The sequence below is a fragment of the Homarus americanus genome, unplaced genomic scaffold, assembly GCF_018991925.1.
Source record: "Homarus americanus isolate GMGI-L3 unplaced genomic scaffold, GMGI_Hamer_2.0 scaffold48088, whole genome shotgun sequence".
In the NCBI taxonomy this organism is placed as follows: Eukaryota; Metazoa; Arthropoda; class Malacostraca; order Decapoda; family Nephropidae; genus Homarus; species Homarus americanus.
In genome coordinates this window covers 821,283-965,461 of record NW_024719965.1, presented here as the reverse complement: position 1 = coordinate 965,461, position 144,179 = coordinate 821,283, and the positions used below count along the sequence as shown (strand labels likewise).

The following is a 144,179-nucleotide window of genomic DNA, read 5'->3' as shown; positions in this document are numbered from 1 at the left end:
TACGCTCGACACGGTACTTCAACACTTACCAGAAACCCCACAATAATCCAAGTTAATTTATCTAGCCAATCAATTTACTCCATATTCTAGTTAATTTGATCCGTACCTCAATCATAAATCACAGGTCAAACAATCAATCTGCTCTAACCTAGGTATTTAATACACAGGAGTAGATTTTAATTTACAACAGAGCCCAGTGGTCACTTCACACTAGCGCCCAATTTATTTACACCCAAACCCAGATACATCTAATTCATATTAAAGCAAACTTTAATTAAACTACAGCCTAATTTATTTACACCAAAACCGAATCTAATTAATAAATTAAACAGCCCAACTAATCTGTACAATACCAATCCAGTCAATTTATACCACAACCCAATTTATACAACAATCCAATAAATCTACTTTAAACCATAGCCGTTATTCTATACAACCCAATTAGCATAATCCCCATTATCATCAGTTTAACGCCCCCTCCTTTCATCAACATAAGTCCCAGTCAACCATTTACCCAAAAGTCTAGTAAACCCACTAAAAAAAATAAGATAAGCCCAGCGAGGTTGTGGAGACGTGTATAAGATTCAAAACTGAAGTTTTTCGTGTGTGTGTGTGTGTGTGTTTAAGCTTATTACACCTTCCGTTTGCTTTGTTAAATTGACTGACATTCAACACTCATTTATTCAACTACTGTTTACAATTTTAGCTGGTGCTTGTAAGCTATTTCCTAAAAATAAAAACAAGGAAGGTTCCCCAATCCTAACAAAGTTAAAACCATAAAAACCATGACATGACATAATCTAAGTAGTACTTCTGCTTGACACAAAGCTCTGAATATACTGCAAACACACACACACACGCTCGCGCACACAGCAGCCAGCCAACAGTCTTAGATCCTAGAAATCACATGACGTGCGCGGCAGTGACGTCATCACTAGTGCCTGCCCGGGAAACCTGCCTAAAATATGTCATGAGGCGCCGGTGTTCGCTTATCGAAATTCATTTTGTGAAGAACACATAGAAAGAAGCGGCGAGGAGGGCCAGGCAGAGGTGCTTGAGGGCGGGGTTGGCGCAGTTTGGTGCAGTCGAACGCCGCTACTGCGGACGTCAGTCACAGTCGGGTAAGGAGCCCGGTGCATCTTCTCTTACCTTGATCGATGATAGCCGGCCAAACCCCACCACCAGTATATGTTAAAGGTGTCCCCGTATCCGCAGGTGGATCACTTGCACCAGGAATAGGGGGAGAAATGGGTGAAGGTGGAGAGATCGGCTAGCGTGTAGGGGAAAGGGGGGGGGGGAGGGTGCGAGAACTTTTACCTTCGTATCCCTATGGCAGATAACACTGCTTGTCTAGGCTACTGTAGCGTTGGCACTGTACGTCTCCCTATGCCCGGGCCAACACCCACAAGCACAGCAACAGTGATAGTGTCTTTCCTTGTTTACTAACTGTGTACAGGAGCGGTCACAATGTAAACCTCACACCGCCTCAAACACACCAACGCAACTAACCTCGTCACTGGCCGCCGGCGTGCGCACTCTCCCTCCACCCCTCCCCCTCCTTCACCAGTTACCACTGCCAGTTGCACCATATCGTGTCATATTTACATAAAAAACCACAAATGGAAGCATTCCACAAATCTTCCAATTCTTCGAAATCTACCAACTTGTAAATATTTGTCATGTCAGATTACAAAGAGGCATCCCCTCCTTTCCTTAAATACTAAAACAGAATAGGCAACTCCAAAGTGGTGAGCTCTAGAAGCGTGAGGCTTTAAAGCTATTAATAAACCCCATCCCTTGGTAAGTCAATTTTACGTAAGTAAGAAGTACTCATGAGTAAACATTAAGAAGACAAAGAACCCCCACACAACCTATAAAGCGATCAAACAACCCGGCCGTAACGTAGGGAGACAAAGCCCCAACTGACAGCTGGTCGTGACGTCATAACCAACACTTCCCATATCGCTGACGTCATTGCATTACCGTAACCCAGGAACAAAAAATTAAATCCATATCTTCCCACTTAGGATTTTTTTTTTTATAAAACATGGAAATAATCATCAGACTTTTGTAAAAGCCGGAGAAGCATCATTGCCAGGAAGTAACAAGTCAGCAAAATTACTTGGCATAAAAGAAAACGTATAAGGTTGCAAGGAATATAAGTTTCACACGAATACGGGAGACTTCCATAGAGAACAAATGTACCACCTGTAAAACTTGTAGCCACAAAAAAATAAATAAATAAATAAAACATGTACGTTAACTTTTGGAAACACGATAATCTTAAAACAGACCAGAAGATATTTTTTTTTCGTTAATCTACGGGGCAATTCCAGAACCCCAGAAGTCACAAGACTTGCATTTTCCGGCGAGTAATATTCTCCTAAAATTCTAAAGAATGTATTTTACTAAACTAAAGCAATGAACCCCAAAATGGATAATGTAACTTGAGCTGCCGCTCGGCTATAACTAGAATAAGGTAAAAATTCGCATAAAAACACCTTTGTTTAAGCTTACGACTGTTCCCAACAATGTTTTAATTTATGAATTTTCCCTCAATATACCTGTGTTAAAGATAAAACTTTTTTTCATAATTCAACCAAAAGCCATTTAACTTGATAACTTGGTACAGCCTTATAAAATGACATAAAAGATGCACAAGTTATGTAAAGCACTCTTAAGACAGCAGTCTGGCTGTGTTCATATAATTACTTTGGTTTCATTTTGGAAAACTAAACTTAGAAGGCTCAAATATTACACAAGCAGCTTCAAAGAATTACAGGTTGATTATATCCCTTTGTAATTCTTATAGTATTAACTAACCTTATAACAAATTATGAGATCCATTATCCTTAATGTGCCTGAAACTAGCAAAACTATGAGATGGCCAAAAGCCACTAATAAAATGCATACCTAAAGCTACCTCATGAAACAGTGGAAGCCAATTCCAATACTTTATCCACTAAAGCTTCTAGATAAGCTTTTAAATGACATAGAAAACAGACTTGCAGCTAGTCTCTTAACTGTGAGCTGGTTAAGACACTTACAGTACAGGGTAAAATAAATAAATAAATAAATAAATATATATATATATATATATATATATATATATATATATATATATATATATATATATATATATATATATATATATATATATATATATATATATATATATATATATATATATATATATATTACACCCTGTATACAGTACTCTTGATTTAACGGAATCCAATACTGTATAATGAACTCGATTTAGAGGAAGGAATTTTTTTCCATTATTTTTAAATAGATTTAGAGAACTAGTTCGTTAAATCAAGATTAATTCCGTTATTATTGCACAGCACTTCTCACACCCGGGAACACGAATAACGTCAATGTTATAAAAAAATTGCAGCAGAAAGTACACTGAACCTCCTTATGCTATACAACGTGCCAAAACTAACAAGGGGGCAGCATCTGGGCGGGCGGATTGGCCGATGAGCTGTGACATAGCAAGGGGAAATCCATTGTGATTGACTGCCTCATGGGGTATGGACCGAAGGAGGCGCGCTGTCATTGGCTCTCACTCTGAGCGGGATGTTGTCACCTTCTTTGACTGAGCGCACAACCAGATACATAGCTCCAGGCCTGAGGTGAAATCTCTCCTTATTTTTGAAGGACTTTCTACCATATTTATATTCTAACTAGAGGGTTACATCCAACACCAACATGTAGAGGAATGGTGAAAATAGTGATATCCATCAAAAAACGCATTTTGGCCAGGGTGTCGCTTCACCCCCTTCTAATGCCAAGCGCCTCAATTATAGTTTTAATTTTTGAAACTTGTGTTTAATTTTTGAAGTTTTGTGGATTTTGGGATAAACCTAGAGAAACCTGGCTCAGCCAAACTTAGATATACAGGTACTACATTATTGTGGTAATGCTGTAATCATCAGTTTTAAACCTACACTATAAAATGGAGTTGTATTCCACAATAAAAGTGTTTCAACCAATAGGTTCATAACATTAAGGGATTACTAAAGGGAAATTGTTACTCCTTTGTAGCACGTGTACTAAGTGGGGTAAAAGTCCATTTTTCTCTCGATATCTTAAAGAGCTAAGTGGTGCTTTAGGCCAGTTTTGAATACTCAGTTGTATCTGCTGACACTTGAGCAGCATATGCAGTACAGCTATTCCTCGACTTACAACCGCCCCAGTCGCACCAAAAATTTTTCAAATTACGTATTCTCGAGTCCCAACGTCAGTGATTGCGATGTGTACCGACAAAATTTTTGTTTGTAATTCACTTTAAAATGGCTGGCAAGCTTAAAAGTGAGTTTTGTGGTGCTGAGAAGAAAAAGAGACAACCATTTTTGATTTCCTATATATTATTTAAGCATTTTCGACTTACAACCAATTCGACTTATGACCTGGATTTGGGTCCCTAACCCCGTCGTACATCCAGGAGCAGCTGTATATACTGTATACAGCTACTCCTTGACTTACGACATACGACCTGCCTCAGTCGGTACCAAAAAATTTTCAAATGACGTGCGTATTTTCTAGACCGAAACGTTTCCGTCCCGTACGAGAACGTCGCGTGGGCTGGGTCACGTGGCCTCGTGGCTACAGCACCCACGCTGTAGAGCGCTCAGTTGGTGTTTGGCTGTCGTTGTTGTCGATAGTGTTCGCGCTGTGTACCGACATTATTTTCGTATCTAATTCACTTTAGAATGACTGGAAAGCATACAAGTGAGAGTGCTGGTGGTGCTCAGAAGAAAAGGAGACAGTCAATTACTTTCAAGACGAAAATGAAGATACTAATGCAGCATGAAAATGGAAAAACAGTAGCAACCATTTCACGCGACCTAGGCTTCTCGCGCTCGACCATATCTACTATTTGGAAGGACAAGGAACGTATTCATGAGGTACTTAAGGGATCAGCACCTATAAAGGGAACTATAATAATGAAGAAAAGACAAGATCCCATTCATGAGATGAAAAAACTACTTGTGATATGGATGGAAGACCAGATACAAAAGCATGTACACTTAAGCCTTCTAACCCTACAGGCTCAGGCAAGAAGCCTTTTCGAAAGCCTGAAGGAGCAGGCAGGAGATGAGTGCGACCAAACCTTCACAGCAAGTCATGGGTGGTTCCAAAGGTTTAAGAATCGCTACAGTTTACATAATGTAAAGGTGAGTGGGGAGGCAGTTAGTGCTGATGTGGGTGCTGTCGAAGCTTTTAAGGAGGAGCTATATCGTGTCATCGTGGAGGGAATTATTCGCCTGAGCAAATATTTAATGTGGTTGAAACTGGCTTATTATGGAAGCGCATGCCTAAACGGATATACATCCACAGAGGCGAAAACATTGCTGGGATTCAAGGCATTCAAGGACCGAATCACACTTCTTTTGGAGGGGAATGTAGCTGGTTTCAAGATAAAGCCCTCCATGATATATCATTCAGAGAACCCAAGGGCTTTTAAACATGTCAGCAAGCACTACATCCTTGACCACCGAAGGGTCAAGACGTACCTGGCGCTCCTCTCAGAGCAGCCAGGTCAACTGTTAAGTTGGCCCATACCAACTCCCTCCCCTGAACCCTCCTCCCCACCGGAATATCAACAAGTTCTCGCCAGAAGTTACAATTTCATTTAGGAAAGGAATGGAACCAGTGTTAACAGAGGTGAACAGTGCGTAAGTCAGTGAGAACAACTCAACAGTAACAGTCGTACCCAACTTAACCTTCACAGTGAGGTCCCAGGTACCCAGTGATAACGGCCCGTGAGACCCAACAACAACCAGCGATGTGTTAATCCGTCTATGATAGGAAGGACTGGGACCACACCTCACTCATAACCCCATCTGTGAGGGAATTACTATACCATGTCAGGTCCCTCATAACACCATCTGTGAGGGAATTACTACACCACGTGAGGCCCCTCATAACACCATCTGTGAGGGAATTACTACACCACGTGAGGCCCCTCATAACACCATCTGTGAGGGAATTACTACACCACGTCAGGTCCTTCATAACACCATCTGTGAGGGAACTACTACACCACGTGAGGTCCCTCCTAACACCATCTGGGAGGGAGTTACACTACATGTTTGCTATTCAACACCTACATTAATCTGTATGCTCACTGTATGTTCCTTTACCTTTCTCTAATAAAGGCTTTTGTTAAACCACCAATGTATGTAATAAGTCATTTATGTCCAATGTATATTTTCAGCCTTCGGGCTGCAGAACTTTTTTAATAAACCGTTAATTATTATTATTATACTGCCAGTGTTTTATTGCAGTAACAAGAATGCATGGATGACCCTAGTACTGTATGAGGATTGGTTCATGACTTTTTCATTCCACGAGCAAAGGAATAGTCTGCAACAAGGGATTGCATTCAAAATTCTGTTCATTTTGGATAATGCTCCGGGACACCCACCACACCTGGACGATATGCACCCTGATGTTAAGGTAGTCTACATTCCACCTAACACTACTTCTATCATCCAACCCATGGATCAAGGTGCTATTGCAGCTTTTAAAGCTAATTATTTATGTACGACCTTCGCTCAGGCTGTTGCTGCTACTGAAGGTGAGAAAACGCTCAAGAGAGTTTTGGAAGGACTACAACATTCTGAAATGTATAAGAACATAGCTGCAGCATGGGATGAGGTTACAGGTCCGTGCATGAATGGAATATGGAAGAAAGTCCTGAAAAGTTATGTGAACAGTTTCAGAGGATTTAATGAAGATGAAGTAATTTCTGAGATTAGTAACAAGAAAGTGGAGTTGGGTAAACAGCTTGAGTTAGAAATTGATAATGATGTTGTTGAGTAGTTGGTTGAAAGTAACAGAAGAGCTAACTAACGAGGATCTTATTGAATTGGAAGCACAAGAAAATGCAGAGGAAGAAGAGAGTCTAAATGTAGAAGAACCTGCACTCCCCAAAAATTTTACAGTGAAGCAAATGGCAGAGGCATTTGCTACAATTAATAAGGGGATGCAAATGTTTGATGGAATGGATCAAAATGTTGAGCGTTTTGCCAAAGTTGGCATAATGTATGGAGTGGGAAATGAAGTTAAGGTTGCAGAAATAAGAAAGGGAGGACAGAGAGAGGGTATTCCAGTTAGAGTTGTTGGACAAGAGAGCTACTCTGGAGTCGTGTGACGTCAAGTTTGATGTAATTAAAGTGAAAAAGTTTGTGCCAAAATTTGACGAACATGATCTGGAAGAGTTTTTCAACCAATTTGAGCAGATTGCCACAATACTTTCCTGGCCTCAGCAGTATTGGCCCTTGCTGATCCAGTCTGTCCTTGTGGGCAAAGGCCATTCCACTTACTTGTACCTAACCAGCTCTCAGTAAAATGAGTACCTGTACTGTATTCTGTGGTCAAGGAAGCCATTTTGAAATCTTACCAGTTGACAGCAGTCATATAGAGGTAAATTTAGAAATACATTCAAATTGCCCGATCAATCACATATTGAATATGGTCACACTGTCAATAAGTTGCACAACTGATGGCCATCGGCTAGTGGAGTTAAAACCTATGATGAACTTTGTGAATTGACTGCACTAGAGCAGTATTTGAGAGGAGTCCCCACAGACGACCATATGTACGTTTGTGAGAATGAAGCTACAACTATTGAGAGAGCTGCCATTTTGGCAGAAATTTTCAGTCTTATTCATAAACATAAAGTTAATGAGGTTCCAGGCCCAGCCGTGACTCCAGCTCAAGGTGGTAAGCACCCGTTTGGTAGCATAGGAAATAAACTCTCCTTTGAGAATGTTGGCAGAGGTTCTGATGGCCATGGTGGTAATGGATTTAGCGGGGTTATGACTTCTGCGTGTTTTTCTTGTAGAAAGCCTGGTAACTATATTGCCCAATGTCATAAGCTCAAAGCTAAGGAGTCCCATGAAATGCCTGTTGCTAATTTTGTGTTTGTCTCAGCAGATGATGTTGCTGCGGTTTCTGACCCAGTTTGTGTGGATCCCAAGGATTTGTTCCAGTCCTTTCAGTTTCCTGGTTTTGTGTCCGTGTCCGAGGGTAGTCCTGCTGTCCCTGTGTGTATTTTAAGGGATACTGGTGCTTCACTCAGTATTCTGTTGAAAAGTGCTCTTCCATCTGTGGAAGAGGCTTATACTGGTGAGCACGTTGTGTTGTGGGGCGTTAGTGGAACCACTTGCATTCCTTTGTGTAAAGTGTACCTTTGGACGAACCTTTTGTCTCAGCCAGTAAAAGGAGTAACGTTCCTCTTGGGAAATGATTTAGCTGGTAGCATTGTTGTTCCAGATCCAGTTGTGTGCTCTACACCTTTTAGTAATAACCCTGCTGCAGACCTTGTGAGTAAGTGTGTTGAGTTATTCCCTTCTGGAGCTGTAACCCGTAGTCAAGCTAAAATGGTGACAAATGGGACAGATGTGAGTGATCAATGTGATGTTTTGCCTGATTATGATTTGAATGGACTGTTTGATGTTAAGCCAGAGCAGTTAGATGCAGGTTTAGTAGATCAACCTGTTAGTGATGTGTCAAGTGATGTAAAGGCAGATTCTAAGAATCATGTGAATGTTGATTTCAGTAACCTTCTTGTCACAAGAGAGATGTTGATTTCTGCTCAAGAGTCTGACCAGGCGCTGGTTCCATTATTTGCTAGGGCCGTATCAGAACCAGAGTCATTATGAATGTAGTGTTTCCTCAGGCATAGCAGATTTTTGCCATACATGTCATGTATGCCAGTTAGCTGGTAAGTCCAATCAAGTAGTGTCACCTGCACCTTTAAAACCTATACCTGTTGTTGATGAGCCATTTGCAAAAGAAGTCATTGATTGCATGGACCCTCTTGCTAAAACCGAGTGATAATGAATATTTGTTACCGGTGATGTGTGCTTCCACTATAGATCCGGAAGTTATACCTGTGCGGGCACTTGGTTTATATTATATTATATGTTGGTTTATATCACATCTATTGTATGTCATCAGATGTACTACACAGTTTAGTTTGGGATTCTCACCAAGTGAACTGATATTTGGCCGGAATATCCTTGATCCCTTGAAATTATTGCATGAGAATCGGGTAGGAGATGAAACTGCAAAAGATAGAAAATTTAATGTTGGGGATAATGTGCTTTTGTTCGTGCCCATTAGGAAGTTCCCCCACCCCCTTTTTTTTACGGGGATTAGCCCACCCGGTCACAGGTCACTGACCCACGTCGGGGCCTGGGTGGCGAAAATTTAATAATAATAATAATTCAGATAAGTAAAATTAAAAAAAAAATACAAAAATAATAATAACAATAATAATACCGACACTGCATTAATAATAATAATAATATTGTAACAATAATAATAATAATACTGTAATAACAATGCAATAATAATAATAAAGAACCCTAGAGAAATAAAATAAAAAAGATCAAGAGTGAGAAACAATATATGTATGCTGTGTTGTCAATGTTAAGAGAAACAAGTGAGACCCTGCAATTGGGTGTAAATGAGGCAGAAAGTCAGATCAGCAACCTGGGACTTGGTCACAATTTTTGTGATACCATATGGCAGCAGGGTCTATCACTAGACACACATTATGCTTCCAATATCTTCCCAGGCAGTAGTACCTCCCTGTTTGGTAGCTGCCTATCTACCTCTGAAGTTTTGAGTAAGGTAGGAGATGTTAACTATGTCATAGCCACACCTGAACGTATAAAATCTAAAAGACTAGTACATGTGAATCTGTTGAAACCCTATTGTGTTAGACCTGATTAAAATGGTGTTGTATTGTGATATTGAAATTAGACAAATGAAGGTGTAAGGATAACATTATTGCTGATACTCTGTCTAGGCCATTATTAGGTAGGTAGATTTGATAACTGTGTGTTGCCAGTGTAAAACCCCGAGTTTTATTTTAAGGAGGGGGGTGTTATGCATGGCGTAATGTACATTGGTGCGTTGCGCTGTGCATAGTGAAATAGTTTTCAGGAATGTTACCCCAAGTTATGTAAATATAATTTTGTATAATGATGTGTGAGCAGGGCTGGTATTTGATACATAGAATATTTTTCTGTATGTAGGCATTTTTGCAGCATAATGTGGGAGTTCATTTATATTAGTTTTAGGTTGGTAGATCCCTGGAGTATGGAGCGATGTCAGTCACTGGCTGGCCTTGGGAGTAGGAGGATGTCTCAGTTTGTCAGTGGTGGATACCTTTTCAAATAGAATTTAGTTGAATATTATCTATTCAGTGCTGCTCTATTATTATTTATTTTGTGTAAAGTGCAATCAATGGTTATTACAAAGTAGTTCATGGTTATTTACTGAGCATATATTAGTGGTTTATTAAGGATTATGTTTATTCTTTATTCTCTTGATTTAATTTATCTTATGGAACCTACACACTTATTATGGAAAAAATTATTTAAATCTTCTGTAATGTGTATAATTCCAAACCTTCACTCCAGAACTGTTGGGATAAAGAAGAGGCTGTGGTTGAACCTAGGACTAAGTTGTGCTGAGTTGCCAATTTTTTTTAAGTGCTATATTTGCCCTCATTTGTATGTTAATCTTCAACATAATTCAAGTTAATAAGTTATGGCATAACAATACATAGAAAATCTAAAATGGGTGTCTCTTTTTCTACTCAGCACCACGAGAACTCTCACTTTTATGCTTACCAGCCATTTTAAAGGGAATTACAAACAAAAATTTTGTCGATACACAGCGCGATCACTAACGTCGGGACTCGAAAATACGTAATTTGAAAAATATTCTATACAACTGCAGCGGTCGTAAGTCAGTGAGTACCTGTATATATATACAGTCTGCGCGGAGTTAGTTCGTCCGCTGAAAAAAAAATGCAAACTGTATTTACTGTTATGTTATAAAAATAAAGTCAAGGAACATTTACCACTTCAATTAATACTTTGTAATGTTCCCTTTGCACTTCAGGCAGTCATTTAGCAAGGTTTTGCAAGAGGTCAGGTGGTAAGTTAGCCCAGATATCCTTGATAGCTGCCTCTAGCTTTGGGATTGATGACGAGTCAGTGTCGCGCAGACGACGCTTAACAATGGACCATAAATTTTCTACCTGTATTAGGTTGAGATCTGGGCTACTGCCAGGCCAGTCATTAAAGAAAGGTACCTCACAGTCTTTGAGCCACTGTATGAAACTTTTAGCAGAGTGGCATGGGGCACCGTCCTGCATGAAAAGGCTTGCCTTAGCTTTATCAAATGATTCAGGTAAGAAATCACTGAGCAGTTCAAGATAGTTGTACTGATTCATCATCTGGTTCTTAGGGAGGATTACTAGTTCACCAACACCATAATACATAAAGCAAGCCCAAACCATAAGCGAGGCAGGGTGCTTAACAGTCTTCACTGTGTACTGTGGGAGATGTGCTTCCGAGTGAGGCGGGCGGTACACCCTCCCTCCACCACTGCCAGTCACAAAAAACGTAGCCTCGTCAGACCACAAAACACTCCTCCATGACTCTAAACCCCACACTGCATATTTCTTGCAAAATTTCACTCTAGTTTCCATCTGTCTCTTCGTCAGTAGAGGTTTACGACGGTGCACGGAAGCTCTTAAATCCAAGGTCATCATGGACGGCTTGTTGAACACAGCGTAAGGAGACGTGGCTGAGAGGACTGGGGGTTTCTGTATTTTACTTTGCGTGTTGTGAGGGCGGGATTGGACTTAACTTGGGGTGAAATAACCTCAAGTGTCCGTGGAAACAAAAATTTAGGCCCACCAGACTTGGGAAGAGAAGCTGGCAACATGTCCTCTCCAAGCTCACAGTAACGCTTCACAAGTTTCTGCACACCATGCAACCCCACACCAGCCAGAGCAGAAGTATTTCTCAATTCATGGTTTGCTTTGTACAATGCAATCACTGCTGCAATGTCGTCCCTTGTATTAACCCTCCTGGACATCTCTGATGGCCACCATGTCAGGGTAATGCACCGCAAATGAGGCAAAAAATGGCCACGGGACGCACAAACTCGCAGAGTTAACCTTCCCCTCACGATTGCCAGAGGCGCACTGAGAGTAAGCTGTGACGTGTGCTCAGTTGCCATGTGTCACCACTTGCCAACCAACCAAGTGTACGAACATCTCGCATCCCGGGACAGCCTTCAAAACATATGAACTTATTTACGCGATGTTTGTTCGTCGGCCCTATCACAACCTAACTTTCCGCGCAGATAAATAGGGAGAGTGCGAACATTGGGTGACACATATCGTTACATTACTCATACTGGTCTTGTTTCCGTGTGGTCGTGACTTTTTAAACAAATCTATCCAGAGTATCATTAACATACAATAATATAACTAATTGTATATGTGTTGGGCAATATTCTCACTTCGTTCTTTTATATCCTTATTACTACTGTATTTCTTTCTTGACGTTGACATGTCAGAAGAAATTCCTGACGATGTCACGATGTCAGCCACTCCGTAGAACAAGTTCGTTATACCGGACGACGTACTAGAGAGGAGCCCCGAATTATATACTATACAGTATACTAACTGACTTGTTTACAAAAAGCTGAAACTGGAAAATCAATCTGTTTTTATGCATATCTATATTTTGTTGACTTTTGACCAATTTAAACGTTTACATCGTTCAGTTTATAAATGTGAACTGCCAAATCTATTAGCCTGAAATCTGTAAATTGCAATAAAGTTATTCTAAACCACAGTGTGAAATATGTACTTGTAGTGCAATGTAGTGTAATGAGATGCAACCATTTTAAAGCCTGCAATACATTTCCCTATTTCACTGCACTTTCCTACAAGATTTACATAATCTCTTGTAATCATAGATAAAGCTAAAATACATGGTACCCTGTATATATACTAATAGGTATGGATTACCTGTTGAATTGGGTGTAAGCAATCTTGGGTAAAAATTATCTAGTAAGTTGGGTACGAGTGGACTATTTTTGGGTACGAATTATCTTGGGTACGATATGACCCTAACCCAGTTTAAGCTAAGCCTACCGGGGGTCCGGGGGCAGAGCCCCTGGCTAGGGGTTAAGTTAGGGTAGATGACTCGTTTTCTCCCCCGCCCAAAAACCCCAATTTCCCAGGCTCTCCCCCATTATTGTTGGGGGGCAAAAGCGAGCAATTTCCACCCAAAATGAAAGTCAGATTAAGTTAAAACACACCAAAATACACTGGAAAAACATATTGGTCAACCCATAGGGACTTATGTCTTAAGTAAAAATTTACCAAGATGACATTTACTATAGAACCTAATATAACCTGACCTAACCAACCAATGAAACCTACCTAACCTTACCCAACTTCCTAGACAGGGGGGGACCCCTCCCCCCCCCGGCATATTAAACAGCTAATTAGAGCAGTCATGGTAAAATAGCTCTAGCAGGGACTTAACTGGTCACGGCAAAATATCCACTACACAGTATAAATTTGCAGAAATCAGTTATAAATTTACATACTAACTGTAAACATTATTCCATGGCTAATAAAAATTGGGTAAAACCCTATTTCTATGTTAAAACTCATGGAGATGTATTGAAGGTAATATTGCAGTAAACAGCAACCACAGAATACCGGAAATTCACTACACTCAATCGATACAACTATTTTTTCTATGATTATTTATTTTTTATATTACATTAGGTTAGGTAAAACATTTTTAATCAGGTTTTGGTTGCTGTTTTCTGCATTTTTCCGTATTTAATTCTAAACTTGCTTGTTACCCACGTATAGATATATGAAAACTCCCTTTGGTTGGTTGGTTTTTTTTTACCAATGGGAACAAATTACACTACCTCACGAGTTAATTGAAATAGTCATGTAAAATTCTTACTTCATATACAAACAATTACTTCACCGTTAAATTGGAACTTTAAATGTGTGTCGGGTTAAGGTGTTGTTATGTCATTAAAGGTAGACTCCTGGGCAGCCACACTCACCGTACTCCCGTTGACAGCAGTTTCCAGGCGCGGACGTTTGCACGGTGGTGGCTGTGAATTGGCAGCCTGCAATTCTGACATTTATCCCGCGATTCACTCACACATAAATCAAAGACTGTTCCCTGCAGGACACGAGGTTACTAAATCCCGCGAAACCGCCATGCGTCTGAGTGCTGAGCGCATTATATGTAAGTCTGGACACCAACCGGCAAATCGATAACTTCTTCCTAATGATTTATATAAATTTAGCATTAATTTATTATATTCTTAATCACTGAAATATTTTCGTTTAATATATTATTATATATATAGAAGTGATATATATTCCATATAACTAACAAAATTTTCATTCCTGTACTAATCATTAAGATTTTATAGTAATCTTTCTCTAGGTCACCATTGCATTGTTATAGATGAATATATCACCCACAATATTTTGCCTTAACTACTGGGCATTCATGAAGATACATATAGATGGCTAACAAATATTGTTAGACATGTTACTTAGCGGCCATAATTTTCAGAAGCATTTCCAACTTGAAACAAACGCTAGCTTTCTTCTCATTGACAATCACGCTTATCTCTTATTCTGAATGTTTACAAGACGCCATGGTTAATGGTACAGATGATGGTCAGGCATTTGACTTCATTAGAGAGATGTAGCAAAATATAGTAAGACCCCAGAGACCATTAACTTGTTATTTAAACTATAAATGGCTACGTAAAATTTTTGCAAATAATAATTTATTAGTACCAGACAAAAATAGTATATTATAAATTATAAATTTGAAGAGAATGTGAAGTAACAGAAAGAACGAGCAAGGTTGTGAGGTCATAAACTTATACATACAGTTTGCTACACTTAACTGAAGTCATGGAGGAGACTGAAATTTGAATTTAACACGGAAAACAGATATATGACCATATCATTTATTTTAGAAATCCGATATATTTATTAAGAGGAAACCAGGATTAAATTATTGCTGATTGCTGACATGGGACTGGTCAGTAGTTCAATGTTGCTAATATCTGTTTATATATATTTCAACTGAATAGAAGGAAAGATAGAAACCACCAAGCAGTCACAGTTGTTAGAATCTGCTCTTGCATCTTAATAGGATGTCTATGATTTTTTCCCAAATGTTCGTGTTTCTGTGTTGAAAAAACAGTGAGTTGGTGCATATGAATTTAGTGATCCCTCCTATAGCATAAATTATAAGTTTAAAGCTGTTATTGGACAGGGTTATGCATTACTGTATAGGAAATATATAGTTAAAGTTGAATTTTTTTCAGTATGATATTTAACAGAAATGGAAACGATAATCCATAGAACCTACTAGAACCTGACCTAGCAAACTCATCATATTAGGTCAAGTTCTAGTAGGTTCTATGCATTATCGTGTGCATTTATGCGTTTAATATTATGCTAATAGTATGTACAAAAAATATAAACCAAATAACATAGGAAACCCTACCTTACCTTACCTAACCTCTCTCTGACAGTTATATATGGGGTTAAAAATGCCCAGAATAGAGAGATCTAAATGATTCAGTAGTTTATATCTTGGGGCGCGCTATGTCAGAAAGTAAAGTAATACCAAAAAAAGGTTAAATTATCATTTTGGTCATCCACCTATTTGGAAGTTGAAATTGTGGTAAAATTTTAGTTTTGGTCATCCTTGTATTTAGATATCCAACCTAACCAAGCCACCGAACTTAGGAACTATTATAATCTAACCCTCCATTTATGGTGGGGGTTAAATTCCTAAGATTCCCCAGATGACCAAAACTTTAATAATACAGTACCTAAAAAATACCCTTACTGATTTTTTTTTAAGTATTGATAAATAGACAATTAAGATTTTATTTATATATTTATTTATTTTTTATCCTCTTCGCCAAGGATTGACTCGTTAACCGTTTGGGCGGTCGGTCATGTCTTTGTTACCCACTGTTGACAACTACTGGGCAGGCACCAGCTCCTGAATACATCTGAAACTGCTCCAGTGTTGGTCAAGTCTGGTCTTGAAAGAGCTCACAGTCAGTACCGTCACAACACTCTCTGGCAGATTGTCCCAAGAATTTACAATTCTCACTCCAAAAAAAGTTTGCCCTCACAGTTTTCTGGACTCGTGGCTTCTTCAACTTTGAGCTGTGGCCCCTTGTGGGGTGTGTGTCCGCCAGCTCCAGGTATGGACACTCGACTGAATAGTGTGCCTTTGAGATATTTATACTCCTCAACTAGGTCACCCCTTGCCTATCTGTTGTATACTGTAAGTTAGGCAGTTGTAGGCATTCTTAATCTCTCTGGATAACTGAGGTGCCAAAGTGCAGGCACCAGTCTGGTGGCCCTCCTTTGGATATTATCAATCAACTGACAGTCGCTATCATACCTCGGGGACCAGACGGGGTGACAGTACTCCAGGCGAGGAAACACTTCGCTCTTGAAGATTGTTACGATTGACGGACGGTCAAGATATCTGAATGACCTTCGAGTAAGAATTAGTAGTTTAGTTGCTTGGGTAAAATTTTTGTTTCACTCATCCCTGTATTTAGATATCTAACAAAACCTAATGTAGCCTATCCTAACCTAGCCAAAGAACCCAGGAACTATATCTAACTTAACTGGACACCCCCTAGACCCCCCCCTTTCTGGTGAGGGGCTTTGCCCTAGATGATTGAAACTAAAACGATACCGTTGCTTGATTCACCTTCTCACAATGGTCCGAGAACTTCAGTTTATTTTTAACATACACATCTACTGTAGGTCCTTTTCACATTCAGTCTCAATTTATGCACTCTCTTCATCCTGTTTGGACATATGATACGCCTCCTCACTCTTGGTCCGTGCCAGGTGCAGCCTCTTACACTTCGTGACATTGAATCTTAGCAGCAATTTTTTCCATTCTTGAAGCTCTCGGAGATCTTTCTGCAGGTTAAAGTTCTGTAGAAGACATAGATGGGAGGTTATATTAATTATAACAATTGGCTATTGAACTGTGTTGGATGGTAAAATAGCTCAAGGGCTATTAAGCCGGGTCACCTGGTAAAGTAATCGGTAATGTCTGAGAACAGCACTACCATCAGGAGGAGTTGTTTGATTCCGGAAAATTTTCCACAGACGTTCATATAATTACAGTAAGTATTTTAAAAGAGGTGATAACTTTTATTTAATTATGGTAAATTTGGAAGACACACCTAGCACCGGTTTTTACTTCGACAATGTGTTTTTCCACTGTTTTATATGTGATTTAAATGCATTTGAACTTCATTTACATCAGAAATCACCAATTTTTTAATTCCCCCCACGATCCTGGAAACCTGTTGGGAAGTGGGATTTGTTAGGTGGGAGGGAACGAGTGACTTACTCCAGAAATGAATGGCAAAATCACAAGAATCACATAAAAAAACACCAGAAAAACACATTGCCAAACCCAAGAAAATGAAACAAACCTAACCTTAACGTAACCCAAATCTAACCCAACCTAATCCTAACCAAACCTAAACTAATCTAACCCAACCTAATCCTAACCAAACCTAAACTAATCTAACCCAACCTAATCCTAACCAAACCTAAACTAACCTAACCTAACCTAACCTAAACTAACATAACCTAAACTAACCTAACCTAAACTAAACTAACCTAACCTCAACTAACCTAACCTAAACTAACCTAACCTAAACTAACCTAACCTAAACTAAACTAACCTAACCTCAACTAACCAAACCTAAACCTAACTTAATGAGTTAGTTAATGTAGAAACGAGCAAAATCACTAGAATTTTTACAGATTATTTTGAGGTAATTTTATGAAGTTTGATATTATTGATTTGCAATGGAAATGTTACGAAGAAAAGTTGTTGTAAGTGATGAGAGAAGGATGTGTACCAAGCTAGATTTTGCCTAACTTTTGCCGGGTGGATATTCCAATGATACCTTAATTATGAAGTATTTTATATTTTTTTATTTTTCTCAATGATCATAATCACCGGTAGTGGGCAAGGCATGAAGGATGAGGAAATTAGTGTAAAACACAGTGACAAAAATTATCATATGACACAAAGACGATGTTTATATGTGCTTTGTATGTGTAGAAGTTAATTACGTATATACGGACATTATTCCTCTGACAAATCTATCAAATCACTGCGTGGCAATTGTTTGTTTACAACCAACCCTCTCAGTTCAAGCATACTCGCACATCCAAAAATAAATAAAATTGCACCATGCCGCTTTACAAAGTTGCTTTAATTGGTACCAGATATCAAAATTACGTAAGTTATTTCTGTTTAATATGGTAGGGGGTCTGCCCCTCGGCTCGGCAGTGGGGTAAGGTTAGATAGGTTTCTTTTTTTGATTACTTGGTTAGGTTCAGATTCTAGTAAATATTGTCACTTTTAAAATACATATTATAATGATAAGAATATCCGTGGTGGTAGTGCTGTTCTCAGACTTTACCAAATAATGTACAGTTTTATACAGCAGGGTTTATTGTTTTTATGGATGATATATGCGTAACCTAACCTTGAGTCACGTCAGGTTTTCATTGTGTCCAAAAAAATAAAAAATTAATGAGTTTTACTTTATTTCATCAGAGGAATTATTCAGTAAGTTACAAGACATGTTGTTCATTTTAAATTGAATGGTAATTTTATTTAATAAGCAATAATACTGTATACTCTTTTTCAGATTTTGATAATGAAACTGCGTGATTAAGGACTTACCCAGCAAAATTCTTCGATCTAGTTAATGGTCTAAAAGTCTGCAAAGATGGGAGCTGGTAGCAGCAGCATTAGTGATCTGGCCTCCAATCAATACCTTAAGCGTTTTGTCAGCACAGAAGTCATTACTGCCAATGATCCCTTTTGGAATCAACTCCTGTCATTCACATTTTCTATACCAGACTCCAGGTGGGCACTTTCTTTATTCTTCTGCTATATATTCATTGTGTTTTATGACGGACTGTTCAGTGATTCTTATAATATGTGTGGTACTACAATACTGTACTTTTATCTAGAATGTACATACATTAATCCTCACCATAAACCAGAGGTTCTTAACCTGGGGTCCATGGATGGGCTTCAGGGGGTCCGTGAAGGTCAGATAAAAATTTAACATTTATCTTTAAGCCAAACAACAACAACCTTCTCATTGAAATGAACTTTTGAGCAGAATTAAAGTTTTGTTTTGTTTAATTTGCACAAGATGATTGTATTTCATTTTTGTATGGAGTGGCCATTAATTTTTGCATAAAAAAGTGTGAAACATAATTCTTTGTTAAGATTGTTTACTTTATTCATACTTTGTGTATGTCATACACTGTATGAGGCAATGAATTTTCAATAAAATAAAGTATATTCATTGCATGCAAAGTTGTGCTTATGTGCATTTTTCTAGGGAGGGGGGTCCATAGCTTTCACCAGATTCCCAAAGGGGTCTGTGACTCAAAAAAGATTAAGAACCACTGCCATAAACTAAAATACAGCATATAGAAATCTCTTAATCCTAATCTCAAACTCATGGTCAATAATGAAACTACAGGGTAGTTACTGGGTGGGGGTTCAAAAGATAGGATTGGTTTACAGCATTTCATGATTTCCCCCAATCAGTCTGGCCTAACACCCATTTCCAGACGTCTCTCAACCTTCATTAATTCAATATTACTGGTGCTGTGGGTTGACTGATTTATACTGACAATTAATTTACTCCAACATACACAAATTATCTCACAAAAGAAAATTTTATGCCAAAAAGTAATAGTTAACCCTTAAGCTTCGGGTCACGTCACATAACATTTTGATCTTACCCGGGCTAGATTATGATGTCAAATAGATATTTACTTTTCACCCACTCACACCTGAGAGCCTCCTAGTCTCTTCTAAGAAGCTTCTCAGCTTTTGTGATGTAGGAATGTTGCCCTTGGACTTGACTCATGTCACCATGTGTTTTTACCCCCAACAGCATGTCTAGTACAGTATTGTGATCAATTACTGGAGCAGTAATAATGATTGCTATTAGTGTAAATAGTAATAACATAATAAAACAAGTGCCCTGTACCTCATACTCCCTCATTACTACTGCATCACACACACTCCACTTCACGGTCGACTCTCCCCAGCCTCGGTGTTGCCAACCTGTTGGTAGGACATTTATTTATATCCTGTTTATATCAGCCATGGCCAGTTTGTAAGACTAGAATTTCTTTTTATTTGTTTTTTTAATTGTTCCCCAATATACCCATGTACAGGGGGGTTGCTGCCCACAGCCAGGGGTTAAAGTTTAACAATTTTGAAATACATATAATGACATGTCTGTCATTCATGATGCAATATTGTACAGTACACTATTTATTTGTTATTCATTAATTAGTAAAGATATGTTACTACAGGTTGAACCGCCCTATTTTGGCACCCTTTGGACCTGACCGGTGCTGGACTATAGAATTTTCCGAACCAAAGGTGGTCTTTGTAAAATACATAGTATTATTGTTGTCACACAGTTTTAATGTGCCTAATGCGCCTAATGTTTCTCTGGGCATGCTACACTGTCCTAAGGGCAAAGCTGTACTGTACATGTACTCAAAATAATGTACTAAATGATGACTAAAATTTTTGTCTTGTGCAATCTATAGCATGATTATATTCATATTAATCACTATCTTATAAGAATTTCAGCAATGTAAATTATATTCTCCCCGTCACTTCTGTGACATTTTATAAGCAAAAAACAAAAACTCAATCTAAAGGACATAAATAAACAAATAAATACTTAACTAGACCTTCAGCACCAACTGTCAAACATGTCTCTTTCCTCCCCTCCCCCATCTTCCCAGCCAGGGTTTGGTGTTTTAAGCTTAAAGTTTTTATCTTATATAATGTCACAGACTAAACTTAGGAGAATATAATTTGTATTGCTGGAATCCTTACAAGACTGCAAATAATTTGAATATAAACGTCATATATTTTGCACAAGAGATAAAAATTTTTGCTCTCTCTAATAAAATTCTTAAATTAGAACTAAAATTTGTATGTCTAATGCAAGCTATAGCATGTTTATATTCAAATTAATCACTATCTTATAAGAATTCCAGCAATGTTAATTATATTCTCCCATGTCAGTTCATTGACATTTTATAAGAGAAAAACTTAGTCTTTCTTAAGGACAGATAAATATATAAGCACTAGACCTTGGCATCAACTGTCAAACATATCACCTCACCTCCTCCCCCCTGCCCCCCCACTCTTCTCAGTCAGTAAACGGACCATTTCACGTCCCCTAATTTTAGCTGTGTTTATTTATGAGTGTTGTAACATAATACTACAAAAAACAATGTTTTGTTTATTCTAGGAGTTGGGCTGAGGTGCATCTGGGTAGACTAAATTATTCCATTTAAACAACACTTCGATTTTGTGCGAATTCGATTTAAAGCGACCTCTCTTGGAACCTATCTCGTGTTATATCAATGTTCTACTGTACAGTGTAATTATAATAAACAAAAATTCTCATTCTGCACTTAAAATGACAAAATAGTTACGGTACCTGTACCTGTGCATAAATTGGTGATGTTCACCTGTAAAGAAAAAAAAAATATCTGTACAGTAAATAAAATAAATATGCTAAATATGTTAAGGGTAAATAACAAGTGAAATATTACAGAAACACTTGAAATATCTAGGAACGCACCAAATTCCATGAGGACCAGATGTAAACAAAGGGTATGCCGAACCATGGATACTAGCGTCGGTGGGTATAAGCGGCCATCCGGCAAACTAAAATTTTGCCGGACGACGGGACGTTCCGGACAATAGAGTACTGGATTCAGGGGGTTTAACCTGTATAATTATCTTTGTTTATTAATACCTGCACCCTTCATATACAGCATTTTCTCGATTTAACGAACTATTTCGAGCCACCCCCTCTCCGTTATATCGAAATTTTGACTAAATTTAACTTATTTTCTCTCGATTTAGCGAATTAGTTCACTAAATCGATCGTCATTCTGTTAAATTTTGCGCCAAAATCCACAGCACCATAAGTCACACCAACTTAAGAAATTTTTTACTGCTTAGTTGTTTTGGAAAATAGTCCATTATTAGATTTATTCAATATGAGCTATACAGAGGGTAGATTACCAACAGAATGGAAGAGAGCAATAGTCCTTCCTGTCCCTAAGGCAACTGGTGGATACAGGCCAGTGTCTTTAACATCTTGTTTTTCCAAGATGATGGAGAGAGTATTATTAAACAGGCTTCTATTTATTGTGGGAGATAATCTTTCTAGTAATTTATTTGTTTTTATGAAAGGGAAAGGTACTTCAGACTGTGTTATAAAATGTTTATCAAATGATGCAGACAGATGTAGAGTTCTTGTGGATTTACAAGGAGCATTTGATAAAGCTCACAGTGAAGTAGTTATGAATGAACTGGCTGCTCTAGGGGTATCAGGAAAGTTGGTACACTGGATAAGTAACTACTTGCATGGAAGGAGAGCCTGTGTATGGTATCAGGGATGTTTGTCTGAGGAAAGAGCACTTGAATTAGGCACCCCCCCAAGGGGGAGTATTGAGTCCAATGTTATTTAATGTGTTAATGAACAAGATAGCCTCGCAAGTATATCCTAAAGGTGTTGTAACCATCATTTATGCAGATGACATCTTATTTCAAGGAAACTCTCTAAAAAATTTGCAGATTGCTTTAGATAATTTTAGTGTTCTTTTTCAAAAGATGGGCTTAGTTGTCAATTAAAAAAATAACAAATGTGAATGTAAAGGAAGAGGAACTGAATCTCTTAATAAATGGAAAAAATATTGAGAAAGTGTCAAAATATAAATATTTAAGAATGTATACGTATTGGCTTTACAGTACTAGTGAGGCAGAAATATATCATGTCCTCACTCAATGTAGAGCAAGATTACAGACCTTGAAGGCTCTAGCATGTTGTGGTAAAGGAGCTAGGGTACCCATACTGAGAATGATGTATATTTCTACCATAACATCACTTATAGACTATGCAGCACCTGTCCTCTCTTGTACTGGTGAAGGAAGGTTACGGAAGCTTGAGATCATGCAAAATGAAGCAATGAGAATAATTTTAGGATGTCAAAAGAATGCAATGATTGAGATAATGAAAATGGAACTAGGGTTACAGAGCATTTCACAGAGGGTCAATGAAATTAATACAGTTGCAGCAATTCGATTAATGAGGGGGAATAGTTGGGGTAAATTTGCACAAGATATAAATGATGGCTTAAAAAATAAAGGACCTTCTGCAGGCAAGGCAAGAGAGGATACATGAATTGATTAGTAAATATTAAAAAAAAATTTAATCTGACAGACTGGTGTACAGCTGTTCAGAAAAGTTGTAAGTTAGACATTGTGCCTCTCACAATGAAGAAATCATTACATGACCCAAGACAGTTAAGGGCTATATATGGGAATAAGATTAGTAATTTGCTTAAATTAAACACCTTGCATGTATATTGTGATGGTTTAGTTGTGTCAAGTGGCAGGGCTGGGTGTGGGAGCCTTATAAGACAGTACACAGAACAAGGTACTGATGACACCAAAATTGGACTCTGGCTGAGCAATTTAATATCATCAACACAAGCTGAGTTGTATGCAATGTTAGTAGGATTGGAAAGTGTTGTAAAGAGGAATAAAGATGCATATTTTTTTGCTGATAGTAGGGCAGCTTTGGATTCTTTGAACAGCGGGAGTCCAGTCTTAGAACACATTATTGGTTCATGTAGAAAATTAGTAAATACAATAAGGAAAAAAGGCCATAGTGTTTGATTTGTATGGGTCCCTTCACCTGTGGGCATTGGTCTTAATGAAGCAGTAGATATAATAGCAAAAAGAGCCACGGAAAAGTCCGAGATCGACATAATATGTATTAAAACTTTGAAACAATTAAGGAGCAAATTGCGGAAAATAAAATCAATAGAAGATAATATAAAAAGGAATGAAATGTATGAGAAAAGTGAAACAATGAAACATTACCACCATGTTCTCATGAACACAAATTTTACAGATGGCAAAGATAGGAGCAGGTGGAAAGATTCAGTGTATATGAGGTTAAGATTAGGATATAAATATTACTGGGAACTTGGAGCTGAGAGAAGTGAACAGGATAAAGAATGTAGAGTTTGTAGAACATCCAGATCCCATACCCTGCCACATGACATACTGGAATGCCCATTGCTTAATGTATATAGAAATACCCAGATAAATAATGTCTCCAAACAAATACAGTCGGCCCTTAACATAGGCGGGGGTTACGTAACAGAGATACCGGTGGATGTTAAAAATCCGCGTATTTTTGCTGCCCAAAAAAAAACCCAGGCCCCCATGTCCTTATTTACCGTATATACCTGTGTGTAGTTCAAATTTTTAAGACCAAATTATTTGGCAAAAAATTGGGGGTCGACCTCTAAACGGGTAATAGTTTCGTTAAGTTGAAAAATATTTACCAGTAACTACCAGTAAACAATGGAAACGATGCACCAACGCACCACCAGCTGTGAGTGTCGGTACAGTTGCCAGGGCAGATCTCTTGCGTCATCATAGCAAGCCCAAAGTAGCCAAATCCATGGTATGGTAGCACAGGACGATGTAAAACATAAAGTATTGATTTATTAAAGTTTATTTATAGATACTGGACATAAATTTTTGTTCATTACATTTGAAACATCAATCTTTGTTAATTAAATTTGAAACAAAAGAAAACCACGATACCGTATTTTCATTAAAATATTACATCACAAGTATATTTTACCTTAACTGTGACTGAATGAATATATTCTCGGAAATAAATATGGAAACATAATATTTTTGCTGGAATGACGTACATATTACAGTGGAAAGTGGGATAAAATCATGACGAAAACAATGACTTTCGCTTTCTTTCGTTGTTCAAAAGATTTTACCGTAATCGCTTTTCGAATGGTTTTCAGTTAAAAAACTGTTGTACTCGTACTGTATTACAATAATATTCTATCCTATCATTAGCCTTATAATCCCACAACTGAAAACCATTCGAAAAGCGATTACGGTAACATCTTTTGAACGAAAGAAAGCGAAAGTCATTGCTTTCGTCACTTTCCACTGTAATACGTACATCATTTCAGCAAAAATATTACATTTCCATGTTCTCAGAAATAAATGGTAGTTTTGTTGAAACGTAATGTACAGTATTTAACATTAAAATGCAAAAATAGCTATAAAAACAATTAATACACCCGTAATGTACTGGCTGGCATCTCCACTCGTCCCTGCTCCCGCCAGTCACCTCCTCCCTGCTCTATCCCTCCGCCTCCTCCCCGCTCTATCCCTCCGCCTCCTCCCCGCTCTATCCCTCCGCCTCCTCCACATCGTCACTACTGTTGTATTACAATAATATTCTATCCTAATTCACTTGAATAAATACTACGATACCATATTTCTGAATATTTTCATTAAAATCCATCAAAATCATTTTCCTTGTCATCGTCTTCAACACCAAACAGCTCCTCCCAGTCTCCTCCTTGAACAGGGCTAGAGGGTACGTGTTTTTCAAATCACTTTCAGTTAAAAAAATTTTTACATCACATGTATATTTTACCTAAACTGCGCCCGAATGAATATATTCTCGGAAATAAATAGTAGTTTTGCTGAAACGTGACGTATTTCAATGTAAAATAGGATAAAATACATGACGAAAACAAAAGACTTTACCTAACCTTCCAATGTTCAAGAGATGTTACTCGTTTTTATAATAGTTTTCGGTTAAAATACTGTTATATTACAATGATATTCTATTCATACTGTGCTTGATATAATGCATTCACGGAAATGTAATATTTTTGCTGAAATGACGTACGTATTCCAGTGGAAAGTGGGATAAAATCGTGACGAAAACAATGACTTGCTTTCTTTCGTTCAAAAGATGTTACCGTAATCGCTTTTCGAATGATTTTCAGTTAAAAAACTGTTGCATCACAAGTGAATTAGGATAGAATATTATTGTAATACAAAAGTTTTTTAACTGAAAACCATTCGAAAAGCGATTACGGTAACATCTTTTGAACGAAAGAAAGCGAAAGTCATTGCTTTCTTCACTTTCCACTGTAATACGTACGTCATTTCAGCAAAAATATTACATTTCCATATTCTCAGAAATAAATAGTAGTTTTGCTGAAACGTAGTGCATTTCAATGTAAATTAGGATAAACTACATGAAAACAAAAGACTTTACCTAACCTTCTGATGTTCAAGATATGTTACTCGTTTTTTTAATAGTTTTGTGTTAAAATACTGTTATACTAGTGATATTCTATTCATACTGTGCTTGATATAATACATTCACGGAAATGTAATATTTTTGCATCTACAATGCTGATGCCAACACAAGTGTGGTTACAGCGAGACTGACTGAGTGAGGGAGAGCTATGCGTGTGTGTGTGAGGTTGCGGGAGTGGGCGGTGTCCTGTGTGAGGTGCCGCGCGCGGGTTGAATGGTGCGCGATTTGAATGTACTTCAATTACTTCAATGTACAGAATATTTCTCCGGCGGAGCAATCCGCGTATTTGCAAATCCGTGTATGCTAAACCCGCGTATGTTAAGGGCCGACTGTAGAATGGATGTTTAAAAATAGGAAAATAAATGAAATATTAAAGAAATATAGAAATTTTGCATCAAGACTATAACTGTATGTACAGTACTATAATTGATTATATGAGATATATCTGTACTGGGGATTTATGTGAGTCCTAAGAGGGACATTCCTGGACTGGGGTGGGGATGACTTATGTCACTTCATCCCTTTGAGATGTATTTACTTATTTTATCTGAATAAATGTATAAAAAAATATAAATAAATATATGCGCTGCTTAATGCATGGAGTTATTGTATATCTGCTCAGTCTGTGTCCTGCCACCACATGTGTTGTTAACTGATACCTCTCTGTCAACTAACTACTGTTCATAGACATCATACTGAAAGTCTCACAGAAAGTGGTGTGGGGAAGAAAGTCAAAAGTGTGCAGCTATTATTTGGAAAAAAAGTTTGGAAATACCTGTACAGTAATACAGTAAGTCCTATTTTACCGTTGCCTCCGTTAACGTTGTTTCGTTATAACATCACTACTCTTTAGATACCAATAATTCGGTTAACTTCCCGACTACTCAATATAATGTCGTTTTTGCGGCGTCATGGACTACTTTGTATGGCACAGCAATCTCTCGTCTTGCCGCGCTACGCTATATCAGCTTGGAGCATTACCTCTCACTTGCGGAACGTCTCACAGCGTACCCAAGCGACGCCAGTCTTTGTTAGGTTTCCACAGCATTCTTATGTGTTTAAGAGTTTGTGCTCGTAATCCTGTATTCTAACCATTCGAAATGGCTTCCAAGTGCCAATCAAGTGCTACTGATGCTAGTGTTGTGAAGAAGCAACGTAAGACCATTAGCCTTGCTACGAAAATGGAGGTTTTAACCCGATTTCGAAAAAGGGGAACGTGCAGTGGACATTGCTGGTGCTCTTGGTGCTTACTATTCGGACCAACACGGACAAGATTAAGGCTAGTGCTGGAGGTGGTACTTCTCTGAGTGCAACAAAGACAAATCGTGCTCGAAGTTCTGTGATTGAAAAGATGGAGAAGATGCTGGCTGTGTGGATGAAGGACCAGAATATCAATGCAATGCCCCTGTGAGCCTTATGGTTATCCAGCGTAAAGCAAGATCCTTGTTTGACGACTTAAAGGCAGAAAAGGGTGAATGATCAAAGGAAGAGACCCTTACGGCCAGCTGAGGATGGTTTCACGTTTTAAGCAATGGTATAATTTCCACACCGTCAAGATGACTGGTGAAGCTGCTAGTTCAGACACGGTTCTTGCCGAGATATTCCCACCGGAGTTCAAAAGCATTATCCAGCAAGGAGGCTACTCATCGAAGCAGGTCTTCAATGTGGATGAGACTGGTCTCTTTTGGAAGAGGATGCCTGAGAGGACCTACATCTCCAAGGAGGAGAAAAGAGCACCAGGTTATAAAGCAGTAAAAGACCGCTTGACGCTACTGCTTGACGCGAATGCTGCCGGTGACTTCAAGCTGAAGCCTATGCTAATTTCTCGCGCTGCCAACCCACGTAACATGAAAGGTTACTCTAAGGATCATCTTTCTGTCATTTACAAGGCAAAGAAGAAGGCATGGATAACCAGCGCCATATTTAGCCAGTGGTTAACAGTGTACGCCTTCCCTGCAATGATGAAATACTGTGCCAAGGAGAACCTAGGTTTTAAAATTCTTCTGATCCTTGACAATGCTCCAGCTCATCCTCCCAATCTCGACGACTTGCATGACAGTGTAAAAGTTGTATTCCTGCCTCCCAACATGACAGCACTGATGCAGCCTATGGACCAAGGTATCATCGCCGCATTCAAGGTGTATTATTTACGGCGTACCATGGACCAATCGCTAAAGGCTACTAACGGAGAAAATAAACCTACGATCCAAGAATATTGGCACGGCTTCAGCATTCTTCATGCAATTGACAACATTGTCAAGGCATGGGAAGAAGTTTCAGAAAGTTGTCTGAATGGTGTGTGGGGTAAATTGTGGCCAGAGTGCGTCAACAGTTTTACGGGATTCAAGGATTTAGTCCCATCTGTGAATAGGGATATCCTCAGCTTGGCTAGAGAGGCAGGTTTTGATGAGCTGGAATCATAGGATATTGAGGACATCCTGGCATTCCATACAGAAGAGCTCACCAACGAAGATCTGCAACAACTACAGAACACAGTCCTGTTGAAGATGACGAAGAAGAAGAACCTCAACGAACGCTAACTTCCAAGAGGATGGCAGAATCATTCAACATGTTTTAGCAAGGTTTGCAAATCTTCATCGATGACGAACCAAACTGAGAACGTAGCTCAACGATTCAACACAACAGTGATGATAGTCTTGGTTGTTACAGTGAGACCTACAAGGAGAAGAAGAAGAGGAGCATTATGCAGTCAACGCTGGATTAATTTTTTCGTCGTCACAAGGCAGCAGCAGTATCTTCACAACAGCCTGCAAGCGAGGAGGAGCAAACAGCAGCCGGCAGAAGCATCTTCACAACAGCCGGCAGCCGAGGAGGGGCACAAAGCAGCAGAGGAGGAGCTAACAACAACGAAAGAGGAGCAATCTTCAAAGGAGGAGGAGCAAGCAGCGGCGGAGGAACCCCAGTCAGTGCAGGAGGAGGAGGCAGCCGCAGAGTCTCAGTGACTCGCCTCCCTCCACTCCCACCCTCCTCCTCCGTTCCCGCCATCTGCCTCCGCCGCTCCCGCCATCAGCCTCCTCCGCTTCACTACCCACCAGACACCTCCGCCCATCGGTGAGTACTCATACAAACTTAGTACAGTACTTGTAGTTGTATATGCATGCACTCTTTTCTGTATGTGTAATGTATTTCATGGGGCAAAGGGAGGCTCAGGAACGTAACTCCCATATGTTATCTATTTCTTATGGGGAAAGTTGATTCGCTTGACGTTGTTTCGTATAATGTCGCATTTTCAGGAACATAACCCTGACTTTAAGCGAGGACTTACTGTACAGTATTATTACTGAGACTCAGTGAAACTCACATATACAATATCACTCATTGGTAAGAAATATTGCCATTGTGATTGCATCTCTACAGTGATCCCTCGGCTAACGAGCGCCTCGGTTAACGATTTACCTTCCATAAGATTCTTAACTTCGGTTAATGAGCAATCCCTCGATTAACGAGTTTTTTACGAGCCGACCTCAACATGTTTTCGCTTGCATTTGGCGGTCCACCAGCTGTAGTATTAGTCCGCCAATACAGTAATCGGTTTTAGGGCTTAAATTCCTTACTATTTTAGTAAATATCAAGAAGTTTATACTATTCAATAATTTTAAATGTTTAATATTAACTTTTTTAGTCATTTTAACAATTATTGAACATAAGTGAAGGTAAAGAAACTAGTTTCTGGCGTGCCATCCAGCCTGTTAACACACCAAACAGGTGTTAGTTTATCTTTCTTTTCAGTGGAGGTAACATCTTGCTTGAGACTCTCTTCAACTAAATGCTTTTTTCTGTGTTTGCAAGCAAATTATTGGTCATTTTGAAATTTATTTTACATATTGACAACATATAATGCAGTGCAGTGTTGATTTAAAGAAAATAATCTTGAATTACACCAAGAGAACTAAAATTTTATGGGTGAAATGGCACCATGGGGTGACTTCTCTTCCACCCCAATGCCTTCTCTTCTCGCTTCTCCTCCACCCCCATTCTAATTCCCATCATCATCATCATCATCACCCAGGATCCTTCTACATACACACCTCAAAGTAAGTGTACTTTTCTACCTTTTTTGTTGAATTTAGGCAATTTTCGGTGAGCTGGAACCAATTACCCAAAAACCCATTGAAACAATGGTTTCGGTTAACGAGTTTTTCGGTTAACAAGCAACCTGCTGGAATGGATTGTGCTTGTTAACCTCGGGACCACTGTATATGGCACAATGTTATACTGTCCTCTTAGAAAGCTGTTTCTTTTAGTGCTCTGTTTTCCAATAATACATCTAGAGACTGTACATTTCTTGCCTGTAAATCACTTTATCATCCTTGATATAGTGAAATGCACCATGGAATTGGAAATTATGGTCTAAATTTGTTCATTGTGGAATGTACAGTCGGCGACAAGAATAAGTATACACCTACGGTTCGTGTTTGAGACAAAATATCTGGTAACACTGTCCTGGACAGAACAGACAAAAGTACAAAATGACCTGTAATTTAAGTTTTATTCCTACATAAATGTTATAAATACATTTGTTGTGAATGTTTTACTAGTGTCTTGTGTTTATATTACAAGTACGCCCTGTAATATATCGTATCCAATGGTAGGAAACCTGTTGCCGAATGGGATTGCAGTTATCGTCCAGCTCCCACTTTTTCTCTTACTCTACCTTTTCTTTACTGATCGTTTGGATTTGTAAAGGAAGGAAGAGAAATAAATAGAGGAATAAAGAAGGGGAAACAGAAAACAGTTAGAGATAATGGGGGAGCTGAGTTTCATCATGCATCAGGATGTGCAGTTTCAACATTACCAGACCATTTTCGAACCTTACAGCTACAATGTGTATACTTATTCCTGTGGCCGACTGTACATACAGTACATTATATAAAAATATCTTAGAAACCATAGAAATTGAGGCTGTATTTATGCTGCAAAATGGCAAACTTGCAAAGGATATTTACCGTATTTTTATTAACTACAAGAACTGTTTCCTTTAACCCTTACGCCCCGGGTGTCATTCCAGAACGCAAGAACGGCAGGCCCCGGGTGACGTTCCAGAATGTGCGCCTTTTCCCGCCACTGTTTAAATGCCCAGCACGGGTTATCAGGTTCCAGTGTTACTATTTGCCTCTCACGCCCCACACACTCTGCCACAGAGAAGCTTCCTAAAATTTTGTTTGTTTCATTTTCATTGTTTGTCCATTTTATCATGTATCAAAGTAATATTGATAAAAGTAGTGTAGTATTACTGGAAAATAATGCTATGATTATGTTATAAATGTATTTATTTGTGGAATTATTATTCTGATAATTATTTCTTCTCATTACTTGCTCTACCAGACACAAAAACAGCCAGACAGCCTGGCGACAGACTGAGTGTGTGTCGCCAAACAGTTTTTATGAAAAATAATGCAAATAAAATAAATTCTAAATGAATTATTTATTGGAAATAAGTATTATGATCAGTAAATATATGCATTACTGGAAATCCCGGACACAAAGGTAAGCTAAAAATAACTGCTAAGTGTGCAGGTGACCACGAGCGCTCGCCATCATAACAAGCTGACCCCTTATCTCCCCACACCCCCCCCCCTCCCTCTGCACTGCCAGGGAAGTTTCTAGAGGGTCAATCTTATTTTTTTTTTTTTTATCATTTAAAAAGGTTAAAAATTATTTTTGGACAAGTTGATTTTTCTCGATTTACCCCCGAGTGGGGAATACGCCCAGCGGCACCCTAACTCAGGGCTTAAGGGTTAAAGACAAATTCATCCCAAGTAAGAGAAGTAAATTATGAAAACTGCTGTATTTACTTACTGAACAAGTGGCCTCCACAACATTTTCCACCCTAAATGAGTCATTGTGAGAACTGTGAATTTCTGGTTAATATATTATCATTTGGCAAATTTTAAGTATATAACATGTGGCTTAACATATGGTAAACTATCTATTTAAAAAACAAACATAATTACTACAAGAATAAACTTATCTGTGACTTTACCTTCTAAATGCAGGTAAAAATAATTCTGCTTCCTGCAACGTCATAAATAATGCTGTCTGAACTTCATCAAACCATGTTTCCGTGACCTTCTCTGAGCGCATACGAAGGATCAATCTCTTAACTATGCTGTCATCCATTGCTACTCTTGGACTTGCCTGTCATAAAAATAAAAAAAACTCAATAAACTGGTACAACATTTCTTAGTAGTCTATGAAAAGAAAAATTATGAACAGAGACAAGGAAACATAAGTATCTTTCAATATACAGTACAGTACATCATAAAGACCTTCTGGCCTGTTACCCAACATGGTGAACCATGCAAAACCTTTACCAGAAAACCTAATCTTAGTACATCAGTGTAAATTCGTCCACAAATACACCCTCTCATATACTGTACATCCTCCTTCAACCTGTGCTTCCGTCTTACTTTTGGCTCCCTCATTATAAACACTACTGGATCCATTTTTGTCTGCACATTCCCATACTTCATCAGTACTCCATCTTATACTTTACCCTTCAATGCATCAATGACATATTTACCATTAATCTACTTATTCCTTATTCCAACTGCCATCAGAACTCCCAGCATCATCTCAGAAAATATAAATCAATGGCTATAAAATGGTGGTGATGTAATAAGTATGCACAGGAAAGAAGTAAAGTATCTGGCATGTAACTCATGCAAGCAATACTGAGAGAAGATCTCGTTTTCCTACCTCTGGTTATTTGGCAACCTTCAAACTTCAAAACACTGGGTAATCTAATATATATTCTAAAATTCAAAACTGTTTTTCAGTAAGTAGTGTCTTCATCTTCCCTGCTGATGGGTGATAAAAGGGTCATATTCAGTCATTACACCACCCGACCGATTGGGAGCACTATCACGTTTGGTTATTCAGAGACACCTCCAGATCCAAAGGCAGTCCCGGTGGATCGGGTTTCTTATTAGGACCGTTGGAACCATTCATCAGGAGGGGGTACCTGACCTATGGCAGTCCCGATTAATGTAAAAACTTTTTTACCCTCCAAATTTTAATATACTGAGATAGAATATATTCCAAACTAATAGAAAATGAGTTTGATGGTGAAAGAAGGTCTTGTTATCCATATACATATTCAAAGATTGTCAGTTACTTACAAGTGATAAATAATCCCAGTTGATCATGAGCGTGCAGCCATGCATCAACAAACAAAGCATTTCTTTTCTTATCACAGCTCCAGGGGTCAGATGCCTTGTATTGAATAATTTTCCCTTCTCTTGAATGAGGCTAACTAAAGCATTGCCCTGTTTAAAAGACAGAGGTATGTTCATTGCTAACCATATTTCCGGATCCTTCCTGTGCCGTGTTGTGACAGCCGACTCATGCCACAACAACTGCCAGCCATCCCGGTGTGGCCAACACCCGGTGAAATATAACCTTCAAAACAAACTTCACAAACACCAGAGAATAATAATTTCTTTATCCCATAGATTTCCTCTTGACAATTTTATGTTTGTTTGGTTATATGATGTTAATCTTTTTTTTTTGGTGTTGGTTAAATTTTTTTGTTTGAAGGAAATATTATTGGGGTACTCGACACCTGTGTTGTGGTAACAGTGGGTCATTCAGCCAATTTGCACATGCTGGTAGCCCTACCCGATGGATCAGGATCCCAACCCATCGTAGTGCCCAAGGCATGTTCTTGAATAAATATTTCCCTACTCGAGCTTCGGGTTCCCAATGGTCAGCCCGACCATCGGGTATGTCAACTGTAAATACGGGCCTAGGCTTTGTGAAGAAAAAGGTGCAAGAACATAAACAAGCAATAAGAATGAAAGAAAAACAGTGAAAAAAGGGAGAGTTGGTAAGGTGTTTATTACCCTTGCCATTCGCGAAGGATAGGTTCCAAGAAATGGCGCATTGGCAAAACCACAAATAGCAACTTATACTACCTAGTGCACCACTGTATAACTTTACCAAACAACTGACCAGCCACAGCAACACTCGTCCCCTCTTTTAACTTATCTAATGATAAAACTTTCTTTGTCAGGGTCATCACTGATTTCTACCTTTTACATTTCACTCCACTAGCATCACTAGTACTAACACTAGACAGTCTTTTAGGAGCCATTTCACACAGAAACACTAAAGTTTTGAGAATACAACACAAAATGTTATGTGGGGCGAATCGTTGTGCTGCGGGAAAAAGCCTGCCTAGTCACCGTAGCCACCATGTGCTTTCCGCGAATCATCAAAATCGAGAATCGCAAACCCGCGAATGGCAAGTGTCTACTGTATAACAAAAAATAGCTTCAAGCAGAAAAAAAAAGTTCTTTGTGTTTATCTTTGCTTTGTTTTTTTTTCTGTCCAGAGAGGTTTTCTTTTCCTCTTGTGTACTGTATTATAATTCCTTAGCAAGATATACTTCTTTCTCACTTACTTATTATTTTCCATGATGCAAGCACTTTACAATTACAGGCAGACCCCGATTTACAAAAGGGTTACGTTTCTGAAAACCTCTAAAAAAATTTTGGGGTAAATTAGTGAAAAATTTCCCGTAAACTCCCATTATAAAAGTTGAGATTTGTTTCTAAGAAAATATAAACCTCAAGACATCTTAAAATAAATACTGTAGTACAAAACATGATTTTAATTAAATTTTTTGGTGTAAATAATGATTGAGACAATAATAAACATAAAAAATAAAATATATACAGTATTATACAATAATAAGTTTATACCTGTACCTGTACTTAAAGAAACTGAACGAGATTTGTGACAAAGTAAAAAGTATGAAACACTAAGCCAACATCTATGATAAATACTATACATTACCCTAGCAATACATTTGACTCCCATTATGTAACTGGAGATACATTCTCCATGAAAAAAAATCCCATGCTTGACCTCTGATAAGATATTGTGTTATCCTAAATTCCCACTTTGTTTACAAGGCATGAATACTGTACTGTGGTCACTGACACTTTGAACAATGGTGATTCTGGTTCAAGCATTAGGCCGGGTGTTCTCTACTTTTTGTTTAATATTGATTTTATTTTGAATCCACATTGCCCTTAAACATGCATCAAAGTGATAGTACTGAGTTTAAAAGAGCTAAAAGGAAACAAAATCTTCAGTGTTTAAAAAAAGGGAAATTCTGTGAAAATTGCACTAGACCGAGCAACAGTCTATGAGGGTCTGAAAATTTTACAGCACTGTTATTCCCATACCAATCACAGACATATCCATGATACACAAAAGGTGGTGGCTGGCACTGACCACGGACATATCCGCAATGAAATGTTACTGTATTAGCCCGTCTAACAGGCAGTAATACTTATATAAATGTGGGTTATATACTTTAGGCTTATGGAATTAAATCACACATGGTTACTTTCCTATGAGCCATGAGTAGTATTTCATTGGACATGTGACAGTATATTTCCACTGAACTCTCATTTCTTGACTACAGTCATGAATAGAGTAGCCGGCCCTTTGCCAGTCTGTTCCTATCTCTCACGCCCACAAGACGTGTGCCTATAAAGCTAATTACATATACGCTTCATCCCTTATTAACGTTCACAGCTCATAGCGTTAATTATGGTGATATCCTAGTAATTGTGCAATAGTTTATTTTCTTAATAAATGGAGAAAAGTCCATTTGGGCTTGAAAACTTATCCCAAAAACATATATGAATGCTGCTTCCAGTTTGCCTCTAATTAGTGATTCCACAGGTAACCGGAACATATAGGTGGCAGCGGCTCCACGAATCTTTGATCAAAAACCAGTGTTTTATACAAAAACTGAAGATTGTGATTAAAGTTTAATATTCTTTGTTGTTTCACTTGGATATATGTCTTAGTGAGCAACAATACACATTGAGTGGAACACTTGTGTGACGTCCCAGTTCGATGTACAAATTTCTATCTATATTATTATAAGTGATTTAATACATTTGATCTCTTTGTACGTGGCTACACCACAGCATTACCACACCCTGAACGTCTTCGCAACATTATCTTAAAGATGTTCTCATAACTATTTTCAACTACCAAGCATAACAAGCCAACAAGCCTTCTCTCCCAGCAAGCAGAAGCATCCCAGCACCCCAACACCAGGCAGCACCCCAGCCTTAAGCCACCCCAGGGTGAGCCTACCGGTCTTCAGCCAAGTGTATTTTTGATTGGTCAACATCTGGCTCAGCGCTCTCTCGACAATTGGTCAACACTATCAGGGGCTGCTCCCAGTGACCCACCGTGTTACCCGCCAGGTGACCCAGTGCACCTGGGTTCTATCGGACAGCTGTCTTTGACATCGCTTAGGTCATCATATCTTCCAGCTCCTGCCAACTACATGATCGACGCCATCTTGGACAGATCATCAATGCCATAATGGAAACATCACTCCAACGTCATAGCAGGACACCATCTTGGAATTTGCTCCAATACATAGGGAGTGACCGTGACATACTTCTCACCAGCTGAGACACATCTCCGCAGAGCTCTACGGACTTCAAGACCAGTTTATACACCTCAATTAGGTCACCATTTGTCCATCTGTATTATAAGCTAGGCAGTTGCAGGTGCTCTAAAATCTGGATAACTGAGGTGCCGAAGTACAGGCACCAGTCTAGTGACCCTCCTTTGATAATGACACTGCACCCCCCTCCCGTTCCCTCCTTCCCCCTCCATGATTCCCAGCAGGTAAGAAAATTGTATTCCCTTTATGTTTTTGAGCTATTGCAATCATTTCTTTAATTTTTTTGCACATTCTGTATGAACAATTGTATGTGCATGTAACAAAGTAAAATAAAATTAATAAAAATATGAATATCTAATCAAAATTATGAGTTGAAAAATAACAATAAAACAGCTTTGCCTGGTTGGAGGAGAGGTAAGGCAATGTTGTTACAGTGACATCTAACATGGCAACCTGCCAAGTCCACACACACACATGTTCATATGAGATAAATGAAATTATTTTGTATAAATTTATTGATTTTATATCTTTTTAGAAACTACTTGAGCTATTGAGACAATATTTAATCACTATAGCAGCAGGATACAAAGCTTGTTTGGGCTCTTCAGGAGGTAAGGAACGGAATCTATTTCCCCCATAAGTTATTAATATCAATACATAAACCTAAAAAGCCATTGCTAAGTGATGGCTTTTTAGGTCCCTAACCCCATCGTTGCCTGTAAAACTATAAAATACTGTACTGTACTGTACTGTATTTTTTTTATTTCTATGCCATATTACAGTACCGTATTTATTATTGTTATTTATTCCTCACATTTACTGGTACAGTATATGCACGACTCAGTTCATCCGGGCAGTCACCAAGCTGACTCAAGAGATGTGTGTGGCTGCTGCCTGTATGCCATGACGTCACATAGGGTGGAGGCAAAGTGCGGCTGGCCACAGTTACAGCTCACTGCCTCAATACATACATTGCCTTCACACACATACACACCCATGTTCTTTATTTTTTCCTATTTTATAGTTTTATAATACAGTACAATATAGCCTGGGTTTACGCGGTCAATTAAACCCATGGAGGTCCGCGTATAACGCAAAACGCGTAAATAAAATAACAGAACATATGGGATTAATTGAAATAGAGACTCGGCCGACCGCCAGACTACCCTTTTTCCGACACAATACGTACGTTGTAGTAAAAATAACATCTTAATTTTATGATGGTATGCACACACAATTAATATTTAAGAGAAATATCAATAATATTTATTTTTTTTAACACTTACGTTAGTAGAAGAGATGACTGGGCACACGGGGATGGGGGGTTGGTTCCGAGGCAGAGGGCAGATTATTGGCCCTCACCTGTATCACTTGTATCACCTGTATCACTATCCACCACAGAGGCTAGCGGGGCCTCCTTGTCAAACCCCTCAAAGTCCATATCCTCACTATCACTATCACTGACTTGGGCTGGCTGTGGTGGGTGGCGGGTGAAGAACTCGGTAATGTTTTGTTGACCGGGCAGGCAAGGTTAAATAGACCAATCACAGCGCGCGGCGGAGGGGGTGCGTGGGTGGTAAGGATACGTGGCCCAATCACAGTCCGCGACGTCATCGGCACAAGTCTGACGTCATTGGTGACGTCAGCGACCAGCCGCTTGCCGCGTAAATTAAGGAATGTACCGCGTAACTAATAATTGGCGCGTCTGGACAGGTGCAGCGTAAATGGCCAAACGCGTATAAAATATCCACGTAAACCCAGACTATACTGTATACTGTATACTATAAAACTATAATATACTGTACTGTATACAGTATACAATACAGTATTTTTTTTATTAATACCGTATATCACGGCCTATAAGGCGGCGGGGTGCATAAGACGCCCCCCCCAAATTTCCATTTAAAAAGTAGCTTTTGAGCTCTATTTGCTGTATAAGACCAGTACCCCAAATGTGACACTTACCCACTGACTCAGTAGTCCTTTACCAACCATCCTTGATTTTTTAAAATAAGGCCAATTCACTTCAAGTAATGTCATCAAATTATACCCGCTGGTGTAGTGTAAACACTAGTGACGTCACTGAAGCGTGGTGGGAGTGTTCCCTCGTCTCGGTGGTGTGACTATTTATACAACATGTGGTTCAACAGCAACCACCGTATTCTAATTGTGGTGTTTCATTAGGATTTGAGTGAAAAAGGTTACCAGTATGTACTTACTACATACATTTATTACACATATATATATATATATATATATATATATATATATATATATATATATATATATATATATATATATATATATATATATATATATATATATACTGAATATACTATGTACAAAAAATGAATGTTCAATGAATTATTTATGGTGCATTAGGGTACTGGTCACTTCTGATGGGCTATAAATAGCTTTGTTATCTCCCCTCCATCTCACCCTGAGCCAGACGGAAGGGTCTTGGTAAATAACATGTTTGCTTATTTTCCATTTACTTTAAATAGATTTACCGAATTATTTGTTTTATTTATTTATTTATAATATACTGTAATATATTAAACACACTGTAATTATTTTCTTTAATTTATAAACTGTTTTGCGACAAAGGAATGTTCTCCAGTAGTGTTTCATTAGGATTTGAGTGAAAAAATATTACGTACTTACACAATTGTTCCTCTTACTTTGACAACACAACATACATACAGTATATTATTTCTCAGTTTTGATCTTTTTTTAATTTTTGTATTTATTTATAGTTAGTTACTTAAAATAAGGCCAATTCACTTCAAGTAATGGCATCAAATATTACCAGCTGGTGTAGTGTAAACACTAGTGACGTCACTTGAGCGTCTGTAATTAACCGTCGATAGTTTCAAGAATTAATGCACTCATTTACTGAATATTCTTTGTAAAAAAATAAAATTTAAATCAATTATTTATAGGAGATAAATATTATTATGAGTAAATATACCGATACCGGTATGCATTACTGACCACCTCCACGGCTAAAAATAGCCCAATCTCGCGGTCACTTTGCCTTTCTTGTCTCCTCACTGGCAAATGGGGGGGGGCGTGGGGAGGGGTGTGTGATGATAGCTGTGTTTATTACAGGGGTATAAATCTCTTTTACGGTATGTTAGACAGGTTTATAATACATTTTTATTATTTTAATATACCGGTAATCTTAATTTGAATCCAGCTTGCCAAACGTAAGTTTCAGTATAAAATAATTAGTGGTAAGACCTTGTGAGTGGCTTACGATGTTTTCATCACCACTCTTGACACACTAAACCACAATATTTAAGAGGTAAGAATTTTAAACTTGGTGGTTTAGACGACCCCCTAACTTTGGGCAGATTTTTTTAATGTTCAAATTTCGTCTTATAGGCCGTGATATACGGTAAGCCACATTACATTACTGTATTATAATGATGTGCACGTGGAGCACATAATCCTCAGTTTTTCCGACTTATCTCCCAAATTTTCCCAGCGAGTCGAAAATTGTTAAACCGAAAATTGACGATTGTTAAACAGAAGGGCTGTTAAAAATGTTAAATCTCTTAAACTAAAATATCGCTAAGCAAACAATCCTTAAATGAGGAATACCTGTACTGTACATGTATTTACTTTTTACTATTATAAGTCCTTTCTCACTAGGATGCAGGTCACTGAAATCAAGAACAACACAAACTCTCTTCCATTCATTGTCACTTATTCTTTCAAATGCCATTACAGTTTAAGATGAATTCTGCTACACAGCTATATAGCAAGTTGACACAACAACACATACAGCACAGACAATTAAACACCAGCACAAAACAATACAGGACAACATTATTTACACAGCACACTTGCCAGCAAGCAGATCATAATACACACTGAGAATATACTTTGGTAACATGATTGAAAGACAACAAGAAGTAAAATGTAGGCACAGATACACAACCAAAATATTCCTGTAGTACATATAGAGGAAACAAGAACATTATCGTAATTAAAGGCAAAACCTCACCTTATTAGGTGTGTACGTATTTAATACATGGACCACAAGTGAAGCTTCATAAAGCCATGAAGTGAAATCTCACAGTCACAAAAACATGCAAATACATGTGAATCTGACATACTTTTTCAGAAAGATATTGCTCATAAATCATTTCTGCTTCTTCCTTATGAGATGAAAGGTCATGGGCAGAAAAGTGGTCATGACAGAGATCTGGCATGGTCATCCCAGATCCTTGGGCTTCTGATTCTTCCAGGTGCTGCAATCTCTCCAGCTCTAAGGCACACAGTCTTTCATTTACTGCAGTTCGCCAACCTACAAAAAAGTAAAACATTTATGTATGGTTCCAAGATGAAGAAAACTTTAAAAATTTATGGGAAATCACCTTACTAAAAAACATTTACAATGTGCATATGGTACTGTTACAACGTGGCTGCAATCAAACTAAGCTCAAAACAGAATACTGTACTGTACTGTACAATAGACAAGGGCCTTGCTACTCACACATTTGCCCATAACAAATTTGCTTTTTTGTGATCAATTTATTAAGGCATAGTTTACAGGCTGCACTCAAGGTGCTTGACAGTATACAAACTGGCACAAGACAAAATACAATAAGTCAAAACATGAGTTGGTCACAAACTGATCAGCTGGTCAACCTCTCATTCTCTTCTTTTTTTTTATCTCTCTCCCCCCTTTCTTCTCTCTCCTTGACCCACATGGTGCAGCACACTGTGGTTGGCAAGGAATTACTGTACAGTCAACCCTCGAAGATCCGGACTAAGAGGATGGACCACCTGTCTAGAATAGCCGATTGTCCAAATCTTCTGGCGAATGCACTAAATGTATAAAAACGATAAATGATATAAAAAACACAAAAAATTCAGTACAGTACAAATTATCCTGACTAATGGGGATAGTTATACAGACTTTTTCCTGTGAAAAAGCCATATTTTTTAGCAACATGTTACTGTACTCACTTTGTACTCAAATGTACTACACTAAAGGATTAAAATTGTTATCTTTTTTGCACAATATTTAATGTATATATCAAATTATTCACTGTCTTGCAAGGATTCCAGCAATACAAGTTACATTCTGCTAAGTTTAGTGTGACATTTTATAAGATAAAAACTTGAAGCCTTAAACCACCTTCACCCTTGCTGGAAGGTGGTGGGAAGTTCGAGAGGGAAGTGGGGTGTTGACACAGCCGGCGGCGAAGGTTACCTAGTGATATTTATTTATCTGTCATATAGAGGGTGTTTACCAGAGTTCTTGCGAAGATAACTTTTTGTATGAACTATATAATATAACGTATACTGTATATACATATCAAATATTGAAAGGTATTACGGTAAGTGTCTTGATGAAAGTGGCGTGGCCTTATTACACACTTTCGCCTATGTTTGGGCCTTGGGGGGTTGACTTATATGGCGAGTATAGAACTAAACCTGAATTTTGAACTAAAAATCTTGAGGTCGACTTATACGCCGCAATTTACGGTATACTGTATATGAATCTTATTCAAGGCTGTCCAGTGTGTTACCCATATTCAAGATGAGTTGAAAGAGGCCATCAAGTGCAAGTGAAAGCAGAAGTGCTAAAAGAGTTCCACAAAGGAATTATGTTGGATATAAAACTTTATGTTTTCTGGAGGATTGATGCAGGAGATAAACTTAGCCAGATTGAAAAAACAGTAGGGCCTGCTACATCTCCCAATAACTCCTATTGCACCACCTCACCTCACCTCACGCAGTACTCAACATCGTTTGTGGTGAGTTAAATTAAAGTGCTTTGTGTACTGTGTTTATTATCATATTATATCAAAATAATCAATAAATGTTTAAAAAAAATAAAAATTTCATTCGTGTGTTTATATTACTTCTTTTTGTCAAAAAACTTTCTTTAGTAATGGATCTCCAATTATATACAGCAATAGAAGTCAATGGGAAAATGGGGTTCACGTTATAGCCAACTTTTCAAGGAAGCATCCCTTCTGTAACCCGGGGTATTACTGTACAACACTAGACAATAATCCTGTTATCATCTCAGACCTGTAAGTTCTAGGGCCAAAAGGTGATAACTAACCTTACCTTTCCCTTCCTCAACCATCACACTCGTCAAAGTTACCACCAAATCATAAAGTACTGTTACCAATGTACAGTATTACAGTAGTGTACAGTATATGTACTACAAAAAAATGATGGAAAAATTCCTTACATTCAATGTTCAAGTAGAGGTTGATGTAATGCTGAGCATTAATTGAAGCCATGTAGTTGAGAAAATGATCCAGTGTGAGGCTATTCTTTAATATTGCTTCCAATGGCAGCTGGAACAGCTTTCCACGAGCTAAATGGCGATAGTCCAAATTCATGGGTAAACCTGTGGATGAAGATTAAAATTCAAGTACAGTAATTTGTAAAGCACGGAATTCTATCATATGTAATCACCTATGGGAAAAATTTGCTGAGCTAATACATGTACAGTAGTATAAAAATGATGATACCTCTAAAAGGTTACACAATCAACAATGGAAGAGTCAAGCACATTATTGACTAAGCATACTTCACACAAAAGAATTTTACAAGTTAGAGCAGAAATCATATTTGTTCGCAAAATTTTATTCAAAGAAAGACAAAAAGTTTGTAATATAATAATGATGAGAACAACCTGGTTCATAGAGTACAAAAATACAAACACAGTACAGTAATCCCTGTAGTTTTGACTATCCACAAATTATATTTTGTACACCATTTAACCAATCATGGTATCCATTTGCAAGTATCCATGGGTTTCCATGGCCCCTGCTGAAAATATCTAGCCCAGAGTGGTGGTAATGTTCACTGGACCATGTATATGTTCCTCAAGTGACAATTTGTTATCACTTACCACTCCCATGTCCTCTTCCTTCTCTAACTTCTTTAACACTCTGGAGCACAGATGATACTGCATCATCCAAAATACTTACGCTTGCATAAATAGAATGCGTTTAAGTCTAGAAATTCACTGAAAAACCATTTTTCAGTTTGCAGTGCTTGGTTTGTTTTAACCATTTGGGTGCAAAGACCACAATAATGTAAGTTAAGAAGCATTATTCTTAAGTACAACAGTCGCAATAATGCCACAGCCATCAAAAATATTTCCTTCTCATAGACAATCTACCATTTTCTATGAATCTTGTGGTGATCACGTACTACTGTTGTGTGCTGTCATCTGGCAAAGCCAAGCGTAAATGAAAATGTAAACACAGTCAGTTCCTTCCACCCATGCCGCCATTAATAATATTGGGAGACTGCTGTTTTATCTGCAATTTCACCAAGGAGTGTGCATTTTGTCTATTTCGCTACACAGTATGCAGCATTCCTTTAATGCATGTCGTTTTTCTCCCTCTGTTTTCAGTACATCATGAGTGCAAAGGGAAATGGGAATCTCTGAATTATGATAAAATAGAGGTAGAATTGTTTGCTAAAGATTCAGTAGCTAGGTTAGCATCTCTGGAATGACAGCATGGTCCAAGATGACAGATGTGCAATTTGAGAATTCAAAACAATTGAAAAGTACAGGTAGTCTCTGTTTATTGCAAATTCACATACTGCAGTCTAAGAGTTACAATAATTTAATTTTGAAGGCGAAAATATTCAATTATCGAAACAAATTATTTCCATCTAAGTAGCAATCAACAAGAGCCTTCTAGATTTGCAGAGATGCATCAATTTATGCACGTCTGTGAGAGGGGGAACATTCATATATCTGTTAACACCTCTCAATAAATACAGTAGACTCGTAACTTACGCAGGGGTTACGTTCCTGGGACTTCGAGTAAAGCCTAAAAAATGCGTAAAGTCAGAAACACTCATAAAAATTCCCTACATTGCCCTTAAATCACTATATATGTACGTACATTTTCACTAGAACTCATAAATCACTACTGTGATGTGATACAGGTGATTAATTTTTATTGCTTGTGCAAAATATATGATGTTTATATTCAAATTATTCGCTTCTTACAAGGGTTCTAGCAATGTGAGTTTTATTCTTCTAATTTTAGTCTGTGATATTTTTTCAGATAAACACTTTAAGCCTAAAAGCACCAAACCCTGGCTGGGAAGATGGGGGAGAAGGAGGGAGGGACGGAGGAGGAGGGGAGAGGTGAGGTGATACGTTGACAGTTGGTGCCGAAGATCTAGTGTGTATTTATTTATCTGTCCTTAAGAGTGACTAAGTTTTCCTCTTATAAAATGTCACTGAACTGACCTGGGAGAATATAATTTACATTGCTGGGATTCTTATAAGATAGTGATTAATTTGAATAAAAAAAAAAAATTTAGGAATCATTTAGTACATTATTTTGAGTACATGTACAGTACTAGCTTTGCCCTTGGGACAGTGTGTGCATGTAAATGAGTAAAAATAAATGAAGAAAGTTATGTACTGTATATCGAGCCAAAAATATAAGTTGAAAACCTTTATGTAGACAGACTTGTGTTGTTGTTTTGAGATTATTCATCCCCTTCCAACGTCACCGTGGGGGGATCATCAAGGTCAGATAACGATGCAGGGGAGGATGTGGGCAGCTCAAGGTCACTGTGAGAAGTTGAGGGCATTGGCTGATCTGCTGACGATGTTGATGCTAAAGTTTTAACATGGTGATGGGAAGCTGTCGTTGTTGTTTCTTAAGCTGCTGGAACATATTCTTATACTGAGCCATAACGCTTGTAAGACCTCGTGAGAAGTTGATGTTGCGCTCGGCCACCTGAAACACTTCACTAAACTTGTGTATATTCCAACATGCTGGCTCTTCTTGTACTGCGCACATCATTGTCATTCCTAAAAACCCCATTTAATTCATATTACGCTACATAACATTCAAATCCACCGCGCTTGTAGAATCTCAGAGAACGGGAGACATTGATAAAGGATAACTCACCTACTCAATGTTACTGAATCATGTGTTGTGTTGTACCCAGGTACAGTTATATAATATTAATTGTATGTATTCATAGCATTAAGGAGAACTCAGGGTATCCAAAAGATGATTGGGAAAGTCCAGTTGAGCCGGACTAGTGTACTGTAGGACTAAGTGTGGATCATGGTTTGAAGGTCATACTATTTACGTCTGTGAACGTGTAGCGAACATAACTTCCACAGATATCATATGAAAATACATGAGAACAATGATCTGGAAAAAGGATAAATGTATCAGAACTATGTGAGGTGTTGGAAGTGACCCAGAAACTATACTTGAAAGGAAATATCTTGTATGCATCGGTGTGAACTTAATACACCTCGTATCCTCACGTGACATATACCCACGACATGTACAGTGATCAGAGAATCTTATGTCTGTGTTCAAATAGTACAATGTGTGAGAGGAGGATCCCTAATTACAGTTTTAGGTGAAGTGGATATACCCACGCCATGAACATTCGGCCTTTGTTTAAGGGAGCGTCCTGTACCCGCCTCGAGTGTGCCGCGTTGATATTATAACCCAATGAATTTACCCACGAACTAGCAAACCAGAACCTTACCTTAGTGTGTACTTTAGAATTAAAATATGTGTTTATAAGGCATGGGTGACAATAGTGCTCAGGTGAGAACCGTAAGAAATAAAAGTAAAAATTAAAGACTGGAAACTGTAGGCCTACGCGGTAACGAGTGGCGGGGCACTGCCCTCAGTACCCTCCGTTCTACCATCACCTCAGGTCAGTGTCCTATCGAGCTATATCCCGCCCTGTAAAAAAGGCTTATATAGAAGTTATTACAGTTTAAAGCTTTGCCTGAAGTATAAGTGTAATAGTAATGTGTTAGGGTGTGTGATAACCGCCCGTCAGGCATTATTTCTCAGTACCCTCCGTTCTACCGTCACCTCAGGTCCCATGTGGTCGGAGTGCTCGGAGTGCCTTGCTGCGCGACAGCCATTATCCCTGTGAGCGTCCCACCAGGTGGTGATTACTCCCAGCTATGCCACTCCACTGTGAACCTGTGGATTCCCAGCACACCACCCCAAATGAGTAGTAACAAATAAGGAGACCGTGAGAAACTCCGCGGTCGTCACTTGGAGCGATCTATAATACCAGACGTAGAAATAGTACTGGTATGTCTCTTGGTGAAGCCCTCGTCTTTACCCACCGAGGACGGTGTGCGAACGAGGTGCCTGTTATGTATACCTAAAAGTTACAAGGAGTCCCATACCTGCAGGTGTGGAGTGTAACAGGTGTGTTGAGATGGTGCTACTATGTATGATAACCAACGGTGCTATGTTCCATATAGGTGGAGCAGTCTGATGTGTTAAGGGGTAGTGTAAGAAGGAATGACCGAGGTAAGGAGGTCACAGATTGTTATGCAATAAGTATGTGGATGACACGCCATTAATGTAAGACGTCTGGTGCCGAGCGGGGTAACCAACATTTTCGTTGTTCTTCTGACGAAGGCCAATTCATTTGTATGTTTTTTACCAGTATGCTTTATAAGGAATAAATTAATTAAGACATGTTATGGTTTCACCCTTCTTTCCCCTTATCGATCTGGTCAATGAAAAACCTAACCCAATGCCTAGTCCACTCTGCACGCTACCTGATGAAATACATACTGTCCAGAGGGGGTCTGGTGGCAGCGACCCTTAGAAATTAAGATTAGAGTTAAGTATTCCCCTTTAGAATTAGTGACCCCAGTCTGGCAGTATATTCTTGTTCTTCATTATCATCGTCAGCACCACCATCTTCTTCATCTGCTCTCACTATTTTCTCCAACTCGGCATCAGTCAGAGTTTCCCTGTGCCCTTCAATTAACTCCTCGAATTCCTGCTAGACCATGTCTTCAAACCCATCACCGCCTACAGCCCTGGCCACCGTCACGATGGGCTTAACTTCAGAGTCAATCTTAGGATATCCTTTGAAGTCACGCACACAGTCACTCCACAGTGCCCGCCAACACGAATTAACCGACTTTGGTTTCAGTGCACCCATGGCCTCTTTCACAAAAGTGATGCAATTGGCAATTTTGAATTCCTTCCAGCATGCCATAACACTGTTGTTAGTGCCGTCTTCCATGGTATTGCGAATGCGGACGAATGTGAGGCTTGTGCACGCTGCCTTAAAGCACCGAATCACGCCCTGGTCAAGAGGCTGGAGGATGGAGGTGGTGTTGGGTAGCAGGAACACTACCTCGATGTCATCGTCAGCGAATTTTATGGCATCCGGGTGGCCTGGTGCATTGTCAACGACCACCAACACCTTGAAAGACAGGCTGAGCTTCTCTAGGTTGCTCTTTACTTCGGGGATAAAACATTTGTGGAACCACTCAAGGAAAAGCAAGGAAAAGCATTGCTGTCACCCAGGCTTTCTTGTTTGACTGCCAGTAGACAGGGAGGAGATTCTTATTTTTTCCCTTCAGAGCACAAGGGTTGGCAGACCTATAAATCATGCCTGGCTTTATCATATGCCCTGCTGCATTGCCACATAGTAGGACGGTGACACGGTCCTTTGCAGCCTTGAACCCAGGGACCTGTTTCTAAGACTTGGAAATGTAGGTTCTGGTTTGCATTTTCTCCCAAAAAACAAACCTGTTTCGTCAGTGTTGAAGACCTGCTCTGGAAGATATCTATTTTCCTAAATAAATTTCCTGAATTCGTCTGGGAACACCCGTGCAACTGCCTCGTCCCCCAATGCCGATTGGCCGGTGATTCTAATATTTTTCAGGTTGAAACGTGTTCTGAAACTGTTGAGCCAACCTGCACTAGCTTTAAAATTCTTCTCAGAGCTGGTGGATGCTTTGCCCTGAGAAACCTAAGATTTAAACTGGTCATAAAGACTCAGTGCCTTCTCCCAGAGCATGTTGCCGTCGATGGGGACACATTTCTGGTTCATATCCTCTACCCAGAAGTTTAATTCCTTCTCCACCTTCAGTAGAGTTACATCTCTAACCTGGCTAGTCACCTTACCAGTAAATGAGGCACTTTCAGACACGGTTTCACGAATTTCATTCTCCCGAATCTTAATGGACCTCACGCTTGATTCGTTGCGTCCATACCTCTGTGCCACAGCAGCGACCGACATCCCACCCTTTATTAAGTCTAAAAAGGCCACTTTTTCTTCCAGGGTCATCACAGAGCGTTGTTTCTTTGCTGGGAGACCAGAGGTAGGGGTTGGCTTGTGTTTGGGCATTATGAACGTGTATGAGAGGTCTAAGCGCACTAAATTGACACAGACGAGGCAGGTGTTACTCCGACAATACCCACGCAGCAACTGAAGACCGAGAGCTTAGATAGCTGGGGTGGAGCTTTGGCGGGCTAGCGTTTGGCGTGCTTACGACCCATTTTGAAAATTTGGAATTTGGAGTTTGAAATTGGAAATTGTAACCTAACCCACGGGGGAATCCGCGTATAGTTGAAACCACGTAAGAAAAATGCGAGTCTACTGTAACTCATTACCACAACTTATATAATTCTTTTATGCATTCTTACACTTACAGTACTACCTTCTTACTACTTTATTGTTATAAGTATGTTAAATTAGGTGTAAATGGTAAAGGTGACAGTTGGCATTGGTAGTCAGTTGATGAACAACCATTAGAGGGAGAACATGCACCTGCTTCTCAACTGTATTTTTATTTTATGAGGCACATTACCCACCCTACCTCTCATGGAGGGATAAAAAATACTGTAGTGCATTACTACATAAGAACATGAGAATGGAGGAAACTGCAGCCCATACTGGGCAGTCCATACTATTGGCCCATACTGGGCAGTCCCATTTACACCCAACCCCTATTGCTCAAAAATCCATCCAGCCTATGTTTGAAGTTATATTCAAAACTATGGAAATGCATAAGGAATGCACACACATACACACACAATATATTTTGTATAAACACAGTTTATTTTTTGACTGATTAATTTCCCCCAGAAAATTATATAATAATTTTGTTTATAGTAGTTAATTGTTTAAAGTGATTCATATTTTTCATCAATTTATAAGAGTTTCTGTACAAAAGACCAGCCCAAGTATCACGAACTGGAACCCTTGTGATAAACCGCCAATGCACCCAAACTAGTAATAAGTATAGTAATTCTCTTTCATTTCAAGGCTACCAAGCATTACTCATTAAAGAGCCAGGGCAAATTAATCAGACAAAAAATGCAACTCTTGTAATATGTATCTATAATGTTTATGACTAAAAAGAAATGCAGTAATTAGGATTTGATTTCTGCACATTTATTTATAGAAGGGCAACTTACCTAATGAATCAGTTTCAGACCCTTTATCTATTCTGTTGACACGATTGTCAATAACACGTCTGGCAAACTCCAGGCTACCCAACTGCTGCTTAACCTCTGTGCCTTCATCTCGGCCTCCAGAATCCTGTGATCTCTGGAGAAAGAACCAATGAAGAATAAAAATAACATGAAAATTATGTATATTCTATCCTTGAAATGTGAATATATTTCCACGCTTTCTGGTATTTTCCTGCTGTGTTGTATGGTGACTAGACTTGAGCAAACATAGGCTTTTCCTTCAGTCCCTTCTTTCAATTCATTCACTTTAATGCTATAAAAGTGTTCTGATTTGGTGTTACCCTTTGTGATTGCAACCTATTGATGTACCTGGTTTACTTACCCACCAACAGCATGCTTAACCCCCTAAAATGAATAGACTATCATCACCATGTTCGCAGGTCACTCGTGTTCAGTGCTGTATCCTGGATATTAAACCCCCTCACTTTCAGTGTGTCCTCCACCTCATCACCACTATGTCAAAAAAAAAAAAAACCCCAGGATTTTCAGTTATTCAAGCACACCACTACTTCCTGGACATTCATCCATTCACTCCTGGTATGTTCCTCATCACACCCTTCTACAGTACCTCCTTCTTGGTCTTCCCCTCCCACTACTATTGCAGTACAATATGCCTCTTAATTATACACTCCTTTTGTTTTTGTTTCTCACAAATCTTTCTCTTTCCACTTTCTCAGCATATGTTAGGCATCTTAACAAAACCTGTTCATATCTCCTTATTTTAGTTCTCAGTAATCCCTGCACCTCAATTACCTAAATATTGCTCTGAAGTAATTAATTTCCACTGCTTCCATATTATTTCTTCTTTTTTTATCCAAAGTCCATGCTTCACACCTCTGTAATAATGTCAGCTCTAAGTTTGCATTGTACATTTCTATCTCTTCTACTCCATGGATTTCTTGCCAACTTTTCCCCCTGCTATTATATGATTCATCCATACAGTAGTTCCATTTGCTAATACATCCACTATCAAACACCTAAACCATCTTCCTTCATCAATTCCACCTCCATTCAAATTACAGTACAGTCAACCCTCTCTTTACGCGGTCCCACTTTACGCGTTTCCACGTTTACGCGGTACCCTGCCAAACACGGAATGCTCACTTTCCACGGTGTGTGTACCCTTTTACGCGGAGAGCTGCGCGAGCAGGGTGCGCACAAGGTCGTCCAGTCATCAAAACATTACCGAGTTCTTCATCCGCCACCCACCACAGCTGGCCCAAGTCAGTGATAGTGATAATGATAGTGAGGATATGGACTTAGAGGGGTTTGACAAAGAGGCCCTGCAAGTCTCTGTGGTGGATAGTGATACAATTGATACAAGTGATACAGGTGAGGGCCAATAATCTGCCCTCTGCCTCGGAACCAACCCCCCATCCCCGTGTGCCCAGCCATCTTTTCTACTAATGTAATGTTAAAAAACCTAATATTATTGATATTTCTCTTAATTATTAATTGCGTGTGCATACCATCATAAAATTAAGAAGTTATTTTTACTACAACGTAGGTATTGTGTCTGAAAAAGTGGAGTTTGGGGGTCGGCCCGGTCTCTATTTCAATTAATCCCATTTGTTATGTTGTTCACTTTACGCGTTTCTCACTTTACGCGGGCCGCCGTGGGTTCAATTGACCGCGTAAAGTGAGGGTTCACTGTACAGTATTTATTTTCCCTTGTTTTCCTTTTCTATTTTCATTTCTATAATTCATTTACCTTTACACTTGTACAGTACTCTTAACTTTTTCCTACACGTTACTACACACTTGTCCAAACTCAGTCATTAAAATTTGCATCTTTTCTCTCGTATCATCTTGTGTCCCTTATTCCAATCAATTACAGTATTGTACTTTATTCTCACCATTGCTTTCATCCCTCTTAGAATCCCATCCAAGAAAATACAGTAGTATTAAAAAATTAAGGTGACATCATAAGTCCTAACAGTCCTACTCTCACTGAAAATCTCTTCTTCCTGAAACACCCAACAATTTTCAACATTATCAATACTTCCCAAATAACTGTACTACATGTATGGGACTGTTTATCTGGCATCCCAGTATCCATAAGGTTCCAAAAGCCAGCTGTATTTTTGGGTAGATACAGTGTACTTACATGTATTTTTTTTTTTTTAATCCTTTACATGAACACAATCCTATACTGTATACAGAAAGTGCAAAAATAAATAGTTATAATAAGGTACAAGCATTTAAGTATCTACAGGTAATAGGGTCAGCAGCGCAGAGCACCATTGCTAGGGACACTGCTGTGTTGCAACGGTGAGCGGCAGTGGAGACTATGCCGCAGTGTGTATAGTACACTAACTTGTACCATTTTTGTTCTTTTTATGTATTTATTATTGCTATTTATATGTTTTCATTATTGCTGTTTACATGCTTACAATCTTAAAGATTTATCTTACATTGTACAGTGATATCACCACTAGCCACAATAATTGGTGCAGAGCTCTTCTGGGGATGAGGGATTTCTGGGTAACGAGACAACTCTCTCAAACCCAGAAAAATTCCACATCCCCGGAATGTTTCTGGGTACTGGGGCAAAAAAATTATATATAACACAAATATAAAGAAACTAAGACAGCTTGCAAAGATATAGAATAACAACAATCTATCCTACTTACCAAATTTGCCATCTCTTTGACAACTAGACTTCTTATGGCATCTAATTCTTCCAAGTTACTTGTTGTTTTTATCACATTAACAAAGAGTTCACTTGTTATTGGAATATCTGTACACTGAAAGTAAAGGAAACAAAATATTAACTCCAAATAAGTTTGGTATTTCATATTGAACAACGAATGAACATTTCCTGGAGTTTAATGTTATTAATTTAAAAAGGTCCAAAGAAGTAAATACGTGTGGTTTTAGTAATTTCCCAAGTACTGTACAGTACTACTATCACAAGTTAAATGCAAATATAGTTACATCAAAGCAATTCCTAGCATTTAATAAATCGAAGGAAATGTTGAAAGCCTACCGAGAATTAATTTTGCACTAACACGTGATACAGTAGAATAAGAGTACTACACTTACAGCCCATATAATAAAGAGTACAGTAAACCCTCAAAAGTCCAGACAATTTGGGGGGAAGGAAAGTCATGACTTGCAGGTTGTCTGGGCTTTTACCAAATGAGGATTCTGGGGGCCACTGTGATCTAAGCAGCCACTCACTAGCCTCCTGATGACCCTTAAATTTGAATTTTTTAATAAAATATATTACCTTATTATTAAAATATGTACAGTAATGTACAGTAAGTCCTCGTTTAATGGTGCCCCCGACAACGTTGTTTCACCCTCTCTCACCCAGTCAGAGCAGGTGGAGGAGCCACCCTCCGGGTCTCAGTGACTCGCCACCCTCCGGGTCTCAGTGACTCGCCACCTTCCTCCTCTCCCGCCCTCCTCCTCTCCCACTACCCACCACACACTCGCTCCACCTCCGCCCATCAGTGAGTACAATACAAAATGATTTAGTTTATTTATCTTTTTGGATGTATAATATATACTTATTTCTATAAACATTCCATTGAATTTATGTACAGTAAACCCTCAAAGATCTGGACCCGGGAAATCCGGACAAAAAATTGGGGGGTTCTGGGCTAAGAAGCCTCCTAGAAGTTTCCCTAAGAAACATTCACAAACCAGAGCAAAGAACATTTTAGGCCCTGGGGCGCTGCTTGACCTGTCAGTTGCTTGGAGACAGGTGCTCGAGGAAGTGGGAAACATAAACAAAGTTGACAATTGTTGTTTGTAGGAATACTATTTCATTCACTCTAGTAATGATGCAATGTTTCTTATTATGTTATCATAGGTAAATGCATAGTTTATATATTGTAATTTGTTTTTCACAACATTAGTACTGTATTTTTGGAGTTTCTCATATCATTTATTATTCGCAGGAAAATCCAGACAATCGTTTTTCCAGACAGATGGTCCTCCCTTTTAGTTCGGATCTTCGAGGGTTCACTATATACAGGTATGTAATGTATTTTATGGGGCAAAGGGAGGCTGGGGAATGTAACTCCCGTATTTTATCTATTTCTTACGGGGAAAATTTATTGCGTTAATGTTGTTTCCATTAATGTTGCAGTTTTCAGGAACGGAACCACAACGTTAAGAGAGGACTTAGTGTATTGTCTTTAATGGGGATACTGAACAGTGGTCTAATCAGATTTGATATAGGCCTGACAAGAGCTAATAGGTACAAGAGATGACACTTTATGTGTAAACATGCTGGAGGTGGGAGAGTGGGACTAGGACAGGCCGTTCACACATTTGTATTCGTTTTTATTTATTCATTATATTCTCATATGATCAGCCTATTAATGTACAGTAATGTTTCATCATAAAAAATATGACACAGTATTAAACAATAGAAAAATCAATATATAATTTGAAATTTGACTTCAAAATAAAAAGACAAACCAAATCAAAGGTAATCTCTTCCCTGATCACTGGGTGGGGTTTAAATAATCTTGGGGCGGCAGTGCATGCTGCGTGCCAACAAAATATTTTCAAGTGCCACCGTGGGCACGCGTGCCATAGGTTCGCCACCCCTGGTCTAGACTATCCATTTGAAATCTGGACTTTCAGGGTCCAGTCTTTCTAGGGTTTACTGTACTGCCCTTACAGCCCATATAATCATATAAAAAGAGTGCTGTAAGCTGTACAGTAAAACCTGGATAACTCGGCATTTGATAATTCAGAATTTCATATAACTCAGGAAGGATATACTCTGGATTTTTTTTAAATAATTCGGAAAAAACGAGTTATATAAAATCTTGGAAAATCTCAAAATATTTAGTATACACTTATCCCCCTGTACAGTATTTGTGAATTCATTTATTCAAGATTTGCAATCGAAATTCAGCTATCTGTGAGGCTGTTAGAAATTTTTTGACTGACCATTGACAGATGAGCATCTCCCACACACACACTCACTAGTTATTCAGTTCTCTCATGTGTGTCGCACCGTTCTCCCCCTCTCACTCCAACCAGTACATGACGCGGAAAGGAAGAGTGCTGTAGCACCCCAATATTTTGGGTGTAAAGTTCTATACATTGCACCACAGAGTATCTAGGGCACCAGAATTAATATTTAACACTCCCTGGTAAAATTTGGTTCCTGCTGTACTGACCTGCTAACACTCAACAACCTTCCTCATTCATGTTAGACCACTGTATGCAGAACATCTCCACTATTATGGTAAATCTAATGTCGTAGACTTTATTTAATTTACAGTGCAATTCATTTTATCCGAATTCCAACTATCTAATTTACCCCAACAATGCGAATGCAACTGAAGTCATTTATTCGCGTGTCTGACACCAGTAGCGCTATAACCACTTTTTTTTTAATTACTAAAAAACAATAAAACTGATACACACAATATCATAACATACAATAGCACATTTTATAAAAAAAATAGCTCCTTCCACAATCAAACCATTATCTAAGCAATGCCACACAGTTCAGCCAGGCAGTCAACCAGCTGTCTGAGATATAAGAACATAAGAAAATAAGGCGTCTGCAATAGGCCGGTTGGACTGTGCATGGCAGCTCCTGTCGGAGTTACAACCACCCTCTATCGTCCATGAATCCATCTACTCTCCTTTTAAAACTTTCCAGTGCCCCAGAACTTACTACAAAGTTGCTAAGCTTGTTCCACTCATCTACCACCCAATTTGTGAACCAGTTTCTTCCTATCTCCCTCCTAAACCTAAACTTATCCAACTTAAATCCGTTGCTACGAGTCCTATCCTGCTCGGATATTATAAGAACTTTCTCTATATCTCTTTTATTGATTCCTTTCACCCACTTAAATACTTCAATCATATCTCCTTGCACTCTTCATCTTTCTAGGGAATGCAAGTTTAGTTTCTTTAATCTATCTTGATAGGGGAGGTTTCTAAGTCCCAGAATCATTTTTTGTCATTCTTCGCTGCACCGACTCCAGTGAGTTGATATCCATTCAATAATAGGGGCACCAGAACTGAACAACATAGTCGAGGTGCGGCTTGACTAGCGCAAGATATAGTTGCAATATGACCTCCGCACACTTATTACTTGCACTTCTAGATATAAAACCTAATACTCTGTTTGCCTTATTTCGAACATTAACACACTGTTTTTTTAGGCCAAAGGTCCGGGCTTACAAGAACCACTAGGTCTCATTCACAAGTCAACTTCTCTCGTTCGATGTTGTTAAGGCTGTATACATATACAGTATTTGTTCTTCCAATGTGTGTGTGTGCTGTGATGTCACATGAGGGGGAGGGAGGTGAGTCAGTCATGCAATACAGCTCACTGCACACACACACACACACACACACACACACACACACACACACACACACACACACACACACACACACACACACACACACACACACACACACACACACACACACACACACACACACACACACACACACACACACACACACACACACACACACACACACACACACACACACACACACACACACACACACACACACACACACACACACAGACGAATCCCTATCATCACGCCTAGCAAGCATAAGAAAGTCAAGCCAGTGCCTGAAAGACAGTGTGCTCGCTATGAAGTGCCGCGACTATGGTACAGCCTACCATCCCTATTGCTGTCCAATGTCACATCTTTATGCAACAAGGTGGAGGAGGTCAGTGTCACAGTGATGTCCGTTGGTGCAGGTATTGTGGCGATTACCGAGGCGTGGCAAATTGTTCCTGAGATCTGTGCCATGGAAAACTATGAGTTATTTCACCACCTTAGAAAAGACAGGAGCGGTGGGGGTGTAGTGCTGTACTGTCGCAGTGACCTTAAACCATCACGCCTAGGTGTTAATGTACCTGAGGATGTAGAAGCTTTGTGGGTTCAGGTCACTCCCACCTCCCACCCTCGCCAGCTTGCCTCCCTCATTGTTTGTGTTTGTTATCACCCCCCCCCCTCCACGCACCAACCGCCAATGTACTGATTACTCATATAATAGACACTGCTGACTCCCTGAGATCCAGATTTCTATCTGCTAAACTAGTGATATGCGGTGACTCTAATGAGTTAGACATCAGTAACATCACCCAACACCTCCACCTTGCACAAGTTGACTTTCCCACACATGGGGCACATGGGGAACAGCCCCCACCTGTCTCCACTGTGGTCACCTACACCTACCATCTCACGACTGCCAGTTGTCACCAGGACTTACCGACCTACCTCTGACTCTGCCATGCGGAGTTCCGGACAATGGGTGACCCGGTATCCCTGGACTGAAGTGGTCACGTTAGACGATGTGCAGAACAAGTGGGATAATTACCTGGACACTATCACCAAAGCCTACCACCACTTCTTTCCAGCCAAGACACTGAGGATCCACCCCGATGGTGTCCCCGTATCAAAAGACTAATTGAGCAGCGCAACAAGGCATACTACACCAACAACCACCTATACAAATGTCTACGTAACCAGGTCATCAGGGAAATCAAGTCGGCCAAAAAGTCTTATTATCCCAGGAAAGTGCACGGCCTCAAGGAGGTCGGCATCGGTCAGTGGTACTCCAAGGTAAAAGATCTCTGTGGTCTTAACCGTCAGTCTCCCACACTTCCTTTCATCTCACATATACCTAGTGAGGAGGCAGCTAAGATAATTAATAACCACTTTGCTACCATATGTCATATCCGACCCAGTCTTGACCTCACTCTCCTCCCGGCTTACTTACCTTCCCCCTCCCAGTGTTCAACCATTTGAAATCGCCAACAAACTCCTGAAATTTAAATCCAAATGCTTCACAACCCCAATTGACCTCTGTTCTATTAATTATTAATGCATCCCTCAGACAAAGCAAATGCCCTAATGAATGGAAAACCGCATTTGTCACCCCTATCCCCACAGTCCCCTAACAACCTCAGGCCAGTTGCCATTACCCCCATACCCAGTCTACTCTGTGAAGACTTTGTTTTTGAGTGGGCATTTGCTAGAATTTATCAGTCAATTGATCCACAGCAATTTGGCAACATGAGGACCTCCTCTACATCACACTGCTTAGTTAGTTTCCTGGATTTCCTGCACAAAAACCTGCAGAAATGTAAGACATCACTGGCCATTGCCCTTGTTGACTTCAGGAAGGCTTTTGACCTTGTTGATCACGGCACTGTTATCAACAAGGCCATTGCACTAGGGCTGCCCACCAACCTGGTCTCATGGCTCAATGATTTCTTGAGTGAACATCGCCAGGCAGTCTGATACCAAGGTTCTGTCTCCACATTCCAACACCTCACCTGCGGTGTTCCCCAGGGGACCAAGATGGAACCACTGTGCTTCCTGATCCTGATCAACGACGCTCTATCGGACACTCCTCACAGGTGGAAGTACGTGGATGACTGCACTGTGGGGGTTACAGTGGACAACACCTCACCGGACTACTCATCGCTACAAGGCACCCTGGACAGGCTACAGGCATGGACTACGGAGAACAAAGTCACCATCAACCACACCAAAACCGTAGTCATGCACATCAATACCGCCACCACACCAATGCAAGCTCCAGCAGTCCAAGTGGGTGCCCATCCTCTCCAGTTAGTGCAGTCTGCCAAACTCCTGGGTGTTACCATAGACCACAAACTGGACTGGAAGGCCCATGTAAACAACACAATCAAGGCAGCCTCGTACCGACTCTACATGCTACGACAACTAAGATCACTTGGGGCACCCACGCCAGAGCTGAGGACTATCTACAATGCCTTTATTCTCCCCAAACTAACGTATGCCTCACCAGCCTGGTCATCTTCTCTCAACTCTACCCAACAACGTCAGCTAGAGAAGGTGCAGAAAAGGGCCTGCAGAATCATGCTTGGCACAGACTACTCCAGCTACAACAATGCTCTCTCCACCCTGGAAATGCCATCCCTCAGTGACCTCCACCACCAAGCAGTAGCAAGGTTTGGCAGTGGACTACTGCATAATCTTCGTCATCGCCACCTCCTGCGACCGGCAGTCCCCCGCCCACCTCGCCACTACAACAAAATTCAGCCCGCACTGATAGATATAAGAATAGCACCATCCCATCTATTGTTAAAATAATGAACAACTCCTGATTTGTGTACTGTACAGCCCTGTAAATGTATTCAACGCATATTATTATGTCTAAATCAAATTTAAGTCTGTATAATTTCAGCCACCGGCTGCAACTCTATTAAGAAACCGTTTATTATTATTATTATTATTACACGCACGCACGCACACACACACACACATCCCTCAGTGACCTCCACCACCAAGCACTAGCAAGGTTTGGCAGTGGACTACTGCACCATCCTCATCATCGCCACCTCCTGCCACCGGCAGTCCCCCGCCCACCTCGCGCAGTCCGCCACTACAACAAAATTCAGCCCATAAGAGCCCGCACTGATAGATATAAGAATAGCACCATCCCATCTATTGCTAAAATAATAAACAACTCCTGATTTATGTACTGCACAGTCCTGTAAATGTATTCAACGCATATCATTATGTCTAAATCAAATGTAAATTTGTATATTTTCAGCCACCAGCTGCAACTCTATTAATAAACCGTTTATTATTATTTATTATTCACACACACACACACACACACATGCACACATGCATGCATGCACGCACACACATGCACGCACACGCAGTCACGCACACACATGCACGCACACGCAGTCACGCACACACAAGCACGTACACACACACACACACACACACACACACATATACGGCTAGGAGACTTTTTTAACTGTACAGTATCTCAAAACTCAATCCATACATTTCTGATTCCATTAACACAAATTTCTGTAACTCGAGCTTCCTTAACTGAAAGGATACATGTATTGCAGTTACAACCCATATAATAAGAGTTCAGGTATTGCACTTACAGCCCATATAATAAGAGTATTGATATAGTCTGGGTCAGAGATGAGGGAAACAACAGGCATGATGACAGATGATACCAGGATCTCCACAACAGCAGCACATAAAGGGGCATTCGAGAAGTCTTCAGGGGGTAGAATATAGTACAGAATGGTCTCCACTAAGTCACTTAAATAATCTGTTGAGAGAAGGTTTCAATTAGTTGTTTAATTCTAACGTCATCAATGTTATTTCTCTAAATGTATGAATAAATTATATCGGCATTGATTCAGCCTACACTGAAAGGTTAACATATGTCAACTAAATGCTGTTGGACAGTACAGATAGAAAAGCATAAAATGCAAAATCTGAATAAGATTAAGAATAAAGAAACCATCATTAGTAAAGGATTACCAAATACAGTACAGTAAGTCCTCGCTAACGTTCAGGTTACATTCCTAAAAATGCGACGTTATACGAAACAACGTTAAGCGGATCAATTTTCCCCATAAGAAATAGATAAAATACATGAGTTACATTCCTGAACCTCCCTTGGCCCCATGAAATACATTACATAAACAAAAAATCATTGTGATTTCTATGGAAAATAATGCATACATATACAACTACTAAGTTTGTGGTGGTACTCACCGATGGGCGGAGGTGGTAGAGCGAGTGTGTGGTGGGTAGTGAAGCAGAGGAAGCGGATGGCGGAAGGGGAGGAGTATGGCAGGAGCGGAGGAGGAAGGTGGGAGCAAAGGAGGGTAGTGACTCACTGAGACTCTACGTCAAACTGAAAGAGCATAGCGCGGCCAGACAAGAGAGGGTGATGCACCATAAACTGTAGTCTGTGACGACACAAAATGACGTAGTATCAGATCACCGGGACGTTAAACGAACTTTTGGTCTCTAAAGTTTAGTGACATAGTACTGAAACAACGTTATGCGGGACAACATTAAGCGAGGACTTACTGTATTAAATAGTCCATATTTTAACTGAATTTGTCAAGAATTAGTTGTCTATATTAAATATCATTACTTTTCTCCCACTTTCAAGTGGGGCAGATTAAGGGGTATAGAAACCTCAAAGAAAGTGGTGAATGTTGGAGGAGAGCAGTGCAGGACATATCTAAAATGACTGGAAAGGGATAAAACAACAGGGAGAAATATCCATACATACTTGCTCATATCCTTAATTTACATGCACAGTATCCAAAGGGAATCTTTTATCCTTATATTTCACAATATCTCATTAATTCACTGTGCATAAAAAGGTGAACAGTCTGTCAAGCAGTGGTTACATGTGTAAACAGCTAACGTTCTAAAATCACTGCATCCTTTCAGTTGTTATTTTGCCTCTACAGGTATACCCCAAAAACCAATGCCCCAATAACCGCCGATTCACATAATCAACGATTACATATAGGGAAAATACCCCACAAGTTTAGTTGATACCTGGGATTCTGGGATCAGGAGATGAGCATTGGTTATCAGGGTATGCCAGGTATACTGAAATACACATTGAATGAAAATACTTGTGATAACTTGCTTCCCTTTTGTATGTACACAGGAACCTTCTAGATGCACAGATGCATCAGTCGTTAAATGAATGTGTATGTGTGGGAATATCATCTATATATCAGTTCACCTCGCAATGTAAGTAATATATTTAATTATCACTGCATTATTTACTTTATTACTATCACTGTTTGTACATTTAAAAAATATTTGTTTGCACAGTTGGTTGGAATAATGAGGAACAATCCTCGGATCATACAAAAACTGAACAGAAAATTAATGAATAATCGAACACAAAAATTTGGAAACTGTCGAATAATGTCAAAATGTACTGTATACTATTATATAGTAAAGTACAGTATTTTATAGTTTTATAACATACATTACACAGTAGAACGTTGATATAACACGAGATACGTTCCAAGAGAGGTCATTTTAAACCGAATTCGCACTAAATAGAAGTGTTGTTTCAATGGAATAATTTAATTTGGTACTTGAGAGAGACACAAAATACTAAAAAGACTGAGAGTCTACCCAGATGCACCTCAGCCCATCTCCAAGAATAAACAAAACATTGTTTTTTGTAGTATTATGTTAAAACACACACTCATAAATCAACACAGCTAAAATTAAGGGATGCGAAAAGGACTGTTTACTAGCGATCAGCTGATGTGAGAGGGTGGTCGCACTGGCACCGCGCACCACCTGCCTCTCGTCTGACTCACCAAGCACTTTCACTTTCCTGTCAACTTATTTTTTAATGACTTTTTGCTATCAAAAATAGATTTTCACTCAACTTTAGTTAGGCAATTCATCCTATGAAGATGCAGAGCCTAACTCCACCAGCTCATCATCCCCATCACTGTCCAAATTGGAGCCTCACACTTGAAGCACCATTTTCTTGCTACAGTGCTTCCAGCACCTTGATTTTCTGCTCCAGTGTAATTGCTTGCCTTGATTTCTTGGCCTTTGGGGTAGTTAATGTAGTAGCTGGCCTCTTGGACATAGTGGTGATGGTTGATACACGTGGTAGAAGAAGATAGTGTTACACAATATGTCCGTTCAGTAGAGCGTCAGTACAAGAACTGTGGATGTGGGAGGGTAGCGGGCAGCCGCGTAGCCTGCCCAGAAACGCGTCTAGCGGGAAACATTAGGCGCAAAATTTAAAATAGTGTGAATTTCCATATGATGCGATAGACTGACTCACATAAAATAGGAAAGATTTGCTTTAAATTAATATATTGTCCTTAATTGTGGGTGTCACTTTAACTCAATAATTTTAAATTGAATCGCTCTAAATCGACGTTATACTGTACTATAAAACTATATACAGTCATGCGCCGGTTAACGTCCAACTGAACAACGTCCGATCGCAAATACGTCCGTGACCCCCCCCAAAAAAAACCACAACACTTCCGTGACGCCTGCTGGACCACCACTCCACGACCCCCTGACGGAGACACGATGATCCTCCCCATACTGGCCAGATATTATGTATTAAAGGAATATCCTTCCTTCCTTAGGCTTTAGTAAGCATTTGCCTCCAGGTGTAATGTTAACCTACATCTATTGAGGATAAAATCTTTCACCTACAAATTGACAATAACACATTTGCTGTAATCAGACATATCTAGTTGCCTCAACAATTGCAACCCCAGTTGCAATTGGGGTTGCAATTTCAAATTCTGTGTCATTACTAAGGAATAACGAAGTCTCTGGTGCACTCTAAGATTGAGAGAAAACGGAGGACTCAGGCATCCTGAAGCGAGAGAAAACAGACTCCTATGATGGGGGACACAAGCACTCGCACATGCCACTCATACTGACAGACTTGACACTCACTTGACAAGTTTTACCAACCATTAGTTGTGTACGTTATCCAGTGAATTTAGTCAATATTGTACAGTACAAGTACACTGCAATATAGTGGCCCCTCGGTTAACAATGGACCTAAGTGCAAACCTGTACTGTACATGTACTAAATGATTACGGTACTAAAATTGTTATGTCTATTGCAAATATAGCTTGTTTATACAGGTATTCAAATAAATCACTATCTTACAAGAATCCCAGCAATGTAAGTTATATTCACCTAGGTCGTTTGGGTGGCAAATTATGAGAAGAGCTTAGTCACTCTTAAGTAATGATAAATAAACACCCAGGCCTTCAGCGCCAACTGTCAAATCATATTGCCTCACCTCCCGCTCCGCTCCCCTCCCCCCCCCCACACTCCCTCGCGTGGGGGTTTTTAGGCCTTAAGTTTTTCATATAATATCTCAGACTATAGGAGAATATAATTTGCATTGCTGAAATCCTTGCAAGACAGAGATTAATTTCAATATAAACGTCATATATTTTGTTCAAGAGAAAAAAATTGTAGTACATTAGTGTACAGTACAGTACTGTAGTACATTTTATAATATAAAGTTTTTCAACTGTATTTTTGGGTAGATTTACATAAATTTCTTCACTTATTTTCACCCATTTACATGCACACACCATACTAAAAGAAACGTAAAAGAAATAAATGACCTAAGTGCAAAGCTGGAGTGCACATGTACTAATTTGATTACGGTACTAAAATTGTTATGTCTAGTGCAAATTATAGGTTGTTTATATTTAAATTAATCACCATCTTACAAGAATCCCAGCAATGTAAATTATATTCACCCAGGTCATTTCACTGGCTTTTTATAAGAGAGAGGCTTAGTCACTTAAGAATTGATAAATAAACATGCTTAGACCTTGGGCCGGTGCCAACTGTCAAATGTACCACCTCACCTCCCGCTACCCTTCCCCCCATGCTCCCTCCCTTCCTCCCTCCCTCTCCCCCATCTGCCCAGCATAGCTGGAATCCTAGTAAGACAGTGAATAATTTTAATATAAATGTCATGTATTTTGCACAAGAGATAAAAATTAATCACTTGTATCACATTACAGTAGTGATTTAAGAGTAAGAGTGTATATGTACGTATATAGTACTCCACATACAAATAAGTATAAAGACAAAGTTTATGTGATGATCGGACAACGTCCATTTCGGTTAATGTCACGTTTCCAAGAAAGGTATCTAGGACGTTAACCGGCGCATGACTGTAATAAGAAAAACTAAGAGCATGGGTGTGTATGTGTGGGAAGTGAACACCTGTATTGAGGCAGTGAACTGTAACTGTGGCCAGCAGCACTCTCCCTCCCCCCTATGTGGCATGACAACATACAGGCAGCAGCCACACACATCTCTTTAGTCTTCAGTCAGCTTGGTGACTGCCCAGATGAACTGTGTTGCATGAATACTTTACCAGTATATGCGAGGAATAATTAAAAATAATAATATGTAGAAATAAAAATAATAGAAAACAGCTGAGATCCCCCCCCCCCCATGCCACTCCCTCCTCTCCTTTCCACTCCCCCTCCCTCATTCTGTAGGCTAACTGCTGAGCACATAAGAAATATATACAGGTACTCCTCGACTAACGACCTACTAGACCTTCGACCACCAGGACATACAACCGCTGCAGTCGTACCAAATTTTTTTCAAATTATGTATTTTCGAGTCCCAATGTTAGTGATTGCGCTGTGTACTGAAAAATTTTTCATTTGTAATTCCATTTAAAATGGCTGGCAAGCTTAAAAGTGAGAGTTTTGTGGTGCTGAGAAGAAAAAGAGACACCCATTTTAGATTTTCTATGTATTATTTTCGCATTTTCGACTTACGACCAATTCGACTTACAACCTGGATTTGGGTCCCTAACCCCGTTGTAAGTCAGGGACTGCCTGTATTACTTCTATGTTGTTGACCTTATGATAATTTTTGGGGCACATTCTGTATGAATGATTATATGGGCATGTAACAGCAAAAGAAAATTAAGAATATTACATATAAAATCTGCCAGAAACTATTAAGTGAGCAATAACAGCTCACAGCTCAGCTTCACCTGTTCTGTTAGCATCTGGGTGACGACTTGGCTACACAATTACATGCTATCTCCCTGGATATTATTCCTTGTTTAGGATATTATTTCTCGTTTTCCCCTCATCTATTGATCATTTCAATTAGTGATCGATTTTCAGGAACACATCCTGATCACTAAACGAGGGATACCTGTATCTACCTGAAACTATGAGTTGAAAAATAACCATAACATACTTCACACCTAGGCCTGGTAAGGAGAGGGCTAGGGGAATGTGGCTACATTACACAGTGATGAGTCTAACTTGGCAACATGCCACTATGATGGTAAAGAGTCGCAGACAAAACTCTTCATTTAAATCATGTTTTGTAGATTTAAAGTGGCATTCTTCTTCAGTAAATGAAGACCTGCTCTTTGTGTAGCAACATAATGAGAGAATCTAGGGGTACAGAAGGCAAGCCCAGGTTAAAGGAGCTTACTGATAAGGTTAGCATACTGTGTGCATGTACTGGGTAGCTATCATTCACCGTAAAAGACCCACAGAAATGCACGAATTTTAACCCCTCAAACATATTATGCATACAGTTTAATTCTCTACTTTCTGCATAAAAATTCAATCATAAAAGCTCAAGCTACAGTATATTCAAGTATATACGGCATGTGGTTGACATCTCTAAAACTTTTCTCAGGGTGGAACTTCATGAACAGGATTGAGATTTTACTAGATTTCTGTGGCCTGAAGATCCATAAAAGTTATATATGTAGTCCTTTGGCTACTAATCATTTTAAGTCACTTCACTTCAGATCATATTCTACAGTAGTCCCTTTTTATTATGTAGTACACTGCAGTATGGCGCAAGGCAGTCGAGTGGTACAGCACTCGCCTCCTGTTTCAGGGGCCGATTGTCTGATTCCTGGGCACTCCCAGTTCACCCAGCTGTAAATGGGAGCCTAAGTTTACAACTTGGGGAAGTGAATGCAGTCAAGAGCAGTACCGGCCATGCTGCCTCCTTCTTTACTAAAGGCTTAGTACACAATGTGCTGTATCCACACTGTCCCTAACTGGCAGCGGTCATGCCTATGGGACCACTTTTCACACCGCAGTATCATTTGATAATGCCAAATGTTCAGAAACAGAACAAGCCTTTTATATGGATAATTTAGAGGGAAGTACTGACACAGAGCAGGTTACTAAAATTTACCATATTGCAATTAATGAATGCCAAAAGGCAAATATGCCCCTATAGAGATGGAGTACACATTCTGATGAGATGAGGAATATCATAGGTCAGGATTATCTAAGATTACGAGACATCAAATGATGATTTGATAATAATGATGACAATAAAGATACCGTAAAGGTTAACTGCACATATTTTGTGATGCCTCTGCGAAGGCTTGTGGAGTCATAACACACTATGTTGCAGGAGCACAGTGTAGTCTGATCATGTCCAAAGAAAGGGTAGCTCCAAATTGAGGTAAGGTTTAAGAAAAACCTTACCTCAATTTGAATTAACAGCAACAGAGCTAGGGATCTGGTTGGCTACCTATTTGATGGGTACTATTGAGTGCCATGACAAGGTCTTCATCTGGACTGATTGTGAAATTTGCTTACATTGGATTGCAAAAAAATATAGAGTAATATGCTGTTACGAACCAAGTGGGCAAAATCATTGAGTTAAAATCTAACTTTCATTTTAATCAAGTAGTGTATTCTATGAAATATTCATTCCAAATACAACATATGAATATCTACAAAGTCTAATGAATGTGACAAACCACCTTTCTCTGCATCCGGCTTCAAGCATACTTCATCACGACATATATCTTTTTCTTTTTCTGCCTCCCTCGCAAAGAAATGGTCAATCAACTCTTCACTAGAGGCCTTCCCACGTGCAGCTGATCTAGCTTCTCGAAACAATCGTAGGTGACATGCAATGTCATCAACAAGTCGGGTAGTGAGATATCCAACCCAATCCATATTTTTACACCTGAGGAGAAAATGAATTTATTAGCCAGGTATAAATCTCCTTAGAAAAACTAAAACAACTGTACATTGAAAAAGAAAACTGTAGTGTACACAGAACATATGGATCAGGGCCTGTATACACAAAACTTTTATGCTAATGACATAATAGTACTGTTAGCTGGACAGTAAAATTTAAAAGTTATACACAAAGCTTAACTAGCAAACTTTTACCACACAAATAGTTGTTTGTTAAGTATCGCTAAACACCGCTAAAGATAGCAGGAATTCATCATATGAAATGATAGTATGGCTGAATAACCTCAATAAAATTATGAAGATTAATTTCAATATTTACATTTATATACATTTTGATAAGAAAAAAAAAAAGCTAATCTATGCAGTTTGAAGGAGGATTTATTAACCAAGGATAGTAATCGGTGGCTTCTCCTTGCAGTGCTGTTTGTAAACAAACATGTTATTAAGGAAAAGGAAGTTTCAACCCAACGAAAGAGAAGGAAGCCCAACTGGACAGCAGACCAGACTTTGTTATTGGTGGATGCCATTGAAGAGAAAAAGTTAATATTGAATGGCCGCTTGAAGGCTTTCCTGAATAATAAAGACAAAAAGAGAGGGTTATTTTTCGTTATCAACTCATTATCTTTTTAAAAAAAAATTCTTACCATTTAGTAGATCTCATTGAGTAACTAAAGAATATACTCGAAGTAAGCGGCACATTCCAAAAATAAACGCGATATTCGCGATTTATTAGTTGTAAAAATCACAAATCTTTCAAGGTCCCAATTCTATGTTATGGTGATACACAGCATCGCTCTCGTTTCGTTAACCACCCATCATCTTTTTTCACTTGAAAAAGCAATTTTTTTCTAAAAACCAGTTTTTGTGATACGTATATTCCAGAATGCAATGTCTAGCTTTAACCTAGGTATGTTAATGCCTAGCAATAACTCGCCAGGCCAACATACAGGCAATTAAAACATCTAATAATCACCTAATACGTAATATTTGGAGGACACGTCACTACCTGGCATTTAATTGCAATTCTCAAAACCCCCTCCTGCACCCTCCATCACACACATTGCTACTGTCATCTCTTGCCCTAGAGTGAGCAGTAAACAAATGTCAACTCTCGAGTAGTGGAGATGGGTGGGATGTCGACGTTGCATTCTGAACTGTATATCACAAAAACCGTTTTTTTAAGGAAAAAAACGGCTTTTTGTTCAATTCAGAATGCGACGTCTAGCTTTAATTACACGAGCAGGAGGTGGAGTGGGAGGTGACATTGCATATAAGGCTCTGCTAGCTTAGGTCCAGATAATAATTATAAACTTTTTGGGGGAATATTTTCCAATACAGTATTAGGAACATTTACCGGAAGGTAAAATGTTAATTTACATATCCCAATTAGGATACTCACTTTACTCTGATGAGGAAGAAGAAGGTCCTGGTCGTGGAGATTAACTAGGTGGGGGAGGGGACCCCAGCACCACCACATGTGAAGCAGCTTCCAGAGATAGATGAAGATAGCTGTTTTGAAAGTTTTTTTAAGATTTCCAAAAGTCCACTTCTTTGATCTGACTGAGGCTCATATGCTGCAGAGAGGCCACAGACCCTGCATATTTCCTGGTGTCATGTGCCAAAAATTTCTTGCCAGGGTCTGCTTTACTCAATAACCGAGACAATTTCTTACCATCCTGTGATGAGAATACATAGGGGCCTCGATTAGGGAATCTGGTTAACCATTCTTGAAGATCCCTAACTGGTCACAAAATATGAGGAACCCTTGTCTCATCCATTAGCAGTTTTATCCTGATAGGTTGAGCTTGAAAATCCTCCCTTTCATTTTTTCTTAGGAGCTCCGTAGAAAAAATGGTGACATCTTCCTCAGAAAATACCAATAATGATGGATTACAAGTATTGGAAATTGAAATCAGCTCACTGATTCTCATACCTGTTGCTATTGCTAGAAGGAAGGCTGCCTTCTGGAGCAATCTGTCCTTGTTCAGATTTATATTGTAATTAGGCCCCATAAGAAATTTAGTAACTTTATCTAGAGACCAAGGTGGGATATTGGCTGAGGGGGTCTCTGAATGAAAAAGGACGATCTGAGCATTTGATAAATTCTTGGGTTCAAAGTAATATTAATACCCCATGCAAGAGGGTCAACCAATGCTGATTTATAAGATGCAATTGTTGATCCTTGAAGGCCTTTAATTCTGAGCAGAAAATAAAAAAATTCTATCACCACCATTTCCGACAATGTGTTTGGAGTCGTTAACCTGATAAATTGCTGAAAAGATTTCCAAGTTTTCTCATATTGCAAAGAAGTTTGGGGTCTATGACCTGCTATCACTTGGTTAACTATATCGAAATTACCCAACAATCTATTTAAACATCTTTTGAGAAACTCCAAGCTTGAAGTGACAAGGATATCTCGAACTGAGGGTGCAGTACCTGGTCTAGACATCCTTGCTGCAATTGTAGTGGATGCAGGCACCAGTCCAGCAGATCCAGGCACCATGGTTGTAGGATCTAATATGGTGCAATTAAGAGGACCTGTCCTTGGAAGGATCTGAGTTTGTGAACCACTTTGGGCAACATTTTCACAGGTGGGAACAGATAGATTGAATTTCAACTGTTCCAATCTATGAGTAGAGCATTTCCTAAAAGATTCGATCGCTCTAGAGATGCTTAAGTTGGCATCTTGTGATTGTTTTGTGAGGCAAAGAGATCTATTTGTGGAGTCCCAAACTTCTTCACTAGACTCTTGAACTTTGATATCTTTAGGGACCATTCTATTTCCGTCGATAGTGGCCTGAAATAGGACAAGGCATCTGCCCAATTGTTGTACTCTCAGTATGTGAGTTACTTTGAGGTAAAGTGTTTGTGTTACACAAACTTTGAATTTTTTTATTTTATTTTTTTTTTAGTTTTAGAAGAGGCCAAGATCTGGTTGGAGCCTTGATGATTGAGACAAAACACTGCCGCTCTGTTGTCCATGGCAAACAGAATCGTCATGTTTTTTAAATTTGGGTTTGCCAACAAAAAGAATAGGACCACTGCTAATTCTTTTACATTTATGTGTTTGTCCCAAAGGGAGTTGCTCCACTTCCCTTGACGGTACTCTCCTTTTGAGGAATGGCATCCTCATCCTATTTCGGACAAGTCCGTACAAACGACCAAGTCTATTTGAGGGGGAACCCAGTGAGATGAACCGATTAGATTGTCCAAATTTGTCCACCATGACAGATGATTCTTGATCTGAACAGGGAGAGAAAAAGCAATATTTCTGTTTCTGTGAAGCAATTTCGACCCCAGATGAGTTAGTTGCTTCTTCCTTAACGTGCCCAAAGGAACCACTATGGTGGCAAAATTCAACAGACCCAGTATTTATTTTTTTCAATGGTGCCAAGAAACCTCGTGCTTTACACAGATGGCTTCTACTTGGTTTATCACATCTGTTACTTTTGCTTCTGGTAGACTGACTGAATGCTGATTGGTATCCCAATGGAGACCTAACCAAACCAATTTCTGACATGGTATGAGATTTGATTGGACCTGGTTTATCTTTAATCCTAGGTTTTGAAATAGTACTAGTGTACATTGGGTCGCCCTTTGACAATCTTCAAAAGAGTTTCCCACTATCAGCCAATCGTCTAGATAAGCAAAAGTTCTTATGCCTTCCTTTGCATGGATCTCTCTGGGGATGTTTGCCAGTTTTGTAAACACTTTTGGCGCAATTGTCAGGCCGAATGGCATCACTGTGAATTGATAACTTACATCCTCCACTGCGAACACTAGAAGCCTTCTGTACCTGGGAGCAACAGGCACTTGATAATAGGCATCTTAAAACTTGTTTAGAAACATTTTTATAAAATACCTTTAATAAGGAATCCACAGACTCGGATGTGGTCAAAAACAAAGAAGACTTAGATCTTACCAATGTTACCGAAGGCCTGTTTGGATCATCCTTACACTCAATGTTATCCATCAGCTGCGTGGCAGTCGACAGCAGCCTGTTTCCACTCATAGTAACCAACACTTTTGCCCCAGGTGGAAGTGGTTGCCAAAATGGGGACAGGATGAAGTCCGACTCAACAGGTTCTCCCTGCTCTAGAGACTGAACACTATGATTAGAGCCAACTTCCTCATCCTGATCCTGGAATCCACTAAAATCAGACTGACTAGGTAGAGTTTCTTGTTATCTTCTTACTGCCTCATTACCTAGAATATCCAATTACCTACTTTTCTTACCAGAAGCAGGTTGGTCTAATTGGGGATTAAGTCTGTTACCTATCACCCAAACTTCTAAACTTTCTGCCAACTTGGGATTTTTCCAGCGTTTTACATTTAGAAATTTACACTTCAAGGCCTTATTCCATCTATTTTTAATTTTGATCTGCAATAATTCTTTCTTATCTCCTGCAGCTTGATTAATTACAAAAATTTGATCATAACAAACTGCACAATTCAATGGTGAAAACAGGTTGTCTGAGACCCAGCTGCTATGAATTATGCAAGCCAAATGAGGATCTAACTTGGTAATCCAAGTGGCTCTACATCCTTGATAATTATTGTACATGTAGTATGGTCCCCTTGGGTCCTGGGTGAAACTACTATTACTGAATTCACATCCTCTACTGACGGACATTTCCTTGTATGTAGTGTATGAGCTGAACTTTCCAGTCCTTGTAACTACTCACTCAACACTAGTTCCCCAGGGACAGTTCCATGGTCTCCTCCATCATCTAGCAGTCCAGACAACTGTCCTTCATCCTCCAGTTGCACATCACTCATCTAAACTAGGAGGAACACTATGAGTCACATTGTATCATCATAATAATACAAGGGAGATTACATTGTCTCCCAAATATAATCAATATAACTCTTAACTGATACTTTAGTAAGTTATTTAATTACTATCTCTTATTGCTATATAAGTCACCAGTGTGACAATCATTAACAACTAACTCACTATATCATACACCTCTCCCTTCTCTTATCTCAATTATCCCTCAGCTCAATGAACTTTGTTTCTTAATCAAACTAACTTCATTTAGAGCATTTATATTTTGAGGGATCATCAAGTTCTCTATTTGTTGCCAATCAGGGTGCACAGACATCATCGCTTCAATTAATTAGCTTGAGCAATAATGCCTGAATGAGCATCATCACCCGGAAGGGTTGACAGTGCTGAGCTGCTACCATAGCGCTCCATTGGCTAACATCGTTCACCATTATGCTAGCAAGATGTACAGGTATTGGGTTGAGAATTCCACTCTGAATGATTCTCATATAACCCATACTGAGGATACAAGGTCCATCCCAACATAACTCTAGATTGCCAGTAAGACCGGAAGGTCAGCTTCTGGAATGATCACTAAGGCTAGCAGCCTCGCTAAAGTTCGCCTGGAAAGGCTGAACCCGCTACTGAGGACATGAATAAAATAGAGTTATGAAGAGAAAACTTAACTCTGGCCTACATGCTGAGAGTAATTAGAAAACCCAGGGCAGAAGCCCGAAAAATTTTGTGAACAAACATGAGAAGAGGGATCTACATGAAAAAAAATAAAAAATTATATAAATACAGTGAACCTTGGTTTCACTTTACGCGTTTCTACATTTACGCGGTACCCTGCCAGAACCGGAATTCCCACTTTACGCTTTTACGCGGTGCATCTACTCATATACGCGGGTGAAGTATAATTTTTTTATTTAGCTCATAAAATTAATACAAATTATCCGGCCAGAATATAATTTACATTGCTGGAATTCTTACAATTTGATGATCATTTTGAATATAAGCATCATAGATTTTGCATTAGACATACAAATTTTAGATCTAATGCAAGTATTTGGTTTACTCAGAGCAAATATGTTATCTTTTGTGCAAAATATATGATGTGTATATTCAAAATATTCCTGGTCTTGCAAGGAATCCAGCAATGTCAATTATATTATCCTAACTTTAGTCTGAGGTATTATTTATTACTAAAAATGTAAATATACTGTTATAACCCAATCATTTCTCTGGTAGGGAGGGAAGGTGGGGGTGAGGGGTAGGGAGGGAGGGAGGGACCCAGGGAGCAGGTGGGAAGAGGGGGGGAGGTGGGGTATTTTGATTGACAGATAGTATTTATTAAGTGTGTGTGTGTGTGTGTGTGTGTGTGTATATATGTATATATATATATATATATATATATATATATATATATATATATATATATATATATATATATATATATATATATATATATATATATATATATATATATATATATATATATATATATATATATATATATATATATATATATATATATATATATATATATATATATATATATATATATATATATATATATATATATATATATATACACACACAGTGGGGTATGCTATAACGAATCAAATTGGTTCTAGAACCTTGTTCGTTATAGCATTCATTCGTTATAGGATTAATCCGTTCCAGGCCCCCAAATACAACCACTTAATACTGAAAAATATAATATAAAATTGTAAAAATTGTAAAAAAGTGCATAAATATGCATCTAAACTCCTGAAATAAAGAATATATCATTAATACTTGTAATAAAAAACAATAAATTAGTAAAAAAAAAAAAAAATACTGTTCGTTGTAGGAGTTTTGTTCGTTATAGCATTCTCAATTTTACAGGTAAAACCGTTCGTTATAGGAATATTCGTAGTAGAATCCATTCGCTATAACATACCCCACTGTATATATATATATACAGGTAGTCCCCGACTTATGACTGCTTGGACTTACGACTGTCGGGACTTACGACCGCCACAGTTGTGACCACTTTTTTTTTTCATTTTTTTTCTTCAAATGACGCACGCATTTTCTATACCGAAACGTTTCCAGTTAATGTAGTCTCCATGTATAATTAGAAAATTACAATAATACCCCGCTTTACGCGGTTTCACTTTCCGCGATTTCGCATTTACGCGGTACCTCGCCAGAACCGGACTTTCACTTTACGTGGTGCATCTACTCATATTCGCGGGAAGTGGCGCGGGCAGGATGCGCACAAGGTCGCCCAGTCATCAAAACATTACCGAGTTCTTCACCCGCCACCCACCACAGCCGGCCCAAGTCAGTGATAGTGATAGTGAGGATATGGACTTATATGGACTTTGAGGGGTTTGACAAAGAGGCCCTGCAAGCCTATGTGGTGGATAGTGATACAATTGATACAAGTGATACAAGTGAGGGCCAATAATCTGCCCTCTGCCTCGGAACCAACCCCCATCCCTGTGTGTCCAGCCATCTTTTCTATTAATGTAAGTGTTAAAAAAACTAATATTATTGATATTTCTCTTAATTATTAATTGTGTTTGCATACCATCATAAAATTAAGATGTAATTTTTACTACAACGTAGGTATTGTGTCTGAAAAAGTGGAGTTTGGGGGTCGGGCCAGTCTCTATTGGAATTAATCCCATATGTACTGTTGTTCACTTTACGCGGTTTTCACTTTAAGCGGTACCCAAAGGTTCAATTGACCGCTTAAATCGGGGTACTATTGTATGGGGGCCCCATGTGCATTCAGCTGACTACATTAAAGGTAAGTGCTCAGTCACACTGCATCCATTCCTCATTATTTATTACTTTCACTGTACTGTATCCATTCCTCATTATTTATTGCTTTTACTGTACTGTATTTCATTGTAGATTTTTTATTTAAAAAAAATTGATTTTTTTTTTCTATGTCGGACTTAAGACCTGGATTTGGGTCCCTAACCCCGTCGTACGTCGGGGAGCACCTGTATATATATAAAATATATACATATATATATATATATATATATATATATTTCATGTAAATCCACAATGAAAACGTGGATAAGATAAATCTTGATAAAATCACACAGGAAAAGGGAAACAACGGAGCACCTTAGCTTTCGTCTTTATTCAAGACATCTTCAGAGGCAGAGTGTGAGACACGCTGATTCTCAGTATTGTCGAAGTCAAGAAAGAAGACCTACGCTATAAAGACGGAATACACACAATATATTCACACTATATTTAATATATACACACTATATTCATTAAATATATATCTTCTTTTCCGTTAAATGCGTTGCCGCCGCTGATGCTGCTGTTGGTTCGCCATGGTATCAACTAACAGACGACTATTACAGGATTTAAAAGTGCTCACGAGGTTCTTTAACTTAACAGTACTATTAAGGCCCTTAAAAGTTTTGTGTATGTACTATTAGTGCTTAACAGGAAAATGTCAGCCTTAACAACTGTTTGCTAGCACTTAAAAGTTTTGTGCATACTGGCCCTGGAGGTGTACAAAAGGGTAGAACAAGAGGTGTTGTGGAAGATCATTAGTACCCTGTACAGTAATTATAAAACAGGAAAGCTTCTTGATATATTCAAGGCATTTTTCAATAATAAGAACATATGAGAGTAAATAGCAGGCTAAATGAAAGCTCTGAAGTAAAAATAGGGGGGAGGCAGTGATGTGTGGCATCCCAGTGGTTCTTCAACACAAGTAATAAGAGAACTGAAGATAAAAGGAATAGAAGGTGTAGATACTGCTAATATTATCTCTACATTGATGATGAAGTGCTAAAGAGAAAGGAACTGATAAAAGTTAGCAATTAACTTTGACAGAATGTATGAAGTGGTAGGGAACTGGAAGAGAATTTAAAGTAAATGCTAAGATGGGTAATTATTTTTCATAAAAAGGAGGCTGACATACAAATCAATAAGTGAAATTATGATGAAGAATTTGACACTGGATGAGAATAAACATTTCACAGGCAGTCCCTGGTTTATAAAATGGTATATCATAAGAATAAAAACTTTAATATTGGTTCAAAAGGAAATGAAAGAACCTTACACCCATGAGTCCTCTCAAGTTTATAGGAAGAGTCACTTTAACAAATTTAGCAAAAGCTCATTTATAAGAAGTTATTGTGTTCGATAATAGTCTTTTAATTTAACAAGCCCAGATGAGAAAATACATAACCACAATTTCTGAAACTGAGGAAGGATAAGAAAGCCTAAGGAATGCACAGGACTGCTTCAAAAACGATACCTACTATGTACAGTAGCTAAAACAACTATCTGTGCATACATTAGGGGAAACAATATGAGAACCGTGGATGATAAATTTTGGTATATGAGGGCTGTCACTAGTCACACGTAAAATTTTGGAGCATATCGACCCCCACCTGCACAGATAGCTGTTTTAGCTACTGTACAGTACATGTACATGAGGATTCCCCCAGACTGTCAGGAAATGAGCTACATCAAAATTATTCATAACAGTCAACATAAGCTTCAGAAATTCTAAATGAGATGATTACACTAAAATTCTAGACACAGAACATATCTTCTTTAGTGAATCCCAAGAAATAACCAACAAATTAATTAGACAAGTATAAAGAAGTCAAAGGTGCTTCACAAAAAAAGAAATGTAATGTCCCATACAACACTTACTGAAGCACTTATATCATGAATCTAGGAAATCTCACTATCAATTACAGAAGAAACCACACCTGTTAAACTGTGAAACCTCCCACATAAAATTACCTTACAACCAAGAACCTTATCCCCACAATTTGATCTGTTCAGGACTGCTTGTGAAACGTACATAGGCTGTTTCACAAGAAATTTAATAACTGAACACAGTCAATTATCTTTTGAGATTCTGTCTAAGGACACTAACCCCGCAACCTAGTAAATCATTCTACGTAACTAAAGCTACCTGGCCTAAGAATGATAGCCAGAGAAGTACTAGTCTTACAGACAGGGCAATTTATTTTTTCAAGCACGTTTCCATATAAAATAGAAACTATTTATCTACTACAGTCTAGAGTTATATTGTATTTTATTAAATAAAAAAACATTGGCAGATGCAAGGCTACTTACCTATTTGCAAGGACAATCATGGAATGCTGTACAGTGCGATGCAGTTGACAAATGAAGGCTTGATGGTGAGAGAGATGGTTATACCAATTAAGCACAAAGTCACGCACTACTAATGTCACCACCCCCTGAAGCTGTTCATCAATAATGCTGGATCCTGTCACTCTTCGGTCTTGTCGCTCATTGCTACTACTAAGTTGTATACAGCTGATAATCTACAGACAAATGAGAAAGAAGAAAAGAAAAATTAGGCTTTTAAAACCGTGTACAGTAACTATTGTGTACCTTCTCTTCCAGAAATGACCCTGTGATATGAACTTTGTAATCTATTTTACTCCTCTTGTTCAGTATTTAATTTTCAATAAATCTTTTTCTTATAAGTACTGTACTGTAACTACTGTTTAATGCATTAAATATTTTCCTAGTGGTTAATCAATCTTTGCTTTCTCAAATCTCATGTTTCTGTATCACACACAATACAGTAGGTTCTAATTGAACATTAATCCTTCGAACAAATCCTCACTATAACGCAAGCAAGTTTTTGCTGACTAATGAAATAATGTTCTACTATTACGAAAGGTAAGTCACCCCCACCTTTCTCCTTTCTCACCACCATCACCACCACTACCTCTATTATCAGCACCTAAATCATAATTTCACCTTCCTCCCTCCCACCCACTGCTCTCATCGACACTGCCTCTTTCACTCACTGTATGACTATCATTCATTACAGTACAATATTGTAAAATACTGTACATTGTTTATTTGTTATTCTCACTCCATAATCTAAAATTTATGTAACGTAATGTAGAAGAAATACGAAGTTGTTCATTTACACTTACACTCAATTTTGTGGGTAAACATCAGCTGCCAAATTGTATCTGGCAGTGCTGCAGCCAGTGTTACCAAACAAACCGAATGACACATCATCTACTCACCACCACCACCTCCTCCCTCTCACCCTACCACTGCATCTCACTGCCATTCTGCCTCTCTCTCATTCTACTATGACTGCCATTCATGATACAATATTGTACAACAAAAAATACTGTATTGCTAAACCAGTAAATAAAAGCCAAATGAAAGTTTAACAGTTGCCATTTGCATACACTCTCTGCTTCCCCATCATAATAACAGACCAACTGGGAGGTACCTCATCTGTCTCCCTAGCAATGCTCCCACCGTACACTCTGAATCCTACTCCCCCCTCCCAACTGAGCCAGCTAACACTTCACAGCTTTGCTCATTAGCTACAATGCCATCATTAATCACCATTAAGCACTAATCTATCAGTAAACACTAATAACAACAGTAAATCCAGTGAAACATGGCAGGGAGTGAGGAGAGTTACAACTGCAGACGACACTCAACTAGGGGTCATTCACTCCCCTTACTAGCTTCCATTGCCAGGCATAGCCAGGCGTATGTATGGGAGAAATACATACGAGTATCTTGTATGTAGTCTAGTTTGAAAATGGTGATGGATTCAGTGAGAAACAAATTACTGTATATAAACCATACATTTTCCTACGATAACATAATAACAAACATTGTATCATTACGAGAGTGAATGAATTAATATTCCCACAAACAACATTTGACAAATCTGTTTTAAGTTTTCCAGTTCCAAGATCACATCTCTGAGGCCCCCAGGACAGGCGAGACAATTCACAGTGAATATTTGATTATTTTTTTGCCTATGTTTTATATCGATGTAAATTATATAGTATCTTGTAGCCAACACTACAACAAAGAGAATGATACTGATAAAATTCATGTAAGTTTAGAAAATCATCCTCTTTTAGAGACTTTTTTCGAGACACTGTCACTATCATGAGGTTGTATAGACTGATATGGTAACGGCTTTTGAAAACTAAACACTTCCCTGTAAATATGAAGAAAATATTACATTACACAACCATCACTTCACTTCTCAAACACTAAAAAGTAACTACTTCAGGGAGTAGGGTTGTGTACTGTAATCCAGAAGTTGAAGCAGCCCGCATGGAGTTATGGAAATTTAAATGGACACGGCTCACACTCACGGCTGACTGCTGAGATAATTCTGCACATTTATCGCTCTGGTCTTCCCTTCCTATGGGCCTCGAGAGTTGCCAATTAGTTTACTTGATAGAACTTACTTGCTACTATGATGCATCAAAATTTGACCAAACTTTTTTGAAAACTTAATTTTTGGCAAATTTTGTAAAATTTAGTGACTCAATCTGGATCACTGTGAAGTTGGTCTTATAATAACTGTGACGCGAATCGCGTCATCATGCGCAAGAGGGTTAATCTATCACAAAGCTTAGTACATTAATTTATATGGGAAAAATGGTTTCAATGAACATAATCCACCTAACGAAAGCATTCAATGGGGACTTACTGTACTGTAAACACCTATCTTGACCACATTCACACTTTTGTCAAATTTCTTTTGTAGATTGTAATAAAGTAATAAAGTAAATGGATGGATGACCCTAAAACCCTATTTTCTAGTTAAAATCATAATTATCTGAGTAGTTCTTTTTAATGTGTAAGCCACTTCTGGGGTCTAGAACAGTAGACTACCCCTCTAACTGGCAGCTGCAGCTAACTATTGTCTCAGTCGACAACAAGAACATACCTGTCTCCCTAAGAAATTCAAATCACTGCAAAAAGGTTTGTGAAAACCCCAAGAACCACTTTGAGACCAAAGGAAAGGATCTAAAATTGGATCAAGATCTCCCTAGATAAAACCATAGGAACTACACTGGCATGGTGATTGTTGTGGTGTGGTGTAATTGTTGTGGTGTGGTGATTGTTGTATATGAAGGGCTTATAAAAGGGTACATGCCAACAGGCGAGAATGACCAATAGTCCTCTGTCAAACATCGCCCTAAAGCAATAATCATACTAGTCATTGATACCACTGGGTCCAGAGATATCACATGAGGCTAAACAAAACTTAGCTCCTTCGACAAGATATAGATTCAAACACATCCACAATCGATTTGCTCATAAATACCTACTTTTGCATTGGAACATTTTACTTAGAACAAGATATTATCCTCCTTCCATCCAATTGTACCTTTATAATTTTCACCTGACTAATGCTAGACGATTACACTCAACTGAGGAAACACTATCAGTATTCTCAAAGCATTATTCTGCACTGCAATCTCTCCCAACTGATATACAGTACTGTACACTTTCCTCCCCACCCCCAGTAAACCCCCCCCCCCCATTTTATCAAAGTAAATATTAGTTAATTATTGATTAAAAATATGGCATTGTGGAATGGGGTGTAGAGTCCATAGACTATTTGAAATAGCCAAATTTTTTGGCTTAGAAGACGCTGCATCGTGGAAGATGCACCCTGATTTTGGAAATGTAATTCTAAGAAAAAATCTTTTAATACTTACTAACCGACATCAGTGAAACAGTTGCTTGATATACAGCCCTTTTGGCACAAGTACACACACCTCTTTGAATATCATCACTTATAACTGCTTATCAGTCGTCATTTCCATCAATTTAAAAAAAAATCTGTATAAGAAGTGGAAATCTTTAATACAGCACTCATTTTATACACCTGGTCACCTCTGTGTCTAGCGGGCTGTAGTGTTTACATTTTTTCTAGTTTTTGTCGGTATGACAACGACGGGAAATATTTTCCAACAGTAGAAGGTAAGCAAATGTAAACATATATATAAACGTCTAAGAAAACAAAAAATCTTTAGTGTATTTAAAAAAATAAAAAATAAAAGTAAAAAAGCATTTCGATAAAAATCAGTTGAATTAAAATTTTTGGTGTGAAGAAACAAACATTCCTGCGCTTTGAGACCATCAGACAACCTTTAGCAATTCCTCAATAGATGGTGCTGCCGCACCACTGCCATTAGTAAACAAACCTCACAGCAGCAAGGGTTGTGTAGCTGCACCCGTTTATTTTTTACCTACTGAGTAAGTAAATACTGTAATCGTATTTTTTGCAGTATATCAACAATATTAGTTAATTAAATTGTTTTATAGTATAGAGAATACTTGTAATTGCTAAGTACTGTAATGAGGTAACAGTCTTTGTAAGGCACTGATTTCAGTTGACCCTAAGAAAACCTCTGCTACAACTCATCAACTAGCGTTGTGGAAGACGCATGCTAATTTTCAAGGCATATTTTTGTTATAAAAGTGCGTCTTCTAAACCAAAAAATACGGGTATGGGCTAGCCGCAACTACAAAAACTGAAAGATTGCATTGGTCGAATTTGAGGTCTGGATCTAGCCCTGCCTGGATGGGCATATTCATTGGTAATTTAAGACAGGCTTAGGCTATAAAAACAGGTAAGAAACTCACCTTTTCATGTTGATCACGGGGCAATGGAAGGTGTGACCGATGTATGTTTAGCCACATGTTTTCACTTTCTATCAGGCTGCACCATCGAACTGCAACCACCCATCTACAATGCCCAGGAAATTTCATAAGTCTAGTAGAATCTGGCTGACCCAGATATTGTAGGTAGCCTAATGTCTTATGATGGAATTGTAATCCTCAGGGAATATAGATATCATATCCAGGTGATGGTACTTTCCCAGCATTGAGCAACTCCCATAATTTGCATAAATCCAAGATGGCCATCAGCAAAAATTGGGTCATACAGGAAAATGGCCATAACTATTGCTATGGAGATGCTAGAAGGATATGGCAGACCCAATGAAACTGTCAGAAATAATTTTCACTGTTGTCAAGTAACAGAAATCCAAGATGGCCACTGCCCAAACTAGGTCAAACAGGAAAATAGTCACAATTATTGATAGGAACATAAAAGAAGGGTGATTTGGGTGTCTACACAAGGGTTTCAGGTATGACAAACCCATTGAAGGTGTCAGAAATGATTTTCATTGTTGCTAAGTAACAGAAATTTATTAATTTAAAAAATTAGAACTTGCCATATGTCAAGCTAAACATGAAAATATCTCAGATGAAATATATCCATTTACATCGCGATTATTTGATCAATGCTACCATGTAGCTCAATGATTCTGTGGCTGTACAATGATAAGAAATCCATATGTATTGAGAAAAATACTGCTTAATTAATAACATATATTACAGTGTTTTCAATTCAAGGTGCTGTCTCGTAATATCTAGGATTAAAATTCATCTGAAAATTCCTCATTCAAAGAAACATGATCAAAGTCACTTCTTACACAGTAGTACACCCTGTATGTGATATCTTTGTCATAAAAAAACAAGGACAAATCTGAGGTAAACTGAGCATCTGAAGTGGAAAAAGTCATAGTACAGTACTGTAGTTCCAGACCTCCAACTCAACAGCCCATTCACAATTGCTTAATTATTTTTTATCACTACCACAAGAGGCTCTTCCTACAATGAATAAAAGGCAAATAAAAACAAAGACAGGGACAGTTGTTTTATCATTCTTGCAGGAGATTAACATGAAAGGCTGCACCTTCATTGGAACTACTGTAACCATTTTATTAAATCTGGCAGACCACAAAATAAAAAGTATATAAATTAAATGCTTCTGCTTTGGTGAAAACTTTCATCAGATGGATACATGCATGCAGAGTAAACAGTCAAACACTTAATGCCCACAGCTGCTGGTGGCAGAAGTATAAAAACTCATGAGAGTGACTTTGCAGGCATGGTGAAATTCATATTTGAACATAATTCTGGAATTTTAAAGGGAAATATTACTGTAATACCAAAGAACACCTGAGATCTTGTTATGATTCCTGTTGAGACATGATACAACACAAACAAACAAAGATGGACTTATTCAATAAGAGGGTTGCCATTCAAGGCCAGAAAAAATAATGCTTAGTGTAAAAAGGTCCTAAAGCATATAAACAAAACTAAGGCAAGAACACTGTACGCTCAGCATACCCTTCAATTATTTTTTAACCCAAATTGTTTCTAATAATGACAGAATGGTGAAATATGTTGTGGAAAATATGAAACATTATGCTACAGTAATAATAACCACAATGTGATTTTAATACAATTACTTGTACCCTATATACATGTTTTATTATAATATACAGGGTACAGTATAACTTAAATATTCCATTGTAAAGGTTGAACCTCCCTAATCCAGCACCCCTTGGACCTGACCGGTGCCGGACACTAAAATTTTCCGAACCACAGGTGGTCTTTGTAAAATACATAATATTATTGATGCGCCAATCTGGCGCATTATATTTAAAATTTTGCGCCTAATGTTTCTCTGGGCATGCTACACTGTCCTAAGGGCAAAGCTGTACTGCACATGTACTTAAAATAATGTACTAAATGATTACTAAAATTTTTGTCTAGTGCAAACTATAGCATGTTTATATTCAAATCAATCACTATCTTATAAGAATTCCAGCAATGTAAAATATATTCTCCTCGGTCACTTCTGTAACATTTTAAAAGTAAAAAACATAAACTCAATCTAAAGGACATAAATAAACAAATAAATACTTCACTAGACCTTTGACACCAACTGTCAAGCATGTCACTTCCCTCCCCTCCCTTCCCCCATTCTTCCCAGCTAGGGTTTGGTGTTTTAGGCTTAAACTTGTTATCTTATATAATGTCATAGACTAAAGTTAGGAGAATATAAATTGTATTTCTGGAAACCTTGCAAGACAGCGAATAATTTGAATATAAACATCATATATTTTGCACAAGAGAAAAAAATTTGCTCTTTGTATGTCTAATGCGAGCTATAGCATGTTTGTATTCAAATTAATCACTATCTTATAAGAATTCCAGCAATGTTAATTATATTCTCCCATGTCAGTTCAGTCATATTTTATAAGAGAAAAACTTAAAGTCACTCTTAAGGACAGATAAATAAATAAGCACTAGACCTTGGCATCAACTGTTAAACTTATCACCTCACCTCCCGCCCCTCCACGCAATCTTCCCAGCCAGACCATTTTGCATCCCTTAATTTCAGCTGTGTTGATTTATGAGTGTTAGTTTTAACACAATACTACGAAAAAACAATGTTTTGTTTATTCTAGATGGACTGAGGTGCATCTGGGTAGACTATCAGTCTTTTTAGTATTTTGTGTTTCTCTCAAGTACCAAACTAAATTATTCCATTTAAACAACACTTTGATTCAGTGGGAATTTGATTTAAAGCGACCTCTCTTGGAACATATCTCGTGTTATATCCACGTTCTACTGTACAGTGTAATTGTAATAAACGAAAATAGATAAACAATAATTCTCATTCTGCACTTAAAATGACAAAATAGTTACGGTACCTGTACCTGTACATAAATTGGTGATGTTCACCTGTAAAGAAGAAAAAAATATCTGTACAGTAAATGAAATAATAAAATAAATATGTTTAGGAGGCATACTAAGGGTAAATAACAAGTGAAATATTACAGAAACACTTGAAATACCTAGGAACACACCAAACTCCAGGAGGACCAGATGTAAACAAAGGGTATGACGAACCATGGATACTAGCGCCGGTGGGTACTAGCGGCCATCCGGCAAACTAAAATTTTGCCAGACGACGGGAGGTGCCGGACAATAGAGTACCGGATTAGGGAGGTTCAACCTGTACTATACGGTACTTATTTATTGAAAAAAAAAAAGTCAGTGGGGAAAAAAAGCACTGTTAGTCTGTATAAGGAAAGACAGTTTTTTAACTTACTTACCCTCCACAAAACACCAGTGTAGAAAATGCAATGGTCACACAAACTTTGATGCCAAATGAACCAAGCAGAAGAGCTGCTCCCAGCACTATCCATGCACACACAGCCATGGCTGGAAAAATCATGAGTTATATTATTGAAACCTTTAAAAAATTTACAACAAAAACTATAATACTGTACTGTATTCTATATGTAAATTATTCTAAAACTGTTTTATTTATTTTTTTTAAATATAGGTATGCTATAATGAACGGATTCTACTACGAATATTCCTATAACGAACGGTTTTACCTATAAAATTGAGAATGCTATAACGAACGAAACTCCTACAACGAACATTATTATTATTTTTTTATTTATGTATTTATTTTTTTATTACAAGTATTAATGATATTCTTTATTTCAGGAGTTTAGATGCATATTTATGCACTTTTTTACAATTTTTACAATTTTTCAGTGTTAAGTGGTTGTATTTGGGGGCCTGGAACAGATTAATCCTATAACGAACGAATGCTATAACGAACAATGTTCTAGAACCAATTAGATTCGTTATAGCATACCCCATTGTGATTGTTGCCTTTGCATTATGCATACCTGTGTGTGTGTGTGTGTGTGTGTGTGTGTGTGTGTGTGTGTGTGTGTGTGTGTGACCTCTAAGAACAACTGGTGTTCTATGTGAGATTTTGAGGCAATATAAAGTGTTTTTCAGTGGGTTATTTCGTCCCAAATACAGATTTAGATCTCTAAGTTATCTAAGTCATCATTAATTAAAGGGTACTAAGAAATGTTCTACCCCTGAATTGGATCTGTACTGACCTTTAACAATGAATTTCAAAAATCATTTATTCATCTGTCTCTATGTATAAATAAAAAAAAAGTAAACATTGTACTGTACTGAAGTCATCAGAAATTGTAGTACTGTGCACAGTACACTATTACACAACAAATCCTCAATACAGTATTATACAGGTACATCAGTCAAGGCATGTAATCAATGTGACTGTCCAAGTGCAGTACAGTTAACATTTATATAAAGCTTAAATACAATATGCTACTAATACAGTACAGTTAAAACTGCATAACAACATAATTTTCTGCCTATTATGTTAAGAGCATTAATAAAAGTTCATGTTCTAAGGCACCATCATCACAAGAACTGATAGCAGTTGTTGATTTCATGTATGCCAAAATATATAAAATGTGGTGAGGGGAGGAGTAGAGCTTGACCCGTTTACTATAGAGCTGCTAATAAGTGGTAAAAGATCACATACCCTTAACATTGGTCTTTTTCTTTCTTTGCTCTATCTTAGCCACAACCCTCCAAAAATTGTACCCTACAGAAATTGTGGCCGAGAGTGGTTTTACTATACAGTACAGTACTATATCTGTACAGGGCGATTCATAAATGATGCGTCACGAGAAGGGGGAAAACGCCAAAATTACGTTTGTGTAAAATGCATAATTAACTCCATTATCACTAAATTTTCATCACATTGGTGTTATTATTTACTGTTTGAAAGAAACTTTTGGCATCTGTAGAAATATTAAGCAATGCGCTGATTTTACTATTTTTTAAAATTAATTATAATTACCCCCACTAATTACTGTACCATCAATTTATACATGGAATATGTTAATGAAAATGATACAACGAAGAGTTCACATAAAAGTACTATACAAAAAGGTATTGCCGCCATTGACTGTGTGAAGTTGGTTTACCTGTACAGAATATAAACTTTGGAAAATAGGAGAAATAATGGGGTGGAAACCAGCGTGTCAACAACACATGGGTGAAGCGTTAGACTGCACATGCTAGCATGACACTCATTGTGCTGAAGGCGGCGGGTGGAAGGTAGCTGGAAGGTGATTGGTTGTAGCGCTCACCCTTTCTACTCAGTAAGCTAGACCTGACATTACACCACGCTTAGGAATTGCGCATTAACTTTGTCCCTTATACTACCTGGGATGAAGGTCGCTTTTGCCATGGCTCACCCCACCACCTCACTCTACAGGTTTCAGCCTGCGAGGGGAGAGAGAAAACGGAAAGTTGACATGCTGGCTAGTTCGCCCTTCCTTCTCGCGATGCCTCATATGTGTTTCATAAATTTTAGGGGGCATTATTGAGACAAAACTAAAGAAAAAGAACACACAAACATTGGTTGAGAAACCTTTAGATTTTGAGCAATAGCACATAAAAAAACTTGAAAAACTGATTTAAAGCATGAAACAGACAAGTTTAATTCAGGAAGATTTTAAACATTTTATGCAAATAAAGAGATAAATTTGGTTCATTAAAGTAAATGTTCAAAATTCTTTCCTTTCTCGAATGCCTGCCTCACCATGCCACATAAGAGTAATGCGGATCATTTCCAAATTGTATCGAACTTATTGCCACAATTCATTACAAGCTCAGATTTTTGTAGCATAAAACTAGGCTCTTTAAAGGATCCTTCAAATAATATCTGGTGACCAATTGCTAATCAAGTTCTGATATGCACATCTTCAAGTAGCATTGGCAAAACTTGCTCAAAGAAATGTCTATACGTTCAGTAATATCTCCCAATGCCAGAATTTTCCGGAAAATTCCAGCTTTGGGAACAATTTCCGAGGGGCACATTTTCTGGAAAAATCTGAAAAAATTTTCCCAGTACCTGGAAAATTCTAGGGATGATGGATTTTTATTCCAGGTTTGAGAGATGAATATCAGGATCGTTTTCAGGAAATTCCGAGAAAATTTTTCCAGTAGCCGGAAACTTCCAGGGATGGGGGATATTTTTCTGGGTTCGAGATTATGTAATGCGCAATTTCTAGAACTTCTAAGAATATTTTTCCGTTGCCCGGAAAAAAACGGGGATGAAGGATTTTTTTCAGCTTTGAGAGAGTCGCCTCGTTACCCGGAAATCCCTAATTCCCAGAGGTGCTCTGCACCAATTGTTCCAGTTAACAGAGATATCACTATTAAACTCCAGTCAGTTGCTGTACTGTAGTAGCAGATGTCTGATAACATTCCTTATAATGCCAGCCCACACATTGATTGAAAATCATTCCTGATATGCTCAACTAGTTGTTGAGTGAGGAACAAAAAAGATTAATTTATGACACCATATCAATTTCATTGGGAACTTTCAATAAAATTAAAGAACATAATTTAGGTATTGACCAAATTTACCTTTGTTCACAACAGTGCTCTGCCTGGGGCCATGGCACATATGGAAGTATTTTCCAGCTTAAAGCAAACACCCCACCTCACCTCAACACTCACTCCCTTTTCTCTCTCTCTCTCATCACTCACCCCCCCATTGTAAACTACTTATTTTCCCCTTTATCTATCTCACCTCCATCCCATTCTGCAGCATCCTGAAGCCAGCATCCAATATGTAAGAAAGAATTATGAACATGTACAGTCAACAAAAAAGACAAAAAAGGATCTTCACCCCTGGTCTGGCAGCCTTCAAACTGATCATTGTGACTGAGATCATATTCATTTGGTAGGGTTGGTATTTCTGATTGTGTGAAGCATTGTGTAACAAATATGATATATCCTGTATGGTATATCATGTATATTTAAAATAGAGAAATTAACCATAATACAGCCACTCCTCGACTTACGGCGGGGTTAGGGACCCAAATCCAGGTTCTTTAGTCGAATTGGTCGTAAGTCGAAAATGCAAAGATAATACATAGAAAATCTAAAATGGGTGTCTCCTTTTCTTCTCAGCACCACAAAACTCTCACTTTTAAGCATGCCAGCCATTTTAAAGGGAATTACAAACGAAAATTTTGTCAGTACACATCGCAATCACTAACGTCAGGACTCGAAAATACGTAATTTGAAAAAAAATTGGTATGACTGGGGCGGTCGTATGTGCGAGTGGTCGAGGAGTAGCTGTACATAGAAGACCTCAATTAAAAAAACACACTGTTATATAATTATATGTCACGTTGTATTACCCACATAAGAAAATGTCTTCCACCACAGGGAATGAGTTGCTGTAAAGGAATATCACATGATATATAAGACCTCATCCAAGAAGAAGAACAATATGAATTACAATGTTTTGTAAGCCACACACTACACAATTTCACATCAGGGGATGAGCTGCTGTAAAGAATTAAATGAGTTATGAAACGATCTTAGGAAACCTCTTTATTAAATCACATGATAAGAAATCACAATCATGAAATCACACTAACTACTTTATTCATAACCTATGAAACACTTTGTGCACACTGTCTCATTAAACCGTATAGAAAACAAAAGATAAAGAATAACTGGCAATTCGACATATGGAATACACGGCTACATTGTAACAACAATTGGTATATCTCAAGAGCATTCACCAGATTTCTTGGTCCACTGTATCATAAGGCCCGTTTCCACTTGAGAGCGGACTCTCAATAGTTACTGTCGATAGTTCTCTCATCTGTGTATCCACATGAGCAAACTTCTGCAAGTTTCAGCTGTCAAGAGTCTTCCCGACAGTAGCTATCAGAGAGAACTCTCAGTGGTGTATCCACCTGACTAGAGCTACACTCTATAGTAACTCTCAGTCAGTCGGTAGCAATGGGCGGTAGAGGACGTGGCAGAAAGTTGCTGCAGCAGTAATAGTTATGCTGATGCTGGATAAGAAAAAGTAAAAACAGAAAAGAAGGTGTTGGATAAAGCACTGGGTGGAACGACGAGGTGAACTGGGAGCTAACAACAGACTTGTGAAAGAGTTACAGATAGAAAATGCTCAACAGTTCTGTAATTTCACCAGTATGTCAGCAGTTCAGTATTCAAAGAAATCTTTGGCTTTACATTATAGTATTTCTGTTGTTTCAGTCACTTACACATTTTTGATAATGTGAATAAACAAATACCATACAGTGGTCCCTCGGTTAACGAACACAATTTGTTCCAGAAGGTCGCTCGTTAACCGAAAATTTCGTTAACCGAATCCATTGTTTCAATGGGATATTGGGTAATTGGTTCCAGCTCACCGAAAAGTACATACAAAGTATAAACAAAATGCAGTAAAGTACACTTATTTTGGGGTGTGTATGTAGAAGGTTCCTGGTTGATGATGATGATGATGATGAGAATTAGAAGTGGGGGTGGAGGAGAAGGGAGAAGTGAAGGAAGTGGGGATGGAGGATAAATCACCTTTCAGGGGACCCATGCTCGATGCAGTAATTTCACCAATAAAATTTTAAGTTCACTATGTGTAATTCAAGATTATTTTCTTTAAATCAACACTGCACTGTGCTAAATATTATCAATATGTTAACTTAAGTTCAGAATGACCAATAATTTAAATAATGCAAAAATATTCTAGACACCAACAAAATAGATGCTCTCTCCACTGTTTTCAAAGCCCAACTGACGCCTTGTGACCGATTCACGCATCTGATGGGTGCACAACAAACTAGTTCCCTGTACTGCATATATTATCTATTTGTTAAGTAAATGTTAAAATGACTAATAATTTTAATATAAAACATGCAAAAATATTAAAGAGCACAACGTTATTGATATTTACTCCACTGGAAACGAATGTAAACATAGAACAGATTACTGAATTGGCAGACTAGTCCACAACAAAACAAAACCGAATTGAAGATTCTTATGGAAGGTAATTCGTTAACCGAAATATCGTTAACAGAACCGTTCGTTAACCGAAGGACCACTGTACCTGTTTTCATAAATTGTGGAGTTTTCTAAGAATTTCAGACTTTGTGACATAAATTTTCTTATTTATGTCGGATATGACTTGGGATTCCTTCTCTCTGTTGCGGTAGTCTTCCCTCTTGTGATCCCACAAATTAGGATTCTCTTCATACACAGATATCAATTGAAAAGTCTTCTCCTGAGTCCAGAGCGCCACGCTTCACCTCTCGAGAACACTGTCAGACTGCGAACCTGGTTACTATAGCTGAAAGTTGATGTGACAGTTGCGGGCTACCATGTGTCCACACGATAGCAAACTAGCAGAGAGTAGCCGTCCGACAGAAAACTCAAACTATCTGACAGTTACTCTCAGAGCAATGTCCAATTGATAGTAGCACTCTCGACAGCACTACTCTCGACAGTGGACACGGGCCCATATTGTATTACACTGAAAAGATGTATACCCTGTATACCTTTTTTGCTTACTGTAATCTAATGCAGCAAATGTATCACACAGTGTCTTCCCATAATATACCCAAAATCTAAAGAGAAACTTCTATAAATGTCACGTGTTATGACTCAAAACTTACAGGTTTCTCAATTATGTTTTTACAGTACAGATAGTATTCCTTGTTTAATGATTGTTTACTTAGTGATTTAAAAACACCCTTTGTTGTTTAACGATCTGCAATTTTCGGTTTAACGATCTTCGACTCAATGAAAAAAATTCGGGAAGGAAGTCGGAAAAACTGGAGATTCTGTGCTCCAAGTGTGCATCATTACAATAAAGTAATGTGGCTTAGAAAGAAAGAAAATACTGAACTTTATACAGTACAGTACAGTATTTTATAGTTTTATAGTATACTGCACAGTATACTGTACTATAAAACTATAAAATGAAGAGCATGGGTGTGTGTACAGGTAGTCCCTGACTTACGACTGCCTCAACTTACGTCCATCGGTACTTACAACCTGCTCTGACCTTACGACCGTCGGGACATACGACCGCCGCAGTCGTGACCCAATTTTTTTTTTTTTTTTAAGTGATGAATTCCTTACGAATTTTTCCCAACATGTTTTCACCTGCATTTGGCTGCCCACCAGCTGCAGTATTAGTCCGGCAATACAGTAATCGGTTTTAGGGCTTAAATTCCTTGCCATTTTAGTAAATATCAAGAAGGTTGTACGATTCAATAATTTTAAAAGTTTTATATTATATTTTTTAGTCATTTTAACAATTATTGAACATAATTGAAGTACAGGAAACTAGTTTTTTGCACGCCAAACAGTCACTCAACACACCAAGCTTGGCGTCAGTTTGTTTACCAGTTCAGAGGAAGGAATATTTTGTTTGAGACTCTTCAACATAAATGCTTTTTTTCTGTGTTTCCAGTCAAATTATTGGTAATTTTGAAATATATTTTACATATTGATAATATATAGCGCAGTGCAGTGTTGATTTAAAGAAAATAATCTTGAATTACACCAATTGAACTAAAATTTTATGGGTGAAATGGCGGCATGGGGTGACTTCTCTTCCACCCCAATGCCATCTCTTCTCCCTTCTCCTCCACCCCCATTCTAATTGCCATCATCATCATCATCAACAACCAGGAGCCTTCTACATGCACACCTCAAAGTAAGTGTACTTTCCTGCATTTATTTTTAGTTTGTATGTAATTTTCGGTGAGCTGGAACCAATTACCCAAAAACCCATTGAAACAATGGTTTCGGTTAACAAATTTTTTGGTTAACGAGCAACCTTCTAGAACGAATTGTGCTCGTTAACCGAGGGACCACTGTACTGTAGTTCTATATACTATTTTCTATAAAAATGGCAATGATTTTCTGTATATTTAACTTTTTTCATGGGGCAAAGGGAGGCTGGGGAACATAATTCTCGTATTTTTTCTATTTCTGTTGGGGAAAATTGATCCGCTTAATGTTGTTTTGCATAACGTCGAATTTTCAGGAACGTAACCCCAACGTTAAGCAAGGATGCCCTGTACAGCAACATTTATGTGAGAAATATATTATAAAAAATAATACCTGGATCATAACTTTAACTATACTGTACTCAGTTCACATAAGCTTTGCAACAAGGGCCTAGAGCAAATTTTACCAATGCAACTGATTGTCTAGAGAGGAATGAAGTACATTGGATTAATCTAGAGCTCATTATTTGTTTTCTTTATATTCTGCAATTGCAAATAATATTCACAATTAGCGTTGACTTAGATGATCTCTGAAGCTGGGGAAGTAAAAATAAGCATGTGAAACACACTGATGACATAGATATCCTAGAGTGAAAAAGAAAAAGTTAAAAACAATCAGAGATGCCCAACTATATCACCATCCTCCCATGCATATTCACCCAGCATGATTCAACCAATCACAGGCTCTTTTTATTTGGCACAGCTGCAGGCTTGGCGTGAAAAGAGCATAATAACATTAAATTTATGGTATACAGTATACCATACTAATAATCATTGCACAGTAGCAGCAAGACTATATTGTACATTCCTGAACATATTCACCCAAATTTTATCTGATTTCTTCCAATAAAACAAGATAATTTTGCCTCCTGAATGATTCCTGCCACCTCTACAGTAAGAATATTGTGATAATATCTCAGTTTCTTACCTTAAATTATTGTATCCACTTGCATACTGGACTTGAGGAGTAGTTATATATGAGAAGCAAAATTATTGCTTGTAGGTTGAAAGGCAGCTCTCTGGGGATTTTGAAAAAATAGAACTTAATTTTCTTGTAAAAAATATAGTACAGTGTATTAGCCTTTTCTTATTAATACCACCAGAGGTAACATTTACTAGAACATAATAGAACCAAACCTAACCAACCAAAGAAACCTACCTAACCTTACCTAACTTCCTAGCTGGGGGCTCTGTCTCCCGGACCCCCCGCCATATTAAACAAAAAGTACTTATTTAGATATCTGGCACCAATGAAAGCAACTTTGTTGAAGCGTCATGTGGTAATTTTACGTTTTTTGTCGACACGAGAGTACAACCGGACCGAGCGCGTCAGTTGTAAAAAAAAATAAGAGATGACAGCATACTGTATTGTGACAGCTGATTTTTTGGAGGAGTGTTTACGGTAAATATTTAATTTCTTCACGTACAGGGCCTGTAGAGACATAATTTTAGTGTAATGTGATCAGTTTTTCACTGAGTTTTACCCTGCAATTTCCCTCATCCTTCATGTCCTGCCCACTGCAGGTGATTTATGATTGTAGATAGAAAAAATTTAATTATTGCAATACATTTTTTTTCACCTTTTAAAATACTTACTTTAGTGATATGGACATCAGTGGAAAAATTGGTAACTATTGACGACTACACCGTTCACCGAGTTTTCATAGAAAACAATTTTAAAAATGCTGCAATTTCACTGTGTTTTATAGTGGACACTGTTGTAGCTAAGGCAAATGTGTTAAAAAGTGTTTATTTGAAAGTTCAACCTAACTTAACCAAACCTAACCTCACCTAATCTAACCTAACCTTAAACTAAACTAACCTAACCAAACCTAAAAAAATTTAATTATCATCACATCAAAACTCACTGATGAAAATATAGTATGAATATAAACATCAAAACAAATAACGTGTCGGCGGAGTAGTCGTCAATATTAGCCAATGAATGAAATCGAACAACTCCTTCTGGTGGTAGTGTTGTTCTCAGAAATTACCAAAATCTCAAATACATTATCACACAAAATACCATTTCTCATCACTTATGAGATTCACTTGAGGTAAGAAAGCATAGTGGTACTATAGCATGTAGTCTACAAAGATATTTTTAATCTAACCTAACCAAACCTAATCTGACCTGACCTGACTGGTAATATTGTAGTATACAGCAACCAGAGAATTCGGGAAATTCACTACACTCAATCAATAGAACTATTTTTTCTATGATCATTTTCTTATATTACACTTCTGTCATAAATTGATAATAAGGAAGTTATTGAATTTTTTAAAATAAAATCAAGAGCACCTGTTGTCCCTAAGCTGTTGCTTAAATTGTGTATGTTCGCTTCCCTCCCGCGTATGTGCAGGAGGGAAGGTATTGAGTATTTAGCAAGATATCTCTTCATAAAGAAATATACCAGGAAGTTGCACCACGCCTTCTTCCAAGTTGCTCTCCTGTACCCTTCACAATCGGAGCGAGAACATAGGAACCCACGACACATTCTGGTCCCTGACTCAGACTCCGACCCTAACTCGGAGTAAGGTAATAAAAACTATAACGGCTATTTATATTCTTGTGGAGGCTGACCACGTGACTCTGGGTTATTACATAACGTCTGGGGGTCCGGGGGCAAATCCACCGGCTAGGGCCACCGGAGGTCTGCCCCTGGCTAGGGGGTTAGGTAAGGTTTAGTTTGGTTATATTGCATTAGTTAACAAGCACCGAGAATTCAGAACACGCAATCGATAGAACTATTATTTCTACTATTTTTTCGTAAAGACAGAATTTCTGTTGTCCAATGTGTTCTTCTGATATTTTCTTGTTGCGATTCGGACAATTTTGGAATTCGCTTCTACCACAAACCACTCGTTTTGGCTCTTCCCCACCCAGAACCCCGAATTCCAACACTTTCTCCCATTATTGTTAGAGGGAGAGGGGGGGCTAAATCCAAAATGAGTGATTTCCGATAAAAACAAATGTCAGATTTGAACCATAAATAATCATCAGAATTTTTTTTATCAGATTCTTTGGTTGCTGTAATCTGCAATTTTACTACCTAACCACCCTAAATACCTTGTAGACCGCACGCTATAGTACCACCGAAAGCATTTGTCTTCTAAAGAAAAAATTCCATGGGTTCCTGGTTAACATGGAATACTGTCATCAAGTATTATTGAATATCATTTCAAGTTCTTGCCAGAAAGTGTATGGCAGCCTCGGCTTGGCACTTCCAAATTAAATCATATAAAACTGGGTCTGACTTAAGCAGGAACAGACCACTAAGTACAACCAAACTTAGTAAGTACTTTCTGTAAATCAGAGTTCAGTGATTGTTTGTTTTCATTTGTCAAAGTGGAAATCTTGTCACAAAGTTAAAGGTAAGTTTTACCTTATAAATTTTCCAAAAAGCCACTTTTGAGGGATTTCTTTCCCTTCATTTGGTCAATTTTCACTTATGCACTGGTCTTTGTTTGGATATTAAAAGTAAGTCTTTCCGATTTTATTTTATGAGTTTCGAACAAATTTGATATTCACTTCCGCAGGAAATCAATAGATTTTGAGATCCCTACCTCCCCCCCACCCTACCCATCAATCTTAACGATTTTTTTTCCGAATAAATCACATATATAATAAACCAACACACCAACCAAACCAAACCTAACCTAACCTTACCTAACCTAACCTAACTTGACCTAACCTAACACTATTTTTCTGATGAAACTCTGCAAATGACATAAAATAATCTCTATCACAAAGTCGGCACAGCTTTTTCCACCTGTTCAGTCATATCTGGTTATTCTAGAACTGAAAAATTAAATCTCCGCTCCTGACGCACCCACGCATTGTTCAATGGCTAAAACAAAAAACTCTTGCCCAATTATGTCTCCTATCGCTATAGCCAGTAAGAAACTCTCACACCATCCCCCGCACATGCGCTGTAGACGCTTAAGAAGCTGACACTACCCGGGGGAACTCAAAGAAGATCTACAAAACAAGAGCGAGGCTAAATCTCAGAAGACACTCGTTCACGAGTAGGGTTGTCAACAACTGGAATAGTTCACCTGAGTGGGTAGTGAATATGGAGACGGTGGAAAAGTTTGAAGCAAAATTAGATAAATACTGGAAAAATCAACAACACGTATATAATTTTAGGGCACAATTATCCACCACACGCAGCCACCGTCTGAGTAGAGAAGAGGCTATTGAGCTGGAGTCACAGGCGTGAGCCTCTTCCAGAAGATCATCTGTGAGTATCTGTGAGTAACACGGAGGTAAGGAGCACTGCGTGATGGGTGGTCAGACCTTCTCTGTGAAACGTAAACAACAAATGGCGACACTTGTGACTAACCAAATCTAATAATATTGAAAATTAATATCTCGGTTATCCTTAATTTCCGGCGGAAATATCACAGAGGAAAGGGGTCTTAGAATTATCTAAACAATACGAAAAATATATTAATAACAGCGAGAGAAATACCGGTTCAACATCAAAAATTCACCCTTCATTGAAATAGTAATCTCCACAACAAAATTCACACAAGAATATAAGTGTTAAGAAACAGACATTCGAGCCTTAAGTCAAGTATTACTTTACAGTTCTAATTGCCTTGTAGAAATAATTAATAGGCTGGTAAACAAAACGCAGACTAAGGGGGAGTTGCCCATAAACATCGCCAGAGCAGTAGCCTTTGGCCATTAACGTTTACCAAACATAATCTGCGGTCACCACCCCCCTTTAACTTAACAACTATATGACTGAATATATTACCCGTTAATCCTGTTCCTCCACAGAGAACTTATACCTTAATGTTGATATTTGTCTGTGGCCATCTCTTGGTGCAGTGTTTACTTAGTGTATCCTGACAGTCAGCTGACTGGCTCAGCTGCCGACCAGTTGCTGCAGTTAACTGTGTTTTGATTGGTTCTCGTGCCCAAAGTCGATTTCTTATTGGTGAACAGGTCCGTGTTTGGTCTACACATGTGGTCGCCAGACACAACTAGTGAACATCTTCCAACACATTTCTAGGAACCCCTGATAGTGTCACTACAATAGTTATACAAGTTAACTATTGATTCAGCATGTATAAAACAATCCTGTACAGGCGCCCACAGTCTGACAGTCTATTACTGTATGTAGATTATATGCATTACCCTTTAAAAGATAAACTATATTAAAGCTCAATTATATACTGTAGTACTCCATTGTTCTGAAAACTTCTAAATATTTACCAATATCAGAATGACTACTTTGTAATACAATCATAAAATATTCAAGCTTTCCTCAGTTTTTCAGACCACTGAATCTCCTATCCACAAAAGGCTGTCGAAACCATAGTAAAGACTACAGTATATGTCTAAAATTAGTTAGTACAAATACAGTCGGCTACCATTCTATGTACATTTAGTACTGTTGTTTACAAATATAATTAAGACGAATACATAAAGGTTAATATATTGTATTACGACTGCCGGGATACCACAGCATGGTGTACACCACGGCTGAACTTGCAATTGGCCTATAGGACTAACCTGCCAGGGCTGCATAGCGCCGATGCGGCCGCATCATCTCACACCCAGAAAATGCCTCAAATTCCACCCCAGGGGTCCATGACAAAAACCCCACCAGACAAAAACCCCTAGGACAAAAACTCCACCTCTACCGGACAAAAACCCCTTCTCTACTGGAACCGAACCGAACCTAACCTAACCTAACGTTAAATGAAATTTGTATGAAAAAGAGAAACAAGCTATCTAGCTTCCGACTGTATTCAAAGACTGTTTAAGGAAAACTGAATTAGTGTACAAGTGAACAAGGTTTTTTACAGTTCACCTCATGGTACCAAGCGTCATTAAACAGACCTGAGAGACCAGAGATTGTGAGGTCACGGGTCCCCTGAGGTCCCAAAAAGTGAGGACAGTAATGGTAAGATCTCATATATCAAAGTGGATTTGTAAGAAAATTATTGAAAACTTGAAACAAAATCTGTTTTATTTTTTACTATGGGGTTTTTGTCCGGTAGGGGATGGGGATTTTGTCCGGGGTTTTTGTCCTTGGGGATTTCGTATGGTGGGGTTTTTGTCCGTATCCCCACCATATCATACTAAGTTCTTTCTGTTTAATATACCGGGAAAGTTGGGTAAATTTGTTTGGTTTGGTTGCTTATGTCTGTTCTTCATACCCACAAATGTTAAATAGCATTTATTTTAAAAATATATATTTTTTAACATTTTCACAAACTACAACAGTCTCCACTATAATGGTGACCGGATAAAACCCCAACGGACAAAACCCCAGTCTCATATATAAAATATAAAATAAAACACTTTTATGTCTAGGTTAGGTTAGGTTTGTGTTGACAAATGACAACCCTTTGGGGTTTTGTCATGTAACCACTATATAATTACCTACATAAATTATGTACATTGTATAGCTAATGAAATGCCCATGTGCATGTAAGTTTTTCCTTGCCTAAAAATGGATGTAATGTAAAACAAACACATCACTTATGAAATAATAGTGGACCCTTAAACAGCCGAACCAAATCTTATCTTCATCTAATCTAATCTAACCTAACTTAACTTAACTTAACCTAACCTAACCTAACCAAAACAAGCTTAATGTATTTTTTCTTTTATATTTTTTGCCACTGATTGGTTCATTAGCCACTTGGGTGGTCAGTCACATCTCAGCTACACACTGTTGACAAATACTGGGCATGCACTCTTTCCTGAATACAGTATATAGGAACCTGCTCCAGTGTTGGTTAAGTCTGACCTTGAAAGAGCTCACACTCGGTGCCGTCACAACGCTCTCTGGCAGATTGTTCACAACTCTCACTCTGAAAAAGTTTGTCCCCCACAGTTTTCTGGACTTGTGGCTTCTTAAACCTTGAGCTGTGACCCCTCATGGGACTGATGTCCGCCAGCTCCAAGTATGGATACTCGACTGAGTAGTCCCCCCCCCCCGAGATGTTTATACACTTCAATTAGGTAGCCAATCTGTAATTTAAGCTAGGTAGTTGCAGGCGTTCCAATCTCTCTGTGTAGCTGAGGTTCCGTTGAGCAGGCACCAGTCTGGTGGCCCTCCTTTGGACATTTTCAATCAATTGACAGTCTCTAGCATACCTCGGGGACCAGACGGGGAAGCACTTCACTCTTGAAGATCGTGATGAGCGATGGACCATCCAGATAACTAAACAACCTTCTTATAAGACCTACTAGTTTTGTTGTTTGATTCACCTTCTTCTCAACATACTCACCTACTGTAGGTCCTTTTCACATTCGGTCTCAATTAATGCAGTCTCTTCGTTCTGTTGGGACATGTGATATGCCTCATTACTGTTGGTGTGACCCAGGTGCATCCAGGTTTGAGAGATTCCAGCTTACGGAGATATTACTGTACAGTATTTCTCTGAAAATACAATTATGAATTCTGAAGAATGTATTTGAAAATGAAATTAAAATCCATGGACCAGGGCATTAGAAACTTGTGCACTCTGGTACAAACAAACCACTATAGAGGTGTACTAGACAGGTTTTCTCAAAGATACTTATCAATGAAAATTAGAAAAAGTTAGACACCCCAATTACAATAGATATGCAGAACTGTATAGTAAATCCTAGCATGTAACAGCATATTATTTGAGAGAATTTCAGAAATATCTGACCTTACTCTACCACTGCACCCAATTTAGAATGGAATGAACTGACAGTCTTTTACAAATCAAAATTGAGGGCAGTATGCTCACTGCAAGTTGCACTACTCTTTACTTGTTTGAGAGCTTTCATTATTGCTTCAGATATAACCATGGAATGTAACTCTGTATTGCTAGTTTTCATATAATATACTGCATGCATGAGAACATGTATGGTTTAATTTTTTAAAGTTTCTGTTATGTGGTTTAATATAATTTACACATTAGACAGTTGAGGCAAAGCACTGATGACACCTGCCAGTGATCTGGTTTGAGTTTGGAAGCATTGTCAGGCTCTAAACAGGGTGATTCAGCAAAGAGTACATGAAATCCTTGGATAATTCTAAACCACAATGTTTCTTTGGTAAAATGTCAGATTCTGCATAGTTTCCATGTTACAATACATTTAAGATGTTGTATTAATGAGAGTGAATTTGGTGTGAAACCCCCATGGGTTTTTGTAATTATATATTCACAGATGTCTTATGTACAGCAGTACAGCATGATGCAGATGGTTGACACAGGTGCAATGAGACTGGGACCATATACGACCGAATGAGATAAAGGCAGTTACAGTGGGGAGGGGGTGTCACTTCAAATTTACTCTCATTAATACAACATCTTAAATGTATTGTAATATGAAAACTGCAGAATCTGACATTTTACCATAGAGACATTGTGCTTTAGAATTATCCAAGGATATCATCCTCCAATTTAATGTACTCTTTGCTGAATCACCCTGTTTAGAGCCTGACAATGCTTCCAAACTCAAACCAGAGGGTCTGTAACGAAAGCTTCTTAGTAACAATGTAACAGTATAACACAGTAATGGGGTGGACATAACATCTCTACCTTTACCAACTGTGTATCTGTTGAGGTGACTGTTACCATGAATATAATAGTTATTTGTGAAACTGCCATATATGTAACAACCTTCCTGGGTTGTCACCACTTGTAACAATCGCTTGTGAAGCACATTACCATATATTTTAAACATACTAAAATATAGATAAAAGTTTATTGGATCTTCTGTAGTGAAATCCAATACAGTATGTTCCTTTTGTTTGTATTTATTATAAAAGGTTTCTATATATACTTTCAAAAAGGATTATCACCATAACTTAATCACTGTAGCTATGAGTGTTAAATGAGGACGGAGGCTATCTTAAATTGCTCTGCTAAGTATGTCCTTTTGATGTGAGAGTTGAGTGAGAATGAGTAGGGACCCGTCAAGGGAGAACGGAAATATATCCGACGTCCTCCCTCGAGGGAAGATGGAACCATCAACGATGGCTCTGAATAACGTCGTCCTCTAGTCAGGGTTATCAAACTACTGCCTGCAATAGGTGGCCAGGGAGCCAGCTACTTATTTCTTAGCTCAGCACAAAGTGACACAACTTCCCGTGGGCACACCTTATCACATGCTGTAAACATGATACCTCACAGCTAGTGGGAAGTTACAGGGGGTGATAGAGTGCGTATATAAAATTAATGTATTACCCCACATTTATATAAAAACTAAGGGGCTAATACAGGTCATTAAATTGATATCGTTCTTCAATCTGTAAGACAGATTCAGCACTCTCTGAATACAGTAAGTCTCCTTTGAACGAAAGGGTTAGGTTCCACTAAAAAGCTTTCGTTAAGTGGTTTACATTCATCGAAGCACTTTTTCCCACATAAATTAATGTAATAAGGGGGGAGGTGTTCCTGTACTAAGCTCTATGGTAGATTAATATACTGTACATTACTAAGCTCTGTGACAAAATAATTACAACACATCAAAATACTGAAGCTAAAAACAATAAAACATGCAAAACATAAATGTACATAAACAGAGTTGTCAATTGTTGTTTGTGGGAATGAGAGTAGAATGAGAGAGAGGCAGAGTGTCAGTGAGATGCAGTGGGTGGGAGGGACAGAGGAAGGAAGATGGTAAGTGGTTGAAGAGATGATGCGTCAGTCGGTTTGTTCGGTAACACTGGCTGCAGGGCAGCAAGACAATTTAGCAGCTGATGTTTACCCACAAAATTGAGTGTAAGTATAAATGAACAACATCGTATTTCTTCTACATTGTTACATAAATTTTAAATTATGCAGTGAGAATAACAAAGAAACAATGTACAGTATTGTACAATATTGCACTATAATGAATGACAGTCATACAGTGAGTGAGAGAGGCAGTGTCGGTGAGAGCAGTGGGTGGGAGGGAGGGAGGAAGGTGAAATTATGATTTAGGTGGTGATAATAGAGGTGGTGATGGTGGTGAGAAAGCAGAAAGGTGGGGGTGACTTACCTTTCGTAATAGTAGAATATTCTTTCATTAATCAGGAAATGGGTAGTAAAAACTTGCTTGCATTATAGTGAGGATTCATTCAAAGAATTAACGTTCAATGGGGATTTGCACAGAAAGCCAGTCTTGCTAGCCATCACCCAGGATGTTTTGCCAATACCAAAATGTCGCTTCACATAAAACCACCTTGGGTATAAGTGCCCTGTACCATAGCTAGGGAGGTTTAGATGGCATCTACCTGCAGGACATCCTTACATTCTGGAAAGCTCCTCCATTGGTCTTATAGAAAGATAGTGGGGTCACCCTCTAAGGATTCTGATGGCAACAATCGCTCAAAGGTGACAGTGTTGTTCGGTGCATATTTGTCAAGGAAGGACTTGCTCAAGTGTTCATACTTCCGGTCACCCTGAATTGAAGGTAGAGGTTTAACAATATCATTGTCCAGAACGACTGTAAAGTAATTTAGGTCGTCCTCTTTGATTGACAAGATTACTGTATGAAAAATAGTTAAATTCTCATCAACCAACCTTGTATGGTCTTCCTACAGAAGTCATGAGGCTCACATATGGTTTGGAGTGATATTTTGTTTATTCCCCCCGACCCCTGAACTTTGATGCTGTAAACCAGATTTTGGTACGATTTAAATGTTATTACTGTATAATTTTTTCTTTTGATATTCCTCCATTCAGTGGTTAATGACCACGAGTTGTCATCGCCATCCTCAAAAGGTTAATTACAAAATTTGTGCCACCATCACTACAGTACTTTGAGCAGCCTGTACAAACTATATCCCTCATCATTTGTTGAGTGTTAAATTATATTTGTTCAGAACATACTGTATCATATTTCCATGCATAAATAAAGCTTCGTTGAACTTATTTTGTTATTAATAAGAAATAAAGAGATTAAAAATAAATAAGAGCAATTGCTCACAGCTGAATCTCTGCTAGCCTGTTGTGGTCAGCCATTTTATCACTGCTTCACACCATTAATTTTCTTTTTTCATAACATAAATGTTATTTGTCTGCTTCCTTTGATAAATGTTTAATAATTTAACAATCTAACAAGTGTTTTCTGGTTAACAGTTACAGACCTCACAATAACACTACATCCTCTTTTACACCCATATATATGCATTAATGCAAGTCCAGTATGTGATAACGTGAGCCAAGTAGAGTGGTGGAAAATTGTGTCGTGTAGTGCATCAGTTCTCTACCTGATTTACTCTAGATAAAGTGCAAAGGAATTTTTTTAAATGAGTCTTTTAATCATCAACTAAAAAACAATTCAAATCAGGCACACTCAAATAGAACCGTCTGGAGGTGAAGAGATGATTGTAGGAAGAGTTGTTTACAGACGTACACAATTATATTTGTAAACATCACCCCAAATTGCGTATATCTGTAATGAGTACAGTACAATATTAATAAGACACACAAATACTTCTCCAATCACAGCTTGTATCAAGAGACAGGAAAAGAGTGTAGTTTTAGACGTGAAATTAGACATTATTAAATGACATGAGCATAAAGGAACACCAGTGAAAGAGAGAACATGCATGTGCTTCTCAATAATTTATAACCACATTCATGTACTGCACTGTAATTCATTTATGAATTCTTACATGTTTATTTTGTTAATAGCATAAGATTAGTAAAGTTCTATATTTTCCAGTCTGAGATGCCTAAAAGGCCTGGGTGGACAGCACTTTGATCTGACACAGCTGTTTTGTCAGTGTTTGATACCATGAATACATATTTTGTAAACACAATTGCTGCTTGCCATTGCTACCTTTGATAAATATATTTACGAGTGCTTCGATTTACACAACACCAATTTACAAAAATTTACTAATACAATAAGTCCTCGTTTAACATCGGGGTTACGTTCCTAAAAATGCGACGTTATACAGAACGACGTTAAACGCATCAATTTTCCCCATAAGAAATAGATAAAATATGGGGGTTACTTTCCTGATCCTCCCTTTGCCCCTGAAATACATTACATATACAGTACAGAAAATCATTGCCATTTCTATAGAAAATAGTGCATACATATACAACTACTAAGTTTGTATTGGTACTCACCAATGGGTGGAGGTGGTAGAGCGAGTGTGTGGCGGGTAGTGAAGCAGAGGAAGCAGATGGCGGGAAGGGAGGAGTTTGGCAGGAGCAGAGTAGGAGGGCGGGAGAGGAGGGTGGCGAGTCACTGAGACTGCGACGAGCCGAAGAAAGTAGTCCGTGATGATGCAAAACGACGTAGTATCGGATCACCGGGACGTTAAACGAATTTTTGGTCTCTAAAGTTTAGCGACGTAGTACTGAAACAAAGTTAAGCGAGACGATGTTAAGTGTGGACTTACTGTACTGTAAATTTTTTTTTTATTCCAGTGCTTCGGTATACGAATGAAAACCCAGCGAGCATCCTGTGCTGAACATAGACAGTAAGCAGTGTACTGTAGTGCAGGCTAGTGTGTGGCAACGTTTCTGTACTAATATATACATATACTTTACTGTATATGAAGGTGCTACTGTATATTGACAAAAGTACTGTATAGCTAACTGACCACCAAATTGGAGGCCGAAATTTACAACGGATTACAGTACTATACTTCAATTATGTTCATATGGAGGAAGAAATTGATTCATCTATGCCTGTGTCACATGCCTATCAACAAGAACAAGGCAATGACCACAACTCAGGCCCCACGCAACAGGAGGAGATTTTTTATAGTGATATCACCTGATATTTTTTATAGCAGTCATGAATGTTCCATTATTTGCTTTAAGTGTTTTATAGGCCCCCACACAACAGGGAGAGGAATTTGATAATGAAGGTGATACACCCAATAATCATGATTGTGACCATAGATATGTCACCAATTGCTGCGAGTGATTTTTCATAGGACCAACACAACGGGAGGAGGAATCTGACAGGGATATTCTTTTTTGTAGGAACATACAGGTATCTCTCTCTATATAATTGCAGTCATTAGGAAAAAAATGGCTTTTGAGCCAAGAAAAATTTATTTACGAAAGTTTTTTCAGGAACGTATCCATTTCGTATATCAAAAAGCACTCCTGTATAGCAATTTACAACTTTACATGCAATTACAGAACACTACAAAGTAAGAAGCTCCTCAATTTGCCACATCATATTATGTCATGTGAAGAAAACAAGATTGATAGAGTTATTAAACAATGGAATTACCAAAGTTTGAGTGTGGAATAATAATATAAGCTAAAGGCTTCATTCTGGGGTTTTAACTAAGTAATGGCAGAATCACCAATGAGCGGAACTACTGCCTCAAGGGAACTTGGTCAGTAGTGTTCCTTGGGGTGGCAAAGCTACTTGCTCAATGTATATTTCAGTCACCATCTAAATTATACAAAATTGCAGAAAGACATCTCAAAACATATTTTCCTGAGTGGCCTTATCAGATTAACATTTTAATTTCTTTTATACTGCAGTTACTGGGTTTTAGAAAACAGTTTCTTCAAATACTTTGAGAATTAGCTATTCTTCTGCCAATCTTTCTGAAAATTTTTGGGCATAATTTATTTATCAAGTAAGAGTGAACGAAGATTTTCTTACTGAATCTTTTATTCGTCCACAGATGCACTAATGCCTCCTAAGTATCCCTGTCTAAATTCAAATGAAATATCAAAGGCAACATCATTATTTGTATCAGACATGTATTGTACACTCACAATAAATTATTAAATAGGTGTATGCACTAAATACACAAAATCTTTATCATAGTTATTAGTGCAACCCATACACTGCATATAGTACAGTACAATGGAATACTTTAAATATTTCATGGAACAAAATACCAATACTGTATGTTTGGAAAATAATAATAAACAAAAAATTATAATACTTATCACAAATGATTTTACTTCAACATTTGATGAGCAAAGTCATTTGAATCACAGAGAAGAAGGATATGGGTTTGGAATTAACTTGTAATATCCAAGAGCATCACCAGAAAAATGTTTCTTTTGTAGTATAAACAATTTAAAAAAGAAGAGGGAGTAGAAAGGAATATCCTCAGTAATTACCTTTCAAATTAGTCATGCCAAGTCATAAAATACAGCATTCACAAATCTAATTTCTTTAAAACTAATACAATAAATTTTACATCACAAAGCAACAGTGTTTATAGGAAAATTGGAAAAAATTAACACTATTAATAAGCAATATCCTGAAGAATGATTTAATTGTTCCCTCTATGCATCTTGCAAGAGCAAAATTCTCACTTAAAATGAGCATTTTCATAAAAAAAAGCATGGTGGCCCCATTAGTTTTTGGTTGTAACAAGTCACTCACTACTACCTGGCCCCCTATCAACACCCGATGTAAAGCAGGTCCTTTTCTACAAATGTCCACAAACTAGCAAGAAAGCAAAGCACTGATTTTTTTAACCTAAATTAGCATAAACCCTTTCCATTCATATTAAACACTTACAGTGGTATACGTTCAAATATGTATTTCTTTTAAGTTAGTCTTCATTTAGTTTCACACAAATAATTATAATTAATATTTGCATTACAAGGAGGCTGAAATCAAGAAATTAATAAATATTTTATTAAATTAATAATGATGCTACTACCTTGTACTACTAATAATAAATATGAGTATGGCAATCTTGGGCTATGTCATGAAATAAGGACTGAGAATTCTATTTAAAAATATGCATACTGTATACAGTACTGTAAAAAACCCATAATTTGTACCCCAAATTCGTATGTTTTGCTGTCACAAAATACTGTACTGTATACAGTACTGTATATTACAAATTTTGTAATATTTGGTAAAATTTCAAAATATGAGACATTTCGAAATATTATACTGTATACATTTAACAAAAGTGTGAAAAAATATGCACAGAATTAGACATAGAGCATTGAGAGCTCTATAATATGGCACATTTCCATTGTCTGTTCTACTAAGCAGTAGGACTAGTAGCCGTGTGATTTTTTCAACCACATATTTTGTAGCTTGTTTCATTAGTTTCATCTTCACTAACTTAAGTTTGGTATTTAGATAGTACATGTTGAAACAGGAAAAAATTTATTTTTCTGCAATTCCTCAGAATAAACTCACCAACTGCTATTATTACATTCAACCAGTGAGCAGCAGCCAAAGTAAACAGTCACTTGCTGTACCATAGTGACATACTGCCATTCTATAAAGCAGCCAGACAGCCCAATTTTTCCCTACCTTTTCCGAAGTTTTATATGGAAAACAACGTGCATTAGTATTGTTCTATTTTCTTATTTTTTCTTCATGTCAGCTAATTAACTTGGAGCTGAAATGATGAATGACGAACAGGTAGGATAAAAAAGCTGAGGGTGATATCAATTGGCTGGAGTATCATCTGCCACTATGATCATCTTGAAGCAAAACTATGTTGGTGACCGTTTGAATAACAATACCTGTACTGTACTCGTAAAACAGTTTATCCACATTAGCTGCCTTGGTTTCATTCAGTTTTTGTTTTTCTTTTATACATACCCAGATAGCTTTATCCGATTCACTATCAGCATAAACCTTATATAATTTGTTCCATATCTTCATCAAACCATAAATTGTGGTTCCTACACTATACTGTACTGGTCAGTTTCTTTATTGAGTCTCTAGGGATTTTCAAATTTTTCTTTGATACTAAGCATTTTATTTATTTTTATAACAGTGCATCACTCAGTACAGGTACCATCACTTTTGCATATGTTTTGAGGTGTTTTAAGGGCAGCACACCTGGTTAGAATCCACAATAAAGCTGATGACATTTGGAGGGAAATTTTAATTTTAAATTTCTTTTGAAATTTGATTTTTGAATTATTGATACACAAGCATAAAATAAAAATAAAAATACAATACATATTAAATACTACTACAGTGAGTTCTACTATAACGCGTGTTTTGACAACGCGAATTGGCTCTAACGCGATTTATGAATAGAGGAACGATATTTGTATAACGCGAACGCTTGTTTGCTGTAACGTGATTTTTGCTTACTATTTCTCCAATTTTGTGGTATTAACTGTGAATATGGTAAAGAAGAATATCTCCAAGAAGCGTTCTGATGATCGCATTCCCGGTGATGATCATAAAAGTAAGGCTATAACCCTTGAAGAGAAGCTCGATGTTATCTACCTGAAAATCACCCTTCTCCCCCATCAAGTTATATTCATATTTTTTCAAGGTAAAGTGTTACATTTACTGTATGATTTCATTATTAGATATGAATGTAACATTTATTTAGACTGTGCTATCCTTTGTGTTAGGCTAACTACTAAATTTTTTTCGATTTGGAGTAATCTGCACCTAACCCTATTTTCTCCATAAGCCCTGTTATTTCTATTACGCGAATTTCTATAACACGATGTTTTACAAGAACACAGCTATCGCGTTATAGCAGAACTGACTGTACAGTCAATAAATCGGAATACAGTACAGCCTTGTACAGCACTGTAATTTGAAGGAAATTTTTCTAATATGTAATAGTCAAACACATATACTACAAATCATAATCTTAAAACTGAAATTGGGCTCACTGCAATTCATTCCAAAACTTTGCATTAGTGGGATGATGACAAAGAAACAAAGGCCAACAAGGGAGACAACACGAGCTATGCCCTCCACTATTTCTTAATGTAATGTAATGTAATGTAGTCGTGAAAACTTGGAACCTATCATTCACGAAAGCTGGACAAGAGTACCGGTAGTTTGACATATGAGTGCAAAGGGTTAACAAACTATGACATCTTTTTCCTGATCTGCATTATTGCCTTTAAGAATTACCATACAATGTTTATGTGTCCACACTATTATGCACTATTGGTCAAGCAGTCAAATGGAATGACTCTGAAAATTAGAAAAGAAATATCAAATAGAGGTACAGGTATGCACTTTAAACTCAGGTTAAGAAGATATTTGTCATCAGACACGCATTTCAATTACATTCACCTTTGCACAAAATGTTAAGGCTAGATTCCTTAACTACAAAAGTAAAATTTCCCCTGAAAGACCTTTCATATCAAGAGGTTATATTTCACTAGTGTATATAGTACAACAGGATTGTTACTGAAGCAGTCATAAATCTCCTTACACTGTACTATCTTTCCACAAAATCTAATACTGCAAGTGTCTTACTCTCTAATGCTACACTAACAAATGAACACATGAAATTATGAACTACTCTAGGCAATAATTTATGATGTTATACCAAGAAACTTAAATTAAATAAAATTTGTTTACCCAAATTTTATTAGTTGACTAATACTTGTACCATATGTGTTACAATGTTTTTTCATGCTTGAGCTATCAATTTCAAGGAGAAATTTTGCTTGTATGGGACCTCATGTACATGAATGTAACCAACCTGAATTTACCATACCACTTTCAGCATTAGTTATGCCACCTAAGACACTCCTAGTTATGTAATACAAATGCAGTGTAACATGAAATATATCATTAAAATTCAACATTTACAATATATTCTATATGTAAATAAATTTAAAAACTTTTCTTTATCACTGTTATGGAGGTGTAAATACAGTACAGTATTTCATATTTGGAACAATAAACATGACATAGAATACTGTAGTTTCTAAGTGAAACTACGTTCATTAATCATATTCTGGTGGGTGAATGTATTGCAAATAGGCATAAATCTTTCACAGTAGCAATGATAAAACATATCCCAAATCTTACAATGACTTTTATTATTGTTCTTCATTTATTCTCATAAAACATAAAAATGACAATACTGTTAGAGAACACTCTCTCAAATGCTATCCCAATGTATTACATTTCTTTATAACTTGAGAGCATAAATAAGTATTAAAAATCATTCACTCATATATAAAATATTCCATTCCATTCACATTACTGATTATGATCTATGCCCAACAAAACTGAACATCATGCATGGAATGAACTGGAATAGTTATCTTGTGACAAGTATGGGATCACAAGTTTTGGCACATTGGATCCTGTTAAATTTCAACAGTTTTCCGGACGGATTTTCCCACTTACAGGTTATAATTCATTCACTATTAAAACCTAAAGTATCATGTTAATGGATGTTATTTTCAAATGTTAGCATTACCTCGTGAATCTTATACATTTCACCCATTATTTACAACAGATTCATCAGAAATAATCTGGTAAATCAGATCAACATTTACAAATGGAACCATGTATTTCAACAACACATCTTTGAAGACTACTACTGCCATCCTTTCAATAGACCTTTCACATAACTATGTCATCAGTTGTTTACCACAATGTATTCTGGGGGAAACCTGGGGATCTATTCTACCATCTTTGTTTATATCCTGCTTGCTTTACAAAGGCTGTCGTGTGCTGAATTGTACATTAAAAAGAAAGTGGACACCTTTAAGTTTCTATCACCTTCCAGCCGATGATAGGAAAAGAAAACTTTAGAAAAGTTTGATCAGAAATGAAACCATATAGCAGGACAAATGACCCAAATACTGTACTGTAAGTGGATACTGTACATACCCAAATATTAGGGTGCATTGGTGTTTACAGTAGTTTTTGTGGTTATATTGCATTTTAATATTACAATATTACAATTGTTTTTTAAATAAAAAAAGAAAAGAAAATCAAGTCACACACACACAGCCTGAATGTTTGTTTTACTTCTTAAATAGCACCATAAAGTCAACAGCATTACATACTTTAAATAAAGAAAAACACATTAAATTCAGTAACATCTGGCACAAGTTACCTCGAATCTTTGGTTTAATTTTACCAATAATAATTTCAAAAGCTATGTGAAAACAATATTAATATCTTTGTATTCATAACTGTTCAAACAAACAGTAATTACTTAAGAACTCACTAGAAGCTGCTGGAATGTAAAGAAGCCCATTTAACTTGCTCTAAGGAAGCTTTCAATTTCTGAATAGACTAAATTTGTTATTTAAAAAGCAAAACAAACTTGAACAGTTTGTGGGAGTAAGACTGCATGGAGGCAAAACTTGATGTAGTCTCCTGGTAGGCTCAGGGTAAAATGGATGACCTAGGACCCAGGAAACTGGAAAATCCTCAAAACTGGTTTGGTCTTGGTCCCAAGGTTTTCAGGTTTGAGGATACAGCCACTCCTCGACTTAGGACGGGGTTAGGGACCCAAATCCAGGCCGTAAGTCGAATTGGTCTAAGTCAAAATAAAGTCGGGACTTGAAAATACGTAATTTGAAAAAAAATTGGTAAGACTGGGGCGGTCGAATGTCCGGGTGGTCGTAAGTCGAGTAGGTTGTAAGTCGAGGAGTAGCTGTGTATACCTGTACAATCAAGTTTGTTGTGTAGCATAATAAATATGGTAAATGTACAGCATGACTTTTTCTCCTATTTATATTTGGAAATACACATAGATTAGAACGGCGATTTATAGTGAATCAATTTAAGATTATTGATTTAAAGCGACACCCACAATTAAGGACAATGTATTAGTTTAAAGCGAATCTTTCCTATTTTACGCGAGTCAAATCTGGTGCGTAATATGGAAATACACACTATTTTAAATTTTGCATCTAATGTTTCCTGCCAGCACCTCTCTGGGCACACTACACAGCTGCCCACCACCCTCCCACATCCTCAGTTCTCGCACTGACGCTCCAGTGAACGGACATACTGTGTGACACTATCTCCTTCTATCACGTACATCAACCATCACCACTACCGGTATGTCCAAGAGGCCAGCCACTACATCATTAACTACCCCAACGACCAAGAAATCAAGGCAAGCAATTACACTGGAGCAGAAAGTCAAGGTGCTGGAAGCACTGCAGCGTAGAAATGGTGCTTCAAGTGTGGGGCGCCAATTTGGACTGTCGGAGAGCTCTGTCCACGCTATCAAGCTCAGTGAGAAGAAAATTAGAGCAGCCTATGCTTCACCAGATGTTGCCAAGGGTAAACTCCACCTGAAGTCTGCTATGTATGTTGAGATGGAAGATGCACTGAAGTTATGGGTAGAAGACATGCAGCACTGAAAATTTCCTCTCACTGGCCCAATGCTGCAAAACCAAGCCTATGAAATACAGTCTTGGATACTTGAAAAGGAAGGGAAGTCCATCAAAGACAGTAGTTTCACAGCAAGTACAAGCTGGCTGTACAAATTTATCAAAAAGACGGGGCTAAGGAATGTGACGCTTTCAGGTGAAGTTGTATCTGCCGACGTGGAGGTGGCTGAGGATATGAAGAAAATTCTGAAGGATATAGTGTTAGAAAATGGTTATTCTCCTTGCCAAGTGTGAAATTGTGATGAAACTGGGCCGTATTGGAAAAGAATTCCCAAGAAAACCTATCTAATAAAGAGTGAAGAAAAGGCACCTGGGTTCAATGTCAACAAGGACAGCCTGACGATTCTCCTCATGGCCAACGCATCAGGCACCTCACGAATGAAGCACTCATCATCCACCACTCGGCTAGATCTCGTGCCTTGAAAAATGTGTTCATCCCGAAACTTCCTGTAATTTGGCGATCAAACAAGAAGGTGTGGATGACTTCTGATATTTTCGATGAGCGGTACATCAGCCATGCCACCCCATTCATCGAAAATGTTAACAAAGACTGAACCTTAGCCACAAGGCCTTGGTTCTCATGGACAACACATCTTGCCACTCCAAACACCAGTGCAGTGTGAATAAGTATGTAAACTTGACCTTCTTCCCTCCAAATGTGACTTTACTGATTCAGCCACCAGATCAAGGTGTTCTTGCCTTGTTCAAGAGATATTATCTCAAGGACAACAATATGACTGCAGCAACATTTTGGAAGAGCTACACCATCAAAGATGCCATAGCTAACATCGCACTTGCGTTGAAAAGTGTGTCAGAAACTGCACTAAATGGAATGTGGCGTAATCTGTGCCCTGAGGTAGTCCATGATTTCAGGGGCTTTGATAAAGGCGAGAACGTGAAAGGCATTCTGAAGCTCGTTAAGGAAGTGAGAGGTGATTCAGGATTTCAAAAAATCCAAGAAGAGGATGTGAATTAACTGCTTGTCAGCATGGAGGATCCTCTCACTTCTGAAGAAGTCTTGGAGATGGCGAAGAAACACGCGGAAGAAGAGGAAGCAACAGATAAGCCCCAAACAGTAGGGAAGGAACTGACAATTCCTAAGCTGAGGGAGTTTATGCAGCACGTCACTTGTGCCACCCATTCTGCACTGCAACATGACCCTGATATGGAATGCAGTATGCAAGTAATGGAGGTGTTGAATCGGGCTGCATCTACGTACTCTCAGCTGCTAGATCAGATGGTTATGGCCCAGCAACAGAAGAAAATCACCTCATTCTTCTGTTCATTATCCTCACCAGTTGAGTTTGTTATGAAACTGAGTGTTTATTACTTGGAAAATTTTACATTAAATTTTGGGTGTATGATATGTAATAATTATGTGGTAGAAATTCAATAATTTAAAGAAGTTTTCCATTTCTTCAGCTCCTGGGGTAGCTGGCCCATCTACATCTGGGCAGCCACGGCCATCAACCAGTGCTTCCCGCGTGTCAGATGCGTCCACAGTCACAGCACTAGACAGTGATGTGGATGATGAGCTGGTCGAGTTTGGCTCTACATCTTCAGAGGATGAATTGCCTAACTGAAGTCGAGTGAAAATCTATTTTTGATACCATAAAGTAATTAAAAAATAAGTTGAGAGGAAAGTGAAAGTGCTTGGTGAGTCAGACAAGAGGCGGGTGGTGAGTGGTACCAGTGCGACCACCCTCTCACATCAGTTGCTCGTTAGTAAACAGACCATTTCGCATCCGGTAATTTTAGCTGTGTTGAATTATGAGTGCTTGTTTATTCTAGGAGATGGGTTTAGGTGCATCTGGGTAGACTCTCAGTCAGGGCAGGGCCAGCATAAAGTAATGAAAAACTAAGTTGAGAGGATAGTGAAAGTGCATGGTGAGTGGTAGGGATGGAGTGAGACAGACGAGAGGCAGGCAGTGTGCGGCGCAAGCGCGGCCACCCTCTCACATCAGCTGATCGCCAGTAAACAGTCCATTTTGCATACTGTAATTTTAGCTGTGTTGATTTATGAGTTTTTTTTTAGCATAATACTACAAAAAACAATGTTTTGTTTATTCTAGGAGATGGGTTTAGGTGCATCTGGGTAGACTCTCAGTCGGGGCAGGGGGAGGGCCAGTGACGCGAGGCAGCAGACAGTACAGTCCAGCTCTCAACTCAACTGCAGGGAGTGCTTGCTGCATATATATCAATACGCCATATATTTTTCTCACATTTATTAGTTAATAAAAGTCTTTTTAGTATTTTGTGTTTCTTTCAAATACCAAACTAAATTATTCCATTGAAACAACACTTCGATTTAGTGCGAATTCGGTTTAAAGCGACCTCTCTTGGAACGTATCTATTGTTATATAGACGTTCTACTGTACTGTACTTGGAATAAAAAATATGTACTGTACAGTACAAACTATCATAACATGACTACACAAAAATAGCATATGGTAGTCTCGGCAAGATTAAATTAAAATTTGCCAATTTTAGTTACGTCCTCATTAGCTGGAACAATTGGTGCCGAGCTCTTCCGGGGATGAGAAATTTCCGAGTATCAAGACAACACTCTCATACCCAGAAAAATCCCACTTCCCCAGAATTTTTCCGGGTACTGGGAAAAGTTCCGCGAGTCTAAACTACGCTTCTTGTAAAGACAGGCACTGTCACACATCCTGGAATGTTTCTGGGTGCTGGGGAAAGTTTTCCTTGAGTCTAAGAGGTTTAAACTACACATTTCATCTCGACTCTAAACTATGCATCTTATCATCTCTTCTTGCATGGAAAAACACTCTTCAATAATTTAGACCGTGGCACGAGCAAAAATATTTAAGGCTAGCGAAAAAGTGTATAAACTTTTAGTAACAATCTGCTCTAATAAATTCTCTACAAGATTGTTCCAATAAAAGATCCTTCAACAAAATATTTTTACAAAACATACGAAATGTTGATACCTGAGTCAATAAAATCAGGTTCTACTGTACAGTATTTATAAACACTAGTTTTTATTAAAATAATCCTGAAAAGTTTATCCAGAAGTTTGGTTAAATAAATATATTAAAAAAAATAAAAATAAAAATATGATACAGGCAAGCTAAGCATGAATAGAGCTGTGTGTAATAGTCAAGACATTGGAATTTTCCACCCTGCACTGGGGAAAGTTTTCTGAGAGTCTAAGCTAAGCATCTCGTATGGACAGACACAGACCTATATGTACTTACGTAAATACTACTGTACACATACTGAACAATATATTGTAAATAAACAAAATAATATGTACTGCTACTGTACTCGCCAGCAGATGATGTTGTCTTGAACCTACAATACAGTAGTAATACACTGTCCACTCTGCTGATTACATAACTGGAATCACATTTTACATCCTAACACTGCTTTAACACTGTATTCTTGGCTGATTGTGTCCAGGTACAGTAATGTACAGCACTGCAGAATGCAAATTTAAGCATTAACTGCAGCGAGCGAGGGATCAATCTTGTACAATGGCAGAGGCTTCATGATGCCTAGTTTAGAGGGGATAAGCTGGGAGATGCATCAGCCTAACACAGGTATCCCATGCAGTCACATGACAGTAGTACAGTGTATTAGCCAATCACAGCTCGCGAGCCTACGGCCCATTCCCAGGTGATTTTCCACCCACAGGGCTGGCACGAGCACGTGGCAACGCAGCAGAGCATGATGCAATTTCTCGGAAATCCTGGAACATTTGTTCGCTGACCTCAAATAGAGATTTTTTTTCAGGAAAAATTCCGGGCCGATTTCCATTCCGGCTATTGAAAAGTTCCAAGGAACAGGGATTCCAGCTAACGGAGAGAAGACTGTACACACTCCCCTTGCTTAATGTGGGGTTGCGTTCCCAGAAAATGTTGTGTTGAGCAAACCCATTATAACATGGGGAGATAGGGGTTGTGTCAGGTAGACTGCAAAAAATGCAACCTCCCCCACACCATAGTTCAAAGGCATCGTACAGCTCTAAAGTAGCTCAATAATACACATACAGTACATTGTGGAGGCACTGGCGTGTCCATGAAATCAGTCCCCGAAAGTTTAACACCACAGCCATATGCAGATGCTGAGTCATACGTGGGCTCCGTCAAGCCTCACCATAGCAACCCAGCCCAGCTGAAGCCTTCCCTTAGCAATGCACCCCTCCCACTGGCACATGAAGGACTGTTAAATCATTTTATGTTTTTGACCTAATGATGATTATTTTTTGTATACTGTACATATTTTTGGGGCACATTCTGTATGTAGGATAGTGTTCATGCAACTGAATAAAGGAAATATGAAGAAAGTTAAGTTTATCTACTTGATATTACGAGTTGAAAAATAACCATAACATAACTTCCACTAAATCTCGCAGGCACACACAGAAATATTTACATTCATCTTATGTTTTTGACCCAATGATGATTTTTTTTCACATTCCGTATGTAAGATTATGTGTGCATGTCACCGAATAATATTTTTTTTATGAAAATTATGTTCATTTACCCAAAATTAAGACTCTAATCTTTTCGGCATTCCTCTTGATTGACTCGTTTACGGAGAAACCACTCCGACAGAATGGGCAGACTGGTCTCTTTCTAGTCGCAAGAATGTCTAACATAAACATATGAACAAACGTTTAAATAAGAATAAAAAATATACTGTACTCACATATGAAGGGCATAAACAATGAGGGTGATATAGGATGCTGGTTGGACATTAGCGTCCAACAGAAGCGGCAGATTGGCCACACACTAGCTGTTGAATAATGTCTAATTTACAGTACTCTGTAAGGTAAACATGGTCCTACTCTTCTTCGCCGAAGTGTCTCTATGGCACTTAGAAAACATTTAGGTGGAGCCATGGTGGTGAAAGCAAGAGAATATCTGAAATTAAACAAAGCGAAGTTTTTGGTTGTGGCTGGACCGAGCACTAGCTAAACTCTAAGCCAACATGGCATGGAGATGCTACCTGTGGACTGTAAAGGACTCAACCGCTGGCCTGAGCAAAAAATTTTCTACCTGATCATGTTCAGCTGAATTTAACCGTATTAGCCTGACTCAACCGCGTTTAAGCGAATCTTAGCCCTGCGTTAAGCAATACCAGGTAATACTAAAAAAAAATGTGATTGAGCGAATGTGCATTGACAAAACCCATGTTAAGCAAGGGAGCAGTACAAAGGTAAATAAATAAAATTAAAATTAAAACTAAACTATATACAGTACTCCCTCTTTATCGACGGGGGTTACGTTCTGTAGACGGCCGTCGATAAAGAAACCGTCGATACCGTGATGGTTACGTAATTTTTCTAACTATTATTAGCATATGTTGAATAAATGTACCTTTAAGCATTAATGCATTTCCTTTACACATAACCTTAAATAATAGTGTATAAATAATAATATAATAAGTGGACAAAAATACTAGCAAACTTACAATTTCATTTATTGAAGTGAACATCGGTCCTTACAGTAAACAATACAGTGTACAGTATATACAAGTGTGATGATTGAGGCTTATTAAAAGCCTGACCAGTCAGATGAGTATGATGAGTCAAGGTCTGCATCTTCTTGAGGGGTGTGGGCAGGTACTGCGTCTTGTTGTTGTGAGGTGCCGGCAGCTTCTACGTCTTGTTGTTGTGAGGTGTCGGCAGCTTCTGCCTCCTGTTGCAGGATGCCGGCAGGTTCGGCGATGGCAGGCACTCGGCGACTGAAGAAGTTGGTGATGGTGGTCTGTGCTTTCTTGCTTCTCATTTCCCTCTGCAGTTCTATATATGGCAACATAACATTTTCAATAGCTCTCTTTGCTTTAAGGGACCTATCAAGGGAGGGATCAATGTCATAGAGACGAGCAGAGAGGGCCTTACTCATTCTTATTACTTCACCAAGATTATCTAAAGTTAAGTTCTTATTTTCATCATCACTCACTTCATCTTCTGTTTCATCCTGCAGCTCCACTAATTGTTCTAGTTCATCACTTGTAAATGGATCCCCAACATTTCCCAATAACTCTTCTTGCACCTCTGTCGCTGTTAAGATGTAGGTTCGGCGTGGCATCTTCTTCCACCATAGGCCTGACTCATCAGCATTAAAAACTTGTTCCGGCCTATAACCCTTTTGTTCTATGTGGTTAGCAAACTCTGCAGGGTATGCTTCCCCTGCCATAGTGTCTGCTGATGCTGCTTCGCCAGTCACTTTTATATTATGCAGCCCATAACGATGTCTGAATTTCTCGAACCATCCTTTGCTAGCTGCAAATTTTTTCAAATTGTCACCATCACCCTGATTATCACCATCACCCTGATCATCACCATCACCATCACCAACACCATGATCATCACCTTTAGAAAACTTATCATAAAGTTCCTTAGCTTTCTGCCTAATAAATTTCGAGTTAAGTGGTATGCGGCGGCGTTTTAGGTCCTCTATCCAATTGTTCAGTGCTTTTTCCATTTTAATGAGGGCATCATCACGCACATGGCTCGTCACTTTTGATGTCACTGGTGCACTTGAAGCTAAAGCGTGCTTCAGATCCTTTGCACGTCGTTTAATTCCACGCACACTGGATTCGTTGAGCCCAAAGTGGCGGCCAACAGCTGCGTAGCTCATACCGCTGTCGAGTTGTTTCAGCACTTCATTCTTCTCATTCAGCGTCAGCACTCGTCTTGCCCTCTTAGGTGTAGATCCAGAGGGAGCAGCAGGTCGTTTGGGAGGCATGGTGATATAAGTTGATGTGATGAACCACCAGCAAAAGTTGAAAATCAAAGACTGTTGCCCACGCGGCTTGGCTGATGTCTGTGTTCAGGGAAGGCGGGCCGCGGGTAGACGCTAGTCACGCCACTAGTGCCGCCTAGCGGCGAAAGTACAAACAAGGCCCGCAGAGTTCAAATAAAGCCAAAATAAAAATCCGTCTAAATAATCCGTCGATAATCGAAACCGTCGATAAAAAATCCGTCGATAAAGAGGGAGTACTGTACAGTAGTAGGCGAAAGCCTATGGGTAAAGAACAACAGTTCAATGCTAGCTGTCATCAATGTCATGATTGTATTGAAATATTTTATTGCAAATGAGGGTTCATATATGTGGTGACTTACCTTCTAGTCAAACTAGCTTTCTACTAGAGATTTCCCTCAGAAAAATTCTACATATAAGCCATCATCTAAGGTCCTCAATTTTGATGTCTTTGATCACAGAACACTTTAAAATTGCCCTTCCAAAATCACTCTCTCAAAAAATAACAAACACCTTCACCACAATGACTCCAGATTTCCCCCACAATGCATTGTGATAAACAAATGATAATGTAATTATGCAAGTGTGCTATTGTAAGAACAAGAGTGAAACTTGCAACCAAAGGGATACCAAAGGGCATCAAAGATGTATTGTTGAAATATAAATTTTCATCATTTATAACACATTTTCGATACAAACTTGATGATCACATGAATGAAGTAAGTCCTTTCAAGTAGTCATTACCCTATTTAAGAAAGAAACTATTAATATTAGCATCAAATCATTAAAACTTGCATTTTAAAGTATTTATATTTTTCTTCAACTAAACACCCACATCTGTTGATATATCAACCATAGTCTGTATAAAGCAAATAAAATTTATCAGGTGCAATGACAGGTTCTTTTTCAATACTGCATATAATTTTTTCAATTTTGATGTAAAATTTCCTGATGTAATATTCAGATTAATGTACCTAATCATAAAAAAATCCAACTATTTGCACTACAACATGTAAACACTTAAGTTTCTGGAGATAAAGCACCTTCCTCATCACTAAAGGCTTTTCCATTATCTTACAAATTCTCAGCAACTTGTGACTTGTTTTCTCTAGCCACCTTAAGGTTGGCCAGTACATTTGATCCTCAACTTTTCACTCCTTCACAAGCAGCATATATGGGACCAGCCTTTTCTTGTGCCAACTCCTTTGCTCTTTTGGCAGTTTCCCTTGCTGCTTCCTTTAACCTAAAAAGAAAACAAAAATCAATACACCGTAATTATTTTTATCAAACTAAGGGGGAAAAGTTTAACAATGTGTTTTGGAAGGCAGTGAATAGGATATGAACATTGAAAAAAACAAATGGAAATGTCAGCCCAGAATAGATGTGGTTATACAGTATTTTGGAAAAAGTTAGGAAGTGAAAGAGAGATGGAGGAAAGATTTTGAACGGCTAAACATAACAGTTGAGAGAGGCAGAATTATTCTGTCTGGGATGTGAAAAGGATCAAGAAGAAAGAGGAAAAAAGGATAAGAAAGGAAGACAAGAGACATAGCATAAGCAAACTGAACAATGGTAATAAACCATGAGTAGATGGAATTCACTGCAGAAATGTTAAGGGAGATAAAACAGTAATACAATGGATGACAGTTGTGTATAAACAATGCAAGACAGAGAGATACACAATGGTAGTGAGCATATATTATTTTCCTGAAAAAAAAAATATAGACAATGTTTTTTAGTACTGTATAACTAAATAAATGGTACAGTTATTGTTGAGACAACTAAGAGACACACAATGTGTGTGTTAAGAGGTAATGCAGTGTGATTTTAGGAGAGGAAGCAGAAAGATAGATTAACATAATTCTATCAAGGTGTCATATTCATGTTTGAGAGTTGACAATGGGGTGTCTTTACTAATCTTCGCAATCTCTCTGGGGATCCAGCTTTAAATATTATTCATCCATATGAGAACCTGCTGAATGCTACTCAAATCATACAAACAATATGGCTCATGTGCTGTTAATTCAAACATATTACTGATTTTATTTATGATAACTCACTCCCTGGAACTCTCCTCTGAGGGGGTAGCCTGGATAGAAGAGCCTATAGACCACCATATCACAATACAGGCAAGCCCCGATATTCGTAACCCCCTTTTATCCACGATCAATTTATTGTTACCCATTTCCACTATTAGCAATGGTTGCCCCGTTTATTCGCAAATTCTTACAAGCAAAAATTTTGAACCGCGTGCCTCAACCGTAGCGTAGGACAGAGTGTGTACGTGTGTACGTATTCCTCCGCCATACGCTCCCGCTCGCCTCAGTCTCACACGTGCTGGTGTGTGTTTTGTGTGATCTCGCAGTTGTGTTTTGTGTGATCTTGCAATGCCTAAGCGACCAGCTACTAAAATTCCCAGCAATGTTGCTAAGAGATCACGTGTGGCAGTTACGTGAAATTGGATATCGTAAAAAGAAATGAACATGAAGAAGGAAAATCAGTGATTGGGCACGTGCACGGTTTGCCTCCCTCTACGGTGCATTCTATAGTTAAAAGGGCCAACAAGATCAAGGAGATGGCCGGGTTTGCAACACCACTGACGGCTACGAAGGTAACGAGGTTCCGTGATGCCGAGATAGAGAGTATGGAGCGGATGTTGAGCACGTGGATTGACGACCAGACCTAGGCAAGATCGCTGTGGAAAGATATAACTAAAGATAAACCCAACGTACCTGAGTTCAGTGCCAGGCGTGGATGGTTTGATAGATTTAGGAAACGTATATCAACCTACAACTTAAAAATACAAGGAGAATCAGCTAGTGCCAACCATGAAGCAGCAAAGAAGTTCCCACCATTTCTCTCATCCATAATTAAGGAGGGTGGGTAAAGTCCTATGCAAATCTTCAACTTGGAAGAGACCGGACTCTTCTGGAAGAAAATACCTTCACGGACCTACATATCTAAGGAGGAAAAGACCGCACCGGGATTCAAAGTTGCCAAGGACCGCCTCACTCTATTGATTGGTGGAAATGCTAAGGGTGACCTGAAGTTAAAGCCTCTCCTTGTGTACCGGTCTGAAACACCCCCATGTTCTGAGGTGGGGTTGTGAAGGGACAACCTCCTGTAGTCTGGCGTTCAAACCGTAAGGCGTGGGTGACAGGGTCTGTGATGCACGACTACATGTTCAACTATGTGTCTGGTCGCAATAGTCGCTATAATAAGGAAAATAATTTTGATGACAAAACTCTGATGGTGATCGACAATGCACCAGGTCATCCACCAGCTATGGTTAACTGGTGTAAGAACATTAAAGTTGTGTTTTTGCCTCCTAACACCACAGCTTTGCTGCAACCCATGGACCAGGGCGTCATCTCTACATTCAAGGCGCTCTACACTCAGCATATCATGGAGCAGCTGATTGAGGGGACCGATGGAGAAGAGAAACCAACAATCCGGGAGTTTTGGAAAAACACTACAACATCAGGAAAGCCATAAAAAAACATCAGTGATTCATGGGAGGCAATAACACAACAGAACATGAACTGTGTGTGGCGTAAGCTGTGGCCCCGAGTGTGTGGACAACTTCGTTGGTTTCCCTTCAGTGCCTACAATAAGGAAGACCATTATGGCTCTTGCAAAGAAGGCTGGATTCGATGAAGTGGATGACTCTGACGTAGAAGACCTCCTCGACTCTCACAATGAAGAACTTACCAATGAAGACCTGATAGAACTGGAGAGGCTTCAACAGGAAGAAATACCACTTGCAACGGGAGAAGATGCAGATGAAACTCCAACACAACTTCTCACTGTACGGAACCTAAGGAAGCTGATTTCTTCATTTAAGATGGCGATGGATATGGCATTAGAAATGGACCCTAATGTTGACCGAAGTTGCACTATCATCCGCAATGTCAAGAAAGACATACGAGCATACTACGAGGTGTTTGAGGAGAAGAGGAAGAATACACAACAAATGACTCTTGATGCATTTATAACGGCCAAACCTTCAACCCCCCATGCACCAACCACCCCACGTACATCCAAACAGAACACAGCTTTTAGGCAGCTGTTCAAGACCAGTGTAAAACCACAGCCTTCAACGAGTAACCACAGCCTTCAACGAGTGAACCACAGCCTTCAACGAGTGAACCACAGCCTTCAACGAGTGAACCACAGCCTTCAACGAGTGAACCACAGCCTTCAACGAGTGAACCACAGCCTTCAACGAGTGAACCACAGCCTTCAACGAGTGAACCACAGCCTTCAACGAGTGAACCACAGCCTTCAACGAGTGAACCACAGCCTTCAACAAGCGAACCATAGCCGTCAACCAGTGTGGAGAACAACAGCTTTCAGTGCAAATTGACAGCGATAATGAGAGTGAGGTGGCTGACGAGCCTGGCAGTGATGATGAGTGACGACCCCAGCCTCCTCTCACCCCAGTAAACCTTCACCCTCTCCCCTAATGCCAACTTCAGCAAGCAAGCAACACAGTACATCAGAAGTAAATTAACAGTCTACGTTTAAAACTTACCTCACACACCTATGCACATAAACATTCAAACACTCACACACTCAAACATGTAAAGTACCCCTGTATACTGTAGTGTACTTGTAAACCTATGTCTCATAAACTCAGCGTTTGTTATTGATGTTTATTTGATATTATGCCCTTGTTTGTTTATTTATTTTATGTTCTATATGTATTGAGTAAAACAAGTGCTAAAATCTGATGGCCATGACCACCGTGATGCCCGCATCCCCCCTATTTACATTACAGGTACTCCCCAACTTACGACGGGGTTAGGGACCGACATCCAGGTGGAAGTCGAAATGGTCGTAAGTCGGAAATGCTTAAATAACACATAGAAAATCGAAAATGGGGGTCTCTTTTTCTTCTCAGCACCACAAAACACTCACTTTTAAGCTTGCCAGCCATTTTAAAGTGAATTACAGATGAAAATTTTGTCTGTGTAGTGACTTTGGGACTCGAAAAAACGTAATTTGACCAAATTTTGGTACGACTGAGGCAGGTCGAAAGTGCGGGTGAACATAAGTCGAGTAGGTCGTAAGTCGGGGAGTACCTGTATATCTAATGGGAGAAATTGCTCCGCTATTCGCAATTTCAATATTCGCAACGAGTTTCATGCCCGTAACCCATAAAATTTTAGTTCACTTGGTGTAATTCAAGATTACTTTCTTTAAATCAACACTGCACTGCATTATATATTGCCAATATGTAAAATAAACTTCAGAATGACCAATAATTGTAGTACTGTAAAAACGTAAAAATAGTTCATGTTCAAGAGAGTTTCCAGCAAGAAGCTTCCTACACTGTGCAGGGACACACACTGATGCCAATTTGGGTGAGTCAAGTGGCTGTTTGGCGTGCTAAAAACTGGTTCCCTGTACTTCAATTACGTTAAATAATTTTTAAAATTACTAAAAACTTTAATATAAGACCTGGAAAATTATTGAATAGTACAACCTTCTTGATATTTACTCAAATGGTAACGAATTTAAGCCCTAAAATCGATTACTGTATTGGCGGACTAATACTACAGCTGGTGAGCAGGCAAAAACATGTTGGGAAAAATTCGTAAGGAATTCGTTAACTGAAGTGAAGAATCTTATGGAAGGTAATTCGTTAACCAAAATTTCGTAAACCGGGGCGTTCGTTAACCGAGGGATCACTGTATATGCGGATTACCCCGGGGGTTAGGTTACAATTTCCAATTTCAAACTCAAAATTTTCAAAATGGGTCATAAGCACGCCAAATGCTAGCCCGTCAAAGCTCCACCCCCGCCATCCCACCTCTCTGTCTTCAGTTGCCGCGTGGGTATTGTTGGAGTAACACATGCCTCTCGTGTTTATCAATTTAGTGCACTTAAACCTCTCTCATACTCGTTCATAATGCCCAAACACAAGCCAACCTTCATTTATTTTTACTCCTTTACATGCACAATGTCCTAAGGGCAAAGCTGTACTGTACATGCACTCAAATGTACTAAATAATTACTAAAATATTTATGTCTAGTACAAACTACAGTATAGCATGTTTATACAGTGAACCCTCACTTTACGCGGTTAATTCAACCCACGGCGGCCCGCGTAAAGTGAGAAACGCGTAAAGTGAACAACATAACATATGGGATTAATTGAAATAGAGACCGGGCCGACCCCCAAACTCCACTTTTTCAGACACAATACCTACGTTGTAGTAAAAATAACTTCTTAATTTTATGATGGTATGCACACACAATTAATAATTAAGAGAAATATCAATAATATTAGGATTTTTAACACTTACATTAGTAGAAAAGATGGCTGGGCACACGGGGATGGGGGGTTGGTTCCGAGGCAGAGGGCGGATTATTGGCCCTCACCTGTATCACTTGTATCAATTGTATCACTATCCACCACAGAGGCTTGCAGGGCCTCTTTGTCAAACCCCTCAAAGTCCATATAAGTCCATATCCTCACTATCACTATCACTGACTTGGGCTGGCTGTGGCGGGTGGCGGGTGAAGAACTCGGTAATGTTTTGATGACTGGGCGACCTTGTGCGCACCCTGCTCGCACCACTCTCCGCGTAAAGGGGTACACGCACCGCGGAATGTGAGCATTCCGGTTTCGGCAGGGTACTGCGTAAACGTGGAAACGCGGAATGTGGGACCGCGTAAAGCGAGGGTTGCCTGTATTCAAATTAATCACTATCTTACAAGAATCCCAGCAATGTAAGTTATATTCTCCCAGGTCAGTTCAGTGACATTTTATAAGCAAAAAACTTAAACTGACTGTAAAGGACAGATAAATAAATAAATAAATAAATACTTCACTAAACCTCCCGGCACCAGCTGTCAAACACATCACCTCCCCTCCCTCCTTCTCCCCCATCTTCCCAGCCAGTGTTTGGTGGTTTTAGGCTTAAAATTTTATCTTATATAATATCACAGACTAAAGTTAGAAGAATATAATTTGCATTACTAGAATCCTTGAGACAGCAAATAATTTGAATATAGACATCATATATTTTGCACAAGAGATAAAAATATCAGTACATTAGCGTAGTACATTTTAGTAATGTACAAGTTTTTCAACTGTATTTTTGGGTAGATAAATAAATACCAATGGACCTTTGGCGCCAACTGTCACAATACATCACCTCACCTTCCCCTCTCCCTCATCTTCCCAGTAAGTTCTAGTGTCTATGTACGTATATATAGTGATTTAAGGGCGATTTAAGGGATTTTTAGGAGTGTTTCTGACGTTACGCATTTTTTGGATTTACGCGAGGTCCCAGGAACGTAACCCTCCCGTAAGATGCGAGTCTACTGTACTACACTAAAGGACAAAATTTTTATCTTTTTTTTGCAAAATATGTAATGTCTATACTCAATTTATTCGCTATCTTGCACGGATTCCAGCAATGCAAGTTATATTCTGCTAAGTTTAGTCTGTGAAATTTTATAAGATAAATATTTGAAGCCTAAAATTACCTTCTTCCCTGGCAAGGGTGAGGTGAGGTTGATAGCCAGTCAGGGGGGAGGACGGGGGGTGAGGTGAGGAATTGACCAGCCAGCGACGAAGGTTACCCAGTGCGTATTTATTTATCTGTCATATAGAGGGAGTTTAAGTTTTTCGCTCTTATAAAATGCACTGAATTGACTTAGCACAATATAACTTACATTGCTGGAATTCTTGTATGATAGTTATTAATTTGAATATTAACATGCTATAGTTTGCACAAGATATAAAAAAAAAATAGTAATTAACTTATTACAGTACATTTGAGTACATGTTTGCTCTTAGGACAATTATTTCTTTTACGTTTTTCACAATATGTATTTATGATACTGTGTGCATGTAAATGAAAAAAGATATGTATATCTACCCAAAAATACGAATTGAAAAACTTTTACTAAAATGTACTACACTAATGGAATAAAACTTTTATCCCTTGTGCAAAATATATGATGTCTATATTCAAATTGTTTGCTGTCTTGCAAGGATTCCAGCAATGCAAGTTTTATTCTGCTAAGTTTAGTCTGTGACAATTTATAAGATAAAAACTTTAAGCCTAAAACTACCTTCACCCAGTTTTGGGAATGCTTCTTAGCCCAGAACCCCCAATTTTTTTTGTCCAAATCTTCTGAAATCCGGATTTACTGGGTCCAGATCTTCGAAGGTTTACTGTACTTGTACTGTAATTAAATTATAAAAGTTGCTAAAAAATCATTCAATACAGTAAACCCTTGCTATTCATGGGGGTTAGGTTCCATGGAATAGCAAGAATCGGAAAAAAACCGCAAATAGTAACTTATACTGTACTACCTTGGTGCACTACTGTACAGTATACCTATACTGTGTATGAAAATGTAAGTCACCAATATTACTCTCCTTTGTATGTGGAAGTTTGGAGCTTGATGAAGTGTACTGTACAGTAGGATGAAATCTGTTTACTGAAGCATAAGGAAACAACAGGATCACTGTTGGAAGAGGTGATGCAGTGGTGGTTGGTGAAGAGGTGGGTGGGTGGCGAGGCGGCAGCAGCTGACCGAGTAGGTGAGGGAGACGAATCAACTGGGCGAGCGGCTGGTTCTTTCTTAAAAAACATTGTGATTGATAGTTGTTTCCTCTTGGCTTTGAGGCCTCTAAACGTTTCACTCCACTCGCATCACTAGCACTGACACTAGGCAGTCTTTTAGGGGCTATTTCACACAGAAACACTAAAGTTTTCAGTACAACACAAGAGATGCTGCATCACAGGCAATGGTTGAGCGCAAACAAAGGGAGAGGAGTGAGAAGAGACGCTGTGGGCGTGACTCTACTTACCACGAAGTCAAAATCATGAATCGCAAACCCATGAACAGCAAAGGTTTACTGTACTCTAATGTGGCTTAGAAATACAGAAAATATAATATAAAACTATAAAAAAAGAAAAATCAAGAGCATGGGTGTGTACGGTATGTGTATGGAGGCAGTGGGCTATAACTGTCGGGCCGTGCTCCCTCCCAATGAGATGTCATGGCTTATACACAGCAGCGCGACAGCCACATGTCTGTGAATCTGCTGGTTGAGTGCCTGGTTGAAGTGGGTCGTATCATCCAGAGGATGGTTTGAGTGTAGAAGGAACTATTTTTTTTTTACATAAAATGTGTGTTATTGTATCTTATGATATGCTATGTATCAATTTAATTGTTTATCATAGCAATAAATATGGAGGCTCTTCCCCATTGCGCACAGTTTTCAACCTTACAATTGTAGCTCATTTTGTAGGAAATTTTATTATTACAGGTACTCCTCGGCTTACGACCTACTCGACTTATCACCACCCGGACATACGACCGCCCCAGTCGTGCCAATTTTTTTTCAAATTACGTATTTTCGAGTCCCGACGTTAGTGATTGCGCTGTGTGTTGACAAAATTTTCGTTTGTAATTCGCTTTAAGAGGCTGGCAAGTTTAAAAGTGAGAGTTTTGTGGTGCTGAGAAGAAAAAGAGACACCCATTTTAGATTTTCTATGTATTATTTTCGCATTTTCGACTTACGACCAATTCGACTTATGATCTGGATTTGGGTCCCTAACCCCGTTGTAAGTCAGGGACTGCCTGTATTATTATTTCATTTTGGTGCTGATTACCCGGACCCCGAATAACCACGGTTCTACTATGGCTTACAAGTACTGTAATAAGCAAATTAGTTTAAGCAACTAAATTAGCATAATAAACTTAAGTACTGTATCCTAATTGTTATCGCCACGCACAATTGTACGCGCCGGCCACAAGTTAAATGAAGAAACTGTTTACAACTCAGAATAGATTACTAAGCAAGATGGAGCTGTTAGCAGCTGTGTGACTGCCTGAGGGACAGACTATATCGCCTTCTACTGTAGAGGCAACATCTTGATTCTTGTCAGCCAACATCTTCCTGCAGGACATAATATTTGTTCTCGTTGGTCTAACCCAGTGGTTCTCAACCTGGGGGCCATAGCCACCAAGAGAGCCACGGCTAGAATTTAGGGGAGCCACGGCGAGCTGTTATAAATTGTACGTTTCCAAATAATGTTGGGAATCTGAATTAAATGAAACTTGTATTACAGTGGTCCCTCGGTTAACGAGCACAATCCGTTCTAGAAGGTTGCTCGTTAACCGAAAAACTCGTTAAACCGAAACCATTGTTTCAATGGGTTTTGGGTAATTGGTTCCAGCTCACCAAAAATTGCCTAAATTCAACAAAAAAGGTAGAAAAGTACACTTACTTTGAGGTGTGTATGTAGAAGGCTCCTGGATGATGATGATGGGAATTAGAATGGGGGGTGGAGAAGGGAGAAGAGAAGGCATTGGGGTGGAAGAGAAGTCACCCCATGGCGCCATTTCACCCAAAAAATTTTAGTTCTCTTGGTGCAATTCAAGATTATTTTCTTTAAATCAACACTGCACTGCATTATATATTGTCAATATGTAAAATAAATTTCAAAATGACCAATAATATGCTTGCAAAAACAGAAAAAAAGCATTTAGTTGAAGAGAGTCTCAAGCAAGATGTTACCTCCACTGGAAAGATACAAAGACTGACGCCTGTATGGTGTGTTGAGAGGCTGGATGGCACGCATAAAACTAGTTTCATTACCTTCAATTATGTTCAATGATTGTTAAAATGAGTAAAAAATTTAATATTAAACTTTTAAAATTATTGAATAGTATAAACTTCTTGATATTTGCTAAAATGGTAAGGAATTTAAGCCCTAGAACCGATTATTGTATTGGCGGACTAATACTACAGCTGGTGGACCGCCAAATGCAAGCGAAATCATGTTCAGGTTGGCTCGTAAGAAACTTGTTAATCGAGGGATTGCTCGTTAACCGAAGTTAAGAATCTTATGGAAGGTAACTCGTTAACCGAGGCGCTCGTTAACCGAGGGACCACTGTACTTATTTTGACTTGGCAGAAGAGAATTTTCATTCTTTTCTTTTTGTCATATTGTTTAATCATGACGACAATACAATTTTAATATTTACATACTCTGGTGCTAATTTTTTTTTTTTTTTTTTACGGATTATTTAAGATTTCACAGGTCCAGTCCCTGTCTGTGTGACAGGCGCTGGACCGAGCTGCTGAACTGACTTGTTCATTACGTGTCCGCGTGTCATCCCTTTGCAAGTGGTGATAGGACCGAATAATCTCAGTTTGGCCTGGGATACCATCACGAAAACAGTGGAGTGTATTGTCTCTGAACCATATATTGTGTTTGAGCTTGACTCAAGTATAATATACTCCATAATTGGTGTTATACTTATTTTGTTTCATAATTCATGCGGTCGCTGCTTTTCGTGGGTGAAATATTTGTACACTTTCTTTATTAATTATTTCCTTATTTATTGGTGCCATTGTTGTTCATACTCATTCTTTAATTATATAATCCTACCATTTTTAGTGCTAAATTGGTATGACTCACTATTCTTCTCATTCTTCCAAGTTGGGCAGTGCTTGTCAAAGGATGCATGTTCTTGCTTACAGGAAGTACACTTCAGCTTGCTAGCTTGAGTGTGAATGTTTACCTGTGTGCATGTTTGTGTATGACTGTATGTGTGTATGTATGTGAATGTGTGTGTGTTTGCCATTCTAACTCTTGTCATATTTATCTGTCCTTTATCATTCTTTAGTCTTTATCACTTGTCTGTTTGTCTGTTCTGGGAGAAAAATGAAGGAGGCCACAAGGATGTTGAAAATTCCTCAAGGGGGGAATGGAGTGAAAAAGGTTGAGAACCACTGGTCTAACCCTAGACCCGAAAATGTGAGTGTGATTGTAAACTGTTGAATCCTCTGAGAACTCTAAATAACTTTAATAAGTGTATTTATGTACTGTATATTGATCATATTATTCAAACTGTGTCCTGATGTATCAGTAGTTGTTATATGCGAGTAATATTTAACAGGTTATGTACTGTACATTGATAGTACTATTCAAACTGTGTCTCCTGATGTACCACCAGTTGTTATATGTGAATTGTATTAAACAGGTTTTGACAGAATTATACTCATCTGGTCAATGACAAGGGTCTTATTGTTCTGCACAAGCCAAAATCGTTCCTATGAGCGATTACACTAATTATATATAAACAGGTTCACAATGGCTAAGTTCTGTAAAAAGAATGCACACACAATAATAATCCTAAAACAAAGATATAGAATTAAAGAGCATGACAGCCAATATCAACATACCTCTGCTTCCGTTCTTCTAAAGTTAGGTGATGGGAGTTTGGAGTTTCAACATAATTGTCCACAACTGGAAATAACCTATTCAAGGCGTAGGTAAACCCAAGAGTGGTCTTATGAATATTTTTCTTGTAGCGCTCAATACCAAATTTCTGTTGAAAGGATAGGACTATTAAATACAAATAGCCAGGAAAGGCCTATTAAGCACATAATGGCACAGTAGACCCTTATTATATCATAAATTGATACTTTGTTTTCTTAATGTCATGGTGCCCTAAATTACTCCCATTTTTCTTTGAGTGTATGGTGTTGGTGGTGATGAGTCTACTTGTCTTCATTGAATTTGAAGAGTAATTTATACGGTGATTGTAGTAGAATGATGACACATAGAAAGCTTATTTTTTAACTTAATAACTTTGCCTTGTTTTAGAGAATAATGAATTAAGTAAGCATATGGTAATAAAAAAAGCTGATTTTTAAAAATCTTCAATATTACTTAAGAAAAATCTAAAAAAATAATAATAAAATTACACAGTTATACCCCGATTTACGCGGTCAATAGAACCCGCGGAGGCCCGCGTAAAACGGGAAACGCGTAAATGGAACAACTGAACATATGGGATTAATTGAAATAGAGACTGGGCCGACCCCCAAACTCCACTTTTTCAGACAATACCTACGTTGTAGTAAAAATAACACATATACTATATATATATACTATATATATATATATATATATATATATATATATATATATATATATATATATATATATATATATATATATATATATATATATATATATATATATATATATATATATATATATATATATATATATATATATATACACAGTGGTCCCTTGGTTAACAAAATTTCGGTTTACAAAACTTCGATTAACGAAAGCCTTATGAGAAACGCGCTTTGTTGTGCGCATCAGCTGATCGACTGGTCCGCCAATACAGTAATTTGGTTCTATGTTTACATTTGTTTCCAGTGGAGTAAATATCAAGAAAGTCGTGCTCTTGAATATTTTTGCATTTTTTATATTAAAATTATTGGTCATTCTAATTTAGTTAACATATTGATAATATAGACAGTACAGGGAAAAGTTTTTGTGCACCAATCAGCTGATCGAATCACCCACCAACGCTTCTTAGTTTAACTTTGTTTACAGTGGAGTGAACATCCAGTTTGTTGATCTCTTGAATATTTTTGCATTTTTACATTAAAATTATTGGTTATTTTGAAATTTAGTTCACATATTGATAATATACAGTGCAGAAATTATCATGAAACATGAAGGCATTAGAACCAATGCACTCTGTAAAGAATATGTCATGTCATCAACGACTGCCTCTATAATCAGCTGTTTGATATGTAAACAAAGCTGCCGGGAATTCGACATACACGCCTCAAAGTAAGTTAAAATATAGTATTCTATTGTTTTTTTATTTTTTAGTATACAGTATACTGTACAGTACTGTATTTAGTTTATATTTAATGTTTTGTTAATTCTATTACTGGTATACAGTACATTGTATGTACTTTTTCTGTGAGTTGGAACCAATTACCCAATATCCCATTGAAATAATAGATTCAGTTAACAAAATTTCGGTTAACGAACGACTCTGTGGAACCAATTGTGTTCGTTAATCGAGGGACCACTGTATAGTCTGAGACTATGAACAAGCAGTGTGCACAACTGTTGTAAAGTCAACACCATTACCCTTATGTCTTATGTGGTAACGGTAACTTTTGCAGGGCTACAATTCCAACAGAAAAGTAAAATAATCAATGGATTACTTCTACCTCTCTCTCTGGGATTTTCCTTGATTTTGTTCCTGTAGACTTGAAGGGATTATACAGAAGTCATCTACCATAAACACAAGGTCATAATTATATAGTATTTATGGTGTTAATTATGGACAGAACACAGTTCGGATTCAACTCTATATAAGTATAAATATAAAGTGAACTACTTTACCTGGATTGCATAGCCAAATCCAAAAATCTTGGAGTCAATCCATGCCTTTCTCTCTGCTACTGTCCACTGTGGGTTTTCTGGACTAGGTTTGTAAATCACTTTCTCCACACAAGTCATAACCTGGTATGAAAAAGTAGTCTTTTATTGCCAATGCTATAGTCCATTTAAAACAAATAAAAAGGTTTATGAAGTTTCTCCATTTACAAACTACATATACATTGAGATCTCAAAACTCTTTCAGAGATACATTTGCTCATACCTGTTTTCAACTTCAGAATCTTCCTTCAAATATTTGTGTTTTTCCACAAAAAACATCTGATTCAACTCATAAAACTGCATCATGTAGAGAACAACTGTGACCAAATCCATTTTGCACGCTTGGTTAGCCTTGATTACCTGATGGCAGCTTTTCTTACTGCTAGGTCTCTTGTAGTGTCCATTGTCAGGTTACTAACTCTTATGTCATTTCTTACTTCTCCCCATGTCATTCTTGGCCTACCCCTGGCTCTCCTCCCCTCCACATTTTGGCTCCTGCACCTCTTGACCCAATTGGTCTCATCCAAACTCTTCACATGTCCAAAATCCCAAACCATTCTGGCCTGCCTCAATGAAAGACTTTGTCAATACCCACCCACTCTCTTAGCTCTAAACAAGGCATCCTGTCTTTCAGTGTCACATGACTCATCCACCTCACCTTTCTCATTTCAGGTCACTCAAGTTTACTTATGCCACCCTCTTTAGCTGTCCACGTTTCATTACCATTCAACACCAGCCACTCGGAGGAAAGGTCCTCCTGCCGTCATTAAAGGCAAGCAGCTCCCTATGCTTCTTCCAGTCATTTCTGATTCTTGCAAATGAGCAAGCTTAAGCACCCCCACCAGCATTGATAATGTCGCCCATGTAACAAAACTCATCAATACAGTTCAGGAACATATCCTTAATGCTGGGTTTCTCCACTCTTGCTAGGGGCTCATGGTTACATGCAACATCCCAAGTCTACCATCTACTCCACTGCACTTCTTAAGTGTACCAACCTTCCACACTCATCGCACATTATTGAACTGCTGCCAACACCTTTCTTACAGACAGCACATAGCCACTTTTCACTTTCCATCATGGGTCCCTCACCCACATCACTCATCAATACAGCACTTTGTTTTTGCCACATTCACTCTCAGGCTCTCTGCCTCTATATCATCCTTCCATTTTCTTAAACTTCTCCACTGTTATCAGCACTTAGGCATCAGCATACAACAACTTTCACATCAGGCCAGTCCTGAAGTCCCATGATATTATCTCCAATACCATGAACAGCCTCTAATGGATTCCTACTCTTACCTGAAATTCCTCACTATTTACGTAAGTAGTTTTTGAGCCCTCATATAATGATACCATAACCACTCAAATAAGGTACTTCTCGACTCCTAGCTTTTGCATTGCCCACTTTTTTACACCATGTGGTGCCCTGTCATATGCCTTACCCAGTCTACAGCTAAGTACAGGTAATACAATTATCTCTCTTTACATAGATATTTCTCCAACAGGCTGTTTGTATAGCCTAAAACAAGGGCTCCCAACCACTAGTCTGCGGACTGGTACCGGGTCTCGGAAATTATTAAAAAAAAAAAAAATTCGACATGTAAATATGAAGATTTAAAATATACTAACATATTATTATACAGGTTGTTCCTCCCTGATTAAGCATCCTCGGGACCTGACCAAAGCCGGACCAGGGAATTTTCCGAACCATGGGTGGTCAGTATAATATACAGACAGACCCCGACTTACGACTGCTACGACTTATGACCGTCGGGACATACGACCGCCGCAGATTTTTTATTAAAAAAATTTTATTTATTTTTTTTTTTTTCAAATGACACGCATTTTCTATACCGAAACGTTTACAGTTAATGTAGTCTCCATGTATAATTAGAAAATTATGGGGGCCCCATGTGCATTCAGCTGACTACATTAAAGGTAAGTACTCAGTCACACTGTAACCATTCCTTATTATTTATTACTTTCACTGTACTGTATCCATTCCTCATTATTCATTACTTTTACTGTACTGTATTTCATTGTAGATTATTTATTTAAAAAAAATTATCTATGTCGGACTTACGACCTGGATTTGGGTCCCTAACCCCGTCGTAAGTCGGGGTCTATCTGTAGTACCAAAACACCTTGCACAGCACTACTAAACCATTGTCATATAACATTTTAATTTCTAATTTCTATTTTAAAATTAATTGATACATAATGGCTCGATATGGCTACTTATCGCTCTAAACAAGAGACTGAGAATATACTATGGTGCACTAACTCATCTGGGATTTTGGGGGGAAAATAAAATGTTTTATTAACCCAGCACCAAATGAACCTAATAATATGGGCTGATGAGCATGGGAGGTTGGTTGCTCTCCTCCCTCCTCATCCCTCTGCCAACTCCTCTCCCAGACTACCCCACCAAACATAATTTTGTACAGTTCAGTATCTTAATATAATTCATCTTAATCTATTTCATAACATAATAAATTACTTTTTGGAACCCAAAAAACTGTGGTGTTTGGTAGAGTCACACTGGATAACACCCTTCTCACGTGTGTCCAGGCCGAGGCTCGAACCCTTGACATATTGGTGAGAGTTATGCGCGTTACCGCTGTACCACCAATACCCAAACAGATTATGTAATCTTTCCAGTTGTAATATTCAAGATAAAATGACATCCAATCAACAACTTTAATCAATCCAACATAATCATTCAACTTACCTTAGTTAATCCAACATTCCTTGTATATGTGCACAACTCTTTCTTTTCTGGATCCACAATAGATTCTTCAATTATGCTGACATTTCGAGCATTGATGAGACGTTCACCCCATTTTGGCATGCGGTTTGTCTTAGTTAATATACGTTTTGAGTGCAGTTGATGGCCAATGATTTTTCTAACAACAGTGTCCTCCGACAGTACATGAGAACTGTAAAAATAAAGGGCTAATGATAAAATCCAACTTTTTGTGTTGATAGCCAAGCAACTCTCACAACAGCATTAATCAGACTGGAGTTCTAGGACCGTACATCCGTCACTGAAGATCAAGGAGTGTTCATTATGATAATCCATCTCACCCCATCATAAATACCACCCTTAAAATGGAGATTGGCAGCACAGGCTGCCCTACAAGACAGGAGGTCTTATAAAGCCATGTTTACCAATTAAGGATGAAACCTGCCACATTGACTGTCCTGATTAATCCTTATATTCAGTTTCTTACTGACCGCCCACAACTTCTGCCAAGCAGGTGTCATAACTGCTGTTAGCGAGAGAAGTGGAAGGACATCTTACTACAGAGGCTCCAAGGACTAAGCAGACATATATCTCAAAGGTTTACCAACTGAGAAGGAACCACCCCAACATTAGGAAATTTCCCTGCATAATGCCAAAATTTATGACCCACTCTCCCATCACTCCAAACACCTTCATGAAATTGAAAGTACAGGCAGACCCCAACTTATGAAACTTATGAAAATTCAATGATGGAAAAAAGAAATTGTCCTTTGGTCTGATTGAAGAGCAAACATGGAGAATTAACTAAAAAAAAAATCATAAGTAACAATGAAAAATATGCTAAAATAATGCATTTTTTTTTTGCTACCAGTATGCTTATCTATTTCACAAACTTATTTAAATATTCTCTAACACTCAGTGTTATTAGGTCTACAAATAAGCTTTCACTGTCATCATTCTTCTACAATCACCTTATTACTTACTCCTCTGTTATTGAAGTCACTATACATTTTGCTCCGGCCAAAACATACTCTAACTATTTCTGTGCAAAGTTGCCCTTACTCACACCTAGAACTTCTGGTAACTCCGCCCACAGCCTCACTTGTCTCATAATCTTCTTGAAGCATCAGTTGGCGCCATCAATTACCCGATCACATTTGAGAAACAAAAATGTGACGTCATTGCTGAGGATATTTTTTGAGCCTCCCACACCCCAAGTCACTTCTCTCACTCCATCCTTCCAGCTCACTTCATCTTCGGTTCTCCAACCTGTGGTGGTGATTCTCCAGCACATCTTCAGTCATCACGGCCCGGTTAACATACGCTAAGTTTCTTGTGAAGTTACTCTATTTCTTTTGAGTCTAGGGACAAGCCAGCCTTAAAACAACTTATTTGTGCAAATGTGAGTGTCCAACTTGTGCTTTTCCCAGTGAGTCTTTATACTGTACTAGGGCACAACACTTACTAATTCCAGGGCAGTGATCCTAGTACGTGTACTATAATACCTCTTATAATGGACAAGATACATTCTTGAGGCTGGTCCACTAAGCGAAATATCAATTAGCCCCTCCAAGCTCAGGGCATCAAATGAGGACATGGATGGTTAATGGCCCAGTACGCTCACGGCATCAAATGATTCACCAATTTTTGCACCACCAGTTTGAACTGTATTGGCGGGATATGATGTATGTGGGCTGTGTGACTATTTTTCTGCCTGATCACATCCTGTAATGACAGCTAGAAGGCCACATGGGCCTAACAGGAGCAAGTCTAATCTTGGTGCTTAAGGGCTAGGGTATTGGAGGGTGAGGGGCGAGACTCGGCTGCTTACCACATTGTTCGTGTTAAATAAAAATATTTATATGTAAAAACATAGTAATATACTTTACTCACCGATAAAAGTGATGCTGACTTTCATTGGCTCATGGGATATCAAAGCATCTTTTTTGTTCAAATAATAGTCACACCGCCTCCATACATCATGATCTACCTGGCCTGGGGTGGGGCAGAAGTTACACATCAGCCACTTCTTTAAACATTTACAAAAGTCAAAAGATATACAAAACATGAGCTCTGTATTCAATAGTTAAAGTGTTACTAAATAAGAAGTTGCAAAAACTGGATTGATGATGTTTGTGATTGTGTAACAGGGTAAACTACATAAATTGCAAAATGATCTGCAATAAGCTCTTTACAAGAAAATGGTAGCCAGAAGTATGTACAGTATATCAAAACTTCAACCCAAGGTAATACCACATACAGAATATACAGCATATCTCCAAAACCTCAGGGTATATCTTCAGGTACTTCAGTTGAAATGTCTAATGTTTGTTGAATTTAGATCCAACCAACCGAATGGGGCTGGACACTAGATGACCAGATACCAATCCAAATGACAGACAGGAAACCAGATCCTGAACATAGTTCACACCATTGTCTGCTGTAAGTGGAAAAGCACATCCACGAACCCTCGTGCTACACAGCATAAAATATGTTAGTGCTTGTGGTGACTTCCATGTAGAACAGTGGTTCCCAAACACGGGGTCGCATAGAGATCATGGGGCCCCATAAAGCTCATAGTCCAGGTGTCAAGGACTGAAGGACGTGGCCGACAGGTGCTGTCTCGTTAAGTTGGGACCATAAATTATGGTCAAGGGAATAATGAATTACTGTGCTCTCCTTGTGTTAAGTCAGGCCAGTCCAGGGAAGGCGAATTACGCCGAACGCTGATGACACATTATGCAGCAGAAAATTCACACTCCTACCTTTGAATTGTTCTCAGCTCAATGCACTCTGTACTTCCCATGGATGCTAACAAAAAATTGCAACAAATTTCAATGATAAATTCCTTGAGTTGCTAACTGAATCTTTGGATTTTGTTCAGTTTCTGTTCAAGACAGATGTAAAACAGTGTGGCTCTTTTGTCCTCGAAATAGCAGAATTACAGGCTGACAATGAGGCAAGGGTGATTTTTGCTATCTATGATGACATATCAATGTTTTGGGATATTTATCAAATTGACATTCAGCGGTTAAAAATCGAGCTACAGTATTAAGGTTCTGATATAATTTGGAAGTCTGTGAGGCAGCTTTCTCGTCAATGGCGTTTATAAAATAATTATCACCGTATCCGTTTATCAAACTAACTTAGAGAATTGTGTGCTATGTTGTTTAATCACATAATTATACCCCCAGTTAACAGAAAATTTATTAAATGATAATGCACACACATTACATATGAATTAAGACTGATGTAACTTGTAATGAAAATTAATTATATGATGGTGCACCCAAGTCATATATGAAATACGTACAGTATGAAAGAGATATAACTACGAAAATTGTATGTTGTGTTGCTTAACCATGTAATTATATCCCCACGTATAGAATATTAAATGGTCATATAACGTCACATATTATACATGAGAGTTGTAGCCTGTTTCTACCAGTGTTTACTTTTAGACTTCTCAATTTGTAATACATTTTCCTGACTTATTTTTAGTTAAATACGAGTGAACCCTCGAAGATCTGGACTAAAAGCGGAAACCACCTGTCCAGAAAAGTCGATTGTCCGAATTTTCCTGCGAATAATAAATGATATAAGAAACACCAAAATTACAGTACTAGTGTAGTGATAAACAAATTAACGTATATAAACCATGCATTTACCTATGATAACATAATAAGAAACATTGTATCATTACGAGAGTGAATTAAATAATATTCCCAAAAACAACAATTGTCAACTCTGTTTATGTTTCCCACCTCCTCGGGCACCTGTCTCCAAGCAACTGACAGGTCAAACAGCGCCCACGGGCCTAAAATGTCTTTGCTCTGGTTTGTGAATGTTTCTTAGGGAAAATTCTAGGAGGCTTTTCAGCCCAGAACCCCCAATTTCTTTGTCGGGATCTTCCAAAATCCGGATTTCCCGGGTCCGGATCTTCGAGGGTTTACTTCAATATGTCCGTACTTACTCGAAAGATCTTCATATATACAGCACACTGTATGTAATGACTTGGGGTTGCACTGGATAGGCTGCAGTACAGTACAATGTCGATATAACCCGAGATACATTCCAAGAGGGGTCGCTTTAAACCGAATTCGCACTAAATAGAAGTGTTGTTTCAATGGAATAATTTAATTTGGTACTTGAGAGAGACACAAAATACTAAAAAGACTGAGAGTCTACCCAGATGCACCTCAGCCCATCTCCAAGAATAAACAAAACATTGTTTTTTGTAGTATTATGTTAAAACAAACACTCATAAATCAACACAGCTAAAATTATGGGATGTGAAATGGTCTGTTTACTGGCTGGGAAGGTGGTCGGGAGGGAGGGAGATGAGGTGATATGTTTGACAGTTGATGCCAAGGTCTAGTGCTTATTTATTTATATGTCCTTAAGAGTGACTAACTTTTTCTCTTATTAAATGTCACTAAACTCACCTGGGAGAATATAATTAACATTGCTGAAATTCTTATAAGATAGTGATTAGTTTGAATATAAACATGCTATAGTTCGCATTAAACATACAAATTTTAGTTCTAACTAATTTTATTACAAAGGCTAAAATTTTTATCTCTTCTGCAAAATATATGACGTTCATGTTCAAATTATTCGCTGTCTTGCAAGGATTCTAGCAATGCAAATTATATTCTCCTAACCTTAGACTGTGATAATATATAAGACAAAAACTGTAAGACTATAACCACCCAACCCTGGCTGGGAAGATGAAGGGGGAGGGGGGGGGGGTGACAGTGACAAGTTTGACAGTTGGCGCCGAAGGTCTAGTGAAGTATTTATTTGTTTATTTATGTCCTTTAGATTGAGTTTTTGTTTATAAAATGTCACAGAAGTGACCGGGTAGAATATTATTAACATTGCTGGAATTCTAAATACAGTATACTGTACTGTACTGTACAGTATACTGTACAATAAAAAATAAAAAACAATAGAATACTGTATTTTAACTTACTTTGAGGTGTGTATATCGTATTACCGGCAGCTTTGTTTACAAATCAAACAGCTGATTGTAGAGGCAGTCGTTGATGACATGCCATATTCTTTACAGAGTGCATTGGTTCTAATGCCTTCATGTTTCATAATAATTTCTGCACTGTATATTATCAATACGTTAACTAAATTTCAGAATGACCAATAATTTTAATGTAAAAATGGAAAATATTCAAGAGACCAACAAACTGCATGTTCTCTCCACTGTAAACAAAGTTAAACTGAGAAGTGTTCCCTGTACTGTATATATTATCAATATGTTCACTAAATTTCAGAATGACCAATAATTTTAATATAAAAAATACAAAAATATTCAAGAGCCACTGCAAATGAATGTAAACACAGAACCAATTACTATATTGGCAGACTAGCCAATCAGCTGATGCGCACAACAAAGCGTGTTTCTCGTAAGGCTGTTGTTTATCGAAGTTTTGTTAGTTGATGAAACTGAAAATCCTTATGGTAGCTAATTCGTTAACCGAAATTTTGTTAATTGAGCCGTTCATTAATCGAGGGACCACTGTAATTACAAATGGCAAAACAATTTTCTTTTGTGCAAAATATATGACGTTTATATTCAAATTATTCGCTGTCTTGCAAATATTCTAGCAATGCAAATTACATTCTCCTAACTTTAGTCTGTGATATTATATAAGATAAATACTTAAAGCCTACTATATAATCACTAAACCCTGGTTAGGAGAGAGAGAGAGAGAGAGAGAGAGAGAGAGAGAGGGAGGGGAGGTGACAGTGACATGTTTGCAGTTGGAACCGAAGGTCTAGTGAAGTATTTATTTGTTTATTTATGTCCTTTAGATTAAGTTTTTGTTTTTTGTTTATAAAATGTCACAGTTAGTTTTTTAGTTTAACAAATTTATTGACAAAGCTTGGAGTACAGTTTGCCTATTCTGAGTAATTCAGTCAGGTCTTGACACAGAAGTGACCAGGGAGAATAAAATTCACATTGCTGGAATTCTTATAAGATAGTGATTAATTTGAATATACATCATGCTATAGTTTGCACTAGACAAAAATGTTAGTAATCATTTAGTACATTATTTTGAGTACGTGTACAGTACAGCTTTGCCCTTAGGACAGTGTAGCGTGCCCAGAGAAACATTAGGCGCGAAGTTTAAAATATGATGTGCCAGATTGACTCTCGCAACATAGGAAAGATTCACTTTAAATTAAAACATTGTCCTAATTGTGGGTGTTGCTTTAAATAAATAATCTTAAATTGAATCGCTTTAAATCGACGTTCTACTGTACTAGACGGGGTCTCACAGGAAAATGCTTGGGAACCCCTGATGTAGAGGAAACTGAAGGGCAAACCAATATCTTGGATTAATTTTGTATCCATCAGAATGACCATGCATGTATCAATAACTGTATAATTGTTTCTTTTTATGTTTGTTGTAACTTTAAGATTTCAAAACCAATTACGAATACCAAAGAACAACAAATTATCAAAACATAACAAAATTCATTGAATAAGCACTAACTACGATTATATCTTGGAAGTTCCATTTACCGTACAGTTTATGAATACTGTATACAGTATAGAGAAAGGATTTGCATAATAAACACATAATTATTGTTTGAAGATACAGTAATATTATTTCTGAACAATAATTATCAGTCAAAGGATACAATACCCTCAAATCATGCAATAGTCACTTTGACCATCAAACTTTTATTAATTTGCACATAAGACCATTTTTGCATAGAACATATAAGCAGAATTTTTTACTTATACAGGTATCCGTGTTCAAACGATCATGATTAATAGATAATGCATGATTAGAATATGGTAACCACAGTCTGCAAATCAGTGAATCAAAATTTACCTAAAGATTTACTGAATATGCATGAGTAATTACACTCCCAGTACAAATGTACCATGTATTGTTTGTTTTTGTGATTTTACACACAATAATTTTAGTTTTTACAATATTATGTTAAATATCTAATCTACATATTAAAAAATTCCCTAACTACATTTTTACAGATTTTGGATATACAGTATAATAAAGCACAAACAGTAATTCTAAATCCAATATTACAGTACAGTATTTGGCTTTTTCACAACCTTTCAAAAACCAGGCTAACTGTGAAATCAGGTTGGTTCCTTGACACAGCCAGGATCAAGCCACCCTCTTATAATGACAATGCTAGTTTGAACTTAACCTCTTGTGCATGGGACCCCCTCTGTGCTGAATAAAATCATCTGCCATTAGCCAAATATCAAAGGTAACATCCCAATAGTGAAGGGGTTAAATTAGGTCATTAGCAAACTTATACAAGATTTGAATGCTATAATCAAAGATTATACCCCTAGAAATGATGAAAAACACTGATTGATGAGTGGATGAACCTTGAAACTCCACGAGTGTTTGAAATAGCCTCTAAAGTACACAAATCCGTGCCCCTCATTGGGTGTAGGAAACATGGCTGCCTGTGAGCCATCTAAATACCACAGAGTCATGACTGACACTGGAAGGCTGAATATGAATTTACCATTTATGGCCAACTCATTTGATACCCAAAGTGCACACATGCTGATGTGATGTCACAATTAATTACATTCTAGCTTAAATGGTGACTTTTGTTTCTGAAGAGACCTTTTAGGAACTTGGTTATAGAAAGACACACAGTAATTGTTGAATTAGTCGTAGCCACTAATCTCCTTGGGTTTATACAGGTTTTCTACCCATGAACTTAAGTGCTTTACAGTGACTGTTTAGGCAAGGTATTAAATCATAAAAATTATGACAGAAAATAACAAATGAGTGGTAAATACCTTTCAGGGTTGGGATAGCGTTGCCAGAGGCCTTGAGCCACTTGCTCCCAAGAAAATTTGATTGTACTGCTGCCTTCATAAAACTTCATTGTTGTAGTTTTTTTGTGTTAAACTGAAAAATAATCATAAATTTATAAAGGAATAAAAAAACTCATAAATCACAATATAATTCGAGAAACAAATTTTTAAAGTTTAGTGTACATGTACACTCCCCCAAAAGTATTCATATGGTTCTTGTGTGGGTCAAATTATCTGGTAACACTTTCCTGCAGAGAACTGTTAGAATTCCAAAATAGCCCATTATTTTAGTATCATTCTTACATATATATTATGAATATATTTGTTGTGTAGTAATATCTCCATTAGCCAGAATCTCTCAAACCCGGAATTGAAATTTTC

The 144,179-nt window shown here is 38.2% G+C and overlaps 3 protein-coding genes and 1 long non-coding RNA gene across 10 annotated transcripts in view; all 4 read right to left on the bottom strand.

The window, feature by feature from the left end:
* LOC121860347 (ubiquitin-like modifier-activating enzyme 1) overlaps positions 1 to 14,049 on the bottom strand; it is a 70,201-nt gene extending 56,152 nt beyond the window's left edge. The window contains exon 1 of one of the 3 annotated variants that reach the window (XM_042357432.1): positions 13,930 to 14,049. In XM_042357432.1, coding sequence (XP_042213366.1) covers positions 13,930 to 14,010 — 81 coding nt within the window. In that variant the 5' untranslated portion in view covers positions 14,011 to 14,049. Of the gene's footprint in view, positions 1 to 1,317; positions 1,504 to 13,929 lie in introns of those variants that run through there. The other 2 variants (XM_042357435.1, XM_042357434.1) reach the window with 2 other exon arrangements.
* A 17,836-nt stretch (positions 14,050 to 31,885) lies between these two features.
* Positions 31,886 to 97,084, bottom strand: LOC121860346 (sorting nexin-13-like). 4 transcript variants are annotated; one of them, XM_042357427.1, is made up of 13 exons: positions 96,965 to 97,084; positions 93,127 to 93,217; positions 86,794 to 86,853; positions 84,837 to 84,945; positions 81,505 to 81,607; positions 77,173 to 77,384; positions 67,058 to 67,266; positions 59,873 to 60,045; positions 52,596 to 52,709; positions 49,906 to 50,038; positions 42,891 to 43,052; positions 40,795 to 40,985; positions 31,886 to 32,364 (listed from the first exon to the last, which is right to left on the bottom strand). In XM_042357427.1, the coding sequence occupies exons 3-13, from the start codon at positions 86,816 to 86,818 to the stop codon at positions 32,206 to 32,208; spliced, it is 1,590 nt and encodes a 529-aa protein (XP_042213361.1). In that variant the 5' UTR covers positions 86,819 to 86,853; positions 93,127 to 93,217; positions 96,965 to 97,084; the 3' UTR covers positions 31,886 to 32,205. The 4 variants fall into 4 exon arrangements, with proteins under 4 accessions (XP_042213361.1, XP_042213360.1, XP_042213363.1 ...); XM_042357426.1 differs by having other exon boundaries at positions 96,999 to 97,084; XM_042357429.1 differs by lacking the exon at positions 86,794 to 86,853 and having other exon boundaries at positions 31,887 to 32,364.
* Positions 97,085 to 108,955: 11,871 nt separating this feature from the next.
* On the bottom strand, positions 108,956 to 117,547 carry LOC121860345. Its single transcript, XR_006087862.1, has 2 exons — positions 110,499 to 117,547; positions 108,956 to 110,445 (listed from the first exon to the last, which is right to left on the bottom strand). It is a non-coding gene; the product is annotated as an uncharacterized LOC121860345 (long non-coding RNA).
* Positions 117,548 to 119,116: 1,569 nt separating this feature from the next.
* LOC121860344 (PRELI domain-containing protein 1, mitochondrial-like) overlaps positions 119,117 to 144,179 on the bottom strand; it is a 31,685-nt gene continuing 6,622 nt past the window's right edge. For both annotated transcript variants that reach the window (XM_042357425.1, XM_042357424.1), the window contains 5 exons: positions 143,781 to 143,892; positions 135,953 to 136,160; positions 133,183 to 133,302; positions 131,202 to 131,347; positions 119,117 to 120,218 (listed from right to left, as the gene is read on the bottom strand). In XM_042357425.1, the coding sequence (XP_042213359.1) occupies positions 120,119 to 120,218; positions 131,202 to 131,347; positions 133,183 to 133,302; positions 135,953 to 136,160; positions 143,781 to 143,869 (663 nt within the window). In that variant the 5' untranslated portion in view covers positions 143,870 to 143,892 and the 3' untranslated portion in view covers positions 119,117 to 120,118. The remainder of the gene's footprint in view (positions 120,219 to 131,201; positions 131,348 to 133,182; positions 133,303 to 135,952; positions 136,161 to 143,780; positions 143,893 to 144,179) is intronic.

Coding starts and splice junctions, on each gene's coding strand:
- LOC121860346 (XM_042357427.1), bottom strand. CDS start 86,818: ATGGCAAAAGCGACCTTCATCCCAG. Junction 60,046..67,057: donor GAAGCCGGATGCAGAGAAAG/GTGGTTTGTCAC, acceptor TTCTCTCAACAG/ATTATTTAAGTGACTTAGTG. Junction 40,986..42,890: donor CCTCTACTTGAACATTGAAT/GTAAGGAATTTT, acceptor ACTTTTTTGTAG/GTTGGCGAACTGCAGTAAAT.